The sequence below is a fragment of the Bos javanicus genome, chromosome X, assembly GCF_032452875.1.
Source record: "Bos javanicus breed banteng chromosome X, ARS-OSU_banteng_1.0, whole genome shotgun sequence".
NCBI lineage: Eukaryota > Metazoa > Chordata > Mammalia > Artiodactyla > Bovidae > Bos > Bos javanicus.
The window spans coordinates 87,782,481-87,895,463 of record NC_083897.1 but is presented as its reverse complement, the minus strand read 5'-3'; the positions used below and the strand labels follow the sequence as shown (position 1 = coordinate 87,895,463).

The following is a 112,983-nucleotide window of genomic DNA, read 5'->3' as shown; positions in this document are numbered from 1 at the left end:
ATATTTATCCATTCTATTGTTAATGGACATTTGTGTTGTTTGTAGCTTAGAGCTATTGGAAATAGTGCTAGTATAAATATTTTAGTACCTATCTATTGGTGAACATATTTATGAACTCTGTTAGGCATATATCTAGGAGTTGAACTGCCAGATTATATTGTATCCATATGCTCAGCTAGTTTATGAAACTAGTTTTCCAAAGTGACTGCACCAGTGTACACTCCCACCAACACAGTATATGAGTTCTAGTTGCTCCTTGTCAATACTTGGTATTTTCCATCTTTTTTTTTTTAAACTATAGCCATTATGCTGGATGTATAGTGATATCTCAGTGTGATTTAATTTTTATTTTCTTATCCTTCAACCCCACCATAGTATCTTCCCAAGACAGTTGCCTGATATCTCAGATCTGAAACTTAGCATGGTTTTCACGTGACTATACCATTTTACATCTCACCAACAATAGTAAGCAATTAGTAACTTTAAATATTCCCATACAAAAATGCCCAAAGCTTGATGGTTTGACTGGCTGAGTGCATTAAACATTTGAGTAGAAATCTTTCAGAAAATAGAGGAGGAAGGAACACTCCCCAACTCTATGAGGCCAGGACTACCCTGATACTTAAGCCATACAAACATATCACAAGAAAACTACAAGCAACATTCCTCATGAATATAGATGTAAAAATCTGCAACAAAATATTAGCAAGTTGAATCCAGCAACATATAAAATGTTTATACATCATGACCAAGTGGGATTTATTCCAGTGATGCAAGACTGCTTGCTTCAACATTCAAAAATCAGTCAATGCAATCTACCGTATTATATATACAGGGTAAAAAAAAGAAAAAATCACATAAAGCACATAGTCCACATAGTCTACATATTGAATACAACTTTATCAAATCTCCAACAGGCTTTCTTCCCCATAAATTGATTAGCTAATCCTAAAATTTATATAGAAATAGAAAAGACCAAAAATAGCAAATAAGAATTTGCCAAAAAGCAAAATACAAGGACAGTAACTTCCTAATTTCTTGATTACAGTAATCAAGACAGTATGGTACCAGTATGGGGAGAGAGAGAGAGATCAATGGAATAGAAAAGAATCCAGGAATAAACCCTGATACCTATGGTAAATATAGTTTTTTACAAAAATGTGAAGGCAATTCATTGGGAAAAGAAAAGTCTTTTCAACATTTGGTGCAGGAATGATTACATATCCATATGCGAAAAGATGAATTTAAATCATACTTCACACCATACTAAAAATTAACTAAAAATGGATCAGAGATGTAAATATAAAAGCTAAAACTATAAAGGGTTTAGCAGAAAACATAGGAGAAAAATCTCTGTGATCTTGTATTAGGCAAGGAATTCTTAAATATAACACCAAGAGCATGATCCATAAAGAAAAAATGATAAATTAGACTTCATCAAAACTAAAAAGGTTCAAACTTCAAAAGATACCATAAAGAAAATGGAAAGACAAAGCACAGACTGGGAGCAAACATTTATCTGTTAAAGAACTTGTATCTGGAATATATAAAGAACTCTTACAATCCAATAAAAAGAAGACACACAACCCAGTTTACAATTAGGCAGAAGATTTGAAGAGATAGTTTACCAAATACATTTTATATATATATATATATATATATATATATATATATATATATATATATATATATATAGGCTTCCCTGGTAGCTCATCTGGTAAAGAATCCATCTGCAATGCTGGAGACCCTGGTTCAATTCTTGGGTCAGGAAGATCCCCTGGAGAAGGGATAGGCTAGCCACTCCAGTATTCTTGGGCTTCCCTGGTGGCTCAGATGGTAAAGAATCAGCCTGCAATGCAGGAGATCTGGGTTCAGTCCCTGGGTTGGGAAGATCCCCTGGAGGAGAGCATAGCAACCCACTCCAGTATTCTTGCCTGGAGAATCCCCATGGACAGAGGAGCCTGGCGGGCTACAGTCCATAGGGTCACAAAGAGACAAGACTGAGCAACTAAGCACAGCACAGCATATATATATATATACACACATACACACACACACACACACACACACACACACATACACACACACACACACACACACATGAATAAACATGTGAAGAGATGCCCAACATCATTAGGCATTAGAGAAATTCTAACTAAAACCACAAGCTTCCCTAGTGGCTTCAGTGGTAAAGAATCTGCCTGCCAATGTAAGAGATGTGAGTTCAATCCCTGGGTCAGGAAGATCCCCTGAAGAAGGAAACGGCAACCCATTCCAGTATTCTTGCCTGGAAAATCCCATGGACAGAGGAGCCTGGTGGGCTACAGTCCATTGGGTCACAAAAGAGTCAGACATGACTTAGTGACTAAACAACAGCAACTAAAACCACAATGAAATACCACTTTATATGTACTAAAATGGCTATGTTGGCACAGATAGGGAAAATCAGGAACTTTCCTACATTTCTGGTGTGACTGTATTAAAATGACATAGCCATTTTGGAAAAGTTTGGCAGTTTCTTAAAAATTGATCATAAATTTACCAGAGGACCCAGTACTTCCACTTCTATAATCTAACCAAAAGATATATAACATGTGTTCATACAAACACTTGCACTTGAATATTAATAATAGCATTATTCATACAAGACAGAAAAGTAGAAACAATCTAAATATCCATCAACTTACAAATAGACAAAATATGGTATATTCAGCAATAAAAAAGAACAAATGCTACAGTATAGATGAACTTCAAAAATATGCTAAGTGAAAGAAGTGAGATGCAATACATCTAGTATTATATTTGAATATTGCATTTATATGAAATGTCCACAAAAGTAACATCTATAAAGCTCTGTAGATCAGTGGTTGTCTGGAAGATCCCCTGGAGAAGGAAATGGCAACCTACTCCAGTATTCTTGCCTAGAAAATTCCATAGACAGAGGAATCCATGTGGACACAAATAGGATACAACTGAGCTACTGACCATAGGGGTAAGAATGGGAATCATCACTGTTAATTAGTAAAAGGAATCTTATTGGGGAGATAAAAATGTTACAGAACTTGACTGTGGTGATGGTTGCACAGCTAGGTAAGTTTAATGAAGGTCATTGAAGTGATCCTCAATTCCATTCCTGTTTAAGCATCTGGGTTCTCTGCCATAACATCTATTGCCACCCATATCTAGGATGAAGTGTTGTCTTGGAGCCTGTTGTACATTTAAAAATAAACTTTTTTTAAAAGGTCATTGAACTGTACAATTTAAATATGGAACCTAAATTATATCTCAATAAAGTTGTTTCTTTTTCAGAGTTGTTTTGGCTCTCTAGGTCCTTAACATTTGCATATAAATGGTAGAATAAGTTTGTTCATTTCAACAACATAAAAAGCTGCTGTGATTTTTATTGAGATTGGTTTGAATCTATAGATCAATTTGGGGAGAATTGAAATGTTAACAATATTGAGTTTTCTGACTGATAAATAAGGCATATCTCTCCATTTAATTTCTCTCAACAGTATTTTGTAGTTTTCAGTGTACAGGTCTTTCACATCTTCTGACAAATTGTTGCCTAAGTATTTCATATTTTGATGCTATTTTACTTGATGTTTTATTTCCACTTTATTGTATAGTATTCATTTTTTTCAATTACTTATTGTTAATTACTAGTATGTAGAAAAGCAGTTGCCTGAAGAAGGGCATGGAAACCCACTCCAGTATTCTTGCCTGGAGAATCCCATGGACAGAGGAGCCTGGTGGGCTACAGTCCATAGAGTCGCAAAGAGTCAAACAAAACTGAAGCGACTTAGCATTCACGCAGAAAAGCAACTGATGTTTGTATGCTTATCTTGGGCAGAAGTTAGAGGAAACAGTCCCTACATAAGACTGCCCTCACTTCCAACACCAACTGCAAGTTCAAGGGTCTCTAAGAACACCCTCAATTTTAATCATTCCAATCCATCCTGTCAAGCCATTAAATACGTTATCATATTTTATACCAATTTGATTATTCTTCCTCTCTGATCTGCCTCTATTTGTACCTTATGATAAACTTGTGTGGAACTATTTAGCTTATGATTAGCTAAATTCAGTTCTTCCTCAAGCTAGTCATTTGCCATCAATATTATATCCTGAAAAATCCTTTAACTCAATTTCCCCATATATTTGACCATCAATACAAATACAGTCTTAGCAACAATGCCAGTGTTACACCGTGATAGTAGTGTAACCTGCATACAACACTGATAATATGTGTAACCTGCATACAACATTGTGCCTATAGTCAACATTATATACTCTACATTTAAAATTTTTCAAAAGAGTAGATGTCCTGTTAAGTGGTTTTCCAAAATAAAATATATCAAAAGATACTGGCACATTACTAGAGTCCCACTAGGTCATCAACAATTAGTCCAGTTCATCTCCCAGAACAATATCGCTCAGGTTTGCAGACTTCCATTTGACCTTCTCAGGTTTCAAAAGTAAGAGGAGTCTTGGCAACAAGTAGCTTCATTCTCTCTGGCATCTGGTTTAATTGAGTTGAGACAGTATTATCACTTATTCTGAGCCTCTCAGGGCACCAATGGAATGGATTTCCCTTGTTGCATAACTTATTTATTCATTCTTTTACTTTCAGCTATATTCTTTGTTCTCTCCATTTATCATTGAATTTGACCCAAATTTTTCCATCTTTGAAAGAGACAATAGGTTCAGCCACTGTGCTGGTCCAGATGGTCATCAGCAATATCAATCTAGCAAATGCTTCCCCTTCAGCCCACTCCCATTTGTATAGGATATCATCACACAGGTGTGGAACTCATGGTTTGTCTCAACCACTCGGTAATACAGCTGTATTCACCATCGACCCCAATTTTCCAAGTTGGGTGAAGGCACAGTCTATCACATTAGGCCATTACAAATTCTGACGTTAAAGTTTGAAAGTACAATGAAAGTTTCTTGCTTAGGAATCATCCCTGCTTCTGGCCCCTGCAATTGTGGCCCTGGTCCTGGGACCACTGCATCAGGTAGGAATAAAACAACATTGAGCTGCTGTTGGGGAGGGAGGGAGAACTGTATGGTCATAGTGGCATCCTCCCCTTTCTCCTTTTCCCCAGATTCTTCCAAAAAGTGAAGGAATCTATCTATTGGAGAACTTCCCTTGGCCATCCTCATGTTGAGTGTGAGCACACACTTGTGAAGACGTGAAAGTCAGCCCTTCGTGCTTTTCTCTCTCCCAGTTTTATTTTTTAATATCTATCATTTTAATTTTTTTACTTGACTGCACCAGGTCTTAGTTGTGGCATACAGGATCTTTAGTTGTGACATGCAAACTCTTCGATGTGGCATGTGGGATCTAGTTCCCTGACCAGGGATCGAACCTGGGACCCCTGCATTGGGAGCATGGAATCTTAAACACTGGACCACCAGGGAAGTCCCTCTCCCCCAGTTTTAGAAAACAAATGTTTCAATTGCCTGTTCTCTATCAAAGCACTGCTCTTAGAATATCTCTTTGTTCATCGTTGCACATTATGAATTATTATTGTGGACTGAATTGTGTTCCCACAAATTATATATTTTGAAGCCCTGACCCTCAGTGTGGTTATATTTGGAGATAGATACTTCAAGAAGGTAATTACAGTTTAAATGAAGTCATAAGGGTTCGGTCCAGTTCAGTTCATTTCAGTCGCTCAGTCCTGTCCGACTCTTTGCAACCCCATGCACTGCACCAAGCCAGGCCTCCCTGTCCATCACCAACTCCCAGAGTTCACTCAAACTCATGTCCATTGAGTCCGTGATGCCATCCAACCATCTCATGGTCGTCCCCTTCTCCTGCCTTCAATCTTTCCCAGCATCAGGGTCTTTTCCAATGAGTCAGCTCTTCTCATCAGGTGGCCAAAGTATTGGAGTTTCAGCTTCAACATCAGTCCTTCCAGTGAACACCCAGGACTCATTTCCTTTAGGATGGACGGGTTGGATCTCCTTGCAGTCCAAGGAACTCTCAAGAGTCTTCAACACCACACTTCAAAAGCATTAATTATTTGGTGCTCAGCTTTCTTTATAGTCCAACTCTCACATCCATACATGACTACTGGAAAAACCATAGCCTTGACTAGATGGACTTTTGTTGGCAAAGTAACATCTCTTATTTTTAATATGCTGTCTAGGTTGGTCATAACTTTCTTTCCAAGGAGTAAACATCTTTTAATTTCATGGCTGCAGTCACCATATGCAGTGATTTTGGAGCCCAGAAAAATAACGTCAGCCACTGTTTCCCCATCTATTTCCCATGAAGTGATGGGACCAGATGCCATGGTTTTAGTTTCCTGAATGTTGTGCTTTAAGCCAACTTTTTCACTCTCCTCTTTCACTTTCATCAAGAGGCTCTTTAGTTCCTCTTCACTTTCTGCTATAAGGATGGTATCATCTGCATATCTGAGGTTATTGATATTTCTCCCGGCAATCTTGATTCCAGCTTGTGCTTCATCCAGCCCAGCATTTCTCATGATGTACTCTGCGTATAAGTTAAATAAGCAGGGTGACAATATACAGCCTTGACATACTCCTTTTCCTATTTGGAACCAGTCTGTTGTTCCATGTCCAGTTCTAACTGTTGCTTCCTGACCTGCATACAGGTTTCTCAAGAGGCAGGTCAGGTGGTCTGGTATTCCCATCTCTTTCAGAATTTTCCATAGTTTATTGTGATCCACACAGTCAAAGGTTTTGGCATAGTCAATAAAGCAGAAATAGATGTTTTTCTGGAACTCTCTTGTGTTTTCCATGATCCAGTGGATGTTGGCAATTTGATCTCTGGTTCCTCTGCCTTTTCTAAAACCAGCTTGAACTTCTGGAAGTTCACGGTTCACGTATTGCTGAAGCCTGGCTTGGAGAATTTTGAGGATTACTTTACTAGCATGTGAGATGAGTGCAATTGTGCTGTAGTTTGAGTATTCTTTGGCATTGCCTTTCTTTGGGATTGGAATGAAAACCCACCTTTTCTAGTCCTGTGGCCACTGCTCAGTTTTCCAAATGTGCTGGCATATTGAGTTCAGCACTTTCACAGCATCATCTTTTAGGATTTGAAAGAGCTCCACTGGAATTCCATCACCTCCACTAGCTTTGTTCGTAGTGATGCTTTCTTTTTTTTTTTTTTTTAAGAGTTATCAAAACCAGCTTTATTATTATTATTTTTTTTCCATGAAGACTAGCAGTGATGCTTTCTAAGGCCCACTTGACTTCACATTCCAGGATGTCTGGCTCTAGGTGAGTGATCACACCATCGTGATTATCTTGGTCATGAGGATCTTTTTTGTACACTTCTTCTGTGTATTCCTGCCACCTCTTCTTAATATCTTCTGCTTCTGTTAGGTCCATACCATTTCTGTCCTTTATCGAGCCCATCTTTGCATGAAATGTTCCCTTGGTATCTCTAATGTTCTTGAAGAGATCTCTAGTCTTTCCCATTCTGTTGTTTTTCTCTATTTCTTTGCATTGATTCCTGAGGAAGGCTTTCTTATCTCTTCTTGCTATTCTTTGGAACTCTGCATTCAGATGCTTATATCTTTCCTTTTCTCCTTTGCTTTTCACTTCTTTTCACAGCTATTTGTATGTCCTCCTCAGGCAGCTATTTTGCTTTTTTGCATTTCTTTTTCTTGGGAATGGTCTTGTTCCCTGTCTCCTGTACAATGTCACAAACCTCTGTCCATAGTTCATCAGGCACTCTATCTATCAAATCTAGTCCCTTAAATCTATTTCTCACTTCCACTGTATAATCATAAGGGATTTGATTTAGGTCATACCTGAATGGTCTAGTGGTTTTCCCCACTTTCTTCAATTTATGTATGAATTTGGCAATATGGAGTTCATGATATGAGCCACAGTCAGATCCCAGTGTTGTTTTTGCTGACTGCATAGAGCTTCTCCATCTTCGGCTGCAAAGAATATAATCAATCTGATTTCAGTATTGACCATCTGGTGATGTCCAAGTGTAGAGTTGCCTCTTTTGTTATTGGAAGAGGGTGTTTGCTATGACCAGTGCATTCTCTTGGCAAAACTCTGTTAGTCTTTGCCCTGCTTCATTCTGTATTCCACGGCCAAATTTGCCTGTTACTCTGGGTGTTTCTTGACGTCCTACTTTTGCATTCCAGTCCCCTATAATGAAAATGACATCTTTTTTGGGTGTTAGTTATAAAAGGTCATGTAGGTCTTCATAGAACCATTCAACTTCAGCTTCTTCAGCGTTACTGGTCAGGGCATACACTTGGATTACTGTGATATGGAATGGTTTGCCTTGGAAATGAATAGAGATCATTCTGTCATTTTTGAGATTGCATGCAAGTACTGCATTTTGGACTCTTTTGTTGACTATGATGGCTACTCCATCTCTTCTAAGGGATTCCTGCCCACAGTAGTAGATGTAATGGTCATCTGAGTTAAATTCACCCATTCCAGTCCATTTTAGTACACTGATTCCTAGAATGTTGACGTTCACTCTTGCCATCTCCTGTTTGACCACTTTCAACTTGCCTTGACTCATGGAACTAACATTCCAGATTCCTATGAAATATTGCTCTTTACAGCATCGGGCCTTGCGTCTATCACCAGTCACATCCACAGCTGGGTGTTGTTTTTGCTTTGGCTCCATCCCTTCATTCTTTCTGGAGTTACTTCTCCACTGATCTCCAGTAGCATACTGGGCACCTACCGACCTGGGGAGTTCATCTTTCAGTGTCCTATATTTTTGCCTTTTCCTACTGTTCATGGGGTTCTCAAGGCAAGAATACTGAAGTGGTTTGCCATTCCCTTTTCCAATGGACCACATTTTGTCAGAACTCTCCACCATGACCCATCTGTCTTGGGTGTCCCTACACGGCATGGCTTAGTTTCATTGAGTTAGACAAGGCTGTGGTCCATGTGATCAGATTGGCTAGCTTTCTGTGATTGTAGTTTCAGTCTGTCTGCCCTCTGATGCCCTCTCTCACTGCTAACTGTCTTACTGGGGTTTCTCTTACCTTGGACGTGGGGTATTTCTTCATGGCTGCTCCAGCAAAGCGCAGCTGCTGCTCCTCACCTTGGATGTGGGGTATCTCCTCACAGCCTTCGCTCCTAACCATGGACGTCAGGTATTTCCTCTCAGCCACTTGCCACTCCAGCACTGCACAGCTGCCACTCGCCGCTCATAAAGGTAGAGCCCTAATCTAATAGGACTGATGTCCTTATAAAAAGGGGAAGTGACGCCAATGGTGTGCATGCACAGAGACAATGTCATGTGAGGACACAGTGAGAAGGTGGTCGTCTATAAGCTGGAAACAGAGGTCTCACCAGAAACCAACCTTACTGGCTGTTTGATCTTGGACTCCCAGTCTCCAGAACTGTAAGGAAATAAATCTGTTGTTTGTCACCCAATCTGTGGTACTTTGTTATGTTAGTCCAAGCAGACTAATACAGTTTTAAAGTGTGTTCCTTGGTCTGAAGAATGTAACTCAGTGGTACAAATCAATACAATGTGTTCTGTTCTCGTCCTTTTATAGTACTATGAACATTTGCATTTACCACCAGATATGCACAGCTCAGTTCAGAGTGTACTCCTGTCAGGACCCATTTGTAGCCTCCCAAATTGTTGAAAAGCATTAGTCTACATAACCAAGGGCTCAACAAACTCCAAGTAGGATAAATTTTAAAAGATCCAGGGCTTTCCTGGTGGTCCAGTGTTTAAGATTCTGCCTGCCAATGATGGGGACAATGGTTCAATCCCTGGTCTGGGAAGATTCCACATGCCATGGAGCAACTAAAAGCCCAAGTACCACAACTACTAAGCCAGTGCTCTAGAGCCCACAAGCCGCAACTACTGAGCCCATGTGCTGTAACTACTGAAGCCCACATGCCTAGAGCCCATGCTCTGCAACAAGAGAAGCTGCTGCAATGAGAAGCCACAGCAAAAGAGTAGCTCCCGCTCAAAGCAACTAGAGAAAGCCACACACAGTAATAAAGACCCAGCACAGCCATATATAAATAAATCTTAAAAAAAGGTCCATGCCAAGATACTTCATAATAAAAATGCAGAAGGGCAAATACAAAGAGAAAATCTTGAAAGTAGCAAGATAAAAATGACTCATCATATAGAAGAAAACCCCAATAACATTCACAACTGACTTCTCTTCAAAAACAACAAAGGCTAAAAGGCAATGGGATGACATATCCAAAGTACCAAAAGAAAAGACTTACCAAATAAGAATCTTATATCCAGCAAAAATTTATTTTAAAAATGAAGGAAGAATAAACACACTCGCAGATTACTCAACTTCTTGAATCTGTAGGTTTGTCTTTTACCAAATTTAGGAAGTCTTCAGCAATTATTTCTTTAAGTAGTTCTTCAGGCATGCCCTATTTCTCCTCTCCTCCAGGACTATTGAATATTTTATTGTAATCCCACAAGTCCCTGAAGATCCATTCATTTTCAAATTCTGTTTTCTGTTATTTGAATTGAGTAACTTCTGTTCTTCTGTCTTCCAATTCACTGCTTCTTTCATCTGTTTCTCCACTGAGGTCATCTTTTGAGGGTTTTTTTTTTTTTTGTCATTCTATTTTTCAGTTCTAAATTTCCATTTGGTTTTTACCTTATATCTTCTATATCTTTGCTGGGTCTTTCTGTTTCTTTTCTGTGATTCTATTTTGTCATTTGTTTCAAATGGAAGCATTTTTATTATGGCTACTTTAAAGTCTTTGTCAGATAACTCTAACAACTCTGTCATCTTGGTGTTCACATGTATTGACTGTCTTTTTCATTCAACTTGATATCTTCCTGGTTTGTGGTATAACAAAGATGAACATTTCCAAGGAATTCCCTGGCAGTCCATTGGATAGGACTTTGTGTCCTCACTGCTGCGGCCCAGGTTTAATCCCTGGCTGGGGAACTAAAATTCTACAAGCTGCACAGCCAAAAAAAAAAGAAGAAAAGATGAACGTTTTCGATATTATAACATCCTGGTTTTCTTAAGCCTTCTTTCTTTTCTCATTTTTAAAACTTCTTATTTTGCTTTTTTAAATTTTTTATTTTATATTGGAGAATACCCAGCTAAAACTGTTGTAACAGTTTCAGGTGGAGAGCAAAGGGACTCAGCCATACAAATACATGTATCCATTCTCCCCCAAACTCCCCTCCCATCCAGGCTGCCACACAACACTGAGCAGAGTTCCCTGAGCTATAAGGGCTTCCCTGGCGGCTCAGTAGCAAAGAATCCACCTGCAATGAAGCAGTTGCAGGAGACATGGGTTTAATCCTTGGGTTGGGGGGACCCTCTGGAGGAGGGCATGGCAACCCACTCAAGTATTCTTGCCTGGAGAATCCCCTGGACAGGGGAGCTTGGCAGGATCAGTCCATAAGGTTGCAAAGGGTTGGACATGACTGAAGTGACTTAACACACCCTGTGCTATACAGTAGGACTGAGTTTGTTACCCATTTTAAATATAGCCATGTGACTTGCAGGATATTTGTTCCCTGACAAGGGATTGAACCTAGGCCACAGCAGTGAAAGCACCAAGTCCTAACCCCTGGACCACAAGGAAATTCCCTAAGCTTTCCTACTAAGGTGGCTTTTTCTGACACCACTCCAGATGGAAAAGGAGTGGAGGGTGCCAGTTTGCTAATGCCAGCTATGAGGAGAAGTCTTGTTTCTCCACTCAACTTCAGTTGATAACAGAAGGTAGGGGCTCCTTGCTACTGCTGGGCAAGGCTGTAAGTTCCACAAACAAGTAGAGCTTCACTGATACTTCCCTGGCTGGAAGAGGTAGCAGTGCCTCCCTATTCTTTCCACATGGCCTCCGATGACACCATCCTGGGGAAAAAGGGAGGGGTGACTTCATGCTGACATGTGAAAGAAGTCTAGGCTCTCCATGTGGTCTCCACTGACACCATATAGGGGAGGACTTGTTCCACCCAGTAGGGACAAGAGTCCTGGCTTCACAGTCAATTTTTTCTGACACCACCTCAGGAGGGGTTTGGAATGACTCTTACAGTCTGTTGAGGGGAAAATACAAGCTCCTCACTTAGCATTTGTTGGCATGGGTGGGAATTTGGCCACATTTTTTCTATACTGTTGGGGTGCAGTAAAGCAACTATTTTCTTAAAGTTTACCATATTGTTAAGCTACCCATTTCCTGGTTCCTTTACTAGAGAGAACAGGTTTCGTAGGGTCTTTTTTCTTGTCTGGGCCCATTGGTATTTCTAGGTTGCCAGGTTCTTCACCACTGTCAGATATATAAGGCAAAAAGAAAACCCATGAAACCAATGTTTTTTGTTTGTTGTGGTGGTGGTGGTGGGGGGTGTTCTGTTTTTTTTTTTTTTTTTTTTGCCACACCGTGCAGCTTGTAGTATCTCAGCTCCTCAACCAGGGATTGAACTGAGGCCTCAGCAGTAAGTGTCGAGTCCTAACCATTAGGCAACCAGGAAACTCCGAATATGCTCTTTTCTTTGGGGTCCTGAGGTTCCTCCTGCACTCCACCTTTCTGAGTCAGCTTTTGTTTGTTTTATAAACATCATTTTCAAAGTTTTTCATTGTACTTAGCAGGAAGAATAGGAAAAAAACACATCTGCTCCTTTTCCCCAGAAATGGAAGTCCTGTAATTGGATATTTTAAAATATTTTCCCAAGTCTCTACTTACTTTCTGAGCATGTGGAATACATTTACAAGAACTTTTAAAATATCCTTGTCTATTAATACTAACCTCTGTGTCAGTTCTGGGTTGGTCAATTGCTTGATTATTCTCATTACATTTCCTAGTTTCTTAACTCTTTTCATCCCTGGTAATACTTAATTGAATGCCAGGTGTGAATATTATTTTGCTGGGTACTAGATATTTATGCATTTCTAGAAGTCACCTGGAGTTTTGTTCTGGGACACAGCTAAGTTTGTTGGAAGGAGTTTGATCCTTGGAAGATCTTGCTAATATAATTTTTTAGGTGTAACTAGAGCAGTGCAGTTTGATCCTTGGAAGATCTTGGTAATATAATTTTTTAGGTGTAACTGGAGCAGTGCTCAAGTGAAAGTGAAGGTCGCTTAGTCATCTCCAACTCTTTGCAACCCCATGGACTATACAGTCCATGGAATTCCCTAGGCCAAAATACTGAAGTGGGTAACCTTTCCCAACCCAGGAATCAAACCAGGGTCTCCTGCATTGCAGGCGGACTCTTTACCAACTGAGCTAAGGGAAACCCAGAGCAGTGCTCAGCCTAGGGCTAATTATTCCCCATTACTGAGGCAATAGCTTCCTGAATTCTCTACACAATACCCTATTTTTCCTGTCCAGCTATTGAGAACAGGCACTATTTCCAGCCCTGTGTGAGCATTAGACACCATTTCTTCTTATTCTTTCAGATGGTTCTCTTCTTGGCCTCAGTTTCCTCACACACGTGTGCTGATTGGTACTTGATAGAGAATACTCAAGGAGGACCCTAGGCAGATCACCTGGATCTTCTTTCAGTGCAGTTTTCTCCACTGTGGTGGTATGTCCTACAAATTCTAGCTGCCTTTTTCTCCCTAGATTCTCAGTTCCTTCTCAACTCAGGGAATTCACCAGTCTCTTCCTCAGTTTCCTCTCTCTGTGCAGTGGCCTGGCAAGTCTCTCAAGGAAGTATATTGGACAAATCATAGGACTCACTTAATTTATTTCCCTTTTCTCAGGGATCACTGTTCTTTACTGCCTGATATCTAGTGTCTTGAAAATAGTTGTTTTTTTTCTATGTACTTTGGTTTTTGTTGTTTGTTCCTGGCATGAGGGTAAATCCAGGCCCTGGGACTCCATGTTGGCTGGAAGTGACAGGCGGGAATTTATAAATGTGGAGATTTGCCCACGGATGTCATCAGTAAGACATGTATTTGAGTTGGTGTGATTTTTATGAGTGAGGAATATTGTAACCTGAGTTTGAGACAAGAATGCCAATGAGGCTGTATCTATAAATGGGGAACTTGTATCTATTAAGTGCTCATCAGTGTGGGATAGATTGAGAAGTATTTATTAAGAAAATATTATTAATAAGAAAGGGGAGATATGTCAATGTAGGCTGTTAATGTAAGACATTCTCCAGTAGGTGAAAATTTACGTTTAACTGGTATTTTCAATGTATAAAAATTCCAGTGGGCAGGTATTTCCAAATCAGATTTGTAAATTGGGTTGTCAATGAATGACATGCCTTTGGTGAGTATTTAAGAATAAAGCAATTTGTCACCAGTAATCATTAATGAAGTTATACCTGGTTGTGAGGAGAGGTTTTTATGAATATAATCCTGGTAAATATGGAGCTGCTAATTAGGGATACTTTGATAGGTGAATACAAATAGAGAGATATACAATAGATACTGTCAATGGGGTATATGTCAACAGAGATATTTATGATGGGTATATTTGTAAAATGAGCTGGGCAATAGGACATATGCCAATAGGCAAGTGTTTAAAAAACAGGGAAATTTGTCATCAAAAGTCATAAATAGATTACACCATCAGGTGGGTGTTTAAGACTATAGAGATTTTTCAATGGACAAACAACAATGAAGTATGTATTATGGAGGTTATTTGTAAAAAGATTTCTCAATAAGGATTATAAATAAAGAATCCAATGGATGTTTATGCATAAGATTTTTCACTGGCAGACATCTACCGATATGTCAACAGTTTTTATTTCTCAGTGAAGAGATTTGTCAAGAGGGGTCGTGAAAGGAGATATTTTAAGGGTTTTTTTTTTTTTTTTTAACGGAGTGATTTTTTTCCCTAATAGGTTTATGAATGAAAGATTTTCCAATAAGTAGATATTTATGTGGAGAAGGAAATGACAACCCACTCCAGTATTCTTGCCAGGACGATCCTATGGACAGAAGAGCCTGAAGGGCTACAGTCCATGGGGTCACAAAGAGTCGGACACAACTGAGCTACTGAGCACACACAGATATTTATGAGATGAGAGATTTGCCAATGGGGATCATCAATGGAGCAATGCCAGTGGAATATTTGGGAATAAGAAGGTAGTGGAGGTCTTTCCTCATGGTCCAGTGGTTAAGAATCTGTCTTGCAATGCAGAGGACACAGGTTCCCTGATCAGGGAACTAAGACCTCACATGTTGCAGAGCGACTAAGCCCCCTCGCCGCAACTACTGAGCCCAGGATCTTGCACACTCCATAATCCATGCACCACAGCTAGAGAAGGTGTGCGATGCAACTACTGAGTCCATGTGCCACAATAAAAGATCCCTCATGACACAAGGAAGATCCCATGTGCTGCAATGGAGACCCAATGCAGCCAAATAAATAAATAAATTTTAATAGATAAAATTAAAATTTATGTTTCAAAAAAAAAGAAAATAGCACAATGTGATTGCAGGAAGCAGAATTCTAAGAATGGCCTCCAATATCCCTCTCAGCTTATATAAACATCTTCCCTTGATTGTGGGTCAACCGGTAGGGGTGATGAGTTACAATTCCTTGATTATGATTACATAGCAAATTAATTGCAAATGTAATTAAGGGTACTAATCAGTCTGCTTTAAAATAGGGAGATTATCCAGGTGAGCCTAATCTAATTAAGTACATTGCTGCTGCTGCCAAGTCACTTCAGTCGTGTCCTACTCTGTGTGACCCCGTAGACGGCAGCCCACCAGGTTCCCCCATCCCTGGGATTCTCCAGGCAAGAACACTGGGGTGGGTTGCCATTTCCTTCTCCAATGCAGGAAAGTGAAAAGTGAAAGTGAAGTCGCTCAGTCGTGTCCGACTCTTAGCGACCCCATGGACTGCAGCCTACCAGGCTCCTCCGTCCATGGGATTTTCCAGGCAAGAGTACTGGAGTGGGGTGCCATTGCCTTCTCCGAATTAAGTACATTAGCCCTTCAGAAATGCAGAGTTTTCTCCTGCTGGTGACACAGACGCTGGAGAAATTGTAAGCATGGGAAGCAGTTGGCACATCCTAATTGACTTTGAAGACAAAGAGGCCCACATGGTGAGGCATGCAGTTGGCCTCTAGAAGCACAAAGCAACCACCACAGGCTGACAGCCAACAAAGAAATGGGAACCTCATTACTACAACTGCAAGGAACTAAATTGTGCCAATAACATGGATAAGATTGAAATTGAGTCTTCCTAAGAGCCTCCTAGAAGAGACCAGTGTAGCCAACACTTTGACATTAGTTTTGTGGGACTATTAAGTAGAGAAGCTAGTCAAGCTCACTTGGACTTGTGACCTACAGAACTGTAAGACCATAAATAAGTGTTGTTTTAGGCCGCTAAGTCTGTGGTAATCTGTTACACAGTGATAGAAAATTAATACAGTATTTGCCATTTGGGTATTTGTGAAGGGACATATGCTGCACTAAGGACAGGGTACTTTTCAAGGGAATTGTTTATGCAGGGCTTGGGGATCTGTCATAGGTTCTTGTCAGTAGTAGAGATTTATAAACATGGGGATTTGCCCATAGTGAGGACTGCATAATGGGGAACTATTACGGGTTGTATTGTGTCTTCCAAAAACATACATAACCCTCACCATCTCAGAATGTGACCTTACTTGGAAATAAAAGCAGGAACAATATCACTTGGGGAGGGGTGGCTGTCCTCTGAAGTCTTTGACAATGTTGGTATTTCTCAGTGGGAGCATTTGTACATTAGAAATTAGTATATGAGCATCATCATAAGAAAAACATTACAAATGAGCATATTAAAGAGAGACTTGTCAAAATCATTAAAGGTGCCAGAGGGCATGAAAGTATTATTACTAGTATTATATATTATTTCCAATATTGTAAATTATCATTCCTAACAAAACATTATTTGCAATAATATAGTCATTACTAAGATTTATCACTACTGTTATAAATTACATTTACCATTACTATTACTGATAATAACTAGTATAGAGAGCTATGTACCTAGCACATATATAATATATAATATATATAATACAATATATATATAATGTCATTTAATGTTCACACTGTCCTTATGAGTTAGGCATTATTTTTACCCCCATTTTACAGATATAGAAACTGAGGCATAGAGAAGTAATAAGATATCCCCAAGGACACACAGTTAGGAAAAGGCAAGATTTCTTTCTCAAAATCATAAGCAGGAATTGTTTTGTTTTAAAAAATATTATAAGGAATCAAATTGAGAAATACTGATCTAGTTAATATTTTTTATTTTTATATTTCTTAAACTTTACTGATACAATTCACATACAATAAAATTTACTCATTTAATATGACAATTAATTTTAGTATATTCACAAAGTTGTGCAATCATCACAATAGAATTTTAGAATATTTTCATCATCCCCAAAAGAAGCCCATTAGCATTCACTGTCCACTTCTCCCACCTCCTCCCCCAACCCTGGCCAAAGACAAGCACTAATCTACTCTGTCTCCATAGTTTCACCTATTCTGCACATTTCATATAAATAGAATCATACAATATGTGGTCTTTTGTGACTGATTTCTTTCAAATAACAGGTTTTCAAAGTTCCTCCATTTTGTAGCATATATCAGTACATCATCCCTTTTTATTACTGAATAATATTTTATGGTATGGATATACATTTTGATCACCCATTCATTAACTGATGGATATTTGGGTTGTTTCCACTTTGGGGCTATTATAAATAATGCTGCTACAAACATTTGTGTATAAGTTTTTGTATGGATATATGTTTTATTTTCTCTTAGGTGGATATCAAGGAATGGCACTCCTAGATCAGGTGGTAACTCTGTTTACCATTTTGAGAAACTTCCAAACTTTCTTCCAAAACAGCTGTACACTTTACATTTTACCAGCAATGTAAAACGAGTGCAATTTTTCTACATCTTTGTCAATACTTGTTGTTTTTCTTTTTTATTCTAGCCATACTAGTGGTTGTGCAGTGTTACCTCCTTGTGGTTTTGATTTTCATTTCCCTAATGCTTAATGATGCTATACGGCTTTTCATGTGCTTAGGCCATTCGTTTATCTCATTTGGAGAAATGTCCCTTCAAACCCTTTGCCCATTTTTAAGTTGGATTATTTACGTATGTTTTTATTATTGGGTTATGAGTCCTTTATGCCTAGATATAAATCCCTTATCAGATATATGATTTACAAATATTTTTTTCCTATTTCTGTGGGTTGACCTTTTACTTTCTTGACAGTATTATTTGCAGAACAAAAGTTTTTAATTTTGATGAAGTCCAATTTATTTCCTTTGTTTTGTACTATGTGGGGCTTCCCTGATACCTCAGATGGTAAAGAAAGTGAAAATAAAAGTGAAAGTTGCTCAATCGTGTCCAACTCTATACAGTCCATGGAATTCTCCAGGCCAGAATTCTGGAGTAGGTACTTTCCGTTCTCCAGGTGATCTTCCCAACTCAGGGATCAAACCCAGGTCTCTCGCATTGCAGGTGGATTCCTTACCAGCTGAGCCACGAGGGATCTGCCTGCAATGCAAGAGACCTGGATTTTATCCCTGGGTTGGGAAGGTCCCCTGGAAAAGGAAATGGCAGCCCACTCCACTATATTCTTATCCGGAGAATCCCATGGACAGAGGAGCCTGGCCGGCAACAGTCCACAGGGTCACAAAGGGTCAGAGAGGACTGAGTGACTAAGCACTCACTGTATAGTATGTGCTTTTGGTGTCACATCTAAGAAACCACTAAGACTCAAAATTTTAATATAGATTTGGCTCCAGTGTTAATATACTTCATCATAACACTACACTGCCTATCTAGCAATTAAATCACCCTTAGTAATATTACACAGGAACTTATTAAGAGAGTTTTATGTTTTGACCTGAAAAAAATACCCAATGGGTGAATGCACCCATGATTTATCCTCCAACCCTATCACGGACCTCAGAAGGATTCTGAGTAGGGACTACAAGGCCCATCTTAGGGAGAACTAAGAGGTGGCAAGAATACATAGAACTGTACAAAAAAAAGCTTCACAACCCAGATATTCACGATGGTGTGATCACTCACCTAGAGCCAGACATCCTGGCATGTGAAGTCAAGTGGGCCTTAGAAAGCATCACTGCGAACAAAGCTAGTGGAGGGGATGGAATTCCAGTTGAGCTATTTCAAATCCTGTAAGATGATGCTGTGAAAGTGCTGCACTCAATATACCAGCAAATTTGGAAAACTCAGCAGTGGCCACAGGACTGGAAAAGGTGGGTTTTCATTCCAATCCCAAGGAAAGGCAATGCCAAAGGATGATCAAATTACCGCACAATTGCACTCATCTCACATGCTAGTAAAGTAATGCTCAAAACTCTCCGAGCCAGGCTTCAGCAATATGTGAACCGTGAACTTCCTGATGTTCAAGCTGGTTTTAGAAAAGCCAGAGGAACCAGAGATCAAATTGCCAACATCCGCAGGATCATGGAAAACGCAAGAGAGTTCCAGAAAAACATCTATTTCTGTTTTCTTGACTATGCCAAAGCCTTTGACTGTGTGGATCACAATAAACTGTGGACAATTCTGAAAGAGATGGGAATACCAGACCACCTGACCTGCCTCTTGAGAAACCTGTATGTAGGTCAGGAAGCAACAGTTAGAACTGGACATGGAACAACAGACTGGTTCCAAATAGGAAAAGGAGTATGTCAAGGCTGTATATTGTCACCCTGCTTATTTAACTTATATGCAGAGTACATCATGAGAAATGCTGTGCTGGAGGAAGCACAAGCTGGAATCAAGATTGCCGGGAGAAATATCAATAACCTCAGATATGCAGATGACACCACCCTTATGGCAGAAAGTGAAGAGGAACTAAAAAGCCTCTTGATGAAAGTGAAAGAGGAGAGTGAAAAAGTTGGCTTAAAGCTCAACATTCAGAAAACTAAGACCATGGCATCTGGTCCCATCACTTCATGGGAAGTAGATGGGGAAACAGTGGAAACAGTGTCAGACTTTATTTTTCTGGGCTCCAAAATCACTGCAGATGGTGATTGCAGCCATGAAATTAAAAGACGCTTACTCCTTGGAAAGAAAGTTATGACCAACCTAGATAGCACATTGAAAAGCAGAGACATTACTTTGCTAACAAAGGTCCATCTAGTCAAGGCTATGGTTTTTCCTGTGGTCATGTATGGATGTGAGAGTTGGACTGTGAAGAAAGCGGAGCACCAAAGAATTGATGCTTTTGAACTGTGGTGTTGGAGAAGACTCTTGAGAGTCCCTTGGACTGCAAGGAGATCCAACCCGTCCATCCTAAAGGAGATCAGCCCTGGATGTTCTTTGGAAGGACTGATGCTGAAGCTGAAACTCCAATACTTTGGCCACCTCATGTGAAGAGTTGACTCATTGGAAAAGACTCTGATGCTGGGAGGGATTGGGGACAGGAGGAGAAGGGGACAACAGAGGATGAGATGGTGGGATGGCATCACCGACTCAATGGACATGAGTTTGAGTGAACTCCGGAAGTTGGTGATGGACAGGGAGGCCTGGCGTGCTGTGATTCATGGGGTCACAAAGAGTCGGACACTACTGAGTGACTGAACTGAACTGAACTGAGACTTGGGTGAAGGACGGGCCAGCCCCCGGGCTTCGCATGGAGCTGGACCCCATGCTACACACCACACAGGACTGCCACCCTCTTCGTGCTTCTTCTCAGCCATCAGAGTCTTTTCCAATCAGAGATTCAAACAGACACATGAATGTGGGGGTGAGGGATAACTCACTTTATTTACCTTAATGGATTTTCTAGAAAGGTAATGAGAAGAAACATAGTGACTCACATCAGGACTCTGAACTAAGCTTCTCTGTAGGGTCTGCTTCTCCAGGGCAGCTATAGCTAAAAGGATCTACTGAAAGGAAGGTGCTCCCTCTGGAGCCTGCAACTACCACTTGTTGTTTAAGTCCCAGATAGCAAAGAATCTGCCTCCAACGCGGGAGACCCAGGTTCAACCCCTGGGTTGGGAAGATGCCCTGGAGAAGGGAATGGCAACCCATTCCAGTATTCTTGCCTGGAGAATTCCATGGACAGAGGAGTCTAGTGGTCTACAGTCCATGGGGCCATGGACTGACAAAGAGTCAGACAAGACTATGTGACTAACACTTTCACATCCAGTGTATACAACAGTCCTTGGTGCTGAGAAATAATTGGAAAAAACAGAAAATAGGCAATAGGAAGTGTGAACAAGCCTAGAATTGAGGTAAGATCAGGGAAGGTAAAGTAATCTATTTCATGTACTAGGGAACTGCTAGAAGAGGCAGTCTCTGGTTCCAGACAATAGGTCAGGGCTGAGGAAAAATCCCCAGACACTAGAAAACAGCCATAGCGACCAGTAAACAGTCACAGCAGCGATGTGACCAGTCAGAGAAACTATCAAATGGCCAAAGAACCAGAAAACAGTCCCTGTAATTAGAGGACAGCCAGAGACACTCCAGAACAGTCAAATGGAAAGAGAAAATACCCCTAAATGTCATACAACAACTAGAAATATCTAAGAGACAGCAAGACATATAAGAGAACAATCTCAAGCTGAGAGCACAGCCAGAGAAACAAGGAAACAGCTAGCCAGGCAAGGGGATAGTGTCTGGACCTGAGAAATAGGTGGGGGGCATCATCAAATATCTAAAGAGACCACAAAACAGTCCTTGTATTTGGAAGACTGTCAGAGGGGCAACAAAAGAGGCAGAGCAACAGGGACTAAACCCTGAGGATCAGGCCAATAACATCAAGGGATAAAAAATACTTAAAAAGCAGTCTGCAGGACTAGGGAACCACCAGAGTCCAAGAAACAGTTACAGGGATTGAAACAGTCAACAAACCAATTTACAGAAATCAGGAAATGATTACTGGTCCTAACATAAGGTCATCAGAAACTGTGGGGAGTAATCACAGAAGTCAAATACGGTATATTAATGACTAGTGGGGATTCAACAGACACAGTCATGGGAGCTAATACAGCACCAGCAGATATCATTATGGGAGCTCATGGGAGTCAGACACTGTACTGGTGACTAATAGATCATCAGAAACCACGAATGGTCTAATGGTAGGGAAGGCTCTAATGAGGCCCAGGTATTATGCTGGGGCTCATGAGGATAATACACTGTATTAGAGGATGAAGAACTGGCATCCACAGGATTGACGGTAGCAAATGGGTTGATGCTTAGACGGAGACACAAATCACTTTAGTGGTGGCTAATGGCTAATCAGCAGGATGATAAAGTACTAATATGAGATCAGCAGACACTAATCAGATTTCTTATGAGGACTCAAAGACACACTCTCTACTCGTGACCAAGATTAGCAGACACAGTGACGACACATTAATACAGGATGAGCAGCAGATACTGTGAAAAAACATGAGGCAAAGACTCTAAATTAGTGCCTGGTAATCATCTGTCCCAGTGTTGAGGCCAGTATTAGCAAATATGGAGATGGGCTGTAACGTGTGGTCAGCATGCACTGAACTGGGGCATCATTGCATTCAGATACTGTATTAATGGCTAATGGGGAATCAACTGGCACGGTGATGATGGTTAATGCAGGATCAGCAACATTGTGACTGTGACTTATGAAGGTCAGAGACATTGTACTCATTGCTAATGGATGGTCAGAAAGGTGAGACTAGTGTGGAATCAGCAGATACTGTTTTGGAAGCTCCTGGAGGTTAGTCTCTGATCTTATGGCTAATTGGGGATCAGCAAGTATATTGCGGAAACTTCATACATATTGAAGAAAATGTACTGCTGCCTAATTGAAGATCAACAGACACTGATGGGAGCTAATGTGGGGTCAGCAAACTCTATGGCCTCAATGGATCAAAGACACAATGCTGCTGTGGCTGCTCAGTCGCTAAGTCATGTCAAGTTCAGTACATGCAACTCCATGTACTGAAGTTCTCCAGACTCCTCTGTCCATGGGATTTTCCAGGCAAGAATACTGGAGTTGGTTGCCATTTCCTTCTCCAGGGGATCTTCCTCACCCAGGGATCAAACTCATGTCTCCTGCACTGGCAGGTGGATTCTTTACCACTGAGCCACCTGGGAAGCCCCATAGACACAATACTTGCAGTTAAAGGTGGGGGAGAACTCAGCAGACACAGGGATTTGGCTACTGTAAGAACAAAAAACATGGTAATGGGTCCTCAAGGAGGTCATACTCTATATTCAGTTCAGTTCAGTCGCTCAGTCATATCCGACTCTTTGCGACCCCATGAATCACAGCACGCCAGGCCTCCCTGTCCATCACCAACTTCCGGAGTTCACTCAAACTCACATCCACGGAGTTGGTGATGCCATCCAGCCATCTCATCCTCTGTTGTCCCCTTCTCCTTCTGCCCCCAATCCCTCCCAGCATCAGAGTCTTTTCCAATGAGTCAACTCTTCACATGAGATGGCCAAAGTACTGGAGTTTCATCTTTAGCATCAGTCCTTCCAAAGAACACCCGGGGCTGATCTCCTTTAGAATGGACTGGTTGGATCTCCTTGCAGTCCAAGGGACTCTCAAGAGTCTTCTCCAACACCACAGTTCAAAAGCATCAATTCTTCGGTGCTCAGCTTTCTTCACAGTCCAACTCTTACATCCATACATGACCACTGGAAAAACCATAGCCTTGACTAGATGGACCTTTGTCGGCAAAGTAATGTCTCTGCTTTTGAATATGCTATCTAGGTTGGTCATAACTTTCCTTCCAAGGAGTAAGTGTCTTTTAATTTCATGGCTGCAATCACCATCTGCAGTGATTTTGGAGCCCAGAAAAATAAAGTCTGACACTGTTTCCACTGTTTCCCCATCTATTTCCCATGAAGTGATGGGACCAGATGCCATGGTCTTAGTTTTCTGAATGTTGAGCTTTAAGCCAACTTTTTCACTCTCCTCTTTCACTTTCATCAAGAGGCTTTTTAGTTCCTCTTCACTTTCTGCCAAAAGGGTGGTGTCATCTGCATATCTGAGGTTATTTCTCCCAGCAATCTTGATTCCAGCTTGTGCTTCCTCCAGCACAGCATCTCTCATGATGTACTCTGCATATAAGTTAAATAAATAGGGTGACAATATACAGCCTTGATGTACTCCTTTTCCTATATGGAACCAGTCTGTTGTTCCATGTCCAGTTCTAACTGTTGCTTCCTGACCTGCATACAGATTTCTCAAGAGGCAGGTCAGGTGGTCTGGTATTCCCATCTCTTTCAGAATTGTCCACAGTTTATTGTGATCCACACAGTCAAAGGCTTTGACATAGTCAATAAAGCAGAAATAAATGTTTTTCTGGAACTCTCTTGCTTTTTCCATGATCCAGTGGATGTTGGCAATTTGATCTCTGGTTCCTCTGCCTTTTCTAAAACCAGCTTGAACATCTGGAAGTTCACGGTTAACATATTGCTGAAGCCTGGCTTGGAGAATTTTGAGCATTACTTTACTAGCGTGTGAGATGAGTGCAATTGTGTGGTATTTTGAGCATTCTTTGGCATTGCCTTTCTTTGGGATTGGAATGAAAACCCACCTTTTCCAGTCCTGTGGCCACTGCTGAGTTTTCCAAATTTGGTGGCATATTGAGTGCAGCACTTTCACAGCATCATCTTACAGGATTTGAAATAGCTCAACTGGAATTCTATCACCTCCACTAGCTTTGCCTGTAGTGATGCTTTCTAAGGCCCACTTGACTTCACATTCCAGGATGTCTGGCTCTAGGTGAGTGATCACACCATTGTGATTATCTTGGTCATGATGGGTGTCTACAAATCAGAAGACTAATGTGTGATCAGCAGATACACTGATGATCGGGGCTATTTAGGGGTCTTTAGGTAAAGAACTTGGAACTTGGTAAATGGGGGATCAGAAGATAGAGTGACAAGGTCAAGTTCTACAGAAATTGTGCTGGGGCTCAAGAGGATCAAAGTCTATTGGTCACTAATTAGGAAACAGCAGATAAATATGCTGCATTGTGGGTTCATGTGGTCAAAAACACTGTGAAAGTGAAGTAAAAGTGTTAGTCAAAAAGTCATGCCAAGCTCATTTCAACCCCATTGATTGTAGCCCACCAGGCTCCTCTGTCCATGGAATTCTCCAGGCAAGAATACTGGAGTGGGTAGTCGTTCCCTTCTCCAGGGGATCTTCTCGTCCCAGGGATCGAACCTGGGTCTCCTGCATTGCAGGCAGATTCTTTACCATCTGAGCCACGAGGGAAGCCCCCAAGACACTGTACTGATGGCTAATTTTAAAAATCAGCAGATATAATGAGGAGATCTAATGTAGGGTGAGCAGACATGTCAATTAGAACTCATTGGGTTAAATATACTGTATGGTGGCTGTGAAGAAGGATGAGCGCCGAAGAATTGATGCTTTTGAACTGTGGTGTTGGAGAAGACTCTTTCGAGTCCCTTGGACTGCAAGGAAATCCAACCAGTCCATTCTGAAGATCAGCCCTGGGATTTCTTTGGAAGGAATGATGCTAAAGCCAAAACTCCAGTACTTTGGCCACCTCATGAGAAGAGTTGACTCATTGGAAAAGACTCTGATGCTGGGAGGGATTGGGGGCAGAAGGAGAAGGGGACGACAGAGGATGAGATGGCTGGATGGCATCACTGACTCGATGGACATGAGTCTGAGTGAACTCTGGGAGTTGGTGATGGAAAGGGAGGCCTGGCGTGCTGCGATTCATGGGGTTGCAAAGAGTCAGACACGACTGAGCGACTGAACTGAACTGAACTGAACTGAACGGTGGCTGATGGGGAACAAACAGACAAAACGGTGAAAACCAACATGGAGACAACAGCCACTGCAATAGGTCTAAAGAAGGTTATAAGATACACTGCTGGGAGCCAATGGAAGGGAGGTTAGTAGCCACCATGCTGAGTCTAAAGGAGGGCAAAAAGATGTGATAGTAGATCATGAGTCACTAAGCTGTAAGCAAAAAAGGAGTGAAAAGATGGTAAGCTGTGAGCAAATGGGGGTCAGCAAAAATTGTAATGGCAGCTAAAAGAGGTGGCAAGACATGATGATATAAGCTAAAGGGAGTGAGAAGATTCTGCTGAAACAAAAAGTGGAAGAAGACAAGCTATTGTGAGCTAATGGTAGGTTAGCAGACATTGTGCTCTTGACTAGTGTCAGTGATAAGAACTGCTATAAACTAATGAAGTGTTAGTAGACACTGTGCAGACATGTCATGGGGGTAAAAACTACATCATGGTAGCTAATGGAGTATGAGGAGAGACTGTGCTTAGGCTATCAGGAGCCACATACATATTAGTGTTGGCCAGTAGGGTTATCACATAAGTGACGGTAGCTAATGGAGGGCCAGCACAACCCACCATGGAGCCTTAGTAAAGGTCATTTTCATGGAGCAAAACCATTTCTAAAGCCTTGAAAGAATGAAGTCTCCCATTGCCAGTGTCTTTCATCTGATCTAGTGGTCAAGATTCTTGGTTTTTCTCCCAGGCAGCCTTCATCTGACTCCTGATATGGAAATGGGAAATTTTTTATTGTTGTGCTTTAAATTTTTAATTGAGAGATAATTTACATACAATAAAATTCACAAATCTTAAATTTAATCATTTGATGACTCTTGTGTATTCTCATTAACACACACTCAGTCAAGATACAGAATAGTTCCACCACGCCCGGGGAAGTTCCCTCCTACCTCTTAGGAGTTAATTCCTACCCCAGAGGCAACCACTGATCTGCTTTCTGTCACCATAGATTACTTTTTTTATGTTTGACATTTTCCATAATAATAATCATTTTAAAACATCAGATTTAATTTTTAATGGATGAGCTGAAGATTGGAAGAAGTGAGGAGATGGCATTTTGATAAACGTAATGCTTAGTAAACAAGGGTGCTGCTGCTGCTGCTGCTGCTAAGTCGCTTCAGTCGTGTCCGACTCTGTGCGACCCCATAGACGACAGCCCACCAGGCTCCCCCATCCCTGAGATTCTCCAGGCAAGAACACTGGAGTGGGTTGCCATTTCCTTCTCCAATGCATGAAAGTGAAAGTCAAAGTGAAATCGCTCGGTCGTGTCCGACTTTTAGCGACCCCATGGACTGCAGTCTACCAGGCTCCTCCATCCATAGGATTTTCCAGACAAGAGTACTGGAGTGGGGTGCCACTGCCTTCTCCAAAACAAGGGTGAGGGCATGCTATACAAAGTGAGAAAAGTGTAATATGTATATTCAAGTGTATGCTGTATTGGAGGGCATCTAACAATTAATTCAAATACCCTGGGTTGTCGTAATCCTTATGGAACACTCAGGGGAAAAAGCAAAAAAATTATGTAATTTAGCATCAATATTTATTATGGCACAGTGCTACCCAGTACTAAAAGAAAAGGATTTGTTTCTGCTTATCAAAAAAGTACAAGGGGAAACATTCACAAGGTTGAGAGATTTATCATTGATAGACCTCCACTAAAGAAAACTCTAAAGGATATTTTTCACATAAAGAAGAAAATGATCATGAAGGAAATGTGGGAAACAATAAAGAGCAACCAAAGTGGTAAATATGTAGGTAAAATAAAATAAATATATAAAACAAAAGTGTTTTCTGGGGAGACATGCACACGTGTATACACACACACTTAACATATAGATAGATACATATATTACATATATATATACCCCATAATACATCATTATATTTTAAAATATATGTGTATATATATATATGAGCAAATTTTCTATTAAAAGATGAACTTTCAAAGACAATTTCTTAGAGAAAACCATAAAATACTACTTAAAATTTAATAGATTTTAAATGAGTTAAATAAAAAGACAAACACATTCAAGGATGGAAGGGCTTAAAGCCATTTTACACGTTTCAGATAGGCAACAATTTATAAAAAAAAAATAACAGATAAGTTCTAGTGAATATGTGGGAAAATGTAAACTTTTTCTCAAACTGCTCATGAGAGTGTAAAATGGTACAATTTTAAAAAACTTTAATATTTAGTCAAGTTGAAAAACTTCTATGTCAATCAGAACCCAGCTAGGAGACAGAAGCCATACCAGTTATTTTAATAGAGAAAATTTATTACAAAAAAATTTTAACTAGTTATGAAGTTACTAACCACATAACTTAAAAGCAAAAAGAACATTAAAATTCTTATGGACTCAGCAACTGCAGAAAGCAGTGGGGCTAGGGTAAAAAGGGAAGAAGTTGGAATTACTAAAAATAGAAGGTTGTAAGTGGGGTCACATGTGACTGAGATTCATAGTTCTAAGGAGGTGGCACTACCCAGATGTTGCAAGTGTCTCTGAGGGGATGCAGTACCATAGAGCTGTTAGTACTGGGAAAGTGCAAACTGGATTAAACTGCTGCTACCATGAGGATGTGCTGCTGCCCAAGTGAAGAAGCAATGCTGGGCTGATACTCAGATAAACAGGGAGCCAACTGGAATTGAAATAAAAAAAAGAGCAAGTCCCTTCTTCCTTCCATAGGCTCAACATTTATATTTCATATCTCTTATTGGCAAGACCCAACAGCGAATAGCAGCTGGCAAGACAGGAATGTGTTCTATAGAGTCATGGCCCCAGCATCACAAAGTCCCAGTATAGAAGGGCAGGTTTGGAACTGGGGCACAATAGATTAATAACTGGCATACTGCCTACACCCTATGACCCATCATTGCCATTTCTAGATTTAAATACTAAACACAGAAATGATACAAATGCCTTTCACTAGGGGAATGGAGAGATAAATAAATAAACCAGAGCTATATTTACCAACATGGATAGATCTTGGAAAGGTAACATTTCATGAAAAAAAGCAAGCTGCATAAACAAAAGTAGTGTAATACTACTGATGTAAAGTTTTTAAAATATAGCATTATATATTGGAGACTTCATATTATACAGAAAAAACTTAGGGTAGATTAAAATTTTCAATGTTGAAAATGAAACCTTCACTTTAGAGGAAAGTACAGGAGAATATTATCACCTTGAAACTGATAACATAAAACCTAGGCAGAAGAAAAGAGTTAACAAAATTAAAGAACCAGTCACAGACTGAGAGGAGATATCTGAAACACAAATGACTGAAAAGGGATTTTTATGTTCTCATATTTTTTTTAAAGAACAAGGAAAACAACATTTAAACCAAGAAGTAAAAGACAGCCTATGAGAAAACAATGAGCAAAGGATATGAACAGTCACTGCACAGAAGAAATATAACAATGACCAGTCAACAGGTAAGCTGATTCTCAACCACTAATTACGGAAATCCAAATGAAATGCAAACAACAATGAGCCACTCCCTAAGGGGATCAGGACAATTTTCACACCAAGGCAGGAGCCGTATTGTTACAGGTATACTCTGTGTGCCCCAGTAATCAGATGGCCCAAAGGGCTTGATCAAATGGTGAGGGGAGTCTTCTTAGAGAAGCTTTCTCCACAGTACACGGCAAGGGCTGGCCTAAGTGAGTTCTCTGATGTTCTGTGAGGTGTGCCTTCTGCCAGAAAGCTTTCCCACATTCTTGGCATTCAAAGGGTCTCTCCTGTGTTAATGAGGCATACTTTCACAGAGAAGGCATTTCTTCATTCACAAAGTTTCTCTCCTGTGTGAGTTCTCTGGTGTTGACAAAGGGATTTCTTCATACTGAAGATTTTTCCACAATCACTACATTCATAGGGTTTTTCTCCTGAATGCATTCTCTGATGTTCAATGAGGCGTGCTTTGACGTAGAAGGCATTACCACATTTGTTACATTCATAAGGTTTCTCTCCTGTGTGAATTCGCTGATGTATTCCAAGAGATGAATGCACACTGAAAGATTTCCCACATTCATTACACTGGTAGGGTTTTTCACCCGTATGAGTTCTCTGGTGATTATTCAGAGTCATCTTCAATCTGAAAAATTTCCCACATTCACCACATTTATAGGGTTTCTCACCTGTATGAATTCTTTGATGTTGGTTTAGGGATTTTTTTGCACCAAAGTTTTTCCCACAAGCACCACATTCATAGGGTTTCTCCCCCGTGTGAGTTCGCTCATGTTGAGTAAGAGATATCTTAACACGAAATGTTTTCCCACATTCGCCACATTCATAGGGTTTCTCCCCTGTGTGAGTTCTCTGATGAATCATGAGGGTTGCCTTCTCAGAAAAGGTTTTCCCACACTCAGTACATTCATAGGGTCTCTCTCCTGTGTGTGTTCTCTGATGTAGAATGAGTTGTGACTTCCTGCCAAAAGATTTTCCACATTCATCACATTCAAAGGGCTTCTCTCCTGTGTGAGTTTTCTGATGAGCAATGAGGTATGATCTTGCACTAAAGGTTTTTGCACATTCACCACATTTATAGGGTCTCTCCCCTGTGTGTATTCTCAGATGTTCAATAAGGTTTGATTTCCTGCAGTAAGTTTTCCCACATTCATTACATTCAAAGTTTCTTTCTCCTGTGTGTGTTCTTTTGTGTCCAACAAAGCTCATTCTCTTGTAGAAGGCTTTCTGATATTTGACAGTTTGATCCAAAGTTTGAATTTTCCGATGCTGAAGGTCATTATCATGCCTGAGGGAATTACCCCAAACAGAACTGTTGGCACCTGGCAGTGAAAAAGAGCCTTTAAAAATAAATCAGATCATATCACTCTCACTCAAAACCCAACATAGGCTTTCCCTTGTCACAGTATAAAGCTTAACAAAGCCTATAAAAACTCTACATAATTTAGTCCCCAGCTAACTCTCAGATCTGTGGAAAATTCTGAAAGAGATGGGAATACCAGACCACTTGACCTGCCTCTTGAGAAATCTGTATGCAGGTCAGGAAGCAACAGTTAGAACTGGACATGGAACAACAGACTGGTTCCAAATAGGAAAAGGAGTACGTCAAGGCTGTATATTGTCACCCTGCTTATTTAACTTATATGCAGAGTACATCATGAGAAACGCTGGGCTGGAAGAAGCACAAGCTGGAATCAAGATTGCCAGGAGAAATATCAATAACCTCAGATATGCAGATGACACCACCCTTATGGCAGAAAGTGAAGAAGAACTAAAGAGCCTCTTGATGAAAGTGAAAGTGGAGAGTGAAAAAGTTGGCTTAAAGCTCAACATTCAGAAAACTAAGATCATGGCATCTGGTCCCATCACTTCATGGCAAATAGATGGGAAAACAGTGGAAACAGTGGCTGACTTTATTTTTCTGGGCTCCAAAATCACTGCAGATGGTGACTGCAGCCATGAAATTAATAAGATGCTTACACCTTGGAAGGAAAGTTATGACCAACCTAGGCAGCATATTAAAAAGCAGAGACATTACTTTGCCAACAAAGGTCCATCTAGTCAAGGCTATGGTTTTTTCAGTGATCATGTATGGATGTGAGAATTTGAACTATAAAGAAAGCTGAGCACTGAAGAATTGATGCTTTTGAACTGTGGTATTGGAGAAGACTCTTGAGAGTCCCTTGGACTGCAAGGAGATCCAACCAGGCCATCCTAAAGGAGATCAGTCCTGGGTGTTCATTGGTAGGACTGATTTTGAAGCTGAAACTCCAATACTTTGGCCACCTGATGCAAACAGCTGACTCACTGGAAAAGACCCTGATGCTGGGAAAGATTGAGGGCAGGGGGAGAAGAGGATGACAGAGGATGAGATAGTTGGATGGCGTCATTGACTCGACGGACATGGGTTTGAGTGAACTCCGGGAGATGGTGATGGACAGGAAGGCCTGGCGTGCTGCAGTTTATGGGGTCGCAAAGAGTTGGACACGACTGAGCGACTGAACTGAACTGTCAGATATCACTTCCTAGCACTCTCACTACCCAACCTTGATCCACACCAGCATCTTTGCTATATACCCCTGAGGTATATATCCCTCAGACTAGGCTTGGCACTATCTGTTCTCTCTGCTTAGAATACTACTAAAATCTACATGCCTCTGTCTCACTTCACTGGTGTTGGTGTACTAATGTTAACTTCCCCAAAGAGTCTTCCCTGACCACATTCTCCAAAAGCACAAACCATCACTGTCTACTCTTCTTATCTTGAACGGATTTTCTTTTTTCCACCAAACATCATGTATTCATTTGTTTCTGGTCTCTTTTCCTCATTAGACTGCAAGCTCCAAGAGAAGAGAGATATTACTTTATTCACTATTGGACCCCCCCACCTAGAAGGTGACCAGCATATAGTTGACCCTCATTTAAGATTTGGTAGATGACTAAATGAATGTATGAATGAGTGCTTGACAACAGAAGGCATCCAAGACAATGGAGGGAAGGAAGACAATTGAGAATACTAAAGAGAAACAGACTAGCTAAGAATAAATATCTAAGCTGAGGCAGGCAGGGAAAGACAAGAGTGGTAAATAACTACAAAAATCAAGATAAAATAGGAGAGAGCACTTAAGTGTGAGCATGATGTGGGGACGTAGGATTTAGGTATCTAAAGCATATAGACCTTCTGTCCTCTAGTCATTTTCAAAGAGCAAGGGCCTCTGAAAAGAGATTCCTGAAAAATACTAGCCAAACATAACCTTTGATTTGAATTCCTGAAGTCTTATTTCTCCTACTTTTCATATGTTGAGTTGTTGCTCACTCACCTGTGTAACCATTGTCTGAGGATTCCTCCTCTAATATCCACAGTTCTTCCCCTCGCTCCAACTTGAAGATCATCTCTGGTTTGGCCACGCAGAGGCCTGTTAATGGGAAATGGCACAGGACGTGGGCCAGGTTGCCTGAGCTTTAGGGCCTCTGATGGAGGAGAAAGGTGCATCTTCATGAACTGCACAAGGAAGGCTACGCACTGAAACCTTTCACTGGGGGAAGTGAGAACACACACACTCTTCCTGGTGCTCCAAACTGATAAATTATCTATGACCCCTTGAATCTAGAACTGAAGTATCACTGAACTCTACAAAGGCTGCCCAGGTTATAGCAACCAAGAAAGGAAAAACATGCTACCAGGAGTTAGGTGGACAATATCCTCACCCACAGATGCCAGGTTGCTGTAGTTCTCCAGCATCACATCCCTGTGCATGGTCCTCTGGGCAAGATCCAGTGTGTGCCACTCCTGTCGGGTAAAATCCACAGCCACATCTTCGAATGACACGGATCCCTGTAACAACAATCTGTGATGATCAGGATAGAACATCTGGAAAAGATATGTGGGAACTAATTCTTCCAATAGAGCACTTTTGAAAGTTGACTAGAAAAAGCTTCACTGGTGTCAACTGAAAAAAATGTACAACGTGAGATTTGTGAGTTAAGTTTTATTCAGGGCAAAATGAGAACTATAGCTTGGGAGACAACATTTCAGATAGCTCTTAGGAACTGCTCTGACAAGGAAAGGGGAGGTCAATATATATGTGATTTTGGTGAAGGGGGTACATGCAATCAAGCACACATCTCGGTAGAAGATTGCTGCTAGTCACAAGAGGCAGATGTCTCTGTTAACAATCTTAGTGCTTTTCTAGATATGAGAAGATACAAGAAATTGGGTTCAGAACATTTTCTCCTGAAAATACCTATCTGAAGGTCTGCTCTACCAGTTTTCTCCAGAGCACAGACTGTCTCATTCCTGATCTCTGCCCTCAACTCCTTTCAGGGTATGCTGAAGGTCAGTGACTACAGTGGCTAGTGACCTAATCCTTATAGAGGCAAAGAACAAGTGACAATCTTTAGCTGGCACTGGAAACCTGACTCTGTCTTGCTTGATACTATCCTTTGGGAGAGAAAAACCTAGAGCAGTCCTGCTAGTGTATTAACTTTTCAGTTCATGGATAAAAGACCACTGACTGCTGAGTTAACACAGTGTCTAGACCTGTCCTAATTGCTGAGGAAATAAAGAGAGTGCCTGCTCTCAAGGAGCTCATACTCCAGTAAAGAGACTTGCATAGGTATGTGTTGTTTTACAGCACTTTGCTTTATTGTGCTTCAGAGATACCATGTTTTTTCACAAATTGAAGGTTTGTGGGGACCCTCCACTGTCCAGATGGTGGTTAGCCTTCTCTAGCAAGAGTATTTTTTAATTAAGGTATGTACATTGTTTTTTTAGACATGTTATTGCACACTTAATAGACTACAGTATAATGTCAGTGTGACTTTTATATGCACTGGGAAACCAAAAAATTCATGTGACTCACTTTATTGCAATATTTGTTTTATTGCAGTGGTCTGGAAACAAACCTGTAGTATCTCAAAGGTATGCCTGTATATGAACACACCCCTGCTATGGGATGTTACAGGAGCTATGATGGACATGGGTACAAGGTGCAATGGGCTTTTACAAGGGATGGAATAAGATTACACCTTGTGTTAACAGACTGAACTTCACTTGGGGAGGCAGAGCTTTGAATCCTTAAGCAAGAATATAATCTTCCTCACGAATATGGGGCAGTAACATGAAAAACAAGGCAGGAAGACACGAAACATGCAAGATGAGTTAAGAGAACTACATATAGCACAGTATGACAGGAAAATAGTGCTTTGGACTGTGATGAGATAAAGGGTTACAGAAACATTCAGGGGCAGGCAGTGGAGGGATTTCCAACTTTTCTTTTTCTAAAGATCATCAATCTCCAAAATACTTGACTATACAATCAGAATATTTTCTGACCTTCCCACAATATATTTACATTTATAAATTACACAGAAGTACTGTCAAGTAAGAGAAAGGGAGAGAATATTACTTCTAGGATAACAGCATGAGCAGCTGAGTTGAGGCTGGTGCCATATATGGTGGTGGTGGTTTAGTTGCTAAGTGGTATCTGACTCTTGCAACCCCATGGACTGTAGCCCTAGCCTTCCAGGCTCCTCTGTCCTTGGGATTTCCCAGGCAGTAATACTGAAGTGGTTTGGCATTTCCTTCTCCAGGGGATCTTCCCAAGCCAGGGATTGAATCCATTTTGGTGCACTGCAGGGGCTTCCCTGGTGGCGCTGGTGATAAAGAACCCACCTGCCAATGCAGGAGATATAAGAGATGCTGGTTCGATCCCTGGGATGGGAAGATCCCCTGGAGGAGGACATGACAACCCACTCCAGTATTCATGCCTGGAGAATCCCATGGACAGAGGAGCCTGGGAGTCTATGGTCCATAGGGTCACGAAGAGTGGAACACAACTGAAGTGACTTAGCACGCATGCATGCTCCTGCACTGCAGGCGGTCTCCTGCACTGCAGGCAGATTCTTTACTGCTGAGCCACTAGGGAAGCCCCGGTGCCATGTACTAAGATTAGCAAAAAAGGAACACAATGGGCTGGCAGAGGGGGAGAGTGAGATCAATCTTGGACCAGAGCTGGAGTGTTCATGTCACATACTGATAGAGACGTCCAGCTGGCAGATTAATATATGATGCTGGAGCTCTGAGAGAAGGCTAGGACAGACTAAGGACTGAGAGGCAATAGCATTTCAGTACCAGCTGAAGCTACCATAATAAACTGGATGGCTAAGAGAACACAGAGCTTGAAAGAGGCATCAAGTGCACGGTCAGTGGGTATACCAACATGACATGAAGATTGAAAAGGAGTTGGGGGGCTCCTGTGGGACAGAGAAAGCCTCTCGTTTCTTTGTCATGCAGTCCTGTTCCAAAGTAAATCCCAGTACCAAAGCTGCAACCTTGCAGTAGCAGGCCCCTCAGACTCTAAGGGAGAAGAATCTCTTCTTTGGGCAGAGGACTAATGTTCTGAAGAGCTTTAGAAAGATCCCCATTGCCTTTTTTATAACCTATCACAACTTGGACCAAAGGGCAAACCTAGTTGTAGAAAGTGAATGCCAGGGTAGAGATGAAAGCCCTAACTGTCCACCTAGAGGAAGGGGAAGCCCTGGGAACAGAGGTGTGGGGAAGATTGCCCTAATAATATAGCTTCAAAATACATGAAGCAAAACTAAAAAAATCTGGAAAAAATATAGGACAATCCACAAACATGGCTGCCAACCTTTATCACCTCTCTTAGTGATTAAAGGAACTAACTAGTAGACAAAAAAAATCAACAATGATATAGAAAACTGAACACTACCAATCAACCAATTGATTTTGTAAAACATTCCACTCAAAACTGAGAGATTAACTGTTTCTTCTAGAACACATGAAATGTTCACCAAGTTTATGATCCATATCCAGGATCATAAAACAAATCCAAAAACAATCAAAGGGTCCACTGGGTACCAAGGGAAATTGACATGGAACAATCAACCCTGAGATATATCCTAATTAAAACTATTAGAATTTAAAGACAAAGAAAAAAATTCCTCAGGGCCTCCAGGCAAAAAAAATTTAGATTGGCATCAATTTCTCAAAAACAACATACAAAGCAAGGCAATACAGTAGTTTCAAGAAACTTAAGAAAATACAAATTAAGGAAATTATATCCAGCCAAAGATATCAGGACAGAGAAACCCTTCAAATATCAAGGGTTTTAGGAAAAGTTGTAAATATGCCAGAATATGTGTGCCCTTCATAAGGAATTTGCTAGAGCTGCACTAATATGGTAGCCACATACCATATGTGGCTATTTAAATTTTGATTAAAGTGGAAGAAAATTTAAAATTCAGTTCTTCCGTCACACTAGGCACATTTCCAGTGCTCAGTAGCCACATGTGGCTGGTTACAGTATTAAACAGCACAGATACAGAATATTCCCATCACTACAGGAAATTTTATTGTATACCATAAGCTGGAATCAAGATTGCCGAGAGAAATATCAGATATGCAGATGACACCACCCTTATGGCAGAAAGTGAAGAGGAACTAAAAAGCCTCTTGATGAAAGTGAAAGAGGAGAGTGAAAAAGTTCGATTAAAGTTCAACATTCAGAAAACTAAGATCATGGCATCTGGTCCCGTCACTTCATGGTAAATAGATGGGGAAACAGTGGAAACAGTGTCAGACTTTATTTTGGGGGCTCCAAAATCACTGCAGATGGTGACTGCAGCCATGAAATTAAAAGATGCTTACTCCTTGGAAGGAAAGTTATGACCAACCTAGATAGCATATTCAAAAGCAGAGACATTACTTTGCCAACAAAGGTCCATCTAGTCAAGGCTATGGTTTTTCCTGTGGTCAGGATGGATGTGAGAGTTGAACTGTGAAGAAAGCTGAGTGCTGAAGAATTGATGCTTTTGAACTGTGGTGTTGGAGAAGACTCTTGAGAATCCCTTGGACTGCAAGGAGATCCAACCAGTCCATTCTGAAGATCAGCCCTGGGATTTCTTTGGAAGGAATGATGCTAAAGCTGAAACTCCAGTACTTTGGCCACCTCATGCGAAGAGTTGACTCATTGGAAAAGACTCTGATGCTGGGAGGGATTGGGGGCAGGAGGAGAAGGGGACGACAGAGGATGAGATGGCTGGATGGCATCACCGACTCGATGGATGTGAGTTTGAGTGACAGACAGGGAGGCCTGGCATGCTGCAATTCATGGGGTTGCAGAGTCAGACATGATTGAGCAACTGAACTGATACTAAACAAACAGGGCTTCCCCGATAGCTCAGTTGGTAAAGAATCCACCTGCAATGCAGGAAACCCCAGTTCGATCCCTGGAGAAGGGAAAGGCTATCCACTCCAGTATTCTGGCCTGGAGAATTCCACAGGATCCCAAAGAGTTGGACATGACTGAGCAACTTTTTTAATATATATATACTAAATAGTGAGCTTTAACCAAAAACAATGAATGGGAAAATTTTGGCAAAAGGACTGACAGTAAGTATTTCATATATTAAACTGCAAAGCTAAGACTAAAAAATAATTTTAAAATGCAACTAAAACTGAACAAGATCATTGACTATTGTATAGGAAACAGATGGGAGACAAATTAGATAGTAAAAGATTAATAAAGAAAAAAGTAAAAGGGAGGGGATATATGTATACTAATAGCTGATTAACGTTGTTGTATAGCAGAAAACAACACAACACTGAAAAGCAATTATCCTCCAATTAAAAATAAATTTAAATAAAGAAAAAAAAAAAGGTAAACTGGTATAGCCATTATGGAGAACAATGCAAAGGTTCCTCAATTAAACTAGAACTACCATATGATCCATCAGTCCCACTTCTGGGAATATATCTGAAGGAAAGGAAATCACTATCCCAAATATTCATTGCAGCATTATTTGCAATAGCCAAGATATAGAAACAACATACATAAGTGTCCATCAACAGATGAATGGATAAAGATCTGGTATATAAAAAATGGAATATTATTCAGTCATGAAAAAGAAGTAAACCCTGCCATTTGCAACAACAGGGATGAACCTGAAAGACATTACAGTAAGTGAAATAAGTTAGACAGAAAGACAAATACTGAATGATCTCACTAACATGTGGAATCTAAAAAAAAAAGTCAAACTCAGAAGCAAAGAGAGAATGGTGGTCACCAAGGGTGTGGGGGAAAGGGGAGAGATATTGGTCAAAGAGACAAAGTTACATTTATGGACAATAAATAAAGTCTAGAGATCTAATATACAAGCATGATGACTATACTTCATAATATTCTACTGAAAAATGGAAATATGCTAAGAGAGCAAATTTCGGATGTACTCATCACACACAAAAAATGGTAACTGTAATGAGATGATAAGTTAATTAAACTCAGTAATCATTTAACCATGTATATGCATAGCAAATCATGTTGTACATCTTAAATATATCAGATCAGATCAGTAGCTCAGTCGTGTCGGACTCTTTGCGACCCCATGAATGGCAGCACGCCAGGCCTCCCTGTCCATCACCAACTCCCAGAGTTCACCCAGACTCACATCCACGGAGTCGGTGATGCCATCCAGCCATCTCATCCTCTGTCGTCCCCTTCTCCTCCTGCCCCCAATCCCTCCCAGCATCAGAGTCTTTTCCAATGAGTCAACTCCTTGCATGAGGTGGCCAAAGTACTGGAGTTTCAGCTTTAGCATCATTCCTTCCAAAGAAATCCCAGGGCTGATCTCCTTCAGAATGGACTGGTTGGATCTCCTTGCAGTCCAAGGGACTCTCAAGAGTCTTCTCCAACACCACAGTTCAAAGGCATCAATTCTTCAGCACTCAGCCTTCTTCACAGTCCAACTCTCACATCCATACATGACCACTGGAAAAACCATAGCCTTGACTAGATGGACCTTTGTCGGCAAAGTAATGTCTCTGCTTTTGAATATGCTATCTAGGTTGGTCATAACTTTCCTTCCAAGGAGTAAGCATCTTTTAATTTCATGGCTGCAGTCACCATCTGCAGTGATTTTGGAGCCCAGAAAAATAACGTCAGCCACTGTTTCCACTGTTTCCCCATCTATCTCCCACGAAGTGATGGGACCAGATGCCATGATCTTCATTTTCTGAATGTTGAGCTTTAAGCCAACTTTTTCACTCTCCACTTTCATCAAGAGGCTTTTTAGTTCCTCTTCACTTTCTGCCAAAAGGGTGGTGTCATCTGCATATCTGAGGTTATTGATATTTCTCCCGGCAATCTTGATTCCAGCTTGTGCTTCCTCCAGCACAGCATTTCTCATGATGTACTCTGCATGTAAGTTAAATAAGCAGGGTGACAATATACAGCCTTGACATACTCCTTTTTCTATTTGGAACCAGTCTGTTGTTCCATGTCCAGTTCTAACTGTTGCTTCCTGACCTGCATACAAATTTCTCAAGAGGCAGATCAGGTGGTCTGGTATTCCCATCTCTTTCAGAATTGTCCACAGTTTATTGTGATCCACACAGTCAAAGGCTTTGGCATAGTCAATAAAGAAGAAATAGATGTTTTTCTGGAACTCTCTTGCATTTTCCATGATCCTGCGGATGTTGGCAATTTGATCTCTGGTTCCTCTGCCTTTTCTAAAACCAGCTTGAACATCAGGAAGTTCACGGTTCACATATTGCTGAAGCCTGGCTTGGAGAATTTTGAGCATTACTTTACTAGCGTGTGAGATGAGTGCAATTGTGTGGTAGTTTGAGCATTCTCTGGCATTGCCTTTCTTTGGGATTGGAATGAAAACTGACCTTTTCCAGTCCTGTGGCCACTGCTGAGTTTTCCAAATTTGCTGGCATATTGAGTGCAGCACTTTCACAGCATCATCTTTCAGGATTTGGAATATATACAATTTTATAAATAAATATGTAAATAAAAAGATAAAAGGGTTGAGTAAGAATACCACAGAAGGGATAAATACAAAGGTAACCACCAGAATGGGCTTCCCTGGTACCTTAGACAATAAAGGAGGCTTGGATTTGGTTCCTGGGCCAGGAAGATCCCCTGGAGAAGGAAATGGCTACCCACACCAGTATTCTTGCCTGGAGAATCCCATGGTGGGCTATGGTCCACGGGATCATAAAGAATCAGACACAACTGAGCAACTAATCACAACTACCAGCATAAAAATACAAACCTTCCTAATTACCAAAAACATTTAGAGGAAGCACTCAATAGAGAAAGAAACACAGTAAATATAACATTTACACACTGTAATTACATCATAAGATAAAACAAGAAAGTTGACATTTTGTATTAATTATATTACAAACAGTAATACAAATAAATGTGAATAGGCTTATTTCATCTATTAAAAGAAATAGATTTTCACATTGCCTTGTTAAAGCAAAACCCAACACAATGCTGTATACAAGAGACATGCTTAGAACAGTCTTTCAAAAAGGCTAAAATTATAGAGATGGACAAAGATTTACCAAATGAAAATGATATAAAAGCAGGGATTGAAATCCTGGTACCAGACAAAGTAGAATTCCAAAAGCAATTATATGAGATAAAGGAGGATACTTTGTAATGTTAAAAGCCCTGTTCACAACAAAGATATAAAAATAAAGATATTTGTAAATTTCTAGATGCTCAGGCCTATGGGCAGAGCTGCTGGCCAGGCTGCCCCACCTATTTAATTGTGGGTCTGAGTGGAGAGCATGTGGCTTCTGTCCTATTGCAAGTCATCTCATCTGTTGGCACCAGCGGTGTACCACAGCAATAACTCAGTCACCTAGGTCATATCCCGATTTCCAGGCCTTTTCTAGCCTAAGCAGTCATCACTCTCCCCCTTTCTATTACCTGTGCCATCAACTAGGAGAAGGTGACTGTGTTAATGGCTCAGATTTCTCTAATCCAAACTCTTACCATTCGTCCTTGGTAAGCAAGGGTGTCTGGCATGTTGGTGGGCTTCCTTGAGTTCTGCCCAATTGCCATGTCCAAGCCAGGAGGACTAAAATAGCTGCTTGAATGTGCTGTGGATAGTGCTCCTAGGCTCCTTGGGGCCCCTTTTCAGACTAAGATGCTTATTGGCCCCAGGACCTCATGAATCAAACAAAGCCAAAACAGACACAAATTAGCAAGAGAGAAAAAGGAACATTCTGGGAAGGAAGTTGATAATGATGTATAGAAATGGAATTCTCTGTCCTGGGCTCTCATGAAAGGAAGCCTAGTTGCTCAGGGGACTTTTGGGGGAACACCTTCTGGAAAGGCCTTATTACATCCATGGGAAATTCATGGGGGTCAAGGAGGCTTAGATTTCTGCTATAATTTTTGCCCCTCATTAATCAGTGAGGACTTGGGCAAATCCATTCTCCTTGTGAGTCTCAGTTTCCCCAATAATAATATATGGGTGTCATGGGCATACATTAGGCTTCCCTGATGGCTCAGCAGGTAAAGAATCTTCCTGCAATGCAGGAGATGAGAGTTCGATCCCTGAGTCGGAAAGATCTCCTGGGGGAGGAAACGGTAACCTACTCCGGTGTTCTTGCCTGGAGAATCCCCATGGACAGAGGAATCTGGCGGGCTACAGTCCAAAGTGTTGCAAAGAGTTGGACATGACTGAGTGACTAAGCACACACACACAGCACATGGGCATAGATTTGACTAGACTAGTTTCCATATGTAAGAGAGAAGACTGGGCTACCCCCAAGTGACCTATGGAATTTTGTCAACTACCTAAGTCCAGCACGCCCCACCCTATTCTAATTCAGTTGGACTTGGGGAGAGTTCTGTTGTGGTTCCCAGCATGACTGATGTATTAGACCTCTTCCTGTTCTACTGTGACTAATGGCTACGTTCGCTGTGACCCCCTGGGGAGTCCTTAGCAATACTGGAGAGAGCCATTGGTGGAGGGAACCTCTAAAGACCTTTCTTAGATCATCAAGAAAACTGCCTTGGTCAGCTCCAGTGCTATTCTCTGGTCTGCTTGGGTGCTGGGGGTGTGCGTAGTGAATGGCCCTTCTTTGTTCCTCATTTCTGTTTAGAGCAGATGGAAATCTGATAGACAGGAGACATTTGTGCAAGTCTTTTGGAGGATGCTGTAGACAAGCTGCTAGCTCTGTACTGCCTCTACCCTGACTGGATTCTGGGCCCCAGTGACCGTGTTCCTCTTCTCTCTGGCTTTTGCGGGCCAGACCTAGCCAATAGGAACAAGTGGCCTGAGGTAGCACTTTCTAGTCGGCAAATTCCTTCTATCTCCATTATTTTCTAAAAGGCCCCTGAAGCAGTTGGGCAGAATGGATGAATTTATCCCAACTTTACAGATAAGGACATGGAGGCAGTGAGAAGTGAAATGACTTGCTTATGGTGATCTAGAACATTGACTGCAAGTCAGTGTGGGTAAGAGGATGGGCAGGCTGGGGTGAAAGATGTGGTGTAACAGAATACTACTAATAATTTTCCAAACATAAAATAAATAACATAATTGATATATGCCAGGCACTAGACACTTTAACTGCATTATCTTGTGTAATGTTTATCTTAACTGTATGAGGTTGACATTATTGTATCTGCATTTTCAGATAAGAAACCAGAGCCTCAGAAAGGTTAAGACTCTTGCCAAAATTCACACAACCAGGTCATGAGACTTCAAATCTCTTGCTTTTTCTGTTGCACTTGGAGTGAAGCTGCTGTTTCAATGTACGTTGGGGTGCTAGGGGTTGAATTTCAGCAGCAGGCCCAAGGTCAGAGCACGCTAGAGCTAAATTGGAACCTCTGGCTGCCTCTTTATCCTACTGAGCCCAGCCAAGCTTCCCAGCTCCAAGCCCAGGTCAGAGGCCCTTGTGAGCTCAGGGAGCAACTACTTTCCCCCATTCCCACCTCTAGCCTTGGATCTCTGGGAATTGTTCCCAGCCAGGTGAGCCTATCCCTTCTCCCATTTAAACCTGCTAATAAGCAGCCTGGGGGAAAAAAGTTAACTAGCAGAGTGAATCAATAGATGTGAGCTTGGAGAACTGGCGTCTGGCCACTCAGACCTTCACCATCAATTGGAGCATTTCCTTCATGAACAGTTAATTGCAAATCATTTAACAGTCACAGTGAGAAACAGTCTCATTTTCTGGAAGAATAATTGCTGTCTGATGGGCTCTTGAAGGCTACTCTCCTCTGTTCCTTCAGTTTCTCTCCTGCTTTTCCACTTCCTCCCTCTCGACGCCAGAACATATTTTCTCTCAGCCCATGGAGAACCTCATGAGATTTCCAATGGGCTCCTATGTAGAACCCAGTGCCAACAGGAAGTGGATGCTCTGTCTGTCCACAAATGCTGTGATTAAAATTAATATTTATGTCCTTCAAGAGGCAGAAAATGGAATGGACATCCATGTCCATCCACAAACTCAGATGTGGGTGAGCAAGAAAATAGTCTTTGTTTGTTTTATTTAAAGTAACTGAAGTCTGACTCCAAACCTCCCATTCTAGCAGAGAAGCAGAAAATTCCATGTTTTTCATGACTGGGGACCCACTTAAGGTTGGCACTGGAATCCAAGGGGTACTTGTATTGAAATTAAGGCAAGGGCAAATAATCTCTAATCTATTCCAGTCCCACTGATATCTTCATTTTCTTTGCCTGCAGTGATGGAAGAGAAGCTGAGAGCCCCAAGGTCTTAGGTCCTGCCTCCCTCTGGGTACCTTAAAACCATCTCCTCCCCATCTTTGAGGCACTGCCCTAAGCAGTTTTTGTGCTTCTCTACTGCCCCAGACTTAGGAGCTCTCCATTCCCACGTGGGGCTGGGAGTGGGAGGGATCCCTCTTCATTTTTTTTTTCTTTCAGGACTTTTCCTTGTCCTTTATGATTATATATCAATGGTGTTCTCATACTTCTATAAAAAAGTGATGGATTCAGTGATGTCGCTTTCTACACTGTGAAATCCATCTTGCAAGAGGTATTTTTAAGGGCCTGGTTACCCCCATGTAGCAGGGGTATGGGGTGTGGGGATATAGAGGGGCAGCAAACAAATAAACATGAATATTTCCAGAAATTACCCTGCCACAAAATACTGCTTTATTGAAGGAAAAAATTATTTCACTGTCCTACAATTTAGGACACCAAGATTTTAGTCCCTGTTCTACCTGCACTTGATGGAAACTTCATATCTCAGAGCCTCAGGTTCTTCATCCTTAAACGAGTTGGAGAACACAGAATCTCAGACTGTGGTCCTTTCCTCACCCTTTCCTTTTTGATGCTTAAATTCTTCCTCTATCATCTGTCTTGCTCCTACTCACCTCCACTGCATAGATTCCTGGGGCAGTTTTAATGCCTAAGATGTCCCTATTTACGTTGAGTTGGAATAGGCCTAGCTTAGTCCCTGGGAGTCACACAGATCTATTTGCCATCTACTCTCTTTGCCCCATAACAGTCCTTCCAGATCTGAAGGCAGAGATGGTATTCTTTGGTTCAACAAATGTTAAGTACCTATTCTAGGTGCTGAGGGTCCAGCAGTGAATAAGCAAGATAAAAAAAAAAAAATCCCTCTCCCCATACCCCCCGCTTATGGGACTTACTTTTTTCTTAGCAGATAATGAAGCAAAATAAATAAAGTTATCATATGTCAGATGGTGATAGGTACAATGGAGGGAAAGAAAGGAAAGACAGGAGGTTCCAATGTAAAATAGAGTGGTCAAGAGAAGACTCACTGTGCAGGTCACATTTGAGAGAAGAACTGAAACTTCAAGGTAAGAGAAGATAATAAATACCAGGAACAACCATGAGTCCAGTGTACCTGAAGTGGAGTGAGTGAAGGGATGAGGTCACAGAAGTAATGTTGGAGTGAGGGAGATGAGAAGACTGTTGAAAAGACTTTGACTCCTGTCCTGAGTTAGAGGGGAGCAGAGAATGACACGGAGAAGGAAATGGCAACCCACTCCAGTGTTCTTTCCTAGAGAATCCCAGGGATGGGGGAGCCTGGTGGGCTGCCGTCTATGGGGTCGCACAGATTTGGACACGACTGAAGCGACTTAGCAGCAGCAGCAGCATGCACAAAGTAACACAACAAAAGCCTACATAAGCTAAAAACTACAGGGATACAAGAAGAAATAGAAGTTTTCTCTAGTGGAATACTTTTAACATACTATTCATAGAAGTAGCCAGATTAAGTGAACAAAAAAGAAATAGGAAATGCTATAAAAGGGCTAATCAATTAAGGTGGGACTTGAGGGAGTGGGGAGGAAAGAAAGAAGGAAGGAAGGAAGGAAAGAAAGGGAGAGAGAAAGAAAGAAAACACTACATCCAGATCATACAGAATATACTTTTTCTCAGGTGTACGTGGAACATTCACAAAACATGATCATATACTAGCACACAAAGAAAACAATCTTGGTAAGTTTAAAATAGACATAAGACAAATAACACTAATTATAAGCAATAAAGAAATTTAATAATTAAAAATTGACAAGCTTATTCTAAAATTAATAAAGAAATAAAACCACATGATTTAGAATAAATGAAACTATTTTGAAAAAGAAGAAAAAAGTTAGAGGACTTACATTATCTCATTTCAAGACTTATAATGCTATAGTTTTCAAAACAGTGTAGTATTTTTGTAAAGATATACATGAGACAAAATAGAATTTAGGAATAGATTCACACATATATGATCAATTGATGTCTGACAAAGGTGTCAAGAATATTCAGTGGGGAATGGATAAGCTTCTGAACAAATGTCTCTGGAATAATAAGGTAGTCAGATCCAGAAAAACTTCAGAATTCCTATAATTGCCCTCTGCTCTTCCCCAGTAGTATATTGGACACCTTCCAACCTGGGGGGAGCTCATCTTCCAGTGTCATATCTTTCTGCCTTTTCATACTGTTTATGGGGCTCTCGCAGGAAGAATACTGGAGTGGTTTGCCATTTCCTCTTCCAGTGGACCATGTTTTGTCAGAACTCTTCACAATGACCCATACATTTTGGGTGGCCCTGCATGGCGTGGCTCATAGCTTCATTGAGTTATGCTAGCCCCTTCACCACAACAAGGCTGTGATCCATGAAGGGGAAGGATATTACTGAATTGTTAAGACTGATTATCTCCAAAAGATGAGATTATGAGGACTTTTCAAATTAAAATTTGTATGTTTCTATTAAGGTTGTGTTTACCAGGTTTCTCCACTGTAAGTTACCAGTTTCCCTATGTAATAAGTGAGTAATCTGTAGGAATATACCTTGAAACTATGTAAACACTTTGTTCCTCGTTAAACTTTCATCCAATAGCTTTGGCATCCATCAGTGATTCTTTCTTGGCTCAGTTATTACTAACTACAGTGGTTGCAAAAGGTTATTTTCCTAACTTCATCATTTGTTCCATATGACTATTTGAAGTGCATGTGTGCTTAGTTGCTCAGTCGTGTCCAACTCTTTGTGACCCCATGAACTGTAGTCCACCAGGGTCCTCTGTCCATGGGATTCTCCAGGCAAGAATACTGGAGTAGATTTCCATTTCTTTCTCCATACAATTTGGCATTGGACCTTAAAGAAGAGCTTTCCCATCTCCCTCATTCAGTCATTTATTATCAGTATGAACTCATGGTTTATCTTAGTCTCTAGCCAGGCTCAACACCCAGATGGGCACCCAAAGGCCGTATGGACATATGTAGGTAAAGAAACTTTTCTGGGACTCTTTGACATGAAAGAATAATGCACTGTGATTTCAAAATCTGTTGGTCAAGTCCTAACAAGGGCCACAGTTAGGTTAGAAGGCTACAGGGATGCAACAGTTGATGGAATTAAAGTGAAAGTTTGCAGGAAAATAGGAATATTTGAATAGATTTTAAGTGAAGTACATCTCCTACATCTAAATGAATTCCTCAGATGGATATTATATCTGGCAGGGGAATACTTCTATCTTGTTGTTGTTCAGTCACTCAGTCATGTCCAACTCTTTGCAACCCCATAGACTATTTTTCACTATCTCCTGGAGTTTGCTCAAACTCAGGTCCATTGAGTTGATGATGCCATTCAACCATCTCATCTTCTGTCATCCCCTTTTCCTCCTGCCCTCAATTTTTCCCAGAATCATAGTCTTTTTGAATGAGTCGACTCTTTGCATCAGGTGGACAAAGTATTGGAGCTTCAGCTTCAGCATCAGTCCTTCCAATGAATATTCAGGGTTGATTTCCTTTAGAATTGACTGGTTTGATCTCCTTGCTGTCCAAGGGACTCTCAAGAGTCTTCTCCAGCACCACAGTTTGGAAGCATCTATTCTTTGGCGCTCAGCTTTCTCTATAGTCCAACTCTCACATCCATACATGACTACTGAAAAAAACATAGTTTTGACTACATGGTTTGAATTCAGGTGAATTCTTAAATAGGTTTTTAAAATATATATATGCCATCAAAAACTAAAAGTGAAGTAAGTACGTACAAGCTGTTTTATTTATTTTACCATGTGCGCTCAGAACCCTCCCTTTTCACCTGTGTATATCTCTATATTTGCATTTATTTTAGTTTAAGACTCAGTCATCCCTTAGTAATTGGAGTAACTAAAATAGCAAATGTAGTTGCTATTGTGTGTTCCTGGGTGGCATATGAAAAAGGTGGATGGCTCAGGGAGACTAACAGCAGACCATCACTAATTAATTAGTATCACCATAGCATCAGTAGTTCTTAATTTGGTTTCAGAGAGGAAAAACACAGAAGCTAAAGGAAACTGGTTCTCAGTGACTGATCCTACAAATGTTTTTTTCCTTTATCTCAACATAGGAAAAGAGTCAACTGCAGTTTGTTTTCATGCAAGAAGGTCCATACTGCCAAAATGTTATTTGAATTCACCAGCTTCATAATTCAACTGTCATAATTTAGTTAGAAGGGAATATACAATGGAGAAAAGACAATCTCTTTAACAACTGGTGCTGGGAAAACTGGTCAACCACTTGTAAAAGAATGAAACTAGAACACTTTCTAACACCATACACCAAAATAAACTCAAAATGGATTAAAGATCTAAATGTAAGACCAGAAACTGTAAAACTCCTAGAGGAGAACACAGGCAAAACACTCCCCGACATAAATCACAGCAGGATCCTCTATGACCCACCTCCCAGAATATTAGAAATAAAAGCAAAAATAAACAAATGGGACCTAATTAAAATTAATAGCTTCTGCACAACAAAGGAAACTGTAAGCAAGGTGAAAAGACAGCCTTCAGAATGGGAGAAAATAATAGCAAATGAAGCAACTGACAAACAACTAATCTCAAAAATATACAAGCAACTCCTGCAGCTCAATTCCAGAAAAATAAATGACCCAATCAAAAAATGGGCCAAAGAACTAAACAGACATTTCTCCAAAGAAGACATACAGATGGCTAACAAATGCATGAAAAGATGCTCAACATCACTCATTATCAGAGAAATGCAAATCAAAACCACAATGAGGTACCATCTCACGCCAGTCAGAACGGCTGCTATCAAAAAGTCTACAAGCAATAAATGCTGGAGAGGGTGTGGAGAAATGGGAACCCTCCTACACTGTTGGTGGGAATGCAAACTAGTACAGCCATTATGGAGAACAGTGTGGAGATTCCTTAAAAAACTGGAAATAGAACTGCCTTATGATCCAGCAATCCCACTGCTGGGCATACACACCGAGTAAACCAGAATTGAAAGAGACACATGTACCCCAATGTTCATCGCAGCACTGTTTATAATAGCCAGGACATGGAAGCAACCTAGATGTCCATCAGCAGATGAATGGATAAGAAAGCTGTGGTACATATACACAATGGAGTATTAGCCATTAAAAAGAATACATTTGAATCAGTTCTAGTGAGGTGGATGAAACTGGAGCCTATTATACAGAGTGAAGTAAGCCAGAAAGAAAAACATCAATACAGTATACTAACTCATATATATGGAATTTAGAAAGATGGTAATAATAACCCTGTATGCGAGACAGCAAAAGAGACACAGATGTATAGAACAGTCTTTTGGACTCTGTGGGAGAGGGAGAGGGTGGGATGATTTGGGAGAATGGCATTGAAACATGTATATTATCGTATGTGAAATGAATCGCCAGTCCAGGTTCGATGCACGATACAGGATGCTCAGGTCTGGTGCACTGGGATGACCCAGAGGGATGGTATGGGGAGGGAGGTGGGAGGGGGGTTCAGGATGGGGAACACGTGTACACCCATGGCAGATTCATTTTGATGTATGGCAAAACCAGTACAATATTGTAAAGTAATTAGCCTCCAATTAAAATAAACAAATTTATATTAGAAAATAATTTAGTTAGAAGGGATTTGGACTTGATGCAGGTCCCAAGTATATTTAATAATATACTACACTGATGATAACATGATGATATTAGAAACTGAAGATCAAGCTAAGATTGACTTAAATGCAATAGTGACACATACAATCAGCAGAGGTTAGTTGATAAATCCAACAAAAATCTAAGGGCCCACTTGAATGGTGAAATTCTTAGGACTACCCTGGGTAGGAGCCACACATGACATTCCACAGGCAACAAAAAATAAACTGCTATTGCCAACCCCTGCTACTAAGAAATGCAGCACCGGAGCAGGTCACTTGGGTTATGCAGGATGCATGTTCCACATGTGCAAACACTGCTAGTTCCTCTCTATCAAATGACCCCAAAGAAGGCCATATTTGTATAAGGGCCTGAAAAAAAGTAAACTATGTCTGAATCACAAAAAGCAGTAGCTGTCTTGATGTCTTTGGGCATCCTGAACAGAATGCTGCTGACAACAGGCAAAAGTGGAATTCAGAATGGAAAACTTATATTAGAAAAAGAAACACTGCTGCAATAACTCAATTCTGTCTTCTGATGGTTCTTCGTTTCTTTCTTTATAAGTCAGTTCCCTCTGGATGCTCCTGGAGAAAAAGCATGGCTGTTTGCTGCACAGTCAAAAATATCAACTACATTTATGATGCACTCTCCCAGTGGAGACATTTGCACACTGCTAGAGACAGTACTTTATCCATACTTTGTCATCTCAACATTTATTAGCAATTTCTTATTCAGTAATGCTCCTCCTGCTCAGACTTCTTTGATAACATCATCAGAACCCTCAAATTGTGTACCATCTAGCAACTCAGAGAAAAACAGAACCAGCCAGAAAGGAGTGTCAGAAAAGCAGGCAGAAGACTTCAAAAAGGAAGGGAGATAGATTAAGGACTCGATGACGGTCAAGATGAAAACACTTGGAATGCAAATTCCATGTGCATGGATGGACTTCCCTTGACGGTGCGAGACTAGTACAATATGTGCAATAAGTATTGCATTTCTCTTACAATTTAATTCATCTGAAATTCTACTGGGATGTAGGATTACTTTATGTTTTCCGACTAATCTTTATTTTAAAGTGTCTTTAATACTGTTTAGTGGATGTGGGTTAAAACTGTCTAATTCAGAAAAGTCAACAGATAAAATAAGGAACAGGTTGTGAAGCCCTTGCATATAGCAACCAACTGTTAGAAGCCTAAAGAATCTAAAGGTCTTATATGTAAAATAGATAAACAAGGTCCTACTGTATAGCAAAGGAAACTATATTCAATATCCTATAATAATGCAATCTTATAATGAAAAAGTATATATATATAAAACATATATACATGAAACTGAATCACTTTGCTATACATCAGGAACTAACACAATATTGTAAATCAACTTCAATTTTTACTTATCTATTTATGACAATAGATTTTAAATTTTTATTTATTTATTTTTGACTGTGCTTTGCGCGGGTTTTCTCTCATTGCGGTGAGCAGGGGCTACTCTTCGTTGTGGTATGTGGGCTTCTCGTTGTGGTAGCTTCTCTTGTTGCAGAGCACGGGCCCTAGGCACGTTGACTTCAGTAGCTGCAGCACACAGGCTCTGTAGTTGCACCTTGTGGGCTCTAGGGAACGAGCTCAGTAGTTTTGAAACATGGACCTAGTTGCTCCGCAGCATGTGGAATCTTCCCAGACCAGGGATCAAACCTATGTCCTCTGCACTTGCAGGCAAATTCTTATCCTCTGCACCTCCAAGGAAGTCCTATACTTCAACTTTTAAAAAAAAAGAATCTAAAGGTCTGACACAACTACCTTCCATCAGCTTTCTTATGTAGTATTTTATGTACCGAGTATCCCTGTGCGCTCAGATATCATGTTTTGTTTAGAAGTATTTTGGTCAAAAATGCTTAAGCCCATAAAAAGTGACTGGTATACCACTGAGTAATTTGACTCTGGGTCAGATGAGTTAATTATCCAATCAGAGGATAATTTATGCTCAGGCTTTCTCCTGCAATGCAGGTGACATGGTTTGACCCCTGATCTGGCAAGGTCCCCTGGAGAAGGCAATGGCAACCCACTCCAGTATTCTTGCCTGGGAAACCTCATGGACAGAGGAGCCTGGCAGGCTATGGTCCATGGGGTTGCAACAGTCAGACACGACTTAGTGACGAAACAACAACAATGAATAATTCTGCACTTATAACTTAGATGAAATGAAGCAATTCATAAAAAACAACAACACAAATAAACACAAGTCATCCAACATGAAACAAATAATTTGTTGAGTAGCCCTATAACTATTAAGGAAAATTTATCCATAATTTAAAGCTCACCAAAGAATCTAAAAATAGTAGGTCTATGATATGTATTTTATAACTGATTTACTTTGCTGTACAGCAGAAACTAACACAACATTTTAAAGCAATTATACTCCAATAAAAATTTTAAAAAATAAAAAATGAAACTCAACCCCCAAAAAAGGTATCTCTGGCCAAACGGTTTCTCTGGAGAATTTTACCAAACTTTTAACAAAAATTAACACAACTACATAATCTCTTGCAGGAAACAAAAGAGGAAATAACTCTTTCATACTCATTCTATGAAGCTAGTATTTTCCTTGGATAGGTAAAAAGAGGCCCCCAAAAGATATCCACATCCTAATCCTTGGAAGCCATCAATATCACCTTATATGGCAAAAATATAAAGGTCTTTGCAGATGTGATTAAGAATCTTCAGATAAGGAGGGTATCTTGGATTATCCATGTGGCTTCTAAATGTAACAAATATCCTTTAGGAGAGGGAGGCCAAAGAAGATCTGATGCACACAGAAAGCAGTGATGTGAAGACAGTAGAGAGAGATTTGAGGAAAACTGAAGGGATGAAGCCACAAGCCAAGGGACAGTGGCAGCCCGCAAAAGCCGGAAGAGGCAGGGAACAGATCTCCCAGAGCCTCTGCAGGGAGTAAGCCCTGGCAACACCTTGATTTGGGCCCAGTAATGCTTATTTTAGATTTCTGGCCTTCAAAAACTATGAGAGGATAAATTTCTACTGTTTTAAGCCACTAAGTTTGTGGTAATTTGTTGTAGCAGCCACATGAAACTAACACATTCCCTGATTACAAAATCAGATAAATATAGTACAAAAAACAAAACTACATAACAATAGCACTCATGAATATAGAGGCAAACATTCTTGACAAAATATTAGCAAAAATAATTCATTAATATATTAAAGGAATTATACACTGTGACCAACTAGGGTTTATTCCAGGGATGCAAGACAGGTTCAATATTCAAAAACCAATCCATGCATGCAATCCACCATATTAACATGATATTTTAAATTAAAGATATATATATATTATTAAGTTTGATATTCTTTTTTATTTTTTAATTGAAAGATAATTGCTTTACAGAATTGTGTTAGTTTCTACCAAATATCAACATGAATCAGCCATAGGTATACATATGTCCTCTCCCTCTTGAACCTCCCTCCCATCTCCCTCCCCACCCCCCCTTAACAGGATTTTAAAAATCACATGATCATATCAATCAATATAGAAAAAACACTTGAAGAAATACAACATTCATTCCTGCAAAAACCAGAATAGAAACAGAAATACAGAGAAACCACCTCAATTTGATAAAGAGCATCTAAAACAAAACTACAGGTAACATTATACTGGGTTGGCCAAAAAGTTCGTTTGGGTTTTTCCATAATAAACTTTTTAACCAACCCAATACTTCATGGTAAAAGACTGAAGACCAAAAACAAGACAAGAATGTCCATTCTCACGACTTATTTAATATAGTGCTAGAAGTTCTAACCAGTGCAACAAGGCAAGAAATTAAAAGGCATACATAATAAAAAGGAAGAAATTAAACTTTTCCTATTTTCAGATGACAAGGTCATAGGAAGCATAGAAAAGCACACAAAAACCAAGTGTATTTTCATATGTTAACAATGAAAATGTGGGCTCCAAGGCAAAAAAATATGAAACCATTGATAATTACTCATAAGTATAAAATGCTTAATTATAAATCTAACAAAACCAAAAAAGTAAGACCTAAGTACTGCAACACACTGGCAATCTTGAAAAAGAACAACACTGGAGGCATCACACTATCCAATTTCAAACTCTTGAACAGTGAGGGACTGGAGTATCAATGCACTGTGCAGTTGAAAATCCATGTAGAATTTACAGTTGGTCCACTGTAAACTTGGTTCCTCCTGACCCCCAGTTTCTCTGTTTCCAGAGATTCAACTAATTGTAGATTGTGTAGTACTGTAGTATTTACTGTTGAAAATAATCCACTTTTAAGTGGACCCACACAATTCAAACCTGTGTTGTTCAAGGGTCAACTGTATATTACAAAGCTACAATAATCAAAACAGTATGGAAGAAAACTATAATTCAAAAAGATACATGCACCCCAATGTTCACTGAAGCACTACTTACAATAGCCAAGACATGAAAGCAAACTAAATATCCACTGACAGATGGATAAATAAGATGTGGTATATATACAACAGAATATTACACAGCCATGAAAAAGAATGAGATAATGTCATTTGAAACAATATGGATGGACCTAGAGGTTATCATACTAAGTGAAGTAAGCCAAAGACAAATATCCTATGATATCACTTATATGTGGAATCTAAAAAAAAAAAAAAAAGATACAGGGAGTTCCCTGGTGGCCTAGTGGTTAAGACTCAGCACTTTCACTGCCATGGCCTGGGATCAATCCCTGGTTGGGGACCTGAGATCTTCCAAGCCTTGTAGCATGGCAAAAAAAAAAAAAAAAGATACAACTGACCTTATTTACAAAACAGAAACAGACTCACAGACATAGAAAACAAACTTATGGGTACCAAAGAGGAAAGAGGGGAAGGGATAAATTAGGAGTTTAGGATTAAAACAGATAACCAATAAGGACCTACTGTATAACACAGGGAACTATATTCAGTATTTTGAAATAACCTATAAGGGAAAAGAATCTGAAAAAAAATTATATATATTTATACACACATACACACATGCACATATATATAACTGAATCACTGTGCTGTACACCTGAAACTAACACAATATTGTAAATCAACTGCACTTCAATTAAAAAATAAAAATTAAATAAATAAATTTAGTGAATAAAAAAAACAGTATGGTACTGGTATAAAAACAGACAGAAACAACAACAGAATGGAATAGAGAGCCCAGAAATAAGCCCATACATACATGGTGAATTAATTTATGACAAAGAACCCAAGAATATGTAATGGGAAAAGAACAATATCTTCAAAAAATAGTGTTAGGAAAACTGGACAGCCACATGCAAAAAAATGAAACTTTAGAGCACTATCTTACACCATACAAAAAATTAACTTGAAATGGATTAAAGAGTTGAATGTAAGATCTGAAACCATAAAAACTCCTAGAATGTATGGGCAGTAAGCTCCCTGACATCAGTCCTGGCAACGACTTTTTTGGATCTGACTCCAAAAGCAAAGGTAATAAAAACAAAAATAAACAAGTGGGACTACAGCAAACTGAAATTCTTCTGCACAGCAAAGGAAACACTCAACAAAATGAAAAGGCAACCTACTGAATGGGGAAAAAGCATTTGCAAATCGCGTATCTGATAAGGGGTTAATATCCAAAATATATAAAGAACTCATATAACTCAATAGCAAAAAAACAAACAATACAATTTAAAAAGGGACAAAGGATCTGAATAGACATTTTTCCAAAGAAGTCATACAGATGGCCAATAGGTACATGAAAAAATGCTCAACATCACTGATCGTCAATGAAATGCAAATCAAAACCACAGTGAGCTATCACCTCACACCTCTTAGGATGCCAAAAATTATCAAAAGGACAACAAATGACAAGCATTGGTGAGGACACAGAGAAAAGAGAACCCTTGTGCACCGTTGGTGAGAATGCAAATTGGTGCAGTCAGTATGTGAAACAGTATGGAGATACTTCAAAAAATTAAAAATGGAACAATCATATGATCCAGCAATTCCATAACTGGGTATTTATCTGAAAAAAATGAAAATACTCACTTGAAAAATACCTGTACTCCCATGTTCACTGCAGCATTATTTACAATAGGCAAGATATGGAAGCAACCTAAGTGTCCACCCAAAAGATGAATGGATAAAGAAAACATGAGCTAGATATAGATATATACACATACATAATGAAATATTATTCAGCCATGAGCAAGACGGACATCCTGCTGCTTGCAACAACTTGGATGGGCCCTGAGGGCATTATGCTAAGTGAAATAAATAGGACAGAGAATGATAAATAGTGTATGATCTCACTTATATGTGGAATCTAAAACCAAAAAAACAAAACAACAACCAAGCTCATAGATTTAGAGAACAGGTTGGTGGTTGCCAGAGGTGAGAGGAGGGGGTAATATGCATGAAGGGAGTCAAAAGGCACAAATTTTCAGCTAAAAATAAATAAGTCATGGGGATGTAATGTACAGCATGGTGACTACAGACAATAATATTGTTGTATTGCATATTTGAAAGCTGTATGGTGATGGATGTCAACTAGGATTATGGTGATCATTTAACAGTACATACAAATATCAAATCATTATGTTGTATATCTGAAACTAATATAATATTGTAAGTCACATATACCTCAATTTAAAAATAAATAAGTAAAAGTGTGGTATTGGTAAAAATAGACAAATTTATCAGTGGAACAGAGAGCAAGGAAATAGACCCACACAAAAATAGACTGCTGATCTTTGACAAAGAAACAAAGGCAATTCAATGGGGAAAGGATAGCCTTTTCAATAAATGGCATTCAAACACTTCAATATCCACACACACACACACACACAAATCCAGACCAAGTCCTTACAACTTTCACAAAAATGAACTCTAAATGGATCTTAGACCTATATGCAAAATGCAAAAATATAAAACTTCTGCAAAATAGGGACTTCCCTGGTGGCCTAACAGTTAGGATTCCAGGTTGTCATTGCTGTGGCCCAGGTTCATTCCTGGTCAAGGAAATGAGATCTTGTAAACTGCATGGTACAGCCAAAAAGAATGAAAGAAAGAAAACTGCAAATAACAGGAGCAAGTCTAGAATGTCTAAGTGACTTTGGGTTTGGCAATGTTTTAAAATATAACACCAAATGTATGTTACATGAAAGAAAAACTGACAAATTGGACTTTACTAAAATTAAAAAATTCTGCTCTTTGAAAGGCACTGTTTAGAGAATAAAGAGACATGCCCAGAACAGGAGCAAATATTTGCAAAACACATATCTGAAAAAAAAAAACACATATCTGATAAAGGGCTTGTATTTAAAATATATCAATACAAAGCACTCTTAAAATCAACAATAAGAAAACATACAATCCCATTAAAAATACGCAAAAGATGTGAATAGACACTTGACCAAAGAAGATATATAGATGGGAAATAAGCATGTAAAACCATGTTCAACATCATTTTTCATTAGGGAATTTCAAATTAAAACAATGAGTTACCACTACACATTTATTAGAATAGTTAAAATCCAAAAAACTGGTAATACCAAAAGCTGGCAAAGATGTGAAATAAAAATGTTCATTTGTTACTGGTGAAAATGAAAATGGTGAAAACCTTTGAAGACAGTTTGGCAGCTTCTTACAAAGTCTTATCATATGACCTACAATTGCACTCCGAGTTATTTACCCAAATGAACTGAAAACTTCTGTACATACATGTTTGTAGCAGCTTTATTCATAATCATCCAAAACTGGGAACAACCAAGATGTCCTTCAATAGGTGAATGGGTAAGCAAATTGTGGTACAGCCCTCCAATGGAATATTATTCAGTGATAAAAAAAAAATGGAGGAACTTTAAATGCAAATTGCTAAGTGAAAGAAGCCAATCTGAAAAGGCCACAGACAATACGATTCCAAATACATGACATTTTAGAAATGGCAAAACTATAGAGACAGTAAAAAAAGTCAGTGATTACCAGAGTTTCAGGCAGAGGGAGAGGAAAGATGAATAGCTAAGCACAGATGAAACTGTATGAACTGTAATGATGGAAACATGTCATTGTGCATTTATCAAAACCCATAGAATATGCAACACAAAGAGTGACCCGTACTGTAAACTGTTGAATAATAACATATCAATACTGGTTTATTTAACAAATGTACCACACTAATGCTATCATCTCAATTATTCTATAAATCTAAAACTGTAGTAAAAATTAGGTCACTTAATTGTTTTAACGCTTTTAGCATATAATCCAGCAATGGCACTCACGTTCATTCATTCGATACAAAAACCTTACACAATCATAGCATCCTTATTTGTAACAGCCAAAAACTGGAAACAACCAAGATATCCTTCAACTATTGACTGGTTAAGCAAACTGCAATAAATCCATACCATTGAATGTTATTCAGCAATAAAAAAGGAACAAGCTGTTCATATACGCAACAATCTGGATGAATCTCCAGAGAATTATGCTGAATAAAAAAACAGCCAGTCCCAAAAGGTTACATACTGTATGATTCTATTTATATAACACTTGAAATAACAAAACTATAGAACTGGAGCACAGATTATGGGTTGCCAAGGGTTAAGGAGGGAGAGCAGGAGAAGGGAAGTGGGCATGGCTATTAAGGGGCAACATGATGGAAATGTTCTATGTCAATATCCTAGTTGTGATATTGTACCAAGATTTTACAAGATGTTATGATGGGAGAAACTGGGTAAATTGAATCTACAGTTCAGTTCAGTTCAGTCGCTCAGTCCTGTCCGGCTCTTTGCGACCCCAAGGACTGCAGCACACCAGGCTTCTCTGACCATCACCAACTCCTGGAGCTTACTCAAACTCATGTCCATTGGGTCAGTGATGCCATCCAACCATCTCATCCTCTGTTGTCCCCTTCTCCCTCCCACCTTCAATCTTTCCCAGCATCAGGGTCTTTTCAAATGAGTCAGCTCTTCGCATCAGGTGGCCAAAGTATTGGAGTTTCAGCTTCAGCATCAGTCCTTCCAATGAATATTCAGGACTGATTTCCTTTAGGATTGACTGGCTTAATCTCCATGCAGTCCAAGGGACTTTCAAGAGTCTTCTCCAACACCACAATTCAAAAGCATCAGTTCCTCGGTGCTCAGCTTACTTTATGGTCCAACTCTCACATCCATACATGACTACCAGAAAAAACATAGTTTTGATTATATGGACCTTTGTTCATAAAGCAATGTCTCTGCTTTTTAATATGCTGTCTAGGTTGGTCATAATTTTTCTTCCAAGGAGCAAGCGTCTTTTAATTTCATGGCTGCAGTCACCATCTGCAGTGATTTTGGAGCCCCCAAAAGTGAAGTCTGTCACTGTTTCCATTGTTTCCCCATTTGCCACAAAGTGATGGGACCAGATGCCATGATCTTAGTTTTCTGAATGTTGAATTTTAAGCCAACATTTTCACTCTCCTCACTTTCATCAAGAGGCTCTTTAGTTCTTCTTTGCTTTCTGCCATAAGTGTGGTATCATCTGCATATCTGAGATTATTGATATTTCTCCAGGCAATCTTGATTCCAGCTTGTGCTTCATCCACTCCAGCATTTCTCATGATGTACTTTGCATAGATGTTAAATAAGTAGGGTGACAATATACAGCCTTAACGTACTCCTTTCCTGATTTGGAACCAGTCTGTTGTTCCATGTCCAGTTCTAACTGTTGCTTCTTGACCTGCAGACAGATTTCTCAGGAGGCAAGTCAGGTGATCTGGTAGTCCCATCTCTTTAAGAATTTCCCACAGTTTATTGTGATCCACACAGTCAAAGGCTTTGGCATAGTCAATAAAGCAGAAGCAGATGTTTTTCTGGAACTCTCTTGCTTTTTCAATGATCCAGCAGATGTTGGCAATTTGATCTCTGGTTCCTCTGCCTTTTCTACAATTATCTCAAAATTAAAATCTGTCTAAAGTAAAAAAATTTTGTCTAAAAAATTAAAAAAAGAGAAAAATGGGAAAAGTAGGTGCCTCTTACTTACCTCAAATGATCCACCAGGTTGTCCTGGAACCAGAGCAGGAAACCTCTGGGGTGATTTCCTGTTAGCTGGCATGTTGACTCTGGATACAAGTCCACCTTCCAAAGCTGGAGAGGTGTGTGTATATGGGCTGCAGTCAAAATAAATGGAAGATCCCGCAGCCTCCATTAAGAGGAAAGCTCAACAGCTCCACAGAGATACCAACAAATCCTAAAAGGACAGTATCTATGTCATCAGTGTCATTCCACATTCACCCCACAAAGTTCAGCAATTCCCTCTCTGAGCATTATTATGGAAATAATTAATAATAATCTCTGAGCAGATTACGGAAATAATCATGATACTTGGAGTCAAATTAATGAGCTCAAAGGGGTGCTTCACATTTTACCCGACAAGCCTATCCCTCAATTCCAGGTTCAAGGCAGATCTGGGTTTGGGGAGAAGGTAGACCTGAGGCAAGTGAATGGTGCTGAAGTCCCATGGGATAGGCAGGGGAAGGACTTGTCCATGGGGTCCTGGTGGGTGACTGTGGAAGCAGAAAACCTGGAAACTTGGTAATCTAAATGAAAGGGATCTTTTTTGCCCACTTTAATTTCTTTACCATTCTGGGTGAAAAATCTCTCTTAAATTCTTTTACAAGGGGACTTCCCTGGTGGTCCAGTGTTTAAGAATCTGCCTGCCAATGCAGAGGACACAGGTTTGATCCCTGGTCAGGGAACTAAGATCCAACATTCCCTGGAGCAACTAAGCCCACACACTGCAAGTACTGAGCTGGCACCCATGCCCATGTGACACAACAAAGATCCTGTGTGCCACAACTAAAACCTGAAGCAGCCAAATAAATAAAAATAAATTTTAAAAAAGGAGAGGATGTGGAGAAAAGGGAACCTTCTTACACTGTTGGTGGGAATGCAAACTAGTACAGTCACTATGGAGAACAGTGTGGAGATTCCTTAAAAAACTGGAAATAGAACTGCCTTATGACACAGCAATCCCACTGCTGGGCATAAACACTGAGGAAACCAGAATTGAAAGAGACATGTGTACCCCAATGTTCATCGCAGCACTGTTTATAATAGCCAGGACATGGAAGCAACCTAGATGTCCATCAGCAGATGAATGGATAAGAAAGCTGTGGTACACATACACAATGGAGTATTACTCAGCCATTAAAAAGAATACATTTGAATCAGTTCTAATGAGGTGGATGAAACTGGAGCCTATTATACAGAGTGAAGTAAGCCAGAAAGAAAAACACCAATGCAGTATACTAATGCATATATATGGAATTTAGAAAGATGGTAACGACAACCCTGTATGCAAGACAGCAAAAGAGACACAGATGTATAGAACAGTCTTTTGGACTCTGTGGGAGAGGGAAGGGGGAGGATGATTTGGGAGAATGGCATTAAAACATGTATAATATCATATAAGAAACGAATCGCCGGTCCAGGTTTGATGCTGGATACAGGAAGCTTGGGGCTGGTGCACTGGGATGACCCAGAGGGATGGTATGTGGAGGGAAGTGGGAAGGGGGTTCAGGATGGGGAACACGTGTACACCCATGGCGGATTCATGTTGATGTATGGCAAAACCAATACAATATTGTAAAGTAAAAAAATAAAATAAAATAAATAAATAAAAAATATTCTACAGGGAAGTTCTCAGCCTGTTCTTTCTAGAAGATGGTTCAACATTAATAATATTTATTAAATCAACAAATTAGAGGGGGAGGAAACACACTGCTTTTAACTTACACCAAGAAAAAGGCATTTGACACAAGTCAGCAGTCATTACTAATAAAAACTCAAAATTAGGGAAGAAGTTAAATCACTTAAATATCACAAAATTATTTACAAAAATATAGCTCTGAAATACTATGCTAAAAAGTAAAATGATGAAGCAGCTGCCATTAAAATTCATAAAAAGATAAGGATAGCCAATACAATTCAAAATTTTCCTGACTCTAGTGCACATGAAAGATTAAATAATCAGAATAAATATTGCAAAGAAATGAAAATATAGCTTTCTTTGTCAGTGATATGATTTTATACATAGAAAACCTACCAGACACTACCAGAATTCATAGGGTAATTTGATACAGGACTGGATACAAGATAAAGTTATAAGAGCAGATAGTTTTTTCCTGTTTAACAACAGTAATCACAAGAAAACAGAAAAAAAAATTAGTAATAATAACAAGAAAATATAAAAGTATGTAAAAATGAACAAGAGCTATATCTAAAAATTTTTAAATTAAAAAATTGATATAGTCACACAAACAAAAAGAATTAATTAAAATGGAAGAAAAGATTCAATTACAATGTCAACCCTCCCAAAAGCATTATAGCAAAGAATAAATGAAAAAGAAAAATTAAACACAAAGCTCAATAATAATAAGATGGTGTCTAGAACACTTTGCAGAATGCAGCTAAAGAGATTCTTAAAAGGAAAATTCATGCTTTTAAATGTTTTTTAACAAAGAAAGGTTGGACATTAATAAATTAACAACCAATTTAAGAAGTTAGATAAAAGAGAAAATAGTACAACTAGAAGGATTTACGGAAACTGAAAACAGAGGTACATCAGGGAGGATCAACAATACCAAAAGGTGGTTCTTGGGAAACGCTAATAAAACCAGCAAATCTTTGGGGAGACTAAGGAAACCATCTAAACACACATACACTATTAGGACTTGACAACAGATGCAGCAAGGAATCTAAAAACTGACTACCTAAGAAGCCTGCATTAAACAGAAAAAAACTATCTGCTCTTATAACCCGATAGATTCTCATTCATCAGACTCTTTAATTCCCCACCAACTGACCCCACAAACTGACAGTCTGCAACTACCCAGAGCCAACAAAGCCATCACCTCACTGCGCGCCAACAAGACTTAAAACAGTCTGAGGGCCACTTCCGTTTCCTGTCCTCACCTCTGCCACTGCCCCTTCTGGGGCTGTTAATTTTGCACACAATCACACAAGAGCTCTGAGACTGTGGTCCACTCACTCTGAACAATGTGCAGTTAGAGACCTGCAGAGACTTGAACCATGAGCAACGGTGACGGGCGAGGAATATGGCTGCGCCGAGGTGTTCCACTGTGAGGGCAGTCATCTTAGCGTCTTTTCCGTACAGTGGGCTGTTCCATAGAAGGCGACAGCGAGGGGCGTCGCTCATGCGTAGAAACTTGGAACTGGGTTCTATGGGTCTGTGCAAAATTTACAGAAGCAGAGGTTCCAAACCACATCACAGGGGAAGGGGAGATGTGTCCAGATCTTCAAGGGAGGTACCACTAAGAAGGGGGAAGAAAGGCAGGATCACAGTTTCCTCTTGGGAGATATCACTGGATGAGAGAAGGAGTCAGGGTGGTACAGTCTCCTCCTTGAGGATACCACTGGTACGAGGGGGGAAAGTGAGGTCCCCTCCTGGGCGATACCACTGTAGAAGAGAGAGGAGGAGTCAAGGTGGTACAGGCTCCTTTTAACGTACTGTGGAATTGATACTAAGAAGTGTCTGATCCCCTCAATTTTCATTACCCCACAAAAATGATTGTAGCTAAGAATAATATTACTAGTCTTTGATATAGATAATTAATGTTTTTCAGAAAATTATCAATAGAAAGACATTTAGAAAAGTTATAAGCACACTTTCAGTGAAAATGAATCTCTAAGATGCGCCCTCAACATCTGCTATCAACCAGGTTAGCCTCAGCCTCTGTTATATGGAAATTCAGGAGCTGCTGCTGTCTCTTGGGACAGAAGAGAATTCTGGGTGTTCTTCACCTCTTAGTTCCTATGCACATTCTTTAAAACCCAGTCCTAGTATACCCTCCTGCAGGGAACCTACTCTGACAAGAGGTAAAGAGCTCTTTTCTCTGCTGAAGGTGTTTCAAACCCAGCAGGTAGACCCTGACTAAGTGTGGGTATGGATTGCTGAGTACCCTAAGGACATTCATTTCTTCTCTCTGGGCCTCAGCTGAATAATCTGGAGTAGTTATGAAACGGATGGAGACAGAATGGCAAATGTGAGAACGTTGCTGTAACACACACACCTCTACATAAATTTCCAAAACTTATTATTGTTGTGATTTCTGGTCAACATCTCAAATCTTAGACCCTGTTTACTTCCATCAGTGCCTCTCTGAACTGATGTCAAAGCTGAGCCTTTCTTAACTCTACCAACACCTATGTGATCTGGATTCATGTTCTCTATTACTGCTTTACTGGAAGTTTTATTTTCCTTTTGGGTATGAAGGATTCATTAACAAAAGAAACCACTTGTTATACACACATAAACAATTTTAATTTTTGATAGAAGAGTATTTATTTAATTTCAATATATAGCTGTTAGAAGCATCGAAAGAAATAGAAACAACAGAGAAAAGCAACAGCATCTACATGGCCAAATTGGGCTGACACATACATCCAGACTTGACCAGTGCTAGAAAGTCCCAAATGACAGCAATCTGGAGTCCCAACTGAGAAATGGTCCTGGGCAGAGAGTCTACTCCATGAATAAGACTTCACACTGCAGCTTTGGAGGCTCCTCCATATAATCCCAGGCCACAGACTGATATCATCATCCATTTGCTGGCAAAAATGTAGCTCTGTTTTTTTTTTTTTTTAACTTTTATAATGCTGTTTGTTTCACCTTGTGAGTCATAAGATTAGTTAGACCTCAGGAGACTAGCAAGGTCCCCAGCAGCTTAAGAAATTCCAAGACCTACTCCCTTTCTTATCTAAAGTGCCACTTGACTTGCTGGTAACAATTGGTGTGCTTGCAGGCAGGCATGAAGTCCAGGCAGGGTCAGGATTCGATCAGAGGCCTGCTCCCCTGATTCTGACACCTGAACAAGACTACCTCCATTTTAATTTCCCTAACAAGTAATGATTTAATCAATGTTCTTATATTTTGACTTTTGAAAATATTGCACTAAAATGTTGTTTTGATTACTGAGTTTTGGGTTCCCCTTTAACTTATGTACTTTTGTTACGGGAAGTACACTGATTGAAATTGCCCACCCTGGCCAGGCACCATAGTAACTATTCGCATGAGTTGTTTTACAGCAGGAGGTCCTGGTAAGGAACAGGGAACTAATAAGCCTCCACCAACCAGAAGAGTTTGGGAAAGGTCAAAAGGAGACACCACCTGTCCAACCACCTCCCAGAATCCTTCTCGCTGGCATCCATCTTGGCTGAACAAGGGCTTGCACCACCAGGAAGGACTCTGAGTCAGAATGATTGGCTAAGGACAACCCGGAAACTAATCCCATCACCATAAAACCTGAGACTGCAAGCCATGTGGCAGAGCTGTTCTCCTGGATTCCCTTACCCTACTGTTCTCCACCCGGGTGCCGTTTCCCAATAAAATCTCTTGCTTTGTCAGCACATGTGTCTCCTCAGACAATTCATTTCCCAGTGTTAGAGAAGAGCCCAGTTTTGGGCCCTGGAAGGGGTCCCTCTTCCTGCAACACTTTGAAGTGAGTGTCTCTTTTGCCTGAGCCTAGTCCCAGCCCTACTAAGAAAACTTGTTCTCTAACATCAGAACTTTATTAATTGAAATTATGTCAGTAAGATTAAAACCTCCCACTCTTGCCTGGAGGATCCAAGCTACTTGGACACAGAAAAGCAGGATTGATTTGCAACCCAGGTTCAGAGATTCAAATAAGGGGCATCTGAAGTGTTATATCTTTTTTTTTTCTTTTATTTATTTATTTTGGCTGTGCTGGGTCTTCCTCGCTGCACATGGGCTTTCTCCAGTTGCAGAGAGTAGGGGCTACTCTCTAGTTGCCGTGCTTGGGCTTCTCACTGTGGTGGCTTCTCTTGTTGCAGAGCACCATCTCTAGGGCACTTGGGCTTCAGTGGTTGCAGTGTGTGGGCTCAGTACCTGTGGCACACAAGCTCAGCTGCTCTGCAGCATTTGGGATCTTAGTTGCCTGACCAGGGATCAAACCCACATCCCCTTCATTGGAAAGGGGATTCTTTACCACTGGACCACCGGTGAAGTCCCATGCTTCATTTAAATTTTAACTAAACTCCACTTTTCCCCAACATCCTGTAGTAATCCTATTTCTTCCTTTGTTTGGTGGGACTAGGGTAATCAACCATCCCTGTGTGTGTAGGACAGACAGGTTTATTGAAACAAGGGAATTTCAGTGCTAAAATTAGGAAAGTCCTGGGAAAACTGAAACAAGTTGGCCACTCTAAGTGAGATCCTGCACAGTTCCTGTGATGTGTGGTCTCCCTTGTTACAGCAAGTTAAACCCTATTTCTGGGGAGTTCTGGGCTTTCACTGCCATGGCCCCCAGGTTCAACTCATGGTTGGGGAACTGAAATCCCATAAGCCATGGGGGCACTGTCAAAAAAAAAAAAGTTCTGTCCAACTATGGATGTGACTCTTGTGGTCTTTATCAGATGGACTTTATCAAGGTCATTAATGTTGGAAGGGTTCACAGAAGTTGAGTTTGAGATCACTCTTAGTATGCATTGATGGTGGAAAAATTGCCAGGCCTGGGTTCCAGCTCCAGATCAGAGAGACTTTGATGGAAGAATAGTTCATTGAAGGCTGCATGTTAAATGATACTAGGAAGGAATTGATGGTAGAAGAATTATCAGAGCTCTAGATTACCAGTCAGACTAGAGCAATACTGAAAGGGTTGAAAATTGGCTGAAAGGTAGTAGAAATGTTAACTGTGGCCTGGATTTTGGCTTTTGACAAGAGAGTCATTGATGGTTGGTTAGTAAACAAATGACCAAATTCAAGGTGCTACCATATGAGTGACTTCCCTCACAGCTCAGTTGATAAAGAATCTGCCTGCAATGACCTGGGTTCAATTCCTGGGTTGGCAAGATTCCCTGAAGAAGAAAATGGCAACCCATTCCAGTATTCTTGCCTGGGAAATCCCATGGACAGAGGAGCCTAGCAGGCTACAGTCCATGGGATCACAAGAGTCAGACACAGTTTAGCAACTAAACCACCACCACCACCTTATGAACAGTGGTGGTGGAAGAGTTAATGCAAGCCAGTAATTTGAGCTCTGTTGTCTAGACCAAGGGGTTGCAGATAGATAGTACAGCTGGCCAATGGCTGTGTATAACAGCTGGGATCTGGTTTCTAGTGACCAATAGGATGAAACACCAGCCTGTTACCAGGGAGAAGCCCCTGTTGCTATGTGCAGAGTGAGAGAGGCAGGGTCTAGCCTGAGTTGCTACAGACAAATAGTTAGCCAATGACTGCAGACATTGGGCTTTAGCTTCTATAGCCTACAGTAAACTATTGCCAAGTAATAACCCCTATTGCCATGTGAAAGGAGGCGGCCAAAGTGGCACCTGAGAGGCTGTGGACAAAAGACAGTCAGCCAATGGATGAGTAAGAATGGGGCTCTGGCCTCCACAAGCGTATGAGGCTTCCTGGTCTGTAAATCAGGGAGGTCCTCATGGACGGAGGAGCCTGGTGGGCTGCAGTTCATGGGGCCGCTAGAGTCGGACACGACTGAGCGACTTCACTTTCACTTTTCACTTTCATGCATTGGAGAAGGAAATGGCAACCCACTCCAGTGTTCTTGCCTGGAGAATCTCAGGGACGGGGGAGCCTGGTGGGTTGTCGTCTATGGGGTCGCACAGAGTCGGACACGACTGAAGCGATACAGCAGCAGCAGCAGCAGCATTGTCCAATGCAGGGAGAGGGCAATGCATAGCCTGAGGGTGTGCAGATAGGTAACACAGCTGTGTGTGGGAAGTGGAAGTGGGTGGAAGTGGAAACAAGGCCTGAGGTTGCTTTGGGCAGGCGGTGCAGCTAGCCAATGGCTCTGTGTGGGAGGCAGACTTCAGTCTCCCTGCCCAAGCCAGTGCTAACATCCCTGTTACTATGCAGAAATAGCTTTGTTCCAAATTGTATCAGAAAGAATAAGCCTCTCAGTCTTGCCTGTGCTGTGCTGTGGTAGTCACTCAGTCATGTCCAACTCTTTGCAACCCCATGGATTTTAGCTTGACAGGCTCGTCTGACCATGGGGATTCTCCAGGCAAGAATACTGGGGTGGGTTGCCATGCCCTCCTCCAGGGGATTTTCCCAGGGATTGAACCCAGGTCTCCCACGTTGCAGACAGATTCTTTACCATCTGAGCTACCAGGGAAGCCCCTGGAGAATCTAAATCACTTTGACAAAGAGCAGCAGCCTCAATTTCCAACACAGGAAGAGGAGGAGGAAACTTAGCATGAGGGGTTGCAGACAGGTGACAAAGGAAAAGAAACAAATGAAATAACTTTAATAATATAGTTTATTTAAATTACATGTCCAAAATATTATCATTTCAACCTATAATCAATCTTTGAAATTATTAATGAGATATTTGGCATTCTTTTTGTTGTAGTAAGCCTGTGAAATCAGATGTGTACTTTACAACACATCTCGATTTGAATGCTAAATTTTCATCAGAAATACTTATGAAATCTAAATATAATAGACTTCATAAAATTTACTGTAGAGGACTTTTCCCACAGTCCAGTTATTATGACCCTCTGCTTCCACTGCAGGAGGCTCAGGTTCAGTCCCTGGTTGGGGAACTAAGATCCCACATGCTGCACTGTGTGGCCAAAAATAAATAAAAATAAAATAAAATTTATAGATGATAATTTAGGTTAATATTCACAGGTTGTTCCAAACATACTTTAAAAGTTTTCTAATAACTGAATTGAGTATCTATCTTTTAACAGAAGAAATGTCTAATATTACCAAAATGTACAATGTTACATTTAGAACAGTTTTTCTTTCAAATGGCAGCTAGATATTTGAAAGGTTTGCCACAGAAAGGAATGACCATAATCTCAAAGCTCAATTGGTGGCCAGTACAGACAGGACATCATTTCAGATCTCTTAATCCAAAGTTGTAATGCATTTTATTGAAGCACCGGATCTTCTGTTTGTGTGTCAATTTTACATTTTTAATTAATGAAAATTAATAAAATTTTAAATTCAATTTTCAGCCTCATTTCAAGTGCTCAATAAGCTACATCTGGCTAGTGTCTGCCATATTGAATGGCACAATTCTGAGCTATGTGCCCTTGATGGTGGTCAAGTTGAAAGAGCCATGGTTTTGAGTCGTAGACCAGAGGAGCAGGGATGGTAGAAGAGTTCATAGAGACTAGGATTGAAGATATACTAAGATGAGCACTGATGATGAATTGCTGACAAAAGCTCACATTCAAGGGCAGATCAAAGTAGCACGGATGGTGGAAGAGCTAATAGAGGCTTGAGTTTGAAGTCAGACCAAGATGTTGATGGTAAAAAAAAAAAAAAAAAAAAATGGAGATCCAGTTCAGGCAAGATAGCATAAACCTGTTTTTCTCCCTGTTCCTTCCTGCTACACACAACTATTAAGCTTTGAAATAAAACAAGGGAAATCCATACAAAAAATATGAAACATGGTATAAGGAAGGTGGACTCACTTAGGATCCCAGGACTGAAGGAACAACACACCTGCCAGGCATCATGTCCTCCCACGCAACAGAAGACAGCAACTCAGACCCAACATTTCCTGATGTCCAACCCAGCAACAGAAGGCAGCTCAACTAGGCTCATTCGTACCTTGAATTAAATGGAAGTCTCTCTGACAAAGGGGGCTTCTCCAGTGGCTCAGCAGTAAATAATCTGCCTGCAATGCAGGAACCACAGGAGACACGGGTTCGATCCCTGGGTTAGGAAGATCCCCTGGAGAAGGAAATGGCAACCCACTCCAGTATTCTTGCCTGGAGAATCCCATGGACAGAGGAGCCTGGAGGGCTATAGTCCACGGGGTCACAAAGAGTTGGAGGTGACTGAAATGACTTGGCACAGTACCCAATGGCTCTCTGACAACATGTGACAAGCCCAACACCATCAAGGGGATGGATTTGGAACCCACTTATAATAAGGGACATGAGAAGTGCTCCCTTTCCCCAGTGGGCCCTGAGAAGGCAGGGGGAACCTGCAGGAGAGATACAGCCACAGCAAGAGACCAGACCTGGAAATTTCTTTTACCTTGAAGGCCCAAGAGATCTGAGATTCCCTTCTCCCAACAGGAGACATGAGGCAAAAAGAATCCCACCAGCAGCCAGACTTGAAAAACCTCTCCCCTGCCCAGGGCACCAGGGCAGGCACATAGAAACAGCAAGACGGACCTAACCACAGCAAGCATCCTGAACCAGGATGCCACTTTGACCTTGTAGATCTGAGATTCCCTTTCCTGGCACCAAGACACCTGGGCAGTCAGAAGGCACTGGTCAGTGGGGCTTATCACATCCCTCTATCACTGAGCAACCCCCAGAGATCTGACCTGTAGAAATCCTACATACCCTTACACAGCACCAGTAAAGACAAGTGGAAGCCCCAGAGGAACCAGGTAGACAAAGCAGATGGAAATAACACTACAAAAGCTCAGAAAATTAAATTGATATTGGAACCACAGCATCAAAATTTTCATAGCAAACCAAAACAGGGTGACTGACTGCAAAAATAAAACATTTCAATAGGATCCAGCATCTCCTAACATCATAGATGAAGGCCTGGAATACAATAGAAAATCATCTGTCACATCAAGAACCAATACCAAATTGAATGAGAAAAGAGAATCAACAGATGCCAACACTGAGATGACTTGGATGTTCAAATTATTCGACAAGATTGTAAAGCAGCCAGTATAAAAATGTTTCAACAACAATTACTGATGCCAAAAGCTCAGCTTCTCTGTACACCAGTGCTGAACCAAATCTCAGAGACAGAGTTTTGGTGAAGTAGAAAAGGATATCTTTATTGCTTTGCCAGGCAAACGGGGACACAGTGGGCTAATGCCCTCTCAAACCTGCATGTCCCAACTTGAGGAAGATAATGAGAAGTTTTATAGTAAGGATTCAAAGTGGGTGTGATCAGCTCGTGGACTTTCTTCTGATGGGTTGGTGGTGAGGTAAGTAGGAGTCAGCATTATCAACCTTCAGTTCCAACTAGTCTGGGGTCACGTGCTTGTGGGCAGCATACCATTATTAATTGTTAACTTCTCCCACCTGGAGGGGGTTTCAGTATCTGCAAAATAACTCAAAGATATTGTGTGTATCCCTTGATGAGGAAATAAGACCTTGCCCCAGTGCTGCTCTTGGGGAAACACTGACTGAACCCACCTACTCTGGCCAGACACCACAGTAACCATTTGCATGAGTTATTTTAGGACAGGAGATCCTGGTAAGGAACAGGGAACTAACAAGCCACCACCAACCAGAAGAATTTAGAAAAGGTCAAAAGGAGAGAGGAGACACCAGTCTACATGTCCTTCCAGAATCCTTCTCTCTGGAATCCATCTTGGTTGAGCGATGAATGCACCAGCAGGAAGGACTCTGAGTCATAATGTTTGGCCAGAGACAACCCAAAGATGAACCCCATTACCATAAAACATGAGACTGCGAGCCATGTGGCATAGTCCACCTGGGTTCCCTCGGCCTGCTGCTCTCTCCCCGGGTGCCCCATCCCAATAAAGTCTCCTGCTTTGTCAGCACATGTGTCCACAGACAATTCATTTCTGAGTGTTAGATAAGAGCCCACTCTCAGGGCCTAGAAGGGGTCTCACTTCCTGCAACACCCTCCCTTCCTTAATTAACAACTGCTTGAATCTGCCCATTGGAACTCAGGGAAGATCATGGAGGCTGAATGAAGGCTGTTTCCTGTAATCAAAGAAATGGAGGTGTAGCCTAAAAAATTAGTTTACAACCTTAAAGCAAACTGTGTTTTATTCAGTGGGAAAATCTTAGGATTTCAAGCCCTGGAAATAGCATCTCAGGTAGTCCTGAAAGACTGCTCTGAAGCAGTGGGAGAAGGAGTCAGGCTATATACAAGTTTGCAACAAAGGGAGCAGACAGTCTGAATATCAAAGATTATTGTTAAGTAAGGAAAACCAGATATTATATCAAGTTAAGGAATTTAGAATTCCTCTATATATGGGAAGAGGCAAGAGTCTGGGATTACTGAAGTCATTCTTTTCATATTCATTTCAGCTATCTGGAGCCAGCATCCTGTTTCTTTGATTTCTCACAATCTCCGGAACTCCTCAGCAATCCCCATGGGGAAGGGTGGCATCATCTGGATCACAGGTATTGTTTTCCCTTTGTGAGCTTTCATTCACATTTGGAGGCTGAAATTGCTGATGGCTGTTACATCCTTGTTTACTGTTATGGCAGGACATATTCCATTTAACAGGGGACACAGAAAGCCTTTGTGCCCAGGAGTCCCACAGAGCCCTGCTCAGAATTATTACAAACTCTACAAATTCTATTGGAACAAATGAAAAATGAGAAGAATCTCAGCAAAGTTTTTTAAAAAAAAACCCAGATAGATATCTGTTGTTATACAGTCACTCAGTCGTGTCTGACTATTTGTGACCCCATGGACTGCAGCAGGCTAGGCTTCCCTGTCCTTCACCATCTCCTGGAGCTTGCTCAAACTCATGTCCATCGAGTCAGTGATGCCTTCCAACCATCTCATCCTGTCTTCCCCTTCTCCTCCTGCCTTCAGTCTTTCCCAGCATCAGGGTCTTTTCTAATGGATCAGCATCAGGTGGCCAAAGTATTGGAGCTTCAGTTTCAGCATCCGTCCTTCTAATGAACATTCAGGACTGATTTCTTTAGGATTGACTGGTTTTATCTCCTTGCAGTCCAAGGGACTCTCAAGAGTCTTCTCCAACACCACAGCTCAAAAGCATCAATTCTTCAGCATTCAGCCTTCTTTTTGGTTCAACTCTTACATTCATACATGACTACTGGAAAAACCATAGCTTTGACTATACAGATCTTTTTTGGCAAAGTAATGTCTCTGCTTTTTAATATGCTGTCTAGATTGGTCATAGCTTTTCTTCCAAGGAGCAAGCATCTTTTAATTCCATGGCTGCAGTCACCATCTGCAGTGATTTTGGAGCCCAAGAAAATTAAGTCTGTCTCTGTTTCCATTATTTCCCCATCTATTTGCCATGAAGTGATGGGACTAGATGCCATGATCTTCGTTTTTTTAATGTTGAGTTTTAAGTCAGCTTTTTTACCTTCCTCTTTCACCTTCATCAAAAGGTTCTTTAGTTCCTCTTCACTTTCTGCCATAAGGGTAGTGTTATCTGCATATCTGAGGTTATTGATATTTCTCCTGGCAATCTTGATTTCAGCTTGTGCTTCATCCAGCCCAGCATTTCGCATGATGTACTCTGTATAGAAGTTAAATAAGCAGCATGACAATACACAGCCTTGATGTACTCCTTTCCATTTTTGAAAAATGGATATTACAGAAACAAAAAATGCAATGACAGAAATAAAAATATCACTGGATGGGCTCACTAGTAGAGTAGAGATGACAGAAGATGGAATCAGTAAACTTGAAGACAGATCAAAAGAATTTACCTAATCTGAAAATATTAAATGGAGCTTCATAGACCTGTCGGAGAAGGCAATGGCACTCCACTCCAGTACTCTTGCCTGGAAAATCCCATGGATGGAAAAGTCTGGTAGGCTGCAGTCAATGGGATTTCTACAAGTCGGACACGAACTACGAGTCAGACACTAACTGAGTAACTTCACTTCCACTTTTCACTTCCATGCATTGGAGGAGGAAATGGCAACCCACTCCAGTGTTCTTGCCTGGAGAATCCCAGGAACAGGGGAGCCTGGTGGGCTGCCATCTATGGGGTCTCACAGAGTTGGGCATGACTGAAGTGACTTAGCAGCAGCAGCAGCAGCAGCATAGACCTGTAAGACAATAATAAAAGACCCAGTATTCATATCATGGAAATACCAGGAGGATCAGAGAAAGACACTGAGACCAAATGAGTACTTGAATAATTAATGAAATGTCACACATTTGGCAAAAGAAACCCAAGTGGTGCAGTTGGTAAGAATCCATCTGCCAATGCAGGAGACAAAAGAGACATGAGCTCCATCCCTGACTTGGGAAGATTCTCTGAAGTAGGAAATGGCTGGTGCACTGGGATGACCCAGAGGGATGGTACGGGGAGGGAGGAGGGAGGAGGGTTCAGGATGGGGAACACATGTATACCTGTGGCAGATGCATGTTGATATATGGCAAAACCAATACAATATTGTAAAGTTAAAAAATAAAATAAAATATTAAAAAAAAAAAAAAAAGGAAATGGCAACGCACTGCAGGATTCTTGCCTGGAAAATCCCATGGCGGAGGAGCCTAGTGGGCTACAGTCCATGGGGTTGCAAAGAACTGGACACAACTGAACACACACACACATACACACACACACACACACACATACACAAACCTACAGATCAAGAAGCTGTGGGAACCTCAACAGGATGAACCCAAAGAAATTCATGTCAAGATATATCACAATTAAACTTTTGAAAACTAAAGACAATAAAAATAACTTAAAAGCAGTGAAAGGAGAGAGAAATTGATCCTTCTATGTTCTTTGGCTGCTTTAATAATTAAACTGATTAAGGTAGATTGACCGGAGAAGGTGATGGCACCCCATTCCAGTACTCTTGCCTAGAAAATCCTGTGGATGGAGGAGCCTGGTAGGCTGCAGTCCATGTGGTCGTGAAGAGTCGGACATGACTGAGCGGCTTCACTTTCACTTTTCACTTTCATGCATTGGAGAAGGAAATGGCAACCCACTCCAGTGTTCGTGCCTGGAGAATCCCAGGGATGGGGGAGTTGGTGGGCTGCCGTCTCTAGGGTTGCACAGAGTTGGACAGGACTGAAGCGACTTAGCAGCAGCAGCAGCAGTGAAGCAGATTGACAGGAGAAAAACAAAAGTTTAATAACATGTATACCTCCTGTACACATGGGAGATACCCAGGAAAACTAACTCTCTGAAATGGCCAAAGCCATCATCTTAAATACCATCTTCCAACTGTTGACTAAAAAATTAATCACAACCTGAAAGTAGAGAGTTTTTTATTTGGTGGGAATGTTAAGGACTCTGAGCCCAGGAAGCAGCATCTCAGTAGCCCTGAGAGACTGCTCCAAGGAAATGGGAGAGGGAATCAGGCTATATACAAGTTTGCAATGAAGAGGGCAGGCAGTTTGAACATCAAAGATTATTGTTAGTAAGGAAAACTAGATACACAGCTAAGGAATTTAGTGTTCTATGTATGGGAAGGTGCAAGCCTCTGGACTCACTGAATTCATTCTGTTCATATGCACCTCAGCTTTGTTGTTGTTCAGATGCTCAGTCGTGTTCGATTCTTTGGGACTTCATGGACTGCAGCACACCAGACTTCCCTGTCCTTCACCATCTCCCAGAGTTTGCTCAAACTCATGTCCATTGAGTCAATGATGCCATCCAACCATCTTATCCTCTGTTGCCCACTTCTCAGCCTGCCCTCAATCTTACCCAGCATCAGGGTCTTTTCCAGCGAGTGGGCTTTTTGCATCAGGTGGCCAAAGTACTGGAGCTTCAGCTTTAGCATCAGTGTTTCCAGTGAATATTCAGGGTTGATTTCCTTTAGGTTGGACTGGTTTGATCTCCTTGCTGTCCAAGGGACTCCCAAGAGTCTTCTCCAGCACCACGGTTCAAAAGCATCAGTCCAAATTCTGTTTCTTGATTGTCTGCATCCTTAATTCCTTGTTTACCATGCGTGCATGCTAAGTCACTTCAATTGTGTCTGACATTGTATGACCCTGTTGGACTGCAGCCCACCAGGCTCCTCTGTCCATGGGATTCTCCAGGCAAGAATACTAGAGTGGGTTGCCATCCCCTTTTCCAGGGGATCTTCCTGATCAGGGTTCAAACCTGCGTCTCTTACCTCTCCAGCACTGGCAGGCAGATTCTTTACCACTAGCGCCATCTGGGAAGCCCCCATATGGTGGATGGCTGCCTCTTGCATTCCCCCTAACTCCTCAGCAATTACCATGAGGGGTGGCAGCATATGCTGGATCACAGGCATTTTGTTCCCTTTTGGGAGCCCTCATTCACATTTGGAGGCCCGAAATCAGGGATGGCTGTGACATTTCTTGCCTACGGATATGGCAGGAAATATTTCATTTCCCACAACTAAAGATGAAAGAAAATCTTGGAGGGTGTGGGAGGGGAGTCAGTTATGGGAGATGACTGGGGAAAGCATGGTAAACAGGGGTAAAGTTGTTATGCATACTGAAGTTGTTGCCTTCTCCATTGATAAGAGCTTTCTAGAGATTTCAAGTCATCTTTCTCTTCCTGGTACAGAAGGGAGATTTCCCTTTTAAATGTAAATGTCTCTTACAAAAGGGTAACTTCTACTCAGTTTTCAGAACTTCTTTCAGGGCTGCTGTCTTTTAAAAAAATAACCAGCTTAAAGTAATATGCCAAAAAGACATATTTTGAGGTGGCAAAATCTGCTCCCGTTTAGCAGCCAGAAAAAAAACAGTATTACCTCTAGGGGAACACCAATTTAAGTGACAGCAAAATGAGTAGGGAAATTGGAGAGATGCTGTTTAAGAGTACAAACTTGCAAGTAGCAGATAAATAGGTTCTGGAAATCTAATACACAGCATAGTGAATATAGCTAGTGATAATGTATCATATACTTGAAAGTTGCCTGAAGAACAAATCTTAATTGTTCTCATCACAAAAAAGAAATGGTAACTTGTGATGGGATAGAGGTGTTAGCTAATGCTATGATGATAATCATTTTGCAGTACATAAATGTATCAAATCAATACATTGTCTACCGTAAACTTATACAATGATATGTGTCAATTATATCTCAATATTTTAAAATTCAAAAGAGACAAAAAATGAAAGTAGACTTCTCACCAGTGGCAAAATACTTTTTAAAGTACCGAGAAAAGAGTTGTACAATGCAAATTCTTTATCTGGTGAAACTATCCTTTAGGTAAGAAGGGGAAATAAAGAGCTTCCAGGGTGATGAACATGTGAAGATGTGGGAAAGGGGGTGCACCTAGAAAGGGCATAGAAGCTCCGCCCCTCCCTCCCTTCCCAGACATCCTGCTCTATGCATCTCTTCCATCCAGCTGTTCCTGGGTTATATTCTTTTATAATAAACCTGTAATCCAGTAAGTAAAATGTTTTCTGAGTTCTGTGAATTAATCAGATTTCTGCTTTGTGGAAACTCCTAGTTTATACCTAGTCAGTCAGAAGTACAGGTGACAATCTGGGCTTGTGACTAGCACCTAAAGGGAGCTGGGGGGAGGGCAGTCTTGTAGGACTGAGCCCTTAACCTGTGGGGTCTTGTTACCAAATTGCTCAACTAGACCTACCCTGGGGTCCGAGCCTGGGCCAAGGCCACTTGGCTAGGTCAGGGAGTTTATTTTTCCTCAGATTTGCAGTCAGTCATGAAACTGATGCTAAGACTGGAACAGCACAAGCTTTATTCAGTGGCCAAAAAATCAACTTCTCAACTAAATTTGGGTGAAGACACCATGTATAGAGTGCAGGGAGAAATATCAATAACCTCAGATATCCAAATGACACCACCCTTATGGCAGAAAGGGAAGAAGAACTAAAGAACCTCTTGATTGAAAATGAAAGAGGAGAGTGAAAAAGCTGTCTTAAAACTCAACATTCAAAAAACGAAGATCACCTGATCCCATCACTTCATGGCAAATAGATGGGGAACTAATGGAAACAGTGACAAACTTTATTTTCTTGGGCGCCAAAATCACTGCAGATGGTGATTGTAGGCATGAAATTAAAAGACGCTTGCTCCTTGGAAGAAAAGCTATGACCAACCTAGACAGCATATTAAAAAGCAGAGATGTTGCTTTACCGACAAAGGTCTGTATAGTCAAAGCTATGGTTTTTCCAGTAGTCATGTATGGATGTGAGAGTTGGACTATAAAGAAGGCTGAGAGGCAAATAATTGATGCTTTTGAACTGTGGTGCTGAAGAAGACTCTTGAGAGTCCTTTGGACAGCAAGGAGATCAAACCAGTCAGTCCTAAAGGAAATCAGTCCTGAATGTTCATTAGAAGGACAGATGCTGAAGCTGAAGTTCCAATACTTTGGCCCCCTGATACAAACAAATGACTCATTGGAAAAACCCCTGATGCTGGGGAAGACTGAAAGCAGGAGGAGAAGAGGACAACAGAGGACGAGATGGTCAGATGACATCACTGACTCAAATGGACATGAGCTTAAGCAACCTGCAAAAGATAGTGAAGGACAGGGAAGCCTGGTGTGCTGCAGTCCATGGGGTTGCAAAGAGCTGTGCCGGAGTCCAGCTCCAGCAGCCAGGGAATCAGCCTGAAGGGATGAGTGGTGTTGGTGAAAAATGATGTAGCTTCTGACTTGAGGTTCGAGGTTCGGGACTACATGTTTATTTCAAGCATAAGGTATTCTTTTATACTTTGACAAAAGCATTAGGTCAGCGGTTTTACATTTTCAGTTCCCCCTCACCCAGATTTATTGTCTCATTGTTGCCCTTCAAACAGAGTTCCTGCTTCAGCCATTCTCTTAGAATCCTGTTTACTTGTGATTACATTGTAACTCATGCTTATGTCTGGGCTGCATACCACATTCCTCAGTTTATTTCTTATCTTTCTAAATCCTGTTTGCCCCTAGTATCCTAAACTCACTATCTCCTAAAAAGGCTTCTAAGTATTTTTAATTATTCCTAAACCCTAAACTCAGCAAACTTCCTTTGCCATAAACATTTCCCTCACAAACAGGTCTCAGATAACAATCCTTCCCATGGCCTCAAGCTGCGGTCTATGTGTTCATCCTGGGACAATCTTTGTAAAAATCCTTGAACAAATGTCAATGGTTACTTTATAGATTATTTTCTGGACTCAACTGTAGAAGGCTTTGTGCTTTCTCCAGCTTCTCTCAAGAGCAATAAGCACCTTAACATTCTTTCCAGCCAACTCAGCCGAAGAAAGGAAAGAACAAGTCAGAGTCACAAAACTTAACTCCTTCATCCTGGGACTATGCCTGTGGAATGAGGAGAGGGGGTTGGGGCCGTGCCTCCATTTTGTCAGTAATGCCTAACGCAGCTCCTGACAGAGCTGGACACAACTGAGCAACCGAACAACAACAATCTGAGGACAGGGGTGTGGTTTGGACAGGCTTTTTCAGTCTTTGTGTGGGCTTTTCTGATTGCTGTCATGGCAGTTGCCACCTGTCATGGCTCTGGTGGGTGTGTCATTTAGCATATGCTAATGTATTACAATGAGCTCAATGTCTACTAGAAGCTCAATGTCTACTAGAAGTTAAATCTGCCATCTTGGGCCTAGTTGGTCCTAACCAGTTATTTTTCTCTTGCAGCTTCCTCTTGAAACTTAGGTTAAGAACAAATGGTTTCCATTTGAGGGGGGGACTGGGGTATGATTTGGAGCAAAAGCCTTGGTAGCAATCTGACACTTAGGGAAGGTCAAAGAAGTGGTGGAAGGTATCACTCATTATCAGATAAATGCAAATCAAAACCACAATGAGGTACCATCTCACGCCAGTCAGAATGGCTGCTATCAAAATGTCTATAAGCAATAACTGCTGGAGAGGGTGTGGAGAAAGGGGAACCCTCTTACACTGTTGGTGGGAATGCAAACTAGTACAGTCACTATGGAGAACAGTGTGGAGATTCCTTAAAAAACTGGAAATAGAACTGCTTTATTATCCAGCAATCCCACTGCTGGGCATACACACCGAGGAAACCAGAATTGAAAGAGACACGTGTACCCCAATGTTCATCGCAGCACTGTTTATAATAGCCAGGACATGGAAGCAACCTAGATGTCCATCAGCAGATGAATGGATAAGAAAGCTGTGGTACATATACACAATGGAGTATTACTCAGCCATTAAAAAGAATACATTTGCATCAGTTCTAATGAGGTGGATGAAACTGGAGCCTATTATACAGAGTGAAGTAAGCCAGAAAGAAAAACACCAATACAGTATACTAGCGCATATATATGGAATTTAGAAAGATGGTAATGATAACCCTGTATGTGAGACAGCAAAAGAGACACAGATGTATAGAACAGTCTTTTGGACTCTGTGGGAGAGGGCAAGGGTGGGATGATTTGGGAGAAGGGCATTGAAACATGTATATTATTGTATGTGAAACAAATCACCAGTCCAGGTTCGATGCATGATACAGGATGCTTGGGGCTGGTGCAGTGAGATGACCCAGAGGGATGGTATGGGGAGGGAGGTGGGAGGGGGCTTCAGGATGGGGAACACATGTACATCTGTGGCAGATTCATGTCAATGTATGGCAAAACCAATACAATATTGTAAAATAATTAGCCTCCAGTCAAAATAAATAAAGTTTTTAAAAAAGAAATATACACAATGTAAAATCAGAAGTTTATGATTACATATTACTTGTGATATGAAATAAAGATGTTCTTAAAAAGGATGCAATTGAAAAAAAAAAGAAGTGGTGGAAGGAAGCCTGTTTCTTACAAATGAGAAAATGAGGGACACAAAATATCTTTTGTGCCTATGAGGGTGCCACAGCATTCTGCTCAGTTTCAATTACCTATCTATCTATCTATATACACACACACACATGTATAACATGATGCATTTGTTATAAATGAAACATATGAATACACACATATGGAAATAGAATAAATATTTTATATTTAGATATATGGGCATCTTTCTAAATCTTAAGATGAAGACATTTAGTGGTCATAAGTGGATTTAGTTGCATAATGTTGAAATATAGTGGCCAATTCTGAAACAGGAGGGAAGGGCTAGGGCACAACCTTTAAAAGAATGACATAGCTATTGAGGATACCAGTTAGAACCAACTAGGTCCAAGATGTCAGAAGATTCCACTTTCAGTAGACCTTGAGCCTCATTCTACACTCATTGTAATACATTAGCATATGTCAAATGAGACACCAACCAGAGCCAAGACAGCTCCAAGGCTGATCATAAAAGGCCAAAAAGTGGGCAGTGACCAAATCTTAGAAATCCTTGCCCTTTCTCCAAAATAGTCCTCCCATTCACTAGCCTATGAATTTACTCAGCTCATAAACTAACCAGCCCATATTTTGGGGACCTTCTTACCTTTTGAGACAAACTGCATTTTGTCTATGGAATGTGTATCCCTCTAAGTAAATCCGTTTTGTCTCTCTCTGAATTCTTTCTGTGCCAAGACATAAAAACCTGAGCATTAAGTCCTGAGGCCAGGTGAGTGATTTCAATCCCGTTTTGGCATACACACACAAAAAAGACAGTGGGGTTCAAGTCCCAGGCCACAGGCTCAAGTCTCAATCTGAGTTTTGCCTGGTTTTGAATCCCATCTGAGTTACACAGTTCCAATTCACCCTATGTACTTATAAATATTAACTGCTGGTGATATATATGTGTGTGTGTGTGTGTGTGTGTGTGTGTGGCTCATTTGGTAAAGAATCCACCTGCAATGTAGGAGACCTGGATTCAATCCCTGTGTTGGGAAAAGCCCCTGGAGAAGGGAAAGGCTACCCACTCCAGTATTCTAGCCTGGGGAAGAGTCCCTGGAGAAGAGAAAGGCTACCCACTCTAGTATTCTAGCCTGGGGAAGAGCCCCTGGAGAAGAGAAGGCTACCCACTTGAACAGCATATTCACTGTTTTGTTCCATTACCTTCTGCCATTTGCCAGGCAACTTCATAATTCCATCTTCCCAAAACTTTTATCTTTTTAAACAGAGAACTATTCCAAGTGCCTTCTACAGTCTTCCAGGAAACTGGAATTTTTTTACAAAAAGAATTTTGTAAAGACCAAAATAAATGAAAATCCAAGAGTGCAATGGTGCAATGTCTGGTGAATATGGCAGATGAATCAGAACTTCCCAGCCAACCTAAAAAGCTTTTGTCTGGTCATCAAAGAAACATGCAGTATTATCCTGGTGGAAGATTTTGCATTTTCTGTTGACTAATTCCAGACACTTTTCACCAAGTGCTGCTTTCAGTTGGTCAAATGTGGAGCAGTACTTGTTGGACTTAATCCTTTGGTTTCCTAGAAAGAGCTCTTAATAGAGGACCCCTTACAATCCCATACTATATACATCACCTTCTTTGGATGAAGACCAGCCTTTGGTATAGTTGGTGGTGACTCATTTCACTTGCCCCATGATTTCTTCCACTCCACATTATTTTACAGTATCCACCTTTCATTGCCTTCACAATTTGTTTTTAAAAATGGAATGTTTTCATTACATTTAAGTAGAGGATCTTGTGCAGAAATACGGTCAAGAAGGTCCTCCTCCCTTAACTTATGTGGAACCCAAACATCGAAGCAATGAACATAACCAAGCTAGTGCAAATGATTTTCAGTGCTTGATTTGGATATTTTGAGTATGTTGGCTATCTCCCATGTGGTATACATCGATTGTTCTCGGTTAATGTCTCGATTTGATCACTATCAGCTTCAACTGGTCTATCTGATCATGGAGGATCGTCCAGCAAGAAATCTCCAGCATGAAATTTTGACAACCATTTTGATATTTTCAGTCACAGCACCTTCTCCATACACTGCACAAATCTTTTTTGCACTTCATTTGCATTGCTGCTGCTGCTGCTGCTAAGTCACTTCAGTCATGTCCGACTCTGTGCGACCCCAGAGACGACAGCCCACCAGGCTCCCCCGTCCCTGGGATTCTCCAGGCAAGAACACTGGAGTGGGTTGCCATTTCCTTCTCCAATGCATTACCTTTCTTTAAATAATAAAGCATAAAATACCAAAAATGTTGCTTTTTTTTTTCAATATTAAAATGACTACACCAAAATTCACCAATGTTAGTAAGTTTTAATGCATGCTGATATGACAGCTGTCACAATACAATCTAATAAAATTGTTTTGAATGAAGTTAAGGACAACTAAGTGCTCCTAGAGCCATCTTATGGAAAAAGTCAAATGAACTTTTGGTGATGGTTTAGTCGCTAAGTCATGTCTGACTCTTGCACCCCCGTGGGCTGTAGCTTTCCAGGCGCCTCTGTCCATGGGATTCTCCAGGCAAGAATACTGGAGTGAGTTGCCATTTCCTTCTCCAGGGGATCTTCCCAACCCAGGGATCGAACCTGGGTCTCCTGCATTGCAGGCAGATTCTTTACCAACTGAGCTATGAAGGAAGCAATGAACTTTTGGGGCAACCCAATACTTCTATATGTTGCTAGACATAAATGACACGATACTTTAAGGAGTGTGCCTGGAGTTGGAGTAAAGTAAGGATGAAAAGAGGAAAATAAATGTTACCGAGTTCAAGCTCTCTCTGCTTGCTGCATGACAGGCCAATAAATCTGAGAGATGAGGTGTTGAGATAACGAACAGGACTTTATTTGGAAAGCCAGCTGGCCAAGATGATGACAGGCTAATATTTCAAAATAACCATCTTATCTAGGTCTGGATGCAGATTTCTTTTATAGAATCAGAGAGAAAAGCAGTGAGGAACTAAAATAAAAAGGCAGACTAGAGAGGGAGAGGTAATGAGGAAGTAAAACATCATCTGGAGTGGCCAATATGGGGGAAGGGATGTGTTAATCTCTTTTTTCTTGCAGCCAGTCACAGGTGGGCAGTCTTATTATCTCTTTGTGAGCTGAACAAAGGCACATTAGTTCAACAGTCAGGCAGAGGGGCAGTGTTCTCTGAAGAAGGGCATTATATATGATTATAATAACAAAAGCAACGAAAAGCAAGACAAAGAAACAGAGCCAGCATGGAGTCAGAATTGGCTATTCACTGCAACAAATACATATTAAAAAGTACAATTAAAAAAAAGTAATGGTACATATAAAAAAAAATAAAAGACAGGGAGAGGGGCATCCCTGGTGATTCAGTGATAAAGAATCTGCCTGCCAATGGAAGAGACTCAGGTACATGGGTTCAATCCCTGTGTCGGGAATATCCCCTGGAGTAGGAAATGGCAACCTGCTTCAGTATTCTTGCCTGGAAAATTCCATGGACAGAGGAGCCTGTTGGGCTATAGTCCATTTGGTCCCAAAGAGTTAGACAAGACTGAGTATGCATGCATTCCTGAACTGAAGATTATAAGGATAGGATGAGATTTGTATTGAGCAAGATGAGTTTGTTGCATCTATGTGACATCCAAATAGAGATATCCTTCAGATAGTTGGATAAAGGGGTTAAGGGCAGCATTTCCTGAAGCAGTTTTCCCCCAAAATGATAGTTCTCTAGGGCATTAGCAAATGTTAAAGGAAAAATAAAGGAGAGGGCTCTGTGTAAAAGAACTTAAGGGGAATGTTTGGTTACACGAAGTTAAACAGGTACTGAACCTTTAATATGTTAATATACATTGTGAACTTCCAAGAGCCAAGGTATTTCCCAAAATCATTTGACCAAGGACCTGGTTTTCTTTCCATAGAGTATCTTATGGGATTCATGTTCCAAGGAACCATTTTTGAAATGCTTGCTTTCAGCTTGAGAGGCAAAAGTATGGAATAGCAACATGAGAGCACTCTGCGATAACATGGCAACTGAAGGCATGGGAACAGCAACATTAATACAGAGTACATGGAGTGAGAAGAGATGTTGGCTGAGAAGAAAGTATGAAGACAAAAGAGAGCTTTGAAAGGACACCTGGAAGGATTGGCGTGGACAAAGAATGCCACTGCCATTTCAGTAAACAAAGGGTGTTGTGGCCAGCAGCCGCTGCAGCTGCTCCCTGCTCCCCCACTGCTCTCAGAAGGGAATTCAGGATGGAGACAAACAGAATACTGATCCTAGATTTTTGTTGTTGTTCAGTCACTCAGTTGTGTCTGACTATTTGCAACCCCATGGACTGCAGCACACCAGGCTTCCCTGTCCTTCACCATCTTCTGGAGGTTGCTCAAACTCACGTCCATTGAGTTGGTGATGCTATCCAAGCATCTCGTCCTCTGTTGTCCCTTTCTCCTCCTGCCTTCAGTCTTTTCCAGCATCAGGGTCTTTTCTAATGAGTGGCTCCTTGCATCAGGTGGCCAGTCTTGGAGCTTCAGCTTCAGCATCGGTCCTTGCAATGAATATTCAGGACTGATTTCCTTTAGGATTGACTGGTTGGATCTCCTTGCAGTCCAAGGGACTCTCAAGAGTCTTCTCCAACACCATAGTTCAAAAGCATCAATTCTTTGGCACTCAGCCTTTTTTATGGTCCAACTCTCACATCCAACAAAACTACTAGAAAAAACATAGCTTTGACTATATGGACCTTGGTCGGTAAACTAATAGCTCTGCTTTTTAATATGCTGTCTAGGTTGGTCATAGCTTTTCTTCCAAGGAGCAAGCGTTTTTTAATTTCATGCCTACAGTCACCATCTGCAGTGATTTTGGAGCCCAAGAAAATGAAGTTTGTCACTGTTTGCATTGTTTCCCTATCTATTTGCCGTGAAGTGATGGCACCGAATGCCATGATCTCAGGTTTTTGAATGTTGAGTTTTTGCTTATTTTTTTAAGGTGGAGAAGAGAGATGAGATGCAGAGAACCATGAAAAAGTCAACACACACCCGAGACATCCAACAGGCATCCCATGATGGGGCTTGGAATTAAATACCCCAGCATACAAGAAAGCAAATGCCCTGTTCTTATTTAGTCGCTCAATTGTATCTGACTTTTTGTGACCCCATGGACTGTAGCCCACCATGCTCCTCTGTCCATGGGATTTCCCAAGCAAGAATACTGGAATGGGTTGCCATTTCCTTCTCCAGAATGCTGAGTTTTAAGACAGCTTTTTCACTCTTCTCTTTCACTTTCATCAAGAGGCTCTTCAGTTCTTCTTCACTTTCTGCCATAAGGGTGGTGTCATTTGCATATCTGAGGTTATTGATATTTCTCCTAGCAATCTTGATAACAGCTTGTGCTTCTTCCAGCCTGGCATTTTGCATGATGGACTCTGCATATAAGTTAAGTAAGCAGGGTGACAATATACAGCCTTGATGTACTCCTATCCCGATTTGGAACCAGCCTGTTGTTCCATGTCTGGTTCTAACTGTTGCTTCTTGACCTGCATACAGATTTCCCAGGAGACAGGTAAGGTGGTCTGGTATTCCCAACTCTTGAAGAATTTTCCAGTTTGTTGTAATCTACACAGTCAAAGGCTTTGGCGTAATCAATAAAGCAGAAATTCTCTTGCTTTTTCTATGAGCCAACGGATATTGACAATTTGATTTCTGGTTCCTCTGCCTTTTCTAAACCCAGCTTGAACATCTGGAAGTTCACAGTTCTCATACAGTTCAGGTTCACGTTGAAGCCTGGCTTAGAGAATTTTGAGCATTACTTTGCTAGCATGTGAGATGAGTGCAATTGTGTGGTAGTTTGAACATTCTTTGGCAATGCCCTTCTTTGGGATTGGAATGAAAACTAACCTTTTCCAGTCCTGTGGCCACTGCTGAGTTTTCCAAATTTGCTGGCATATTGAGCACAGCACTTAACAGCATTTAACAGTTTCTTCCTTTAGTCACACTCTAGTATTTCATTTTGTGACTATACCACAATTTAACCATTCTATTGTTATGGACATTTGTATCTTTTCCAGGTTCTTATTTCAATAATGAATATTGATGTAAACACTCATCTACACGACTTTTGGTGTGCATGTGAATGCATTTCTGCTGAGTAGATGCCTAGGAGTGGAATAACTGGGTCATCATGTGTGCATATGCTAAAATTTAGTAGATAACGCCAAATAGTTTTCCAGAGTTGCTGTACCAGTTTGTATTTTCACTAGCAGTATATGAGACATTGCTGCATATTCTCACCAATACTTGGCACTGTTTAATGTATTTGTAAAATTATTTATCCATGGAAATAATTTTCAGTCCATGGAATTCTATATAGTCCATGGAATTCTCCAGGCCAGAATACTAGAGTGGGTAGCCTTTCCCTTCTCCAGGGGATCTTCCTAACCCAGGGATCGAATCCAAGTCTCCCACATTGCAGGTGGATTCTTTACCAGCTGAGCCACAAGGGAAACCCAAAATTAGTTGTAAAGGCATTTATTCCACTTCTCTAAGTACTGGGAATAAGCAACCCTTTCTGAAACATCAGGAAAAGTCATTACCAGAGACGTTACAGTGAAAAGGAAAAAAGAAGAATGAGTTTTTCTCTTTCCCTTTTCTGAGAACAAAGATAAAGAGAACAGTGAGCATGACTGAACATTCCTAGTTTTTCTAACTTTACCTGTTCTCAACTTTGCATATCTGTAACTAAGTTGGTTTTTCTGTCCCCTAACTCTGTAGGAGCCATAATTTATATTTTTTCCTTTGAATCTATGTTAAATACATGCCCTATATGGTGTTTACCCCTAGAACACCTTTTCCTTGTAGTTAAATATCAGAAAGAAGGCTGCAGACTCACCAAACTGTCAGACTTAATTATTGGGTTATTATGCCAGTTTATGACTGTCTTTAAAAAAAAAGTAAGAGGAAGAAATCAGCTTTGTTCCTCATCATTGACTCCTGACTGTGAGACTGTTGCAGAGAGGAACCCAATTCTGACTCCATGTTGGAAACTGTTTAACTTTTTTTTTCATTGCTTTCGTTATTTTCAGTTCAGTTCAGTTCAGTCGCTCAGTCGTGTCCGACTCTTTGCAACCCCGTGAATCGCAGCACGCCAGGCCTCCCTGTCCATCACCATCTCCCGGAGTTCACTCAGACTCACGTCCATTGAGTCAGTGATGCCATCCAGCCATCTCATTCTCTGTCGTTCCCTTCTCCTCCTGCCTCCAATCCCTCACAGCATCAGGGTCTTTTCCAATGAGTCAACTCTTTGCATGAGGTGGCCAAAGTACTGGAGTTTCAGCTTTAGCGTCATTCCTTCCAAAGAAATCCCAGGGCTGATCTCCTTCAGAATGGACTGGTTGGATCTCCTTGCAGTCCAAGGGACTCTCAAGAGTCTTCTCCAACACCACAGTTCAAAAGCATCAATTCTTTGGTGCTCGGCTTTCTTCACAGTCCAACTCTCATATCCATACATGACCACAGGAAAAACCATAGCCTTGACTAGACGGACCTTTGTTAGCAAAGTAATGTCTCTGCTTTTGAATATGCTATCTAGGTTGGTCAAAACTTTCCTTCCAAGGAGTAAGCGCCTTTTAATTTCATGGCTGCAGTCACCATCTGCAGTGATTTTGGAGCCCAAAAAAATAAAGTCTGACACTGTTTCCACTGTTTCCCCATTTATTTCCCATGAAGTGATGGGACCGGATGCCATGATTTTCATTTTCTGAATGTTGAGTTTTAAGCCAACTTTTCACTCTCCACTTTCACTTTAAGCCAACTTTTTCACTCTCCACTTTCACTTTCATCAAGAGGCTTTTTAGTTCCTCTTCACTTTCTGCCATAAGAGTGGTGTCATCTGAATATCTGAGGTTATTGATATTTCTCCCGGCAATCTTGATTCCAGCTTGTGCTTCATACAGCCCAGCATTTCTCATGATGTACTCTGCATATAAGTTAAATAAGCAGGGTGACAATATACAGCCTTGACGTACTCCTTTTCCTATTTGGAACCAGTCTGTTGTTCCATGTCCAGTTCTAACTATTGCTTCCTGACCTGCATACAGATTTCTCAAGAGGCAGGTCAGGTGGTCTGGTATTCCCATCTCTTTCAGAATTGTCCACAGTTTATTGTGATCCACACAATAAAGGCTTTGGCATAGTCAAGAAAGCAGAAATAGATGTTTTTCTGGAACTCTCTTGCTTTTTTGATGATCCAGCGGATGCTGGCAATTTGATCTCTGGTTCCTCTGCCTTTTCTAAAACCAGCTTGAACATCAGGAAGTTCATGGTTCACATATTGCTGAAGCCTGGCTTGGAGAATTTTGAGTATTACTTTACCAGCATGTGAGATAAGTGCAATTGTGCAGTAGTTTGAGCATTCTTTGGCATTGCCTTTCTTTGGGATTGGAATGAAAACTGACCTTTTCCAGTCCTGTGGCCACTGCTGAGTCTTCCAAATTTGCTGGCATATTGAGTGCAGCACTTTCACAGCATCATCTTTCAGGATTTGAAATAGCTCCACTGGAATTCCATCACCTCCACTAGCTTTGTTCGTAGTGATGCTTTCTAAGGCCCACTTGACTTCACATTCCAGGATGTCTGGCTCTAGGTCAATGATCACACCGTCGTGATTATCTGGGTCGTGAAGATCTTTTTTGTACAGTTCTTCTGTGTATTCTTGCCACCTCTTCTTGATATCTTCTGCTTCTGTTAGGTCCATACCATTTCTGTGCTTTATCGAGCCTATCTTTGCATGAAATGTTCCCTTGGTATCTCTAATTTTCTTGAAGAGATCTCTAGTCTTTCCCATTCTGTTGTTTTCCTCTATTTCTTTGCATTGATTGCTGAGGAAGGTTTTCTTATCTCTTCTTGCTATTCTTTGGAACTCTGCATTCAGATGCTTATATCTTTCCTTTTCTCCTTTGCTTTTCACTTCTCTTCTTTTCACAGCTATTTGTAAGGCCTCCCCAGACAGCCATTTTGCTTTTTTGCATTTCTTTTCCATGGGGATGGTCTTGATCCCTGTCTCCTGTACAATGTCACGAACCTCATTCCATAGTTCATCAGGCACTCTATCTATCAGAGCTAGGCCCTTAAATCTATTTCTCACTTCCACTGTATAATCATAAGGGATTTGATTTAGGTCATACCTGAATGGTCTAGTGGTTTTCCCTACTTTCTTCAATTTAAGTCTGAATTTGGCAATAAGGAGTTCATGGTCTGAGCCACAGTCAGCTCCTGGTCTTGTTTTTGTTGACTGTGTAGAGCTTCTCCATCTTTGGCTGCAAAGAATATAATCAATCTGATTTCAGTATTGACCATCTGGTGATGTCCATGTGTAGAGTCTTCTCTTGTGTTGTTGGAAGAGGGTGTTTGCTATGACCAGTGCATTTTCTTGGCAAAACTCTCTTAGTCTTTGCCCTGCTTTATTCCGTATTCCAAGGCCAAATTTGCCTGTTACTCCAGGTGTTTCTTGACTTCCTACTTTTGCATTCCAGTCCCCTATAATGAAAAGGACATCTTCTTTGGGTGTTAGTTCTAAAAGGTCTTGTAGGTCTTCATAGAACCGTTCAACTTCAGCTTTTTCAGCATTACTGGTTGGGGCATAGACTTGGATTACTATGATATTGAATGGTTTGCCTTGGAAATGAACAGAGATCATTCTGTCGTTTTTGAGATTGCATCCAAGTACTGCATTTTGGACTCTTTTGTTGACCATGATGGTTACTCCATTTCTTCTGAGGGATTCCTGCCCGCAGTAGTAGATATAGTGGTCATCTGAGTTAAATTCACCCATTCCAGTCCATTTGAGTTCGCTGATTCCTAGAATGTCAACATTCACTCTTGCCTTCTCTTGTTTGACCACGTCCAATTTGCCTTGATTCATGGACCTGACATTCCAGGTTCCTATGCAATATTGGTCTTTACAGTCTCGGACCTTGCTTCTATCACCAGTCACATCCACAGCTGGGTATTGTTTTTGCTTTGGCTCCATCCCTTCATTCTTTCTGGAGTTATTTCTCCACTGATCTCCAGTAGCATATTGGGCACCTACTGACCTGGGGAGTTCCTCTTTCAGTATCCCTATCATTTTGCCTTTTCATACTGTTCATGGGGTTCTCAAGGCAAGAATACTGAAGTGGTTTGCCATTCCCTTCTCCAGTGGACCACATTCTGTCAGATCTCTCCACCATGACCTGCCCATCTTGGGTTGCCCCACGGGCATGGCTTAGTTTCATTGAGTTAGACAAGGTTGTGGTCCTAGTGTGATTAGATTGACTAGTTTTCTGTGAGTATGGTTTCAGTGTGTCTGCCCTCTGATGCCCTCTTGCAACACTTACCGTCTTACTTGGGTTTCTCTTACCTTGGGCGTGGGTTATCTCTTCACGGCTACTCCAGCAAAGCGCAGCCGTTGCTCCTTACCTTGGACGAGGGGTATCTCCTCATCACCGCCTTTCCTGACCGTCAACGTCGGATAGCTCCTCTAGACCCTCCTGCGCCCGCGCAGCCACCGCTTCTTGGGCGTGGGGTTGGTCCTCCCAGCCACCGCCCCCTAATAGCTTGCCTCAGAGAACCCTGCCCCTATGCCTGACTGCAAACTAAAGTGCCTTTGTTCAGCTCCTGGAGAGATAGTTTGTCCCTGCCCACCTGTGAATAGAAGAGATTCACACATCCCTTCCAAAGGCTGGCCATTCCCTTGGAGATGTTTTGCAAGACTGAAGATCCTTTCACTTTACTTCTCTACTGCCTCTCCCTCTCTATTCTGCCTCTTGACTTTAGTTCCTCATTGCTTCTCTCTCTCTGAGATCTATAAAAGAACCTGGCATCCAGACCCCAATAAGATGGTGATTTTGAGGTGTTAGTCTGCCATCTTCTCAGTCTGCTGGCTCCCCAATTAAAATCTCTTCCTTGTTTCAACACCTCATCTCTCGGATTCACTGGCCTTGCCTGTGGCGAGCAGAGTGAGCTTGGACTCAGTAACAAGCTGATAGTGTTCACGTGGGGTCTCATTGTTAAGATGGCTCATTATATTGACCTCGCGAACAAAGAATAAAATCACAGTGATCCTTGAGACTGACCAAATTGCCCAAATGACATTCTGTTTTCTCACTGGCACCTACCTTCTTAAAGCTACGAGACCACCAGATTCCAGACTTCCAGCTACGTGAACACAGGACTCAACTATAGGCTAAAAATTAACCATCCCTTCAGAGAATTTTTCATTGGAGGGGTATAAGAAAGACCCCATCAGAAAGGGAGGACACTGGTTCTCCTCAAGGGCCAATCATCCTCTCTTTTCCCTCTAATAAATTTCCCTTTTCTTGCCTGACTGCCCAGCTTGCTCTCTTTTTCTCTGCACTCGCCTTACATTCTGGTGCCAAAACCGGGGAGGGAAGATCCACCGAAACTGGGTGGGGCTCCTCTCACAAGCCCACCGCCCGTGGTCCCCTCCCTTGGATCTTGCTGAGAAACTGAAATGCGCTCCAGGACAGGACTCTTCACTTGCCTTCCTGGGCTGACATTCACACACCAGCCCACATTTCATCCATAGGTTACAAGGGTGAGTGAAATCCCATTCTCTCGGATTCTCTCTTTCTCTCTCTCTCTCTCTCTTTTTCTCTCTCTTTCTCTCTCTCTCGCCTCGTTTCCAAGTCAGGCCATTGGCCTTGTGCCCTGTCTGACTTTGACTATTATTACTCTCTGAGAAAGTCATGAGAACAGGGACGCCTTTTCTCTTGGTCCTTTCTCCTCGCTTTCTCTCGCCCTTGTCTAACCTCCTTATTCAGCTGCAATAGGAAATTCTCAATCCCAGACCTCAAAATCTACTCCTCTAGGATGACTTCTCTGAAACCTAAAAGCCTTGGGCTTCCAAGGCAAGACAAAACCAAAAAGACTTATTTAATTCTAACATTGCCAGGCCTCATTACAGACTTGATAATAGGTCCCAATGGCCAGAAAAATGGAAATCTTGATTATAATACTCAATAACTTCTGCCACCAGAAGGACAAGTGGTTAGAAATCCTTATGTTCAGGCTTTCTTCGCTGTTTGCTCTCGACCCTCCCTCTGTGAATCCTGTTCTACTTAGCAAATACTCTTAGCCCACTCTAGGCCACATTCTCCTAATACAATGTCTCCCGATCCCTGTTCAGACTTTTCTTCTTCCTTCGACCCTTTTGACCACAGTTCAGTTCAGTTCAGTCGCTCAGTCATGTCCGACTCTTTGCAACCCCATGAACCACAGCACACCACACCTCCCTGTCCATCACCAACTCCCGGAGTTCACCTGAACTCATGTCCATTGAGTCGGTGATGCCATCCAACCATCTCATCCTCTGTCGTCTCCTTCTCCTCCTGCCCTCAATCTTTCCCAGCATCAGGGGCTTTTCAAATGAGTCAGCTCTTTGCATCAGGTGGCTAAAGTATTGGAGTTTCAGCTTCAGCATCAGTCCTTCCAATGAACACCCAGAACTGATCTCCTTTAGGATGGACTGGTTGGATCTCCTTGTAGTCCAAGGGACTCTCAAGAGTCTTCTCCAACACCACAGTTCAAAAGCATCAATTCTTCTGCACTCAGCTTTATTTATAGTCCAACTCTCACATCCATACGTGACTACTGGAAAAACCATAGCCTTGACTAGATGGACCTTGGTTGGCAAAGTAATGTCTCTGCTTTTTAATATGCTATCTAGGTTGGTCATAACTTTCCTTCCAACTTCTGACCACCGCCTACCCTCTATCGCTCCCAATCCCATTGCAGCCGCTCCAGATCCAGTTTCACAACCTTCACCTTACATCCTCCCTCCCTCCCTCCTTCTCAGTTGCAGGCTGGCAACTCCCAACTGCCCTCCCCTGCCTGTGCCGGAGGCAAACTCTGAGACCTCGGCCCCACCCTCTACTCCCAAGGCTTTACCCAGACCTCCCTGGATTCCCTTCCCCGTACTGGTCCAGAACAACTTTAAAACAGGAAACTTCACCACAGGACCCCACTCCTTTCCCTGATCCACTCTCCCTTTACAGGAAGTAACTGGAGCAGAGGCATTGTTCGGGTTCATGTCCCATTCTCCCGCACCGATCCATCTCAGATTGAAAAGCGTCTTCGCACCTTCTCCTCAGACCCTGATAATTATCTAAAAGAGTTCAAGTCTCTTATCCAGTCTTACAACTTAACCTGGCATGATATTTACATCATACTTCCCTCCACTCTTCTCCCAGAAGAGAAGGAACGAGTATGGTAAGCCTCTCAGGCGCATGCTGAGGACTGATGACACTAAGCCTGTAGGGGCAATGGCTGTCCGCTGAGATGATCCCAACTGGGATTATCAGGCAGGGAGACCTGGACAAGCAGCCCGTAATTGTGATCATTGCTTGCCTCATTGTGGGCCTTCAAAATGCAGGGCATAAAGCCGTCAACCTTGATAAGCTCCAGGAAATAACTCAAAGACTAGACGAAAACCTGGCACAATTTCTAGCTAGGTTAATGGAAGCCCTATAAAAATATACAAAATTAGACCCCACTTCAGCAGAGAGCACCATTATCCTTAACACCCATTTTATCTCCCAATCATCCCCAGATATCTGAAAGAAACTAAAACAGGCAGAAGAAGGCCCTCAAACCCCTCAATGAGACTTTTAAATTTAGTCTTTAAAATTTTCAATAACCAGGAAGAACAGGCAAAGCTAGAAAAGGCCCAACGAGATCAGGCCAAATACCACCTTTCAGCCACTGCCCTACATGGCTCCAAGCCTCCATCAACCAATAAAGAAAGGAAGCCACTTGGGCCCTGCTTCAAACACGGCAAAGAAGGCCACTGGGCCTGCTCATGCCTAAAGCCAAGGCCTCCTCCCGGTCGGTGTCCCAGCTGTGGCATAAAGGGACATTGGAAGGTCGACTGCCCAAATCCCCCTCCAGGGATCTGGACATCCCCTCTGGTCCCAAGCAAGAGTCCTCCGACCCAGCTCTGCCCAGCCTCCTCAGATTCACCACTGAAGACGAAGGTGCTCAGGGCTCCAGGCCCCGACTCTCATCACCTCTATGGAGCCCAGGGTAACTCTTACAGTGGCAGGTAAGCCTATCTCCTTTCTCACTGACACAGGGGCCTGCCTACTCTGGAAAAACCAAGGTCTCTCAGGTCTCTGTTATGGGGGTTAACGGTTTAATATCAATGCCACAAATAACCAAGCCTCTACCTTGCACAATTCAAAATACCCCATTTTCCCATTCTTTTCTCATACTCCCAAAATGTCCCACTCCTATACTTGGGAGAGACCTTCTTTCAAAATTCAAAGCCTCTATTACTATCCCAAGTCCACTGTCTGATCTAGCCTGGCTACTGCTCCTCAACCCCACTTCTTCCTCCCCCACCACATTGCCCTCCTCATCCATAAACCCTGTAGTTGGGATACAGATAACCCATCTGTTGCCTCTCACCATGCTCCAATTCATATATGTCTCAAAGACCCCTCTAAATCCCCCAATCAACCACAATACCCCATCTCCCAAAAACATCAACAAGGGTTAAAGCCTATCGTCACTAAATTCCTACGTCATGGCCCCTTGCTCCCAACTCACTCTCCCTATAACACCCCTATCCTACCTGTCAAAAACCCAAATGGCTCCTATCACCTGGTCCAGGACCTGAGACTTATCAATGTGGCTGTTAGCCCCACATACCCAGTAGTTCCAAATCCCTATACTCTTCTCTCTCTCATTCCCTCTTCCACTACCCACTTCACCCTCAAAGATGCCTTCTTTACCATCCCTTTGCACCCAGATTCAGGATCTCTTTGCCTTTACCTGGACTGATCCAGACAATCATCACTCCCCACAGCTGACATGAACAGTCCTCCCATAAGGCTTTAGAGATAACCCTCATTTCTTTGGCCAAGCTCTAGCATCAGACCTAACCTCTCTTGACCTTATTCCAAGTACTATCCTCCAATATGAGGATGATCTCCTCCTTTGTAGTCCTTTGCTTAGACACTCCCAACAATACACTAATACAACTCCTCAATTTTCTAGCTGATTGAGGCTATCGAGTATCTCCCACCAAGGTTCAGCTCTCTTTTCCTAGAATCACCTATCTTGGAGTCCTTTTAACACCAACAAAAGATATATTACTACTGATAGAAAGTCCCTTATATCCACCCTACCACTCCCCACATCAGAAACAGATCCTGTCCTTCTTGGGGTTAGCTGGATATCTACGACTCTGGATTCCTAATTTCTCTATCTTGGCACAACCCCTATATCAAGCCACCCGAGGAGATCTTTCAGAACCCTTACAGCTAAAACCAAATATCCATTCAGCCTTTAACATCCTTAAGCAAGCCATTCTCTCAGCCCCAGCTCTAACACTTCCTGACCTTTCTCTCCCCTTTATACTCTACACTGCTGAGTGACACAAAGTTGCCCTAGGAGTTTTGGGACAAAATCAGGGCCCCTCCTTCACCCCTGTCACTTACCTATCAAAGCAATTAGATGCAGCAATTCAAGGATGGCCAGCCTCCCTACATGCTCTGGCAGCAGCCGCACTCCTCACTCAGAAAATTAAAAAACTTACTTTTGGTGCACCCACTGTCATTCGTTCACCACATGACTTTAAGGACTTAATTACTCACAAACCCAAGACCCTTCTATCTCCTCCACGCATCCAACTAATTCACGCCACCCTTCTTAAATCTCCTGAGTTCTCCTTTGAACGCTGTCCTACTCTCAACCCTGCCATCCTTATCCCTAATTCTTCTGAGCCCCCCATCCATAGTTGCAAAGAGGCATTAGAAGACCTGATGCCTCATTTCTCCCACATTTCCTCAACCCCTTTAAATAATCCTGACTTTACTTGGTATCGGAGAAGGCAATGGCACCCCACTCCAGTACTCTTGCCTGGAAAATCCCATGGATGGAGGAGCCTGGTAGGCTGCAGTCCATGGGGTCGCTAAGAGTCGGACATGACTAGAGCGACTTCACTTTCACTTTTCACTTTCCTGCATTGGAGAAGGAAATGGCAACCCACTCCAGTGTTCTTGCCTGGAGAATCCCAGGGACAGCGGAGCCTGGTGGGCTGCCGTCTACGGGGTCGCAGGGAGTTGGACACAACTGAAGTGACTTAGCAGTAGCAGTTACTTGGTATATTGATGGCAGCTCCTCTACAACATCAGAAGGGAAAAAAGTAGCTGGATATGCAATTGTCTCTGACACTGAAATTATTGAATTCCATCCTCTCCCCTTGGGAACCTCTTCCCAAAAGGCAGAACTTACTGCATCAACTTAAGCTTAAAGCTCAACATTCAGAAAACGAAGATCATGGCATCTGGTCCCATCACTTCATGGGAAATAGATGGGGAAACAGTGGAAACAGTGTCAGACTTTATTTTTTCGGGCTCCAAAATCATTGCAGATGGTGACTGCAGCCATGAAATTAAAAGATGCTTACTCCTTGGAAGGAAAGTTATGACCAACCTAGATAGCATATTGAAAAGCAGAGACATTACTTTGCCAACAAAGGTCCGTCTAGTCAAGGCTATGGTTTTTCCTGTGGTCATGTATGGATGTGAGAGTTGGACTGTGAAGAAAGTTGAGTGCCGAAGAATTGATGCTTTTGAACTGTGGTGTTGGAAAAGATTCTTGAGAGTCCCTTGGACTGCAAGGAGATCCAACCAGTCCATTCTGAAGGAGATCAGCCCTGGGATTTCTTTGGAAGGAATGACGCTAAAGCTGAAACTCCAGTACTTTGGCCACCTCATGTGAAGAGTTGACTCATTGGAAGAGACTCTGATGCTGGGAGGGATTGGGGGCAGGAGGAGAAGGGGACGACAGAGGATGAGATGGCTGGATGGCATCACTGACTCGATGGACATGAGTCTGAGTGAACTCCGGGAGTTGGTGATGGACAGGGAGGCCTGGTGTGCTGCGATTCACGGGGTCACAAAGAGCCGGACACGACTGAGCGACTGAACTGAACTGAACTGAACTGCATTAACTAGAGCCCTTACCCTCGCAGCTAACACGAGATCAAACATATACACTGATTCTAAATATACTTTCCACATCATACACTCACAAGCTGCATCTGGAAGGAATGAGGGCTCCTATTTACTAAAGACTCTCCGATAACTAACGCCCTGATTATACTTCAACTTTTTATTTTATTTTATATTTATTGGTTGTGCCAGGTCTTAGCTGTGTCATGCAAACTCTTACTTGCAGCATGTGGGATCTAGTTCCCTGACCAGGAATCAAAGCCATGCCCCCCTGCATTTGGAGCATGGAGTCTTAGCCACTGGACCACCAGGGAAGTCCCTATACTCCAACTTTTAAAAGCAGCTAACATGCCAATTGAAGTAGGCATCATACATTGCCAAGGTCACCAGGTGACCTCAGACTCCATTTCATGGGGCAACGATGTTGCAGACAGAGAAGCAAAACAAGCCTCACTCCAATCACCAGCTCAACAATTTATAGTAATCCCCAACATAAAGCCCCTTTACCTCCTGGAAGAAAAACATGATTATTACAAGAGGATGAACAACCACAAGGAGATTGGTTACAAAAACAGGGCTGCTATGTCCTTCCCCAATCTCAGGCCAGATTCTTAAAGACATTCATCAGGCCCTACATGTAGGCACTAAACCTTTTTATCATCTCTTAAGATCTTTTATCATCTATCCTAACCTTCTTTGACTCCTACAACAAATCACTCACTCTTGTATTACCTGCTCCTCAGTCTCACCGCAGGGAGCCCTAAAGCCTATTCCCTCATTCCCAACACATCAGGCTTGAGGACATATACAAGGAGAGGACTGGCAAATTGACTTCACTCATATGCCTCCAACATGAAAAATAAAACTCATGCTCACTCTAGTGGACACTTTTTCAGGGGTTGGATTGAGGCTTTCCCTATGAGATCAGAAACTGCCTCCGAGGTAACACAGTTTCTCATATGAGAAATCATCCCTCACTTTGGCCTCCCACTCTCTCTCCATTCCGATAACAGGCCAGCTTTATCTCCCAAATCACTCAACATGTAGCCCCATCTCTGGGACTTCCCTGGTGGTCCAGTGGCTAAGACTCTGAGCTCCCAGTGCAGGGGACCCAGGTTCGATCCCTGGTCAGGGAGCTAGATCCCACATGCTACAACTAAGACCCAGAGCAGCCAAATAAATAAACAACATTTTATTTAAAAAGTAGCCCAATCTCTTGGCATAACCTGGAAACTACATATTCCTTACAGACCCCAATCCTTGGGAACAGTAGAAAAGGCAAATTCTATCCTCAAAATGCACCTAACCAAACTCTCTCTAGAACTACAAAGGCCATGGACCGAACTCTTCCCATGGCTTTGGCTCACGTTAGGGGTAATCCACAGGCCTGTCTTTCCTCAGTCCTTTTGAGCCCATGTATGGACTCCCTTTTCTCTTAGGTCAGTTCCCTACTGCCAGCCCCTTGCTGGGAGATTATTTTCCCACCCTTAACCTTATTAGACACCTCATGAGAGAACATGCAGATCGCTCTTTCCCAAAGCCTCATCAAATGAATTCAGCTGACTTTAAAACCTTACAACATAAGGACCTCCAGCCTCTAATAGACTGGTCCATTTAAGGTTATTCTAACCACAGCAACAGCTGCTAAACTAGTAGGTCATTCCTCTTGGTTTCATATCTCTAGTTTAAAGCGGGCCCAGGAGACTCTCCATCTCTGCCAAGAAACATTCTCCACTCAGACGCTCCTCACTACACCAGCACTGTTCTGGGACCCACCAGGCTTCGACTGGATCAAAGTCCAGAAGAAACAGAACAGCCAAAAACAAATATTGATAAGTAAAACAAAAACAGAAGTATTGGTTACTAAATGGACTGGGATTTCCCCTACTTACCCTATTCACTATAGGACTTTACTCTGTGTTTCCCCCTGAGTAGACTATCGTTCAAAAGCTTTCCCTCTGTTTTACCTACTTCTCCATAGTTCTTGTTTTGGGGGGCATGGCCCTCCTTTTACTGTGATCAGCCTAGATGAATTCATTATCTACTTTCCTTCACATAGTAACACAAGCCCTTACCTTTCCTGGAAACACCACTGTTACTGATCTCCTTTCACTCCTTGACTTTATAACTGATCTTTGGCTCCAGGGAGATTTCATAGAGTTCACACCAACCCAAACTGATTTCTACACTTGGATTCTTATTTTTATCATTTTCTCCCCTTAGACATGAGCCATCATATCATGACTTTACTCTTACTTCCTCTTCTTTTACAGTCCAAACTTCACATTAATACCCTGCCTATAACTCACCCTGCCCCAAACCTTGCCTACCTATTTAGAACTCTAAATCTGACCCATCATTTACTCAATACCTCAAACCCAACCCTGGCCAGTGATTGTTGGATTTGCTTATCCATCTCCTCGCCCAGAGGATTGGCACTCCCCATTTCCACAGATAAATGGACTCACATAAACACTTCTGTTTATCACACATACAAATGAGAATCTCTCTATCATACATATGTTATTTATATTCAATTGATCAAATTCACAATCCCGACAAGATACTGACTTCCCTCCTTACAGATATCACTTCTACTCATAAAGGACCAGCTATAGCAGGACCTGATGTGAAGAACTGACTCATTTGAAAAGATCCTGATGCTGGGAAAGGGTGAAGGTGGGAGGAGAAGGGGATGACAGAGGATGCGATGGTTGGATGGCATCACGGACTCAATGGACATGAGTTTGAGTAAACTCCAGGAGTTGATGATGGACAGGGGGGCTTGGCGTGCTGCAGTCCATGGGGTCGCAAAGAGCCAGACATGACTGAGTGACTGAAATGAACTGAACTGACAGGAGGACCCACCACCTCTGACGTTCATCTACAACAACAGGCTCCTTTCTAAGTTTTTCCAGACAAAACTCTATAAACAATTCTTACCCCCAACTAGGAACTATACCACCACACCTCTGTAATCACACTTCACATCTCTCCTTCCTTTACCACGTCTCAGGAACTGCAGAACATTCTTTTACTTTCTCAGGGAGATTCCCTTCTGCATATAGTGTAAATACTCCTCTTGTAGGCTCTACACTGGCGAGTTCACTGTCAGTTTCAGAGACTACTAACAAGTTCCCAGAAAGACTGCTATTTGCTATCGATTTCAGCTGTTGCCTTCTTACTCCTGGAATATTTTTCTTATGTGGAACCACCACCTATTTATGTCTTCCCACTAACTGGACAGGAAAACTGCACCCTGGTATATCTGGCCCCAGATATTTCTATTGCTCCTAGCAATCAGACCCTTCCTATCCCACTAACTCATAACTGACCCAGATGGGCAATTCAATTCATTCCTCTATTAATCAGTTTAGGAATAGTGGCTGGGATTAGGACAGGGACCACAGGACTCTTTAAATGACTATCAAAGCCTTTCCAAAGACCTCACTGACAGCCTAGAAGAAATAGCTACCAGCTTTATCACTATCCAAAACCAGCTAGATTCCCTGGCAACCGTAGTCCTCCAAAACAGAAGAGGATTAGACCTCCTCACAGCAGAAAAAGGAGACCTATGCCTATTTTTGGAGGAAGCCTGCTGCTTCTACGCCAATAAATCAGGCTTTGTAAAGGAAGCAGCAAGAAATCTGACAAACAGGGCCTCGAGAATACATCAACACCTCAGTAATTCATGGGAAAACCGGTTAAGTGATTGGAATTGGATGCCCTGGGTCCCACCTTTTCTAGGCCCTCTCCTTCTACTTACTCTCATCCTAAGTTTTTGACCATGTTTAATGCATCTTTTTTCAAAAATTCTTCAGGACCACTTACAAGCCTTCACCAACTGAACTATCCACGAGCTACTTCCAACTCACTCAGATTATCAAAAACTTCGACCCCACACAAATCCCCTTGACCCACATTCCAGCCTTTTCTTTTCTCACCCCCTTGAAGCCCCTGTCCCTCAGGAAGCAGTTACAGAAGACTGACCTTTGGCCCTTATCCTAAATCAAAAAGGCTGGAATGACAGGGCTCACATGGGGTCTCTTTGTTAACACAGCTCATTTTGTTGACCTTGCAAACAAAGAATAAAATCACAGTGATCTTTGAGACTGACCAAATTGACATTCTGTTTTCTCACTGGCACCTACCTTCTCAAAGCTACAAGACCACCAGATTCCAGACCTCTGTCTACGTGACTACAGGACTCAACTACAGGCTAAAAATTAACCATCCCTTCAGAGAATTTTTTATTGGTGGAGTATAAGAAAGACCCCGTCAGAAAGGGAGGACACTGGTTCTCCTCAAGGGCCAGTCATCCTCTCTTTTCCCTCTAATAAATTTCCCTTTTCTTGCCTGACTACCCAGCTCACTATCTTTTGCCCTGCACTCGCCTTACACAAGCCTTTGCCTTATATAATACCCTAGACTCCTCTTGGAGGGAGGGCACAGTTCTTGAGGCCTGAGCCTACTATGTTCCCCTCTCCAATGGCTGAGAATAAAAGCCACCTTTCTATTTTCCCCAAAATCTGTCTCCCTACTTTTCATTTGGCTTCAGTGGGCAAAGAAGGCCAAGATTTTGATTGGCAACAATTTTGGGGGCTTGTCCAGGATCTGGTTGCAGGTAGGAAGCCCCACAGGGCCCCTTGGCTAGTGGACAGCCTGGGACTACTGCCATAGGGCCCTGCCCAGGATAACACCTGACCCTCCTGACCACTCGGCTGGGGAACTCTGAAACTGTGGTGGAGAACTGGAGAGAAGTTACCCTTTGCAGCTGCTAAGGCTCCTTTTGCCTTAAGGGTTCTTTTTTTCTTCTCTTGTCCACACCAGCCCAGACTTGGACCTGGGGAATACTAAATATTGGAGAATCAGAAAGAGGGTGTCTAGTAATGTCATAACACCCACCAGCATTTTGTAAGTTTCTTGAGGTACACCTTCTGTTTGGGGAACTGCTTGCTGCTGTTAAGTCGCTTCAGTTGTGTCCAACTCTGTGTAACCCCATAGACAGCAGCCCACCAGGCTCCCCCGTCCCTGGGATTCTCCAGGCAAGAACACTGGAGTGGGTTGCCATTTCCTTCTCCAATTTGGGGATTCCTCTTTATAAAGGAGGATCCTGTTGGTAAGGCGCTGCTTTGGAGAAGCGTCACAGGCTTAGTGGGACTTGAAAGTCACATCTGGGGCAGTTTTGCCTGTTGGTTTTTGGATTTGGGGCACTCCTGTGCCATTTGTTTTTTCTGGTGACTTCCCACTGGCATGGTTTGGTTTGTCTGTCTTGGTACAAACGTCTGGTACTAACTGCTCAAGATAAAATGGGAAGCACTATCTCTAAAGTTCCATCTCAGAGTCCGATAGGTAAATTCCTAGGTGAATTGTCAACTATAATTATGACAAGTATTTACTTAATTGGAAGTTAAAGATGATCACATAAAAAATAATTAAAACAATTTTTTTCCAGGGAGGCTTTTTTTGTTGTTGCCTACATAATTAAGGTGATGAGAAAAAAAAAAGGTGGCTTGATAACTTTAAACAAAGCCCTCCTAGGGGTAAACTTACATTTCTCTGTGTTTTTGAGTTGTAAATGTTCTATCTGATCTTTCTAAGTTCTATTGTGTGTTTGTTCCTGTTAGGCCTATAAGAGGTCTTTTTATAATTTATTGGTAGCCAAGTGATGGATCCTTCTAAAATCAGAAAAACTAACAAATTATTAAATCTAGAGTGCTTTCATTATAAATAACTACTTTGTGCATACCTATAAAACAAAAGTCAAATTAGCCTGAGAACGAGAAAAACTGGTTTGGGGAAAAGTCATTGTGATCTTCCCTTCAATGTCTCTTTGTTGTTCAGTTGCTCAGTCACATCTGACTCTTTGCGACCCCATGGACTGCAGCACACCAGGCTTCCCTGTCCTTCACCATCTCTTGAAGGTTGCTCAGACTCACGTCCATTGAGCCCATGACGCCATCCAAACCCTTGTCCTCTGTCATCCCCTTCTCCTGCCTTCAGTCTTTCCCAGCATCAGGGGCTTTTCCAATGAGTCAGCTCTTCGCATCAGGTGGCCAAAGTATTGGAGCTTCAGTTTCAGCATCAGTCCTCCCAGTGAATATTCAGGACTGATTTCCTTTAGGACTGACTGATTTGATCTCCTTGCAGTCCAAAAGACTCTCAAGAGTCTTCTCCAACACCACAGTACAAAAGCATCAATTATTTGCCTCTCAGCCTTCTTTATAGTCCAACTCTCACATCCATACATGACTACTGGAAAAACCATAGCTTTGACTATACGGACCTTTTTTTGGCAAAGTAATGTCTCTGCTTTTTAATATGCTGTCTAGGTTCATCATAGCTTTTCTTCCAAGGAGTAAGCATCTTTTAATGTCATGGCTGCAGTCACCTTCTGCAGTGATTTTGGAGCCCAAGAAAATAAAGTCTGTCACTGTTTCCATTGTTTTCCCCATCTATTTGCCATAAAGTGATGGAACCGGATGCCATAATCTTATTTTTTAAATGTTGAGTTTTTTTTTTTTTTTAATATTGTGTTTTAAGCCAGCTTTTTCACTCTCCTCTTTCACCTTTATCAAGAAGCTCTTTAGCTCCTCTTTGATTTCTGCCATTAGGGTGGTGTCATCTACATATCTGAGGTATTGATATTTCCCCTGGCAATCTTGATCCCAGCTTGAGCTTCGTCCAGCCTGGCATTTCATGTGATGTGCTCTACATCAAAGTTAAACAGGGTGACAACATACAGCCTTGATGTACTCCCTTCCCAATTTTGAACCAGTCTGTTGTCCCATTCCAGATCTAACTGTTGTTTCTTGACCTGAATACAGGTATCTCAGGATACAGGTAAGGTAGTTTGTTATCCCCATCTTTTTAAAAATATTCCGCTATTTGTCGTTTGTCGTGATCCACATAGTCAAAGTCTTTAGTTTAGTCAATGAAGCAGAAGTAGAGATTTTTTCTGAAAACCTCTTGCTTTTTTATATAACCCAACAGATGTTGACAATTTGATCTCTGATTCCTTTGCCTTTTCTAAATCCAGCTTTTACATATGAAAGTTCTCGATTCACATACTGTTGAAGCCTAGCTGAAAGGATTTTAAGTATTACCTTGCTAACATGTGAAATGAGTACAATTGTGCAGTAGTTTAAACATTTTTTGACGTCGCCCTTCTTTGAGATTAGAATGAAAACTGACCTTTCCCAGTCCTGTGGCCACTGTTGAATTTTCCAAATTTACTGGCATATTGACTACAGCACTTTAACAACATCATCTTTTAAGACTAAAACAGCTCAGCTAAAATTCCATCACCTCCACTAGCTTTGTTCCTAGCAATGTTACCTAAGGCCCACTTGACTTAACACTCCAGGGTGTCTGGCTCTAGGTGAGTGATCACACCATTGGTATTATTTGGGTCATTAAGACTTTTTATTGTACAGTTCTTCTATATATCCTTGCCATCTCTTCCTAATATCTTCTGCTTCTGCTGGGTCCATACCCTTTCTGTCCTACATTGTACTCATCTTTACATGGAATATTCCCTTGGTGTCTAATTTTCTTAAGGAAAACTCTAGAACTCTGGTCTCCAACATTAAAAATCAAACAAGTCTGTTCTATTTACCCTAGTTTTAAGTTATATATTTAAGGGGCTAAAAAAATTTACACTGAGATATCTGTCCAACAGTTGAGATAGTCAGACAGAAAGGGCCTGACCTCCTGGCTCTACCCAACTCCAGGGATCTCGGAGCCTTTTATATAAAAATAGCAATTTTACTTTGACTCATTTTATAAATTCAAAAAGGTCTTTACTGAATGGCTTATACAAAACTTTAAAGACTCTAAACTTTATAACTCAGAATTTATACAACATAAAACTTTGTAAAATAAATTTCAGTTTGACTAAAAATCTTGTCACTGATTTTAGTAACTTTAGGTGACAGAACTGTTCTTTGAAAAACTATGCAGCTATCTTTGTCTTACAAATGTCTGAACCAAAATGTAAATACAGGCCTCAAGGACCTGCAACCAAGAAAAAAAAAGGTGACACTTAAATCTAAAGTCTCAAAAGGTCCTTTAGCCAAACTTACAGATAGCAGGCCTTGGTCATCTGCACAAACAACCTTAATATATATCAACTACTTATAAACTAGTAAGTTTATGTTGTAATACCCGATTCATAACTAAACTTTTAAATGAGTCCATGAGATCTCTAGTTTGCCTGTTTATGTCTGTGTATATATTGTATATGAGATATCTTAGTTTTGATGTTACTTTCTAGAGGTAGCGATGTCTCATATACAATACAGAATGGCTACTGTCTCTGGCCTTAGGCTCTGGAGAAAATAGGCTAAGCAAAATTTCTTTTAAAATTACAGAACCAGTTCTTTTTGCATATGCAATTAAAAACAACTAACTTGTTAAAAAAAATGCCTAAAAAAACCCCTTGAAGTTAACTCTTATCATGTCCTTAAGATACACAGCCCACTTTGCCCAAAACTTCAGCTTTGGTTTAATTATTAATAGTAGTTTATGCTCACCAATCTATAAAATGCTAATATAAAAGTCAGTTCTTGGTTGCTTAAAGAAAATAGGATGTGTGTTTTTGCTTAAAAAAGATATGAGAAATAAAATTACATATTTTTAAGAAAAAAATAAGTTTGACTTACAGGTGACTGTTTCTAAATGGAAAAAGTGACAGATACAAAAACCTAAGAAAAAAATTAAACTTTTTTTTTAAATTAAAAGCTTGTTTGTAAACCTTATCTCACTAATCTATCTTTGGATGAAGGTCCAATGTCCTGTGACTTGGAACCAGAGGATTGCACATTCTGGAAAGGACAAAATTCAAAGGACCATCACCAATCTGGACAGAAGAACTCTTGTCAAGTTTTCTTAGCTAGCTCATGTACCATGAAACTGAAGGAAATTAACTCTTAGATCAATTTCCACTCACAAAGAGTCCCTGCATTGGACTGACCTAGAGAGAGGATGGCTGATCTCCAAATCACCTTTATTTTTTTATTTTTTTTTATCCTCTTTATTTTTTTAAATTTTATTTTATTTTTTAAACTTTACATAATTGTATTAGTTTTGCCAAATATCGAAATGAATCCGCCACAGGTGTGTTCCCCATCCTGAACCCTCCTCCCTCCTCCCTCCCCATACCATCCCTCTGGGTCGTCCCAGTGCACTAGCCCCAAGCATCCAGTATCGTGCATTGAACCTGGACTGGCAACTCGTTTCTTACATGATATTTTACATGTTTCAATGTCATTCTCCCAAATCTTCCCACCCTCTCCCTCTCCCACAGAGTCCATAAGACTGTTCTATACATCAGTGTCTCTTTTGCTGTCTCGTACACCGGGTTATTGTTACCATCTTTCTAAATTCCATATATATGCGTTAGTATACTGTATTGATGTTTTTCCTTCTGGCTTACTTCACTCTGTATAATAGGCTCCAGTTTCATCCACCTCATTAGAACTGATTCAAATGTATTCTTTTTAATGGCTGAGTAATACTCCATTGTGTATATGTACCACAGCTTTCTTATCCATTCATCTGCTGATGGACATCTAGGTTGCTTCCATGTCCTGGCTATTATAAACAGTGCTGCGATGAACATTGGGGTACACGTGTCTGTTTCCCTTCTGGTTTCCTCAGTGTGTATGCCCAGCAGTGGGATTGCTGGATCATAAGGCAGTTCTATTTCCAGTTTTTTAAGGAATCTCCACACTGTTCTCCATAGTGGCTGTACTAGTTTGCATTCCCACCAACAGTGTAAGAGGGTTCCCTTTTCTCCACACCCTCTCCAGCATTTATTATTTGTAGACCTTTGGATCGCAGCCATTCTGACTGGTGTGAAATGGTACCTCATAGTGGTCTTGATTTGCATTTCTCTGATAATGAGTGATGTTGAGCATCTCTTCATATGTTTGTTAGCCATCTGTATGTCTTCTTTGGAGAAATGTCTATTTAGTTCTTTGGCCCATTTTTTGATTGGGTCATTTATTTTTCTGGAATTGAGCTGTAGGAGTTGCTTGTATATTTTTGAGATTAGTTGTTTGTCAGTTGCTTCATTTGCTATTATTTTCTCCCATTCTGAAGGCTGTCTTTTCACCTTGCTAATAGTTTCCTTTGATGTGCAGAAGCTTTTAAGGTTAATTAGGTCCCATTTGTTTATTTTTGATTTTATTTCCAATATTCTGGGAGGTGGGTCATAGAGGATCCTGCTGTGATGTATGTCAGAGAGTGTTTTGCCTATGTTCTCCTCTAGGAGTTTTATAGTTTCTGGTCTTATGTTTAGATCTTTAATCCATTTTGAGTTTATTTTTGTGTATGGTGTTAGAAAGTGTTCTAGTTTCATTCTTTTACAAGTGGTTGACCAGATTTCCCAGCACCACTTGTTAAAGAGATTGTCTTTAATCCATTGTATATTCTTGCCTCCTTTGTCAAAGATAAGGTGTCCATATGTGCGTGGATTTATCTCTGGGCTTTCTATTTTGTTCCATTGATCTATATTTCTGTCTTTGGACACTAATAGATGGAGAAATATACCATGTTCATGGATTGGAAGAATCAATATAGTGAAAATGAGTATACTACCCAAAGCAATTTATAGATTCAACGCAATCCCTATCAAGCTACCAACAGTATTCTTCACAGAGCTAGAACAAATAATTTCACAATTTGTATGAAAATACAAAAAACCTCGAATAGCCAAAGCGATCTTGAGAAAGAAGAATGGAACTGGAGGAATCAACCTACCTGACTTCAGGCTCTACTACAAAGCCACAGTTACCAAATCACCTTTAAAACAATGCTCAGAGGAAAAACTACATTCACATGAAAATAAAAAGATGACATCAGAAGTAGACAAATTGCCTAAAATCCTCGACCTGATTCGTATGATCCTTTATAATGTTTTCTTGACTTCTTGGACCTTTACATATAAATCAAACGTTTTTCTATGATAGACATGATACTATGCTAGTTTTAAGGATCAATCCAATTGTTGGGTTTGTGCCAATTACCTATGTCTAGCACTTCTGGGTTACCTTAGTGGATTTCTCCACTCCAAGGCTCTAATTGGCTGACTGTTAGAAAATTTACCTTTTAAAAAATTATAGTCATGTTCAAGTTACTATTGACATTATAAAATCTCCTCACCTTATCAATTAATAATACCCACTCTGACCTCGGGCTTCCCTGGTGGCTCAGATGGTAAAGTCTCCACCTGCAATGCAGGAGATCTGGTTTCGATCTCTGGGTAGGGAAGATTACCTGGAGCAGGGCATGGCAACCTACTCCAGTGTTCTTGCCTGGAAAATCCGATGGACAGAGGAGACTGGCAGGCTACAGTCCATGGGGTTGCAAAGAGTCAGACACGACTGAGCAACTAAGCACACACAGCTCTGACCTTGGCCATAAATATACAATTTACTCTATTGCTCAAGTTTAATCAGAGCAACAAACAAAATTTCAACCAAGAAATAAAACCTGCCACAATTACAGGATGGATTTATATAGTTAACATCAGGCTATGGTAATTTAAGGAGAAGGTGATGGCACGCCACTCCAGTACACTTGCCTGGAAAATCCCATGGATGGAGGAGCCTGGTAGGCTGCAGTCCACGGGGTCGCTAAGAGTTGGACACAACTGAGCAACTTCACTTTCACTTTTCACTTTCATGCATTGGAGAAAGAAATGGCAACCCACTCCAGTGTTCTTGCCTGGAGAATCCCAGGGACGGGGGAGCCTGGTGGGCTGCCGTCTATGGGGTCGCACAGAGTTGGACACGACTGAAGCGACTTAGCAGCAGCAGCAGCAGCATGGTAATTTAAATTCAAAAGCTCCTCTATCCTGGGAACAATTAACTCATACTAAGGATAATTAGTCTAGTTACACTAGAAAACAGGCTGGGTGCCTTGTGGACAATGCCAAAATATAGTTTCCCTAAGAAATAAAGATTGGTACAGAACAAACTAAGTCAGATGACATAGGTATAATCTGGGTTATACTAGGGTGAAGGTGAAAAGTAAAAATCGCTCAGTCGTGTCCAACTCTTTACAACCCTACGGACTATATATATAGTCCATGGAATTCTCCAGGCCAGAATACTGGAGTGGGTAGCCTTTCCCTTCTCCAGGGGATCTTCCCAACCCAGGAATCGAACCCAGGTCTCCTGCATTGCAGGCAGATTCTTTACCAGCTGAGCCATAAGGGAAGCCCAATATACTACAGGGAAGCTCCATATACTAAGGTATATACACCTAAGGGAGGTTCTTAAGTTCTTACTTATGACCTTACTATTACTGCTAACTATATTGTTTTGTATACTGCCTGTTTCATAAAGTATTGTCCCTTGCGTTATGAAATGTGTGACTGAGCCACTGATAAAATGATGGTATACAGTTCCACATAAGATCAATGATTATAATAGTGTGGCTCTAGATATGCGAAAAAACAACAAAAGAAAAATATTTTCTTGGACCACAAGAGACTAGTAAATACAGGTAGTTCAGAGAATTTTGAATACTGTTTTATGGTCTAGTCCAGTGATAGCACATTGAGTGGCCTGTCAACAAAATTTTCACAAGACCTGGGAATGAGTATTCCTAGCACTGTGGAACAAAAAGGTCATGTAATGCCCTCAAACCATGGTCAAATTCATTACACTGAAGGGGCTCTGCCAATTGGAAATTGGCACTTGTCATCTGTCTCTACAAAGATTGGCCACTAAAGCTGCTGACCTTTAATACTCCTGAAAGGAATTCAGGGTGGAAATTAGGAATGAGGCTCTCTGTGCTCTGGAAAAACTGGCAGAAGTGGCTTCCAGATAATTAAGACACTTTCAGGAGGAGATTTTTATGAACCCTGATTCTTGCATCTTCTCATACCTAGAGAAACACTAACGCCATTGACAATGACAGTCACTTTGGCTATTAAGTAAAAATTATAATTAATGTCAAAATAGAGTAACTATGGAAATAACTAGGTGACACTATGGTGTGATTTCAGAAAACTCCTTGTTTTGTTAAGAACTTGAGTTTTCTGAGCTGTGTCAGAATTAGGATGCCATCAGCCATTCTAAAAACAGATCTGCCAGCAGCAGGTGACTACAACCCTTTTTATTTTTTAAGATCTCTTCTTGAACTGTTATATGTTTAGACAATGGAATTGCTCTGGACTGTATGAAGTTGAACGGTTCTATGAAGACCTACAAGACCTTTTAGAACTAACACCCAAAGAAGATGTCCTTTTCATTATAGGGGACTGGAATGCAAAAGTAGGAAGTCAAGAAACACCTGGAGTAACAGGCAAATTTGGCCTTGGAATAGGGAATGATTCAGGGCAAAGACTAATAGAGTTTTGCCAAAAAAATGCACTGGTTATAACAAACACCCTCTTCCAACAACACAAGAGAAGACTCTATACATGGACATAACCAGATGGTCAACACCGAAATCAGATTGATTATATTCTTTGCCGCCAAAGATGGAGAAGCTCTATACAGTCAACAAAAACAAGACCAGGAGCTGACTGTGGCTCAGACCATGAACTCCTTATTGCCAAATTCAGACTTAAATTGAAGAAAGTAGGGAAAACCACTAGACCATTCAGGTATGACCTAAATCAAATCCCTTATGATTATACAGTGGAAGTGAGAAATAGATATAAGGGCCTAGATCTGATAGATAGAGTGCCTGATGAACTATGGAATGAGGTTCGTGACATTGTACAGGAGACAGGGATCAAGACCATCCCCATGGAAAAGAAATGCAAAAAAGCAAAATGGCTGTCTGGGGAGGCCTTACAAATAGCTGTGAAAAGAAGAGAAGTGAAAAGCAAAGGAGAAAAGGAAAGATATAAGCATCTGAATGCAGAGTTCCAAAGAATAGCAAGAAGAGATAAGAAAGCCTTCCTCAGCAATCAATGCAAAGAAATAGAGGAAAACAACAGAATGGTAAAGACTAGAGATCTCTTCAAGAAAATTAGAGATACCAAGGGAACATTTCATGCAAAGATGGGCTTGATAAAGGACAGAAATGGTATGGACCTAACAGAAGCAGAAGATATTAAGAAGAGATGGCAAGAATACACAGAAGAACCGTACAAAAAAGATCTTCACGACCCAGATAATCATGATGGTGTGATCACTGACCTAGAGCCAGACATCCTGGAATGTGAAGTCAAGTGGGCCTTAGAAAGCATCACTACGAACAAAGCTAGTGGAGGTGATGGAATTCCAGTGGAGCTATTTCAAATCCTAAAAGATGATGCTGTGAAAGTGCTGCACTCAATATGCCACCAAATTTGGAACACTCAGCAGTAGCCACAGTACTGGAAAAGGTCAGTTTTCATTCCAATCCCAAAGAAAGGCAATGCCAAAGAATGCTCAAACTACCGCACAATTGCACTCATCTCACACGCTAGTAAAATAATGCTCAAAATTCTCCAAGCCAGGCTTCAGCAATATGTGAACCATGAACTTCCTGATGTTCAAGCTGGTTTTAGAAAAGGCAGAGGAACCAGAGGTCAAATTGCTAACATCCGCTGGATCATGGAAAAAGCAAGAGAGTTCCAGAAAAACATCTATTTCTGCTTTATTGACTGTGCCAAAGCCTTTGACTGTGTGGATCACAATAAACTGTGGAAAATTCTGAAAGAGATGGGAATACCAGACCACCTGATCTGCCCCTTGAGAAATGTGTATGCAGGTCAGGAAGCAACAGTTAGAACTGGACATGGAACAACAGACTGGTTCCATATAGGAAAAGGAGTACGTCAAGGCTGTATATTGTCACCCTGCTTATTTAACTTATATGCAGAGTACATCATAAGAAACCCTGTGCTGGAGGAAGCACAAGCTGGAATCAAGATTTCCAGGAGAAATATCAATAACCTCAGATATGTAGATGACACCACCCTTATGGCAGAAAATGAAGAGGAACTAAAAAGCCTCTTGATGAAGGTGAAAGTGGAGAGTGAAAAAGTTGGCTTAAAGTTCAACATTCAGAAAATGAAGATCATGGCATCTGGTCCCATCACTTCATGGGAAATAGATAGGGAAACAGTGGAAACAGTGTCAGACTTTATTTTTTTGGGCTCCAAAATCACTGCAGATGGTGACTGCAGCCATGAAATTAAAAGATGCTTACTACTTGGAAGGAAAGTTATGACCAAACTAGATAGCATATTCAAAAGCAGAGACATTACTTTGCCAACAAAGGTTCGTCTAGTCAAAGCTATGGTTTTTCCTGTGGTCATGTATGGATATGAGAGTTGGACTGTGAAGAGAGCTGAGCGCCGAAGAATTGATGCTTTTGAACTGTGGTGTTGGAGAAGACTCTTGAGAGTCCCTTGGACTGCAAGGAGATCCAACCAGTCCATTCTGAAGGAGATCAGCCCTGGGATTTCTTTGGAAGGAATGATGCTAAAGCTGAAACTCCAGTCCTTTGGCCACCTCATGCGAAGAGTTGACTCATTGGAAAAGACTCTGATGCTGGGAGGGATTCGGGGCAGGAGGAGAAGGGGATGACAGAGGATGAGATGGCTGGATGGCATCACTGACTCGATGCACGTGAGTCTGGGTGAACTCTGGGAGTTGGTGATGGACAGGGAGGCCTGGCGTGCTGTGATTCATAGGGTTGCAAAGAGTCAGACACGACTGAGCGACTGAACTGAACTGCATGTTGAAAAACAAGAAAAATGCATGTGTAATAACCAATAGCCACGTTAAAGATTAAGACCTACCATCTCCTCTTCTATCGAACACTTCTCCTCCTGCCTTCAGTCTTTCCCAGCATCTGGGGCTTTTCCAACGAGTCAGTTCTTCGCATTTAGTGGCCAAAATATTGGAGTTTCAGCTTCAGCATCAGTCCTTCCAATGAATATTCAGGACTTATTTCCTTTAGCATGGACTGGTTGGATCTCCTTGCTGTCCAAGGGACTCTCAAGAGTCTTCTCCAACACCACAGTTCAAGAGCATCAGTTCTTCAGCACTCAGCTTTCTTTACAGTCCAACTCTCACATCCATACATGACTACTGGAAAAACCATAGCTTTGACTAGGCAGACCTTTGTTGGCAAAGTAATGTCTCTGCTTTTTAATATGCTGTCTGGGTTGTGAGCTTGGCTTTTCTTCCAAAGAGCAAGCATCTTTTTATTTCATGGGGGCAGTCACCATCTGCAGTGATGTTGGAACCCAAGAAAATAATTTGTCACTGTTTC

The 112,983-nt window shown here is 41.2% G+C and overlaps 1 protein-coding gene across 1 annotated transcript; it reads right to left on the bottom strand.

Annotated features, from left to right (window-relative positions):
• Positions 1-27,744: 27,744 nt before the first annotated feature.
• ZNF157 (zinc finger protein 157) lies at positions 27,745-62,780 on the bottom strand. Its single transcript, XM_061409915.1, is given in 6 exon segments — positions 27,745-29,443; positions 29,445-30,501; positions 32,482-32,577; positions 32,870-32,996; positions 59,378-59,584; positions 62,387-62,780. Coding segments are annotated over 5 exon segments (1,617 nt in total). The 5' UTR covers positions 59,543-59,584; positions 62,387-62,780; the 3' UTR covers positions 27,745-29,271.
• Between the last annotated feature and the right edge of the window lie 50,203 nt (positions 62,781-112,983).